We start from the raw sequence: 144,179 nt of genomic DNA, 5'->3' as shown, positions 1-144,179 counted from the left end.
GGACCCTGGACTGCCTCAGGGCGGTCTTTGGAAGTGGCCTCTGAGTGCGTGTTTAGATGACTCCTTGACAAGCACTGGTTTGCTTGTCATCTTCCTCTTCCTCCCCAGAGTGAGAGCAGGAAACCAGGCCTTGTCAACTGCAGGCCTGCACTCCTGCCCCTGGGCGGCCCCAACCTGCACACGCCGCCTGCCCGCCCGCCAGTGCCAGGCCGCCCGCTGCCTGTCAGGAAGGCCAGGGAGCAGATGCTTGTGCCGTGTGCACGGTGGCCGAGCCTGTGGTTGGGCCACGGGTGCAGGGATCCTGTGTGGCCCCTGTCAGGACCGTGGGCTCTGCAGGAGGGCCAGGGCCATAGCATGGGGGAGGCAAGGGGAACCTTGTCATGGTCCCTGTCCTCAGAGACCCCTCCAGCCAGACCTTCCAAGGTGGGTGGTGGGCATCGGGGCCCTGCCTGGAAGAAGCCACTGCCAGCCCCCTCCGTGGGACCTCAGGGACCCGCTGGGCTGCGAGCTGGGAAGGGCTCAGCTCAGCCTAGGAGGGCAGTGTGTTTCCAACTTCGCAAGGTCGGCTGAGCACAGTGGTTGGGGAGTCAGTGTCCTGCAGGGAAGGTGGCCCTTCCTGCCTGGTCTTGGCCCATGTCAGCTCTAGAATGTAGGCTGGCTGCAGTGGGGGGGAGTCTGGACTAGAGGACACTTTCGGGGGGCCTCCTGCTATACTCTGCGTGTGAGAATACAGGAAAAGCCCAGGTCTCAGTAGGCCAGTACCAGCCAGGCTCGCCCTGGGCTCCCATTGGTGCTCTGTGGAGTGTGAGGGTCTCACCCCAGACTGGGAGGAAGGGGTGTGAGGCTGAGAAGGCCAATGACATCCTCGGATGACCTGGGATGCAGCAGAGCTGAGCTGGGGCCAGATCTCATTTCTCCGCCTCAGTGCAGCCTGCTAAGCGTGTTTTCTGTCTGTGGCTGTCTAGGTACATGGCCAGCAGGCGGGGTCCTGTCCTCAAGCCCAGTGGCTCTGCTGGGTGTATAGGGCTGGCCACAACTCACTCATTCATTCATTCATTCATTCAGTCAGTCAGCCAACAACCATTGTGAGCACCCCCCTCCTGCCCCCCACCTCTGCTGCCAGCCACAGCATCAACCCTTGAAAGTTGCCACAAATACTTTCCCCGGGGCCTGGCTTCAAGTCGCATTCAGAGCAAATCAGAGCTCCTCATTTTGGGATTCTGTCAGGAAAATGAAGGTGTTGAAAGCTGCTCCCCACAGCCCTGACCCAGGGCACTGGACATGGGAGCAGGCGGGGGCTGAGGTCCGGCAAGCTCTGGAACCCCATCCCGCCGTCCTTGGCCTCCCCATCCTCTCCTTTGCCCCTCAGCTTCCTCTCCTGGCCCATCTCCCCCGGCTTCCCTTCCTTGCAGGGCAAAAGGAGCAATTGCCTCTCTGTGCGTTTCTATTTCTGCACCTTCCGCTTCCTGGCTGGTGGCCGGCTGGCTGCTTCAGAAAGTTCTGGAATCCGCAAGGCCAGCTGGTCCTGGGTCAGGATGTGGGGGCCTCAGGTTTCCTTCTCCCCAACAGCTCCACAGGCGTCCCAGGGGCCGGGCGCCCAAGGGTGTCGAGGAAGGCTGTCACCAAGTGAAGGGATTGGGGAGCGAGTGTGTGAGGGGCAGGCAGATCAGCTTTGTCATGGTGACTGACCAGTGCCTGCACTGGCAGGCAGGTAGAGGGCCTGCTGCTGGTTCCACGGACATGCATTGTGCACCTACTGCACACCAGGCCCTGTTCTAGGCTCTGGAAATGCAGTGACGCACAAATACATGTACTGGACTTTATTTTGTCCTTTGCAATAGCCCGCAAGGTAAGCACCTTTACTATCAATTTTTCAGACAAGAAAATGAGTTTTAAGTGATTTGCCCAAATCTACGTAGTTAGCAAACCACTCAGAATTCAAACACAGGCAGTGGGCTTGAGGCTGTGCCCTTGCTCATCCTCTTCAATAAGTGGATGGTTGTGTGTGTACCTGTGAGAGAGAGGTGGAGAACAGGGGGCTCCAGGTATAGTCACTAGAAGTCTAAATTGTAGTATACTGTATTAGTCTGTTCTCACACTGCTAATAAAGACAATACCTGATACTGGGTAATTTATAAAGGAAGGAGGTTTAATGGACTCACAGTTGCACGTGGCTGCAGAGGCCTCACCATCATGGTGGAAGGCAAGGAGGAGCAAAAGCACATCTTATATGGCAGCAGGCAAGAGAGCGTGTGCAGGGAAACTCCCACTCCCCTTTATAAAACCATCGGATCTTGTGAGGTTTACTCACTGTCACAAAAACAGCACAGGAAAGACCCACCCCCATGATTCGATTGCCTCCCACCAGGTCCCTCCCATGACACATGGGAATTATGGGAGCTACAATTCAAGATGAGATTTGGGTAGGGACACAGCCAAACCAAACCATACCAAACACATTTTTTTTTTTTTGAGATGGAGTCTTTCTGTCACCCAGGCTGGAGTACAGTGGTGACATTTCTGCTCACTGCAGCCTCCACCTCCTAGGTTCAAGTGATTCTCCTGCCTCCGCCTCCTTAGTAGCTGGGATTACAGATGCCCACCACCATGGCCAGCTAATTTTTGTATTTTTTAGTAGAGACGGGGTTTTGCCAGGTTGGCCAGGCTGGTCTTGAACTCTTGACCTCAGGTGATCTACGTTCCTCAGCCTCCCAAAGTGCTGGAATTACAGGTGTGAGCTGCCACGCCCGGCCCAAACACATTTTTAAAAAATATCTCTGTGTTCCAGTGTCTGGTTGTGAATCCTCACATCACCTCTGGGCCTGCCTTAGGGCCGAGATAAGAGCATGCAGGTATTGGGAAATCTGACTTGGAGTCACACACTCCCTCTCTGGGCCTCACGCTGTCTCTCTGGAAGGAGCTGCTGGTCTCTACTGGGCAAGGGTGAGGCCAGTAGAGTGGTGCAATGGGTACGACCAAGCTGGCAACCCATGTCATGTGTGCAGGGGAGAACACTGCCATCACCACCCAACACTACTTGGAGGGCTAGAGGTGACCCCGTGGGCAGCTGCCCATGCCTAGAGACACATGGAGATATACACTGGCTGCTTAAAAAATGGGATTGTTCTAGACCTGCTTTCCTGAAACCTGTTTTGCTCACAGATTGGTATAGCGAGGGCATCTTTGCATGTCAATAAAAACAGAAAGCAGGGCATCATCTCCATTGCCTGGCAGCATCCCCTGCATGGTTGCATCATCATTTTAGGGACCATTCTCATGTTGATGGACGTGAGTGCTGTTCCCAGTTCTCCTCTTATCAGCGACTCTGTACGGAGCCACCTTGGACACGTGCCCTTTAACATGCATGCGAATAGCGCTGTGGGCTAAGTTCCTGGAGGGAGGATTTCTGGATTAAAGGGTTTGCAAATTTTACACATTGATTCCTATGGGAGGTTCCTCTGTGTTTCTGAGGAAAGCAAGAGGATGGGCCCTTAACGTTGCACACAGGGTTATTGATGAGTTCAGGGAGTGCCTTCTTCTTTATATTAAAAATCTTTTTTCTTTACTACGCTTCAGTGTAGGAAATCCAGGAAGTACAGCAAAGTACTCGTTCATTCATTCAGTCATTCATTCAGTCAGCCAACTACTATTTTTTTTTTTTTTTTTTTGAGATGGAGTCTTGCTCTGTCACCCAGGCTGGAGTGCAGTGGCACGATCTCAGCTCACTGCAAGCTCTGCCTCCCAGGTTCACGCCATTCTCCTGCCTCAGCCTCCCGGGTAGCTGGGACTACAGGCGCCCGCCACCACGCCCAGCTAATTTTTTGTATTTTAGTAGACACGGGGTTTCACTGTGTTAGCCAGGATGGTCCGGATCTCCTGACCTCGTGATCCGCCCACCTCGGCCTCCCAAAGTGCTGGGATTACAGGCGTGAGCCACCGCGCCTGGCCCCAACTGCTATTAATGAGCACCGCCTTGCGCTCCCCAGCTCTGCTGCCAGCCACAGCATCATTTAAAAGTTGAAATGGCCTGTTATTCCACACAGAGGTAACCTATTAATCTATCTGTCTATCTCGTATGATACTTGGTTCGTTAAATGTCTTATCATAAGCCCAGCCCTGTGTTGTTAAATAGCCTTCAAAAAGATAATAATAACAAGACCTTTGGCCGGGTGCAGTGTCTCACGCCTTTAATCCCAGCACTTTGGGAGGCCGAGGCAGGAGGACTACTTGAGTCCAGGAGTTCAAGACCAGTCTGGGCAACACAGCAAGTCCCCATCTCTATAAAAAATAAAAATGAATTAGCTGAGTGTGGTGGTGCACTCCTGTAGTCCCAGCTACATGGGAGGCTGAGGTTGGAGGATCGCTTGGCTCAGAAGGTGGAGGCTGCAGCGAGCTTTGAGTGCCACTGCACTCAGCCTGGGTGACAGATCAAGAATCTGTCTCAAAAAAAAGAAACAAACAAACAAAAAGAAAAAGTTCACCATAGCTCATGCTTATTGTAGAAAACTTGAAAAATTTGGAGCATTGGAAACTGCTCAGTGTCTGTGTTTATAGGCTGGTATGCTTCACTGTGGTATATTTGTTATGCGTATGCAGACGTTTCATTTTATGTAATCAGTATCATATTGCGGTACCAGTTTTGTCTCCTGCATTTCACTTAACAGACCGTGATTATTTCCCCATAGCATTAAGTCATTTTTGAAACATGATTTTTAATGGCTGAATAATGTTTTATAGAGCAGATGTTTCATCAATGACCTGTTTTTGCTGTTTCCAGCTTTTACGCATTACAGGCAGTGCTGTGATGTTCCTACTTGCACACAGGTCTTTGCACACATGCAGAAGAGTTTTTTAGAGTCATTCTTAGAAGTTAGATATGAAGTCTCGCTGCATAGTGCCAAATTGTCCTCCAGAAAGCTGGTATCAATTATATTCCCACCAACGTTGTAAGAGAATACGGCCATCAACACTGCTGAGTAAGGATATTTTGTCTATAATGGCTGCAAATCACATTTCTTTGCTTACTAGTGAGAACAAACACCTTTTTAAAAATAGGATTATCAACCATTTGTATTTTGCTCGTGAAATTCCTATGTGTCTTTTAGTCAGTCATCTAGTGGTCATTGGTCTTGTTGATTTTTAAGCGCTTTTTATATATAACAATATATTAATCTTTTGTTTTCTGTGTTGTGGTATTTTAGCAGTGTCTTTTGAGTAATCAGTTTGGTTTTTTTCTTAATATAAAGACTTTTATTTTATGATCAAATGTCTTGAACTTCTTTTTGGTCACTATTATTTTGTTCTTTTTTTTTTTTTTTTTTTTTTTTTTTTTTTTTGACAGTCTTGCTCTGTTGCCAGGCTGGAGTACAGTGACGTGATCTCGGCTCACTGCAACCTCTGCCTCCCGGGTTCAAGTGATTCTCCTGCCTCAGCCTCCTGAGTAGCTGGGACTACAGGTGCCCACCACCACACCTGGCTAATTTTTGTATTTTGAGTAGAGACAGGGCTTCACCATGTTGGCCAGGATGGTCTTGATCTTATTTTGTTCTTTTTTAAGTTCAGAAAGATCTTTCTTAACTGGAGCTTGGTTAACTGTGCGTTTCTGTTTCTGCAGCTGGGGCCCAGCAGCACCTCAGCTGGAATGTGGCGTTTTTCGTTGCAGGGAGAAGTGGTGAACCTGCGGCCCTCAGGCTTGTACCTGCTTCACTGAGGGAGGCTTCGGTGAGGGGGTATCTGGGGGACAGAAATGGCCTGTAGGGTGATCCCACCCTAGAATGTTCAGCAAAGCCTACAGAAAGGGGGTGCTCTGCTCTCTCTCTGCAGAAGGTGGCCCAACTCAGCAGACACTGTGAGGATGTCACAGCCCAGTAGTTCAGAGGACCCTGGACAACCACCTAGACAGAGAAGGCCACAGCCTTGGCAATGTCCAGACCCTTCCTCCTCTGATCCCACAGGTGTGGCGTCACCCAGACAGGAGGCTGCAGCTGTAGAGTCAGACAGCCCCCTTTCTGCACTGGCAGGAGACGCCCAGGACTGGAGCCTTTGGCGGGGGTGGGAGGGCTGATGGTGGGTGTCATGGGGTGGGAGGGTGACGGGACCGTATACCTTAGGTGTGCACGCTCCTGTGGTCTCATTCCTATCTGTAAATGGGTCCCGCCCCATTTGTCCTAGCTTTTACTTGGGGACACACATTTGTCCTAGCTTTTATATGGTTCTATATTTTCCAACTACTCATGTGTCCCTGGGTTTGCTCATTCATTCATTCATTCATTCATTCCCAGTGCCAAGACTGAGGATTCAGCAGTGGATGAGCTTGATAGTGAAAGAAGAATCAACCAACCGTGGGAGGATGAGATAAGCTCAGCAGTGGGGAGGGCATGAAGCCAGGCAGGGGACAGAGCTGGGTGGGGCAGGATGTGGGACATTTCAGACGTGGGAAGGAGAGTGGGGAGGGGAAGTATCGTTCAAGCAGAGACACTTGAGACACTTGAGGAGGGTCTGGTTGAAGCACACAGTGGTTGCGGATCAGTGTTCCAGGCGAGGGGCAGGAAGGTGCTCTGTGGGCAGAGGCCCCAGGAATTCATTCTGGAATCAGTGATGAGACTGGGACTTCGCTTTAACGGATCCCGGACCCCTAATTAGACCGTCCCATCTTCCCTAAGGATTAAAATGCCACCTTCGCAACACGCTAAATTAGTGTGTGCATAGCAGGTGCCGTTCCGGGCATTTTGTCGGGTCCCTGTGAGTCCCCACCTAAGGTGCTATGGTGGGAGGGAGTGATAGCCAAGGAGAGGCAGGGAGGGGCTCAGAGTTATGTGAGGAGGGGTCTTTGGACTCCAGAGTTCCCCATCTTACAAGTTAAATGTCCGGAAATACATGGCTTTTGGCCCCACCAAGAAAGCCAATGATACTGTAATGCCCAGTTCTTGCATTTGGGGTGGTTTGAACGATTATGTAGTAACTCCTGAGAAGAACAAGCATTTTACTTCCCCCACCATCCCAAAGATTCACAGGTCTAACCTCCTTGGGACAGTAGAGAGACAGTGGATTCCTGCCTGAATAAGCCCTTCTCACCCCACGTGACTATGACGCTTTGCAAAGGGGCATTGCAGAGAATCCTGTGGAGCTCTAAGCAGGGCTTCCTCAGGAAGAGAGTCCCTCTTCTGCCCCTCCACAAGGTGGGTATCCCCAGGAATGGGGCCCCACTCTCCATCTTGGAAATAGAACAGAGGTGTGAGGAAGGCCAGGGCCCCACAACCCCTTCATTGGGGCAGATAGGGGTCCAGATGAGGCAGGTTCAACCCAAGGTCATCAACAAGTACTAGCAGAGATGCCTGGAGCTGGCGGGAGGACAGAAATGGAAACTGCTCATGGCAGCCCTGGGCAGGCGTGGGATGGGAATAACTTTCACCTGGCTCAGTTCAGGGGAGAACTGTGTTTTCAGTATAGTTAGTGGGTAAAGACCAAGTTATTTATCTCCAGAATAAGGGTAGGACACAAATAGCTAAAATTAGAAAGTGGAGACAATACTACCAAGCTTACAGGGATGAAAGGATGATAAGATAATAAATACTATGGACAACTGAGCACCAACAAATTAGATAACCTAGAAGAAATGGACAAATTCCTAGAAACACACAAGTTACCTAACCTGACTCAAGAAGAAATAGCAATCTAATAGGCCTACAATTAGTAAGAAGCTTGAATCATTAATCAAAAGCCTCCCAACAAAGAAAGCCCTGGACCTGATGGTTTCATGAGTGAATTCTACCAAACATTTAAAGAAGAATTAATACCAATTCTTCTCAAACTCTTCCAGGAAAGTGCAGAAGACAGAACATTTCTTAACTCGTTCCATGAGGTCAGCGTTACTCTCACGCCAAAGCCAGACAAGGACATCATAAGAAAAGAAAACTACAGACCAATACCACTTATGAATACAAATGCAAAAATCCTCAACAAAATATTAACTAACCAAATTCTATAACATATTAAAAAGATTATTCACCATGGCCAAGTGGGAGTTATCTCAAGAAAGCAAGGTGATTCAGCACAAGAAAATCAACCAGTATAATTGATCATTAGGAGAATGAAGGGGCTGAGCACAGTGGCTCACACCTGTAATCCCAACACTTTGGAAGGCCAAGATGAGAGGGTTGCTTGAAGTCAGGATTTCAAGACGGTCTGGAAAAAATAGCGAGACCTCATCTCTACAGTTTTGTTTTCTTTTTAATTAGCCAGGCTTGGTGGTGTGTGCCTGTAACCCCAACAACTTGGGAAGCTGAGATGAGGGGATCACTTGGGCTTAAGAGTTTGAGACTGCAGTGAGCTCTGATTGTGCCACCGCACTCCAGCCTGGATGACAGAGTGAGATCCTAAGTCCAATAAATAAATAAATAAATAAATAATAGAATGAAGGGAAAATAAAAACCCCACATGATCATCACAGTTGATGTTGAAGAGGCATTTGAAAACACTCAGCACCTTTTATGATAAAAATCTAAGTGAACTAGGAATAAAGGGAAAACTTCTCAACATGATAAAGGGTATTTATGGAAAATCTATAGCTAACATCATATTCAATGGTGAAGGGGTGAAAGCTTTCCCACTGAGATCAGGAACAAGCTAAAGATATCCCCTTTGCCATTTCTATTTAACATTGTACTGGCAGTTCTAGCCAGAGCCATTCAGCAAGAAAAAGTAATAAAAGGCATCCAAATTGGGAAGGAAGAGGTAAAACTATCCATATTCACAGATGACATCCCCTCCCCTCCCCTCACCTCCCCTTTGCTTCCTTCATTAATTATAGAGACAGGGTCTTGCTCTGTTACCCAGGCTGGAGTGTTGTGGCACAATCATATCTCATTGGAGCCTCAAACTCCTGGGCTCAAGCGATCCTCTCACCTCAGCCTTCCAAGCAGCTGGGACTAAAGGTGTGTTCCACAATTCTTGGTTATTTAAAAAAAAATTATAGAGCGAAGGTCTCACTATGTTGACCAGGGTGGTCTCAAACTCCTAGGCTCAAGCAATCCTCCTGCCTTGGCCTCCCAAAGTATTGGGATTATAGCTGTGAGACACTGCACCTGGCCTCACAATCTTTTATAAAGAAAATTCCAAAGAATACACAAGAAAGTGACTAGGCTAATAAATGAATTCATCAAAGCTGCATGGCAAAACATCAGCACACAAAAGTCAGTTGCGTTTCTATACACCAGCAATGAATAATCTGAAAAGAAAATTAAGAAAGCAATTCTATATATAATAGCATTTAAAATAATTAAATACTTAGGAAAATACCTAGCCAAAGAAATGAAAGACTTTCATGCTAAAAACTATAAAACACTGCTGAACAGAATGAAAGGATATCTAAATAAATGAAAAGACATCCCATGTTCACGGATAGAAAGATTTAACATTGTTGAGATGTCAATACTATCCAAAATGTTCTATAGATACAACATAATTCCTATCAAAATTCCAAGAGCCTTTTTCACAGAAATGGAAAATCCAATCTTGAAATGTGTATAAATTGCAAGGTGCCCCAAATAGTCAAAATTACTTTGAAAAAGAATAAAGTTGGAGAACACACATTTCCCAACTTCAAAAAAATTACTAGAAAGTTACATTAATTAAGAGTATGGTACTAGCATAAGAACAGACATATAGACTGATGAAATAGAATAGATAGCTCAGAAATGAACCCTCACATATATGATCAATTGATTTTTGACAAGAGTACCAAGACCACTCAAAGGGGGAAAGAATAGGTTTTTCAATAAATGGTGTTGGGAAAACTGGCTATTCACATACAGAAGAATGAAATTGGACTTTTACCTTGCACTATGTACAAAAGTTAACTAGGATCAAAGACCTAAACTGAAGAGCTAAAACCATACAACTCTTAATTAGAAAACACTGGAAAAATCTTTTTAACACTGGATTTTATAACAACTTCACAGATATGACATCAAAAGCACAAGCAACAAAAGAAATGAGATAGATAAATTGGAATTCATCAAAATTAAGATTTTTTTTGCATGAATGGACATTATTTAAAACGTGAAAAAGGCTCGGTGTAGGGCTCACATCTGTAACTCCAATACTTTGAAAGGCTGAGGCAGGAGGATTGCTTGATGCCAGGAGTTTGAGAACAGCCTGGGCAATGTAGTGAGACCCTATCTCTACAAAAAAAATTTAGCAAATTAGCCAGGTGTGGTGGAGTGCACTGGTAGTCTCAGCTACTCAGGAGCCTGAGGTAGGAGGATTGCTTGAACCCAGAGGTTTGAGGCTGCAGTGAGCTATGATCACACCACTGCACTGCAGCCTGGGTGACAGAGCGAGATGCTATCTCTAAAAACAAAACGAATCAAAAAAATGACACACACTGTGAAAAGACAATCTACAGAATGGAAGAAAATGTTTGCAAATTGTACATCTGAGAAGAGATTAATATCCAGAATACATAAACAACCTCTGCAACTCAACAACAATAAAAACCAACAATGCAATTCAAAATGGGCAAAGGACACAAAGAGACATTTCTTCAAAGAAGATGGCCGGGCGCGGTGGCTCAAGCCTGTAATCCCAGCACTCTGAGAGGCTGAGACGGGCAGATCACAAGGCCAGGAGATCAAGACCATCCTGGCTAACACAGTGAAACCCCGTCTCTACTAAAAATACAAAAAATTAGCCTGGCATGGTGGTGGGCGCCTGTAGTCCCAGCTACTCAGGAAGCTGAGGCAGGAGAATGGCGTGAACCCGGGAGGCGGAGCTTGCAGTGAACCGAGATGGCGCCACTGCACTCCAGCCTGCGCGACAGAGCGAGACTCCATCTCAAACAAAAAAAAAAAAAAGACGAAGAAGATATACAAATAGCCAACAGGCATAGGAAAAGGTACACATCACCATTAGTCATTAGGGAAATTCAAATCAAAACCACAATGAGATACCACCTCATGCTTACTAGGGTGGCTATTACTTGAAGGAAAAAAAAAGGAAAATAGCAAATGTTGGTGAGGATGTGGAGAAACTGGAAGCTTTGTGCAGTTTGGTGGTTCCTCAGAAACTTAAACATAGAACTAAATATGACCCAGCAATTTCATGCCTAGATACATACTCAGAAGAACTGAAAGCACACCAGTGTTCACAGTAACATTATTCAGAGCCAAAAGGTGGGATCGACCTAAGTGTTCATCAACAGATGAATGGACAAACAAAGTATAATACATCCAGACAATGGAATATTATTCAACTATGAAAACTATGAAAATACATGAAATTTTGATACATGCTGCAACATGAATGGACCTGAAAAACATTATGGCAACAGTCTTTGGGAGGCCAAGGCGGGTGAATCACCTGAGGTCAGGGGTTTGAGACCAGCCCGGCCAACACGGTAAAACCCCGTTTCTACTAAAAATACAAAAATTAGCCAGGCTTGGTGGAGCACACCTGTAGTCCCAGCTACTCGGGAGGCTGAGGTGGGAGGATCACTTGAACCCAGGAAGCAGAAGTTGTCGTGAGCCGAGATCATGCCACTGCACTCCAGCCTGGGCAACAGAGTGAGACTCCTTCTTAAAAAAAATAAAAATTATATATGTATAGATCTCAAGTGAAATAAGCCAAATACAGAAGGAGAAATACCATATGACTCCACAAATATGAGGTGCCTGTGATAGGCAAATTCATAAACAGAAAGTAGAATAGAGGTTACTAGGGCTGGAGGAGGGGGAGAGGAAGATTATTGTTTTATGGGTACAGAGTTTCCTTTTGGGAAGATGAAAACTTTCTGAAGATTGATGATGGTAATGATCATACAACACTGTGAATGTATTTAATGACACTGAACTGTACACTCACAAATGATTAAAATAATAAATATGAATTTATGTGTATTTTACCACAATAAAAAGTAGAAGTAAATCTGTTACAGGAATGGATTGTTCCCCCAAAATAATAATAATAATGAAAGGAGGCTGTTGGTTCAAGCTCCTCCCTCCCGCCTTCTGCTTCAAGCATGTGCCTGCAACAGCCAAAGGTTATAAACTGGTGGGTTTGAAGCAATGTCTCAGCACAAGACATGAAATGTACCAGCTGTGCTGGTGCTCTCCTTGTGATAATAATGGTTATTAGCAGAGAAGCTGGGCAGGGTTGGACGCAGGGCCATCTGGACCCCTGGGCTCTGCTGCCCTGGCTGGGAAATTTAGGGTCCTCACTATGTGACAAGGACCTCTTAGTAGGAGGCACAGACTAAGTGGAGGTCATTGCACCTGGGCTTATGGGGGGGCCTTGGATGTTCACAGCCCCTACAGGGGAGCACACAGCTGAAGCTTGACAGGGAGCCACGGATGGCTTCTCTTTGGAAAGTTCTGCATGCCAGAAAGTTCTTCTACTACTTCCCCAAGTCGGTCTCCCTGCATCTCCCTGACCCCACCGGCTCCAACTGTGGGGCCTGTTCTCCTCCATGGAGTTGTGAAGACAAAAGTGAATGTCCTTTCATGGGACTCACCTCCAGATGCTCAAAGACAGTATGACATCCCCCAAGAGGCCTCGTCCCCAGACCATCCACCCCCAGTTCCTCCAAAGCTTCCTCATAGCTCCTGTTCTGCTATTTTTATAGCACATGCTTTATTGAAGGGTATGACTCACAGACAGAAAAGTGCACAAATCGAAGTTTACAGCTTGAGACAGAGGTTGACCAGAATCCTCCCCAGAAGCCCAGCATCCTTTCCAGTCATCACACCCTGCAAGGGAGCCACCAGCCTGGCTTCTGTGGCCACAGATGAGTTTTGCCTGTTTTGAACTCGACTTAATGTGATCATGAAGAATGTGCTCTTTTGTGCCTAGCTTCTTTCACTGAACATGGTATCAGTGAGATTCATCTATGATGTTATGTGTAACATAGTCCATTCATCATCATTGATCATATTCATCATCATATGAAGATACCACCATTTATCCATTCCACTACTGATGGGCTTTTTATGTTAAGAACATTCTCATATATGTCTTTTGGGACACATATATGTGTGTTTCTTGCGTGTTTACTGAGGGATGAAGTAGCTGAGACATAGGGTAGGTGAATTAGTCTGTTTTCACGCTGCTGATAAAGTTATACCTGAGACTGGGCAATTTACAAAAGAAAGAGGTTTAATGGACTCACAGTTCTACCTGGCTGGGGAAGCCTCACAATCATGGTGGAAGGTGAAAAGCACATCTCACATGGCAGCAGACAAGAGAAGAGCACTTGTGTAGGGAAACTCCCCTTTATAAAACCATCAAATCTGGTGAGACTTATTTACTATCATGAGCATAGCACGGGAAAGACCCAGCCCCATGATTCAATTACCTCCCACTGGGTCCTTCTCACAACATGTGGGAATTGTGGGAGCTACAATTGAAGATGAGATTTAGGTAGGGACACAGCCAAACCACATCATTAGGCATGTTGCAGCTTTGTAGATACCACCAAATCTTTCTCTACTGTGGGAGCGCCCCTCACTCTCACCAGCTGAATGTGAGCATTCCAGTTGCTCCATATTGTCTCCAACACTTGGTTTAGTTGGCCTTTTTCAGTATAGTCCTTCTGGTGGAAGTAGCATGGGGTTTCTGAATGTCCTTGCTATGCTAGCCCCACAACAAGACCCAGCTATCTTTGCTCCTCTCAGCACAGAGCTATGGGAGGGCTCTCAAGTCTTTAACCTGGTGTCTCATCTTCTGTTACTATAATCTCCCATTCCACACCACCTCTTTGGCAGACACATGACATTGTTGGTTCATTTTGAGCTTACTGTTGACTGAAACTCTAAGGTCAGAGCCATCCTCTGCCATGCCTGGCTTCCTCTTCCCCGCTGTTCTCATGTGGAGGCTTCTTGGAGTCATGGCAGTTCAAGTCCCAGAGCCTAGGGACCTCACAGCCAGGTAGCTCTGCAGTCCCCATGGCCTGGACGGCATCCACTCTGTGTGAGAAGATGGGGCTCAGCGTTCAGCTTCTGCTGCCACAGGGAGACCTCAGGCAAGGCCCTCTGCCTTCTAGGCTTGGGTCTCTGCCTTTCCAGTCAAGGTGATAAACTCACCTGCCCAGACTGTTGCTGGGAGACTTATCAGGGTCTCTGGATGCTGGTGAAACCCCAGCCCCAGCCAGTTTCCAGGTTCTTGACACCATCACAAGAAAGAATTTAGAGACAAGTCAGGTGAAGCGAAAGGCAAGGAGCTTTTATTGCAAATCCAAAGTACACACTCAAGAGGGAAGCACAGCGTACTCATGAGAAGTTTGAGTTTCTAATTTTGTGGACTTTTCTTTAATTAAAGGGTGGAATCATCAGGTGTTCTGGAAAAAGAGGGGATTTCAGGGACTCCCCCTGGTTACTGCCCTCTTTCTCTCTAATTTGGGTTTGCCTGGAAGAGTCCTGGATATATCACCCTGACCGCTGTGGCTCAGGCCGTTTTCTCTCCCTTATTTTGGGTTTTCTGTTATCTTGTGGTTTCTTCGCCTAGTTCCTGTTTCAGCTTTTTGGGTTTTTCTATCCTCCTGCCAACACCTCGTGCTATCTCACTTTCTGTCTCACAACAGGAGGCCACCCAGGGTCCTGGAAGTGGACCTACTTTGTCTACTGAAAAAGGCCTCAAGAGTGGATTTTTGCTGTCCCTCTCAGAGCCCTCACTGGCATTCTCTCGGCAGGTGGGAATTGGGTGGGATTCCCAGTGGACAGGCCATGCCCCTTTGGCTGTGGGCATGTGTGTCACCTGCTCCTCCCCCTCCCTTGTCCCTTCCCCTCCAGCCCTGCCTCTCCACATTCCGGGCTCTGACTTACTTGGTTTTTGTGTTTCCAGTGTCATCTCTCCTTCTCGCATCCTGTCTCTGTTTCTGTCTCACTCTCGGTCTCTCTTTGAATCTCTCTTTTCTCTGACTTGGCAGGTCTGAGGTGCCCGCTGCCTGCTGAGGCTCCCTCCTCTGGATGAAGGCTCCTAGGAAGTTCATGTTACCCTGACACGGAACTCATCCCTGATCCCAATCACAGGGCCTGGCACCTGCTCCGAGGGCCAACAGCCTCCCAGGCGCCTGTGCCAGCAGGGAACACCTGCAGCTTCTGCTTGGCAGCCTCCAGGAAAATGGGGTGCAAGCAAGGCCAGGACAGAGGCAGGACAGGTCGCTTCACTCAGTCCCTGCCACCTCTGAGGGGACTCTACCCCCAAAGGAGCCACGTACAGTTCCAGGCCTGGAGGACAGAGCACCTCACCTTGTGTGGAAATGCAGCATGGGAAGGACCGCAGTCATGACTGTGGGAATTGCCAGCATTTTCCACGACTTTGCTTTCTCCTAGGCCCTGTGCTGAACACATTTCACGTGTGACTTAGGGGGTCTTCCAGGCAACCCTGCGAGTGACTTGTCACAAACAACGAAACAGCGGCATGGGGTGCTGCTGGCTCAGGATGGGGCAGGCCTGGAACCTGAGCACACTGTCGGGCCCTGGACCCCTCACCATCCTGCAGTGCCAGGAGAGGGCAGGGGCGGCCCCCAGGGAGGGCACCCACCCAGCCTGAGAACCGGTGGGGGTGGGCAGGAGGAGAGGGAGGTGTTCCTGCTATAACCCAAAGGATCACGGGGAAGCAGCCACAGGAAGGGAAGGGTCAGGGTGGGGGAAAGAGGCAAAGATCTGGAGGCGAAGAGGGTTTTGGCTCCTGGGGAACTGAAGGAAGCACAGTGCAGCTTGAGGACCCGCTAGGCAGGGCTCTGGGGTGGGGTGGGGTGTGGGCAGCTGCATCATGCATGCTCCTGTCTCAGAGAAGGCAGTGGCATTTCTCGTCCTTTTCTTGCTACATGGGGTGAGCTACTGACCATGTTACACAGATCTAGAATTTTCTCCAGTTTGGGGTTTTCTCTCAGAATGATAATAGGGCAAATTCCTCTTGTACTCCCCAGATGGACCTGTTCTTCCTACCATCCCTTCTCTGCCTCAGGAAGCCCAGTGGGTACAGACTTCCCTGGAACTGCCTCCAACTCACCCACCCATCCACCCGTTTATCCACCCACTCACCCATCCATCCATCTTCCTACCTATGATGGTTAACTGTATATGTCAACTTGATTGGGCCACAGGGTGCCCAGATATTGGGTCAAATGATTCTGGGTGTGTCTGTGACGGTGTTTCTGGATGTGATTAGCACAATGATGTGTAGATGGAATAAGCAGTGTGCCCCACCCCACTCACAGGGATGGGCCTCACCCCATCCATCCATCTTCCTACCTATGATGGTTAACTGTATGTGTCAACTTGATTGGGCCACAGGGTGCCCAGATATTGGGTCAAATGATTCTGGGTGTGTCTGTGACGGTGTTTCTGGATGTGATTAGCACAATGATGTGTAGATGGAATAAGCAGTGTGCCCCACCCCACTCACAGGGATGGGCCTCACCCCATCCATCCAGGGCCTGTAGAGAACACAGGGGCCCACGCTCCCCCAGGCCAGTGGGGATTCTCCTGCCTCCCTGAGCTGGGCCATTGGTCTTTTCCTGCCTTCAGATTCAAACTAAACCATGGGCTCCTCCTGGGTTTAGAGCCCACCAGCCTCTGGACTGGAACCACACCACAGGCCCTCCTGGGCCTCCAGCTTCCTGATGGCAGAGCCTGGAACTCACCGGCCTCCATCACTGTGTGAGCCAGTTCTTCAATATAAATCTCCTCTATGTACACACACCCTATTGATTCTGTTTCTCTGGAAAACCCTGACTAATGTCCCTCCACATCCTAGTGCCTCCTGTGTCCCCTCCATATGCTGGGTCCTGTGCGCCACATGGGGACTCTGGTGAGAACAGGGCGTTTCCTCAAACACACGCACCACTCAGTGGAAGCACACACAGATATTCTCACATGCCCAGACACAAAAGCACACAGACTCGCCCAGGCACCCACACCCCCACACAGTGTGTCTGTGCAAGTACACACGTGCACACATGTATGTTCCCAGATATCCACAGAGAGACCTGTGCCCTGACAGGTGCCTGGGCATGTGAGCTCAGGTGCACACCAAACTGTAGCTGCAGGCCACACGAGGCACACGCCCTGCAAACATAGGCCCATGCCCCAATGCACACGGGCAAAGACGCATGTGCTCCCATGTGGGTGTGCATGCTCATCAACTCACACGGGTGCCCTTGACCAACTCACACAGCACACAGGCTGACTCACAGACACGCAATACCCCTACACACACATGCACACATGCACACGCATGCACACGCACGTCGGCCCACAGTCATCCACGATGGTGAGTATTTTCCACGTTCCTTGTTGCTAACCGAGGTCACCAGTTGGGACTTGCTAAATTGCTGCTGCAGAAAAAGAGCCGTCAGCAGTTTCTGGCTCAGGCTGCCTCACGGGGGTGCCCTCTGGCTCCTCGGCTGCCTGGTAACCAAAACCCAGGCCTGGCCTCAGGAATGCTGGCAGCGGGAGGGAGGGGGAGAGTGCGTTTACCCCATCATTTAAACATCTCAGTGTGGTACACAGCACAGCTTGGTGCTGCCCGTGCCCAGCCTGCTGTGGGCACGTGAGGGGTGGGGTGGCTGGCGTGGCTGCTGGTGCCCAGGGATCCCGGAGTCAGCATTTGCCCTGGGCCCCCCCACATCCTGCTGCCCAAAGCCCCCTTCCTGGTCCCCACTGTGGCCTCTGTCTTGCTCACCACACCCACCCCACACCCTACGCCCTACTGAGCCCCCCCGATGTGGACCCCCTCGTTCTTCATGTCCCTTCTCTGGCCACCCCCACACAACCATGCTTCTGGGGGCTCTGCAGGCCCCCGGTGGTCTTGCACCTACAGCTGGGCTGAGGACAGAGCCCCAGCTGCTCCGCTCTCTAGGCTTCCCAGACTCCACAGGGCCCTCAGCCTCAGCTGTCCTCAGGGCGCTGCCTCCTTCCTCCTGTCCTCGTCGCTTCCTCCTCTTCCTCCTCCCCCATCCCTTTCATAATGAGTTTGCTGTTTCTGTCACTTGCATGTCCTTCTAAGTCAGGCCTAGCAATGGGGTTGGTTTCCAGATGAAACCAACTGGACATGCTGGCTTCCTGAGAGGGAGCCCTGAGGAGGGATCCTAGGGGGGAATCCTGAGGGAGGGGGTCCTGAGGAGGAATCCTGAGGAGGGATCCTGAGGAGGGAATCATTAGGAGAGATTCTGAGGAGTTATCCTGAAGAGGGATCCCGAGGAGGGAATCCTGAGGAATCTTGAAGAGGGATCCTGAGGAGGAATCTTGAAGAAGGGATTCTGAGGAGGGATCCTGAGGAGGAATCTTGAGAGGGATCTTGAGGAGGGAATTCTGAGGAGGGATTCCAAGGCAACCACATCACAATGACTGGGGAGTGAGGGTTTTACGGCCATTCTTACCCCCAGATGACAGGTCAGACTGTGGTCAGAGGGATGTCTAAGCCACTAAATGTGACTGTATCAATTTAATACCCTGCAAGATCTCCCCATTGTCTGGACTCTAGGACACAGCTCATCACCAATGTCTACATTTTCCTGCTTGGTCACACTCATCTCTCCCCACTAATACTGGTCCTTCTGGCAGTTTATGGAATGAACCACATTCTTTCTGACTACAGGGCCTTTGCACAGGCAGTCTGTGAATTCCCTCCTCCTCCTGATTGGGGGCATGGGGCTGTGTCCATGCGGACGGGTGGGAGCTGTTTTAGCTCAGGCTGCTGTGACAAAGCACCACAGATGACTGCCTAAATAGCAGGCATTTATGTTCTCACAGTCCTGGAGGCTGGAAGGCCATGATCAAGGTTTCACAGGGCTGGTTCCTCCTGAGGCCTTTCTCTGTGGCTTGTAGACGCTGCCTTCTCCCTGTGTCCTCACATGGTCATCCCTCTGTGTGTGTCTGTGTCCTCATCTCCTTTTATTAAAAGGACACAGTCATATGGGATTAGGGCCCACCCTAATGACTTCACTTTAACTTGATTACCTCTTTAAAGACTCTAGCTCCAAATGCTGAGATACTGGGGGTTAAGAGCTCAATGTGTGAATTTCAGAGGGATACAATTCAGCCCATCACAGGCAGCTTTTAAAAATTCATCCAAATGTTCCATGTGGGTGAGCAAGGGCTCTAGATGCCACCTCGTTCTTGTTCCAACATCTTCTCTGACCCCAGCCTCCTTCGTTCAACCCCTCAAGCAGTCTGTCCAAGCTCACTGGTGGCCCAGGACACTCTAACTCAGCTGGTAGTGTTTGATCCCCCAACTGAGAGTGGGAGCTGCAGGAGCAGGCATTGTGTCTCACTCATCTGCTGACCACTGGGAGGAGGAAGGTTGTGCCCTGGCCAGTGCTGTGCTGCTCTGCTGCTCTGTGCTGGGCTGTGGAGGCAACCACGCTTCTGCCCTGCCTTCCTAAGGCCCATGGTCCAGCCAGGGGGATGAATGGATGTCACAGCATGAATTGTTGGACCCTTTAACAAAGGCCTACAGCAAGGGGTTTCCAGAGGGGTTGGGGGATGGCTTCTTGGGGGTGGGATTCTCTGGGTGGATCCAGTCCTGGTGGCTACAAGAAGGGGTGGGCCACATTTGTCTGGCATCCTGCCTACAGTAGGCACCAGTTTCCACCACCCAGTGTCCACTGTTGTCTTTGGATCACAGCACCTGAATGAATCCCTTTTTGGCCCTGAAGCCACAAGCACTAGGCATGGCCTGGGCAGAGGTCACCACTCGTGTGCCCAGCTTCTAAAAGCCAAGGGTGGCCATTGCCCTGGGCAGGGTTCTTTGGACATAAAAACAGAGGTGGATGGCAGCAAGGACAGAAAACAGAAATGGCTTCAGCCAGCCCATTCCGTCAGTGACTTCTGGTGGGACAGCTGTCGTTCACACACCTGGGAGGACTGGGTGTGGCCTTGGAGGCTGGTGAACACGGGGGGCCCACAAATGGATAAAGGGCCTGTGCTGCTTGCACTAGGGTGGGTCAGTTGGCCCGGAAAACAGAAGGGCAGCCGCCTCCTTCTCTAGACTGGCTCTGTGGTCATCTTTCACCTGAGGGCGTCTGTTTAAAAGAAAATCCTCAGAACAAGATGTCAAAATCAGCCGGTAGCTCCCTTGTCCTCCATTGGCCCAAGCTCCCTGGGGGCAGGCCAGAGTTTCTGGGCCCCTGCACTGCTGACATTTGGGGCTGGGCCATTCTTGGGGTGGGGCTGTCCTCGGCCCTGTAGGATGTGTAGCCGCAGCCCCGGCCTCTGCCTGCAGGACGCTCATAGCACTCCTCCCCTCTCCAGAGTTGTGACAGCCAAAAATGTCTCCAGGCACTGCCACGTGGCCCCTGGGGGCACCATCACCCCCTGCTGAGACCCTCTAATCTAGCCTCAGTACCTTGTACTGTAACTGGACACTCTGAGGGGCCACAGGGCCACGGGTCTGAGGTGGAGGCAGGCGTGTCCATGTGTGTCTGGGGTTTCTGCAAGGGGAATGCTGGTTCCAGCCGGTTTCTTCAGGGGAGTTACGGCTGTGCCTCTGGTCATCTCTTGGCTTTCATGAATGAGTTTTCTAGGCTTTCCCTTCTGGGCTTCCCTGGAGGACAGAGGTGCCCACTCATGAAGGCTGTGCCTCGAGACTTAGGGCTAAGGGGGCTCTGCTTGGTCGGGGAAGGGTGGTGGACTGCAGGGCCTCGAGCTTGGAGGAAGGACTGGGGGTCCCTGAGCAATATCACAGAAGCTTTAGGAGCCAGCAGGCCCAGCTAGGGGATGCTGGACAAGTGCAGGAAAGCTCCCCAGGAATCCTGGGTCCCGTCTGTGGGGTCTCTGGCTGCCTCCATCCTGGGCTTCATCCCAGGACCTGGCCCCAATCTGGATGGTTCTGTCACTGAGGGCAAGGTTCTCATCACCTGGAGCCCTGCTGTCTGCAGCAAGAGGGAGGGGCCTGGGATCCTCTTGCTGTCAGTGGTAGAGGCTAGAAGAGGTAGCTCAAGGACCCCCACCCTTCTCCCTTGCCCACGCACGAACTCTGGCCAACTGCCCTCTCCTGACTCAGCCAGCTGCTACCAGCCACTGCATTCTCTGGTTCCTTTACTCCAGCCCATCTCTGCCAGCAGCACCTCGCCTTTGTTCCTCTCTGTCAAGAAGACAAAGATCCAAGGCAAGGCGCAGTGGCTCACGCCTGTGATCCCAGCACTTTGGGAGACCGAGAGGAGAGGATCCATTGCCTGAGTCCAGGAGTTCAAGACCAGCCTGAGCAACACAGCGAGACCCCACCTCTGCAGAAAATAAAAAAATTAGCCAGGCATGGTGGTACATGCCTGGGGACTCAGCTACTTGGGAGGCTGAGGGGTGAGGATCGCTTGAGCCTGGGCTCAAGGCTGCAGTGAGCTGTGATTGTGCCACTGCACACCAGCCTGGGTGACAGAGCAAAGCCTCCACTCAAAATAGGAAGAAAGAAAAAAGACAAAGATTTCTTCCCCGTGGTGTTTCTAGTCTAAAGGGGGAGCCAGGCAGCCAGGAACCAGGGCACCGACAAAGCAGATGTGTGATGATGAATTAAACCACCGCCCACGCCCACCACTGGCTTTTCCAGGCTGCCCGCAGAAAACATCCCTCTTAGGGGTCCAGCGACCTGGACCTAAATCCAGCCCTGTCCCTGCGTGGCCCTGTGATCATGGCAGGTTTCTGTTCCTTGTGTCTCTTACTTGGCAGAGGCCCGAGACCCACACCGCTCTGCTCCTGTCCCCACAGCGGGGGGACCTGGGAGGGAATTAGCAGGATTCTGCTTCCACGCCAGCTCCCAGGGTCCGCTGCTCTGTGGAGGCACAAAGTCTTTATCTGGTGTAAGAAGCAACAGGACCCAGGCAGAGTCCTGGGGGACTGTGCTGTTTCCCACAGTGTTCCTCCCCATCCCCGCTGCCCTCCCCGGCCCTCTGGGGGATGGGAGCAGAAGCCTCTGTCTTTCCCAGGCCCAAGGAAGGGCAGAGGCCGTGGGCGGGCCCTGCAGTGTGGACGGCCTGCCAGCCTCTCCTTCCCGATGGCTGGGGTCAGTGCGGGAGGATGAGCCGGGAGCAGCAGCCCTGGAGAATCGGCCAGGTCACCCAGGTTGGCAAATCCCCGTAGCTCCCACTGCCACCCCCAAGTCCAGCTTCCTTCATGGTCCAGACACTCCGGCCCCACCAGCTCCTTCTCCTCTTTCAGATCTTCTAGTGGGCCATGCTCTGGGCTACCCCAGGGCCTTTGCATGAGTTTTTCTGGCACCAGGCAGGACTCTCATCTGCCTCCCGCTTTTGCCTCCCATCCTTCCCTTCAGGCCACTCCCTGCCTTGGATCAGACCACAGCCTCGCCTGCCGGCCCACCCCTCTTCAGAGCAGGTTGTAACGTTATCTCCTGCCATCATGAAGCCACCTCCAGCCCTCCCAGCAGCAGGCTTCCGAGGGAGATAAGGACGACAGCTGCCCCACCTAGCATTGGCCCCAGGGGTGCTCAGTGATGATGGGGGAGGCACCCTTGAGGCCCACTGGGGCTTGGTGCAGGAGATGGGAGTCCGATTCTGCCCTTCCACAGAGCTTTCCCACCCTGGGATACCTTGTCCTTGCCTGTACCCCTGCCCTCCTGGGAGTCACCTTACTGCAGGTTAGTACTTGGGGCCCCAACACCAGCCATGACTCCACTGTGGATTTGATCAGCAGCCTGGGGCCAGCTGCCCACCCTGCTGTGGACACAGGGTCCCTGTCACCTCCAGGGGTGTCTGGAGTCTGGGGACATATTAGCCTTAAAGGGATTAGTGTCTGGCGTGGACGACGACGTCTCCCACTGCACTGCTGCACCACAGGCCCTTGCCAGCGCATGGTAGAGCTGGGCTGTGTTGGGATCCCTACTGAGGGGCACGTGTCCATCTGTCTCCCATAGCTGGGTCCCAACAGCACAGAGCGGGCCTCTGGAACCCACTAGGCACAGAGCCAGGGTGAGGCGCTCACTGCCGGGACACACAGGAGGCCCGGTGACACCAGAACAGCCATCACAAACGGTGGAAACACCAGCCGGGCAGTGATGGGCTAACCAGGCCAGTGCTTCCCAGGCCTCATCTCACCTTACCATGCCCAGTGCAGGAAGAGAGGCACAGAGAGGGGGAGCAACCTGCCCAGGGCCGCACAGCACATGACGGGGACTGTGCTGTGTGACCCTGGTTTCTCCTGGTCCCACGAGCCAGTGTCACCCACACCACATGCTGGTGTTCCACTGGCCACCTTCCTTCCTCTCTATGTTCCCACCAGAATCAACTGATTTTTTAAAAAATTCAGTACAATGTTCATATAGTAAAACAGCCAGATCTTATGTGACCACTCAATGACCTCTTCCACTTGTCTACACCTACATCACCCACACTCCCAGCTCAGGAAACGGAACGACTTCATCCACCCTACAAGTTCTCTCAGTCGCCAGCATACTCAATACGTCTCATTGCTGTAGACGAGTTTTGCCCGTTTTGAACTTTGTATGAATAGACTCACATGGTGCGTTCTCTGTCTGGCTTCTTTTGCTCAACGCAGTGTTTTCGGGACTCACCAATGTCGCATCTGTGGTTTGTCCTTTTTCCCTGCTGAGTGATGTTCTGCTGTGTGGATCTACCGCTGTTGCCTGCTGGTGGGCGTGTGGGTGAGTCCAATTTGAGGAATACAGACACTGTGAACCCCCGTGTGCACGGAGCTTCCGTGTGGAAGGACGTCTGTACTCATTTCTCCTGTGCAGATACCCTGGAGTGGGCTTGCTGGGCCATAGGATTGACAAAGGCTTAGCTTTATAAGAAACTATGATTCGAATGCCCTTTAACAATTACTACGGAAAATTGCAAACATTTACGAAAGGAGGAGAGTGGAGTGAACTGTGGAAACCAACTCCAATCCCTGGAGGCGTTTTGTCTGCAAATTTCAATACGTATGACAGGACTGACTTCCACAGAACAAGCCTTTGGGGACAGGCTGCCTCCAGGGGTGGCTGGTGGAGCCCCTCAGCCCAGAGGAGCCCCCGATACTTCCTACACCCCACAGACACCAGCCTTGGCCACTGTCTTCCTTGAGTTGAGGGATCAGTGGAGGTACCCGTCCACCCTGGAACATCCCAAGAGGGGGCCAGTGTTCTGGGGGACTGGATATGGGGCCAGACGGGCTGGGATGCAGAGCTCCCCACCTCTGCCTCCTCCCCTGTGGTCCAGGAGGCCTGGACCTGCCTTGGGATCCCTGCCCGGATCCTGGGTCCTGCTCCTCCACCCTTGCCGGTTTTCTCACTTGCTGGTCTAGGAAGGCCAGTTTCCAGGCAATCCACTGGGGCCCTGCCATGCGGGGGAACGTGGGTGTGTGTGTCCAATGCACAGTTGAGGCTGGCCACTGTCCCAAGCTCCCCAAAAGACTCACCCCCCTCTGCCCCAGCTGGATTCCTCCCCAGCCTCCCCACCAGCCTGGGCATATCCCAAATCCCAGCTTCTACTCCAGCCCTGGGGCTTCTGGATACACCTGGCTGCCCATGGGTGTTTGCAGCCCTTTAAAAACAGTGTAGTGAGGAACCCAGGAGGCGCCTGCAAAGGCCACTCCCCTAAGGACATCGTTTTCACTCAATCTCCCCTCCAAAGGCATCGGTGTGAGTTTTGCAGATTAATAAGCAGGGCTCCTGCGCTGAGTGCGTGGAGCCGCCATCACCATGCTTTGTGGGCCCCCCGACCCCGGCGGCCGAGCAGGACCCTGGCTCCCCAAAACAATGCCCACCCGGCCTGGGTGGCACCGTGCGATCCCACTTGAAAAGGCCTTTCGCCGGGGCTGCCTTTTAAGAGGGGGACAATTGGCAAGAGGCCTGGCGCTTATTCATGCAGAACAGCAGTGAAAAGTGCTCGCAGCCAGTGTCAGGGGTGGGCAGTGCCCAGCACAAGGGGCCCGTGGGGTGGCGGGATGTCAGTCGCTAGGAGACGGGCCCACCAGGCATCTCCCCAGGGCCCCTCTGGCTCCCTCAGTAGGGCTATCCTAGCCGGGCTCAGTCCCTGTATCTGTCAGCCCCTGATCTTTTTCCTCAGCTCACCCGTGTGTGCTGGGAGACATGGGCAGCCATGCACCCTCTCTGAGCCTCCATCATCCAGGGGCAGTTTGGGATATTCCCAGCATCCTTTGCTGTTCTAACCTGCTCCATCCCTCATGTCACTCTCTGCCTCCCACATGTCTGGCCCTCGCCAGCCCCGTCAAACTTTGACCTTGTCCCCCAAACTCCTCGTTTTCTCTGCAAACCTCCCCTGCCTCCGAAACCCAGGGCAGCTGCCGTCCAACGATCGGTTCCCTGTTTGTTTCCATCATGCACTCCACCTTCCACTCCTGTCTGCCTTTGCAGCAGGATCCCCCTGCCCCCCTAACACAGAAGGAGGCGGACGGGCAGAAAGGGAAGGGGCAACCCTGGGGTCTGGTGGTGCCTAGGCAGCTCTCCAGACAGGATCTGGGTCTTTGAGGTAGGATCGTGCTGTTGAGTTACTAGAATAATCTCTGCCCACACATGGCCACAACCCAATGCCCAGGCCGCTGGCTCCTTCTTCCTTCCCCAAAGATCTTCACAAATCCACATTCCATCCCCTCTGGGGATTTAGCTCTGCGGTGAGAACCCGGGAGGCCCCTGAGTCCTGGGCCAGAACACGTCTCAGTGCACCTTGGATGGGGCCGCCCTCCCCTCTCTGTCCAAGGTCTTGGTTTTGTTTGCTTATCTGCTGCAAGCACCACTCCCCCGTCGCGCCCCATCCTACCCCTCCTCAGCACCCTCCCATCCCCGCGTTCCCCATCCCTTCTTACCTCTCCCTCCTCCTCCTCCTCTCCCTCCCCTCCTCTCACTGTCTGACCCTTCACCTTCATGCCAGTCTCCCCCTCCAGGCTGCTTTGCCCTCTGGTCCCTATGTGCTGAGGGGGATGTGGAGGTGAAGGGGCTCAACACGAGCCCTCTTCCCAGCTACCCCTAGACTCATCAGGGAAGTGTCCGTTGCCCACACTGAAGAGGAACAGAAAGAAGCAAAGTTTCCCAGGGCCCAGGGCTGCAGGACAGCCCAGAGCGGAAGCCAAGTCACCTGTGTGATTCCATTTATCCGTGATAGAGGGAGATGCTGGTGGCCAGGGCTCACAGGCCTTGAAACCCTGAGCCTGAGAGGCCAGCCCCAGCTCTGCCATGGCTCTCTGTGTGGCGCTGGCAAATGCTTTCCTTTTGGCCTCAGTTTCCTCATTAGGAAAGTGAGCTGGCACATCCCCCATGCCATGCACTCATTCGCTGGTGGAAGTCGGTGGGCATGGCATTGCCTATCCTCTGTCCCAGAAGACTGGATAGGAGAGGTAGCAGAGCATGGAATCGTTGCATTTAATTGAATAATAGAGACCTGGAGGTGGCAGGAGGCTTGCAATTGGCCACTGTGGGATTGTTTACACCATGGAAATTGGCAAACACTGATTGATTGTTTTGTTGACTGTCTAGACTTCAGAAAGTGCTGGAGAAAATGTTATTAATGTTAATAATGCAGATTAAACATGAAAGTACATCATTCTGTAGCTGTTACACCATGAATAGCATAGAAAAAGAGAGGAAATATTCTTCCGGTATTCAAGAATCATGGCCAGGCATGGTGGCTCACACCTGTAATCCCAGCACTTTGGGAAGCCGAGGCGGGTGGATCACCTGATGTCAGGAGTTTGAGACCACCCTGACCATGGTGAAACCCTGTCTCTACTGAAAATACAAAAAGTGGCCAGGCATGGTGGTGCATGCCTGTAACCCCAGCTACTCGGAAGGCTGAGGTAGGAGAATCATTTTAACCCAGGATGCGGAGGTTGCAGTGAGCCAAGGTCACACCATTCCACTCAAGCCTGGGCGACAGTGTGAGACCCTGTCTAAAAAAAAAAAAAAAAAAAAAAAAATCATTACCCAGTTCAGCAAAGAAGTATCTCCCATTCTTGACAAATGAGGTAAAGTTCTGATATTACGCCTTTGTTATTTTATGTAGGTGTTATTTGTGGAATGAAAATGTCAACCAACAGAACCACACTTGTTCGTAAGTTGATCCATACGTTGGCTACAGATACAGAATTCAGCAAAATCAACACGAACATTCACTGAGAATCAATTGGCAGTGTGGAATTTACAATAGAGAGCATTGTGTATTTTATTATTGTTTATAAATTGGGTCTGGGCTTTGGGGAGGGCTCCCTGGCAGAACTGGTTGAAAATCATAATGGATAGCCAGGGAGAATTCTTAACTCATGCTTCAAAAAACTAGCCAGTCTTAAGTGCACAGATCAATGAATTCTTACCAGCTAAATCACAGACCAAGCAGCAAAACATTGCTACTGCTCAGACACACCCATCTGCTTGCTTCTAGTCCCTCTCTCTCCCACAGTGGAAGTGCCTTCCTGACTGGACCCCATGGGAAATGTCACCTGTTTTTGACATATAGCATACATTCTTTTGTGTCAGGCTTCCTTTGCTCAATATTATGTAGGTAGGATCCATTACATTGCTGCAGGTAGCTGTTAATCATTCATTCTCATGGCTGCCTGGTATTCAACTATTCAAATATTTCACAGCTTATTCATTCATTCTATTGTTGGTGGACATTTGTGTTGTTTCCAGTTTGGGATTACTATACGTCAGTGTTGCTATGAACAATCTCATGTCTCTCTTTATGTAAACATTTATGTAGGGCATATACATAGGAGTGGAATTGTTGTGTCTTGGGTTATCATGTGTTCAGCTTTAGCAGACTCTGCAAAACAGTGTCCAAAGTGGTTCCACCTGCAGGCACTGCATGGCTGCCCTGGGTGCCCCATCTCACCTCCAACACTTGCTATTGTCTATCTTTTTTCTTCTTTTTAACTATTCTGGTGACCATACATGGTATTTCATTGTGGTTTTAATTTGAATTTCCCTGACAACTGACACAAGTGAGCACTTTTTTGCATGCTTATTGGCAATTAGAATATCCTCTTTTGTCAAGTGTCTGTTCAAGCTTGTTGCCCATTTTGATGTCAGTGCAGCTGTTTTTCAAAAATTATTGTTGTAAATGAGTTCTTTTTAAATGCTACATACTCAGACACTGTACTGCAGATAACTTCTTCTACTCTGTGGGTTTCATTTTCACTTTCTGTTGTCACTTAATGAACAGATTTTCTTAATAACCTTAGTACTGTTTAACTTATAAGCATTTCTCTTTATGGTGGGTGCCTCTTGTATCCTGTTTAAGAAATCATCATCTGCTCATGTGTCATGATGTTCCCTTACGTTTCTCCCAAAACCCTCACATTTCAATCTGTAATCCATCAGCTATTGAATTTTGTGCATGCTATAGGGCAAGGGTTAAGACACAATTTTTCCTTAGGGATACCTTGTTGATTCAAACCCACCCCCTGCAGGGACACCTCTGCCACAACATGTGGACCCTATGTCTGTGGGTCTCTGTTCCATTGATGGTTTGGCTGCCTGTCAATGCTTCACCATCTGATTTACTGTTGCCCTGTCATCACTTTTGAGACCTGCTGTCAGCCCTCTGCTTTTGTTCTTCTTCATGATTGCTTGACTATTCTTGGCCCTTTGCAATTTCCCGTGAATTTTTGAAATCTGCTTGTTAATGTCCAACAAGAGGGACTTTGCCAGGAAAATATGGGGGTGAAGCAAAGCGGATTCCAGGAAGAGGAAATTGCTTCATTCAGTCATTTTTCCATGCATTTAACACCTCCTTTGTTCTAGGCCCTGGGAACCCTGAGCTGAGTGGATTAGCACCAGGCAACCACCTGAGAGGGAGGCCCTGCACCCATCCATGTTCTACTGATGAGTAATTTGAGGCCTGGAGGAAAAAAAATCACTGATCCAAGATCACAGAGTAAGTGCTGAGTGAATGTGCACCCAGGCCCATCTGAGGTTAAAGCTCATTCACTCATTCATTCATCATTCCACAAACATTAACCTAGCACCTACCATGTGCCAGGCACTGTGCTAGGTGCTGGGGATGTAGCTGTCATCATCCTCATCCCTAACCTCCTGCATCTGTCCAGGCTGCCCACAGGATAGATAGAAGTTTGAAGGAAGGAGAAAAGGGGGACATGCCAGGCTGAAAGAATGGCATGTGCAAAGGCCCAGGGGCATGAAAACACCTGGTGCATCTGGGGACCACAAGTGAGTCCTTCTGACCGAGCAGAGGGAGGAAGGGACAGTGGGTGGTGGAAGGTCTGATCCAGGGTGAGGAGCTGGGCTCTGTCCCAAGGATGTCAGGGGCTAATACATGCCAAGGGTTCATGGAGGCCCTAGGGAGGAACATGAGGCTGGAAACAAGCAGGCGAGCTTTCCTTGTTCAGGAGGGGACCAGTCCTGTCCTACTGGCATTGACGGTGGCCTGCAACTTATGGCGGAGGAGGGGTTGAAGGGAGGCCTGGAGGCATGGTCAGCAGGACATAGACAGAAGAGGAGGGCCAGATCCAGGAGCAGGGACAGGGATGCAGGGATCAGAGAAGAGCTAGGAGTGGGGGCAAGGAGGCAGAAGAAGATGGCCCAGACACCTGAAGGCCAGCCTTAGAGGACATGAGGGTGGCTGGGTCACAGAGTGAGCCAGCTGCTGTGGTCACCTAGGCCATGAAGCCCAGGCAGCATGGAGTGGCGGTGGGGAAAGCCTCTTCGCTGGCTACAGGTTTGGGGTCAGTGATGCCCCAGACACCTCGGCCTGAGGCTCTGGGCCTCAGCATAGGCTTTTGCACACAGTGTGCTCAATGAATGAATGAATGGATGAGACCCTCTGTTTGCAAGCATTGAGCCATGCTCACTTCCTAAATATTGGCTGTTATTTCACCTGTTCCCCTCAATAGCCCCAGGGAAATGGAGGCTCAGAGAGAGAATGGAGCATCCATGGCCACATGGCCAGGACCCCCTGTGCCACCCACATGGGGGAGTTTTGAGATCAGATCAGCCATCCTTTGTCCTCCCTGTGCCACATGACTGTAGCCAATGGATGCCTTTCTCATTCTCGCTAACAAGGAGGTGCCAAGCCAGGCCTGGGTGTTCCTGGGAGCCAGGTCCCCCAATTTAGCTGCCATGTCCAGACAAGCCTGGAGTGAGCTAACGCTGGGGTCGGCAAACCCGGGGGGCAGCCCCTGCCCCACCCTCAGCCACCATGCTCCTATTCACAGCCATGGAACAGAGGCCAGAGAGAAAAGGGCTTGCCTGGGGTCCCAGTTCACACACTTCCCAGGTCTCTGGGCAGGCGACTTGCCAGCAGGAAGCATCGTGTACAGGTGCACAGGATCCCGAGGCTCAGAAGGCCCCTGGACCGCTCCACACTCTTGAAATTCCTCCTCATCCTGGAACAGGCGCTGCCTTTCACTGTGCCCGGGCCCCACATGTTACCTGGCTGGTCCTGACCCGGCCACCTCCCTCTGCCAGAGCAACACAGCGTCTCCTTTCCCCTGAAGGCTCTTGTCCATTCCAGGGCACAATTGCTCGGATTACACGTCAGGAAGTGCATGAAGAAAGGACAGGAAAAAAGGAAACATTCAAACTTTTCCTGGTGAAAACGGGCTCATTTTAGCTTCAACATCAGGGCATCTACACACCATTGCAAAAGCAGAGGAAGATTAAGGCTGGGCAGGTCACAGTGGGGGGCTACCCCTGGAACCCACTTCCCAGGGACAGTGCACAGGGGTGCTTGGAGCCAGGCTGCTGCCCTCCGGCATGGGGAAGGGGCAGCTGGAGTCCCCGGTTCAGAACCTTGAGCCCTGGCAATGCTGCTTCTGTCTGGGAAGCACTGGGAGAACCTGAGCCGGCTTGGGCCTCAGTTTCCCCTCTGAAAGCTGGACTCTCCAGAGAGCCCACCTGTCTGGGTTGGTGTTGTGTTCATGGGATTGTTGGGAGGAAGTATGGGAAGCCCCTTCCACGGTGCCCAGTTTAGGTGAGTGTGCCATAAATGATGGCTTGTTATCTGAGTGTTAGCACCACAGCTCTTCAGGAAAGCCCCCACTGGGGTGCTCTGCAGAAAATAAACCTGAAGCTTCAACTGGGCTCAGCATAAACCGTCCCCACAGGGACTTTCAGAGACCAAAGTGACTCCCTGGCCCAACAGGGGCCACTGTTGAGTGGCCCAGATGAGCAGGAATCTCCCTCACGAATCCATGCAGGAGGACCAAAGGCCCCAGGACCTGTGGGCAAAGAACCCAGGCTCCTCCAGGGTTTCTTATAGCAGGAGGAGGAGGAGGAGGATGCCTGGTGGCCCCATTGATGACAGTTGGAGACCCCGTCTCTCCATCCCCTTCTTGCCATCTCTCAGTCACTCTTTCCCCACAGCCTGGCCCTTAGGTGGGCTGTGAGGGGGCCCTGGGCACGGGATTGAGAGCAGCCCAGGAGCAGCGGCCCCCAAGTTGTTTTTCCCAATGCAACCTTTTTCCAATTAGAATCCACAGGCCTCTAGTCACTTAGACCTCCCAGAGGGCAGGCCACCTAGGGCTGCGGAAGGCGATAGCTTTTCCTGGGTGTGCTGAAAACTGGGGCCACCACACCAGGCTCCATCCCCTGAACAGCAACCACTGTCCTCTTTGAGAAGGCCTGCGTTTTGGCAGAGGTGCTGACAGCTCCCAGCTGGGTCAAGGGCTCTCATCTGGCCTCTCCATCTCCTCCTCCTCAACCTCAAGGTGGGACGACCGCGGATGCGCAAGGTGGGACGACCGCGGATGCGCAAGGTGAGACGACCGCGGATGCACAAGTTGGGACAACAGCGGATGTGCAAGGTGAGACGACTGCAGATGTGCAAGGTGGGACAAGGGACGACCACGGATGCACAAGGTGAGACGACCGCAGATGCCCAAGGTGGGGTGACCATGGATGCCGAAGGTGCCCTAGGTGGCAGAGGACAGCATACTTTGTGTTTTCTTTTTTTAACTTTTGCTTTTACTGTCATTGGATATAGGCTTCCCAGGAAAGCATGGGGCCTCAGGCAAGGAGACCCTCTGCAGCTGACAGCTGTGCGTTTGGCAGGCCAGTCTCTAGCCCCTCCAAGCCAGCAGTGAGAGGCACACAGTTTGTGATATGCACAGCAGATCCCCGTGGTCACGGCCCACTCCCACACCTCCTTGCTGCGAAGTGGGTCCCTTAGCCTGACTTGAGGCTCTGCGGGCTCCCAAGCTGGTGGATCACACACTCAGTAAGCCAAAAGGATGGTGCCACTGGGGGCCTGGGACAGAAAAGACAAACTCGGACCTGAAGTTTGTGTCCACTTTAGTCCAGATGAATCTCCGATCTTTCAAGAGTTGAATATAGCCAACTGGCCAAGCAGCCAGCTGGCCTCAAGGGAGGGGCTTTACAGGGGACATTCAGCAGAGACAGTAGCTAGGTCAGCCTTAGTAAGTGAGGGCCCATCCTTGCCATCTCGGCTACCCTCTCCAGTGATCCATGGTGCCGGCCCTGGCATGGCCAGTGAGACTGGCTGACGACAGCTGGCTGGACCACCTTGCCTACCCGATTGTTCAGTGCCTGTTTGGTGGCAGATGCTTCCTGGAAGGAGTGCAAAGACCTTCCTCTTTAATTCCCACTCCTGTACACCCATCCATCAACCTCTGCTCCAGGCCTCTTGTCCCTCATCTTTCTCCTTCCGGGCCCCTGATGAGCTGGCCAAGCCATTCACTGCTGCCTCTCAGCCCCAGTGTTTTGACCTCAGGCTGCTCCTCTTCCCACACACAGCGGAGGGCCAGGTGCATTGCCTGAAGCTCTGCCCATCAGAAGTATTTGTCTTTCTTTCAAGGTCATCACTGAGCAAAGCTGTGGTTCAGCAGCTATCCACCTCAGGTTGTGCTCACCATCCATAAGCCATGCTCCAGCTTTTTCTTCTCTGGCATCTGGCCCTACCGAGCTTACATGTGTCCCTAGATGTGAGCTGAGGTACACTGGAGCTGCAATGGTGAATGAGACAGGGTTCAAGGACACCTGCTCATGCCTGCTAGTCCTCCTGGTGTTCCATCTCAGGTGGCCATCCTCTCTTATGATGCAGTCTTGCCAGGCACATCCAACTTATGATGTGGTGGAGCTGATAGAACCCAGCTAACGATGGGTGGCTGTGGCCACATGCTCCCCAGTCCTAGGAGAGGGAGGGACTGTGGCAAGGATTTGGGTGGTGAATGAAGCACTGGCCCCCAGGAAGGGGAGCCCAAGACAACCTCTGGCTCTCAGAACAATGGTATCGTGTCCAGGAATGCTCATGCTGAGTCCTCAAAACATTCATTCATTCATTCATTCATCTAACAGCTCCCAAAACCCACTTTGTGACAGGGTCTGAGCAGAGTCCTAGGATGCAGAGAGGAATTCAGCCTAGTCCCTGCCCATGATGAGAGACAGGCAGTGAGAGTCACAGGGGGACAGACACCTTGTGGAAAGGAAAATCCAATTCAACTCACCCACAGTTTGAGTTCCCACCCAAGACTTAAAGCCTGGAAGACTTCCTGGAGGAGGGGGTGGTCTCTGAGTCTCCTGAAACTGACAAGCAATACCTTCTAGATGGATTATCAATGACAACCGCATCACTGAGCACTCACTGTGCTGAACCATTTCCGCCCATTTCCTGCTCAGTCCTCACAGCAACTCACGGGCGGCCTTTGGGGCGAGTGGACCTGGGCTTGAATCCCAACCCTGGCTCTGATAGCTGGATGATCTTGACAAGCTGTGTCTTCATACCCCAGCGAAGGAACGCAAAGTTCAGGGGAGATACAGCTTGTCAGGGTCATCCAGCTATCAGTGCCAGGGTTGCGATTCAAGCCCAGGTCCACTTGCCCCAAAGGCCAGGCCCTTAAACCGTGGTGCTTTCTTGTGCTGTTCACCGTGGACGCCTGGCTCTCATCTCCGAGCCTGGGGCAGGCGCACTTCCGGTCCCTCTGCTGGCGGGAGAGTCATGTGACTGGAGCTGGCCAATGAGTTGCAAGGGGAGGAGTCGCATTCTTTCCCAAGCAGAGTATCTCATTGCAAGATTTCCCCACGCTCCCCTGCCCTCTGCGTATCTGGGAGGCCCCTGCAGGTGTGTTGGGTACACGTTGTGTGCGTGAGGAATCAGCCTTTGCTGTCTGGAGCTACCGAAATTTGGCATCCTCTGTTCCTGCCGCACGACTTCCTCCATCCTGACTGATGAACACGGCTGGAGTCAGGCCTGCTGAGCCAGGGATCCGGGCGTGGCCTGAGTATCTGCTTGCTTGAAAACAGAGCCTAGGGGCTTTGACACAGGCCACATACAATGCCTGTGCTGGGTGGTCCTTCATCCTCTTACAATGTGACCACAAACCCTGACCCTGTGTGATTCCCAGCCACGCATCTTTGGCGTCTCCTGCCTGTCCTCCTCCGTGTCTGCTCTCCATCCTCCTGTTGTGGTCTCCTTTGCAGCGTGCTCAGGCCCCAGCACGGCAGCTCTCCTCTGAGATTCCTGGGCCGTCAGGCAGGTGGGCCTGCTTGAGGTGCCCGGCAACTAAGGCCCCGTCCTGCGGACAGTGACCTTGGCCCTCGGCAGGCAGCAAGGAGCTGCCCTGAGAACGTCTCCTGTGTGCCCTGGCACGTGGGTCTCTGCCTCCCAGACAGGATTCTCTGGCTGCTGTGGTCACCACAAGCCCAGCGGCCTGCCCCACCCCTCCCCATGGACTCTCCTTTTGCGCCACTCACGGTTGTGTCTGCTCTGTGCTCCCCACGACCCAAGCCCAGTTCTGGACTCTTTGGGGCTATAGGAACTCGTAATGAAAGTTCCATGCCTGGTCCTCCATGCTGTCTGTGTAACCACCCACAGGGGCCTGCAGCATTTGTGTACACTTCCTGGTACAAGTGAGTCTGGTGGTGGTTTTGGATGGGGATCATTTAAAGCAGTCCCGAGCCAGGAATCCAAAGCCCCTTTTGCCCCCTAGGGCAGTGGCTCTCATTTGTGGCTGCTGGGGCCACTAAGTCCTGAAGTTGTTTGCGAGCTCCAGATTCCAAGATGGCAGCCAGGTGTCTGCGGCCCTGGCACCAGTTAATCCTCGCTGGGTGGCTCTCCTTGGGGTCTGAAGCTTGATGCCATCAGGCCAGGGCACACTAGTGGCCAGAACCATTGGGCATCCTGACTGGCCCTTCTGCTTCTGGCCCGACCAGCCACTGGGGTGAGCTTGGCTGTGCAAAGCCTCCCTGCTCGTCCCAGGGGGCCCCGATCCTGCTGGAGGGAGCGTTCTGGTTGCCCTGGCTCTGAGAAGGTTGCTTTGAGAGCCAAGGAGGTCACGAGGCTGGGAAGGTGCCCCAGGAATGTGCCCACTGGCTGTCCAGCCTTCCTACGCCTCACTGCCAGTGAGTGGCCACTCTAGGCCGGCCCCAGGGCAGGGCAGAGACCAAACCCCATGGCCCTGTCTGCAGACCTGAGTGTGGTCTGGCTTCCCAGCTGACCGAGGTTGGTCCCCACATAGTCCCAAGTTCCAAGCAGAGCCACCCAGGGCCCCTTTGTGGGCTCTGAAAAGACAAACAAACAGCTCCAACCGGTGGAAACATCTCTGACTCTCCCAGTTCAGACAGCCTGGGCCAGGACATAGAGAGACCCCAAAGGGAGCCGCTTCAGCAGCAAACAAGCCACAGCCTGTGTGCAGGGAGCTGACCAGACGCCCTGCAGCCGCCGGGAAGCTGGCAGAGACAGATGGCGTCTGTGCTCAATGGGGCACACAGGGAGCAGAGGCCTCCGCTGGAGCCCACCCGGCCACCCGCCCGGCAGAGGCCCCTGGGCCGGCCATGCAGGCAGGGAGAGGAGCGCCAGGAGGAGGGGGATTGGCCTGCCATGAGGCCCACTGCGTGCCCGGGCCCTCCTGGAGTCGGGGTCCTCATGGTACCAGCAGCCGTGGATCATTGTGACAGCAGAGGAAAGACCAGGGCACCCCACACAGGCCTCCCTGGCACAGGGAAGGCGACGGGGGCCGGTTCTAGTTAGAATCTGTCCTCTCGGTCTGGACCCTTATTAGTTAAGTGCTAATATTTTATCAGTACCTGATATGAACACCTGCATGTCAGCCACTGTTCTCAGGGCTGTCCCTGCTCTATCATCTCTCAGACTCCTCAACAACCCACAATGCAACATCCGGTGATGATTCTCACTTTGGGGATGGGGAAACTGAGACCCAGGGGAGCTCCATGACAGTGCCAGAGAAATTCAATCTCTGGCCCCAGCACTCCGCCTCTGCAGTGCTCTTGCTGAGCCCCTCCAGGGATAGTGCCAGCCAAGGAGTTTCATTTTTTCTGAGTCATGTTTTAAGAGGAAGGAAAGGCCAGGCGCAGTGGCTCACGCCTCTAATCCCAGCACTTTGGGAGGCCAAGGTAGCCAGATCGCCTGAGCTCAGGAGTTCGAGACCACCCTGGGCAACATTATGAAACCCCGTCTCTACTAAAATACAAAAAATTAGCCGAGCATGGTGGCATGTGCCTGTAGTCCCAGCTACTCGGGAGGCTGAGGCAGGAGAATCGCTTGAGCCCCAGAGGCAGAGGTGGTGGTGAGCCAAGATCATGCCACTGCACTTCAGCCTGGGCAACAGAGTGAGACTCCGTCTCAAAAAATAAAAATAAAAAATTAAGTAAAAATAAGATGAAGGAAAGAGAGCTTATAAAGTTAGAAGGGAACCCATTGTTCAAGCACCTACTGGCTCTTGGGCAAAGATTCTCCTCCTCCTGACTCTTCTGCCACCTCAGCAGCTGTGGCCTCACAGTCCACACAGTCTGTACTTCCTGGGGCCCTACTGTGTGCGGGATGGGAGCCATGTGCTTTCTGAGCCTGGTCCTACTTCATCTTCTCAGCAATGCTGTCAGGCAGGACTTTGTTTTTTTTCTTTGTCTTTTTCTTTTTTTTTTTTTTTTTAAGACAAAGTCTGTCTTTGTCGCCCAGGCTGGAGTGCAGTGGTGTGATCTCGGCTCACTGCACCCTCTGTCTCCCAGGCTCAGGTGATCCCCCCATCTCATCCTCCTGAGTAGCTGGAACTACTGGTTAATTTTTGTATTTTTAGTAGAGATGGGGTTTTGCCATGTTGGCCAGGCTGGTCTCGAACTCCTGGACTTAAGGGAATCTGCCCATCTCGGCCTCCCAAAGTGCTGGGATTACAGGCGTGAGCCACTGTGCCCAGTGGGGAGGGATTTTTGTTCAGCTTTTACAGATGAGAAAAAAGAGGCTAGAAATGGTTCACCTTGTGTGTCTGACTTTAAAATGTTGAGGGAAGATGAAAAGGGAAGGGCAGGGAGGATGCTGAGTAAGGGGGTGGCTATCCGCTGTCTCCACCTCTGCGGGGAAGGAGGGTCCTTAGCCGTGCCCTGTCCCACAGTGACCAGCCTCGGCAGGTGTGGCGATGCTGAGCTTTGAAATGGACAGGCGTGAAAGCCAAACCCCAGGGGCACTGTGGTCCTTGTCACACCAGGTGCTGATGCTCCTAACCTGGTTCTGAGCTCCACAGGGGTATGCACCCCGCACCCTGTGTCCAGGGCTCACCCGGTGCCTGTGTGCAGAGGGCAGGGGCCCTGTTGGGATGGAAGGACACAGAAGCCCTGTGCCACCAGCTCTTGCAGGGAGAGCATAGCCCTCGCCAGGCCAGTGGTCCTGATAGCTCGGGTGCCAGCAGACCCAGTGTGAGCTCTGGAGGGCTCAGGGGATCTTCAAGGCTTCACAAGGCCCCAAATCTCAGGCCTCAGGGACGGGAGGGCTCAGAGTAGGGCAATCCCAATTCACACTGCGTGGGGTCCCGGCTCAGGGAGAGCAAACAGGGAGAGACAGCAGCAGCTCCAATGTTCAAGAGAGCAGGGGCGTGACCATCCCAGCCGCCAGAGCCGCCTGGCCCAGGGCTCTGCACTCAGTAGGTACCAACTAATGCGTGCCAGGGAAGGAGCTGATGAATGGGGGCTGCCTCCCTGTCCAGTCCAGGCTGTGCCTCCCCATGGGTTTCCCCGGGGCACCTCCGCGAAGCCCAGTCCGGCTTGTGGTAGAAATGGCTCTTTCGTGGACCCGTGGCTGCTCATATCCTTCGCGTGTGTCCAGCACGGGACACCCGGCCAGCCGTGTGGGTGACAGAAGGAGGTGCCCCACCCTGAAAGGACCCCTGAGCCCAGACCGCTATGGGACCTTTTCTAGAGATCTGCCGAGCGCAGGTCTTCTCCCTGGGAGCCTGGAAGGGGAGCAGGAGCCTGTGATCGAGGGAAGCAAACCCCCTGGCATCTCCAGGGAGAAGCCCATGGGCAGGGCATTTGGGAGGGAGGCAGCCACCGTGACATGGGACATCAGGCACCTGAGTCAGTAGCCCCAGGCAGGTCCCAGCCCTGGGAAGTCGGGGTCCACAGTGGCCCCTGCTGGGTTAGGTGTGAGGCATGGGGGCGGCTGCGCCCGTTGGGTGCTCTGTGTTACAAAGGGGCTGGACGGTAGAAGCCTTGGCCATTCTGGAGTCACAGCCCCCGACGCTCCTGCCTGCCTGGAGTCTCCTTAGGCTGCTCGTTATATGGGAGGTCCCCAGCCCCCCAGCCCCTGCTCTGACACTTGAAGGCCATGGGAGACTGATCCCAATGTGTCTCCTTCGCCCAACTGTCTCTAGTAGGGTGAGCAACTTGTCCCGGCTCGCCCAGGACTTTCCCAGTTTCAGCACTGAAAGTCTCACATCCTGGGAACCCCCTCAGTTCCCAGACATCGGAGCAGCCTCGGAACAGCCTCTGCCACCTAATCCCACAGTCTGTGCGACGCCGCCCTTGGTACCTGCTGCAGGGTGCAGGGCTCTTCACCCCTGCTCCAAGTCCCCTGCCCCCCACAGCATTGGCGTTTGAGTTCTCTCTGTTTTTAAATCAAGTAGATTTTTTCCCAGAGAGGTCCATTTTCAGCTCGGACTGACTCTAGATGAGAAGCTGCATGCCATGCCAAACAGAGCTGGGCACATCGCCCCCTGGGGTGGCCATGTGCGTTCACGGGTGGGCGTGTGCATTCCTGGGTGGGCGTCTGCGTTCACGGGTGGGCGTGTGCATTCACGGGTGTGCGGTTGCGTTCCTAACTGGGCGTGTGCGTTCCTGGATGGGCGTGTACGTTCACAGATGGGTGTGTGCGTTCCTGGGTGGGCATGTATGTTCCTGGGTGGGCGTATGCGTTCACGGGTGGGCATGGGCATTCCTGGGTGGGCGACTGCATTCACGGGTGGGCGTGTGCGTTCACAGGTGGGCATGGGCATTCCTGGGTGGGCGTCGGCATTCCTGGGTGGGTGTGTGCGTTCCCAGGTGGGCGTGTGCGTTCCCCAGTGGGTGTGGGCGTTCCCAGGTGGGTGTGTGCAGGAGCACTCGGGGTGTGTTCTTGCGTGTGCTGGGTGTGTTGGTGTGTGCGGGTGTGTGCCTCCAAGCCCTGCCTTCTCCTACGTAGGGACCTGCCCTGCCACAGAGCCAGTTTCTGACCCTGCTGTCACCCCTCCGGGCCACCAGCCCCCATCTCACCCTCTCCCGCCTGCCAGTTCCCCAGGGTGAAGGCCAGAGGGTGAAGGCAAGGGTCTGATGGGTTCGTTACTGTCTTATCCCTCCCAGACAATGGGAAGAAGGGCCTCCTGGAGGCCTGGCAACCCCATCTGGCAGGGACATTTTGGGCCGAAGGCATGGGCCTTGGCTGGACCCCCAGACCCCTGGCACCCCCTTCCCAGGAAGGGAAGAGGAGATGTTCAAATGCTCCCCGCGGCCCCGCAGGCACCAGCCTGAGGCCCATTTGAGACCACCCCCAGCACCACCCCAAGATCCTCGAGGCCACCCCAGATAGGGCCTGCAGAGGCTTCTGGGCTCAAAGCTGCTCAGAGAAGGGGCTGGACTCAGCACAGAGCCAGCAATCCTGGAGGAAGGGCCAGAGAGCTTTCAGCCGAGGGTCGTTGTGAAGCCAAGATTAGACCCAGGTGTCCCCGACTCACCGCTCTGCAGCTGTGTGTTGTGGGCTGACCCCAGTCGCCTCATGTGTACGCTGGGGTGATGATAGGAATTACCTTCCTCATAGGCAGCTCCAAGACCCATTCGTTCATTCACACATTCATTCATTCTGCAGATAATGATGGAGAAGCGCCCGCCATAAGTCAGATGCCCTGGGCATGGTGTGAGGACCTTGAGCTGGAAAGGACATGCTTCCAGGCCCCAAACTGACATCTAGTGGGTGGGGTGGGGAGTTGGCCGTGAAGGGCAGACAAACAAGCAGGTTGTTGGGGAGCCGCGGATGACGCAGGAACTGCAGGCTGGCATGGGCCACAGGCCAGGAGCCTGCTTCCTGGGTCCTCGGAGCCCGGGCCCTCGGTGCCCATGCGTCCCTGGCCTGAGAACCCCTTGCTCTTCGCCTGGGGAGGGCCAGATGGGGGCCCTTTAAAGCCGGGGCCTGGAGAGGGAGCTGCGTGCTCTGGGCCCAGCTAACTCTCCGGTGCTCCCCAGCATGTCTCATCTTCCCAAATCACCCAGACGTGCTGACACCCCACCCTGTGCTGTCCCTGGGACCACCACACCCACTCCTCCCTGGGGGATCCTCTCCTGATGTCTTTACCCCTACGTCTCCTTCCTGTGTGCCGTTGGCTGAATCATGGCCCCCAGACGTCCACATTCTAATCACAATTCACATGGTGAATGTGCGACCTTACCTGGCCAAAAGACTCTGCAGACGTGACTGGACTATCCCTGGGTGACCGAGGAGCTGGTCTGTGTGGCCCCAGGCCCAGGGAAGTAGCTGCTGTTGTGAAGACAAACAGGACAAGGAGGAGGAGGCCGCCCCTGAGAACAGCTCTGCACAGCGGGGCCGACCTGCTGGCCACACTGCACAGCCCGGGACACACACAGAAACCTGGGGCCCACGCCGGCCGCCACTCTCACCTATGGGCTGAGGGACTCACAACTTTGCTGGCACCTGTCCCTGCTGAGACAGTGGGAGGACAGGGAGCTTTCCTTCTCACTGCACCAAGGCCTCTCCCCAGCCCTGCTCAGGGCTAAACCTCTCCAGTGTGGCCTCTCCAGTGCCACCTAGGGACCCCAGAGAGTCCCAGGCCCATTCTCCCTCTCAGCACAGTTGGAGGAAATGGGTCAAGTGGGGTCCTGTCTGCCCAAGGTCACACTTCGAGCCCTGACAGTGACGAACAGGGCACCAGACCCCACATCTGGGCTCAGACTCCATATCTAGAGTCACCCTGAGCCATCTCCTCTACCAAGGGTCTCTGGGAAAAGGCCAGCCTGGTGACCCCTCAGGCCCAGGGCGAGCCCTGTCCTTTCCATGTGGCCTCTGTAGAACATGACCTCGTCCCTCGTGGGCCACTCAGCCCCAGGCAGTAGACTGTGCTGGGAATGGGCTTCCTGCTCTTGCAGCCCCATGCACGGGGGAGCAAGGTGAAGAGGCAGCTACCCCTGGGGTCCCCCAACCCCAGTGCCATCCGGGAAAACCTGGGGAATGAGCAGGGCCCTCTCTGGCCGCAGGTCTGGTTCATCTTGGCCCCAGACTCCAGCCCACCCCCACATGGAGCAGTGGACGGCAGTGGAGAGGGTCCTGGCTGAGCTGCAGGATCTGCAGGAAGCAGACCCATGCAAAGGAAGCGTCTGGTGGGATGAGCTGCCGCCTGGCTGTGAGCAAGATCTGCCCCACCCACCCCGGGCACAACAGGCTCCCAAGGGGTGGGCTGGGGAGGAGCCTCCGAGGCCTGAGGTGCCCTGTCCTGGGCACAGGAGGCCACTGGAGAGGAGGCCACACCCATCAGGCCTGTTTTCCTCTGCAGCTGTAACATGCCAGGTGTGGGTCGCAGCTGAGCAAGTGCTGACAGCTGGTGTTCCCATGCTCCTGGGGGCAGTATCTCGCAGCCACTCCAGGGGCCATGTGCACGCTGCCTGCCACCCGGCCCAGCCTCCCCCAGATGGAGGTGAGTCCAGGAGGTCAAGTCCTGCCCCAGCTCAGCCACCAACTCCCAGGTGCCTGGCTGGGTGCCGCACTCTACGAAGAATCTGTTTCTTCGTCCATGGCGGTGTGCCCTGCTCCACGCCCACCATCTGCCTCACCCTGTGCTACAGTTCCTGCAGGCACCATAGTGCAGCACCGCAGGCTGGGGCTTCCATGGCAGACATGTGTTCTCCCACATTCTACAGGCTGGAAGTCCAAGGTTAAGGTGTCGCAGGCCTGGGTCCTCCTGAGGCCTCTCTCCCTGGCTTGCGGGTGCCACCTTCCCCCTGTGTCCTCACACGGTGTCCCTCTGTGCACGTCTGTGTCTCAGTCTCTTCTTATAAGGACACCAGTAGGGCCCATTCTAATGGCCTCATTTTAACTTAATTACTGTTTTGTTTTTTTTTTTTTTTTTGAGTTGACGTCTCACTCTGTTGCCCAAGCTGGCGTGCAATGGTGCAATCTCGGCTCACTGCAACCTCTGCCTCCCAGGTTCAAGAGATTCTCCTGCCTCAACCTCTCAAATAGCTGGGACTACAGGCACCCACCACCATGCCCAGCTACTTTTTTGTATATTTAGTAGAGACGGGGTTTCACCACATTGGCCAGGCTGGTCTTGAACTCCTGACCTCAGGTGATCCACCTGCCACAGCTTCCCAAAGTGCTGGGATTACAGGCAGGAGCCACCACGCCTGGCCTTAACTTAATTACCTTTTTAAAGATTCTGTTGCCAAATACAGTCACATTCTGGGGCACAGAGGGTTAGGGCTTCAACTTAGGAATTTTGAGGAGAATGTAACTCAGCCCATAACACTCCCCAAGGAAGTAGAAGACCACCATTGGTTCACTCATGCATTCACTTACCCCACAGATACTGGGTGGGTGCCCTGCAGAGCTGTGGACAGTGGTGGCCATGAGGGATAAGATGGCCAGGGGTGACCCCAACCTCAAGGGGCTCACAGACTGGGAGGCAGAAAGGAAAGATGGATGAGACAGGCAAACACAACCTTGAGGTTTAGAGTCATGCTGGGCCCCTTCTTCTCTTGCCTCCTCCATCTGATGCAGGAGTCTAGTAAGCCCTGCTTCCAGAACCTTCTGGAACCTGCCCGCCTCTACACACAGCCACCACCCTGGTCCACTTGCATCTCTATCCTGCCCCAGCTGCTGTCCTTATGCTCACAGCGCCCAGGGATCCTGCCTAGCCTACGTCAGACTACAGCCCTCCTCTACTCAGAACTTACCGTGGTTGCTTGTTCCCATCAGAGTAAATGCCCAGGTCCCCACAACAGCCTAGAAGGCCATACCGGGGGTGGCTGTGACCTGCTGTCCACGTCTCCCGCTGCCCACCCTCTCCCCTGCTCCAGCCGCCCGGACTCCTCACTCCTGCCTCAGGGCCTTTGCATAGCCATAGTTCCCACTACCTGGGACACCCACGGAGCTCTTCCCCTCTCTTTCTCCAGGTCATAAGTGAGGCCACCTGACACCCTTCTTTCAGTCGCCCTCCCCACCCTCTGATTTGCTTCCTGCTCTGACTCTCTCTCTAACATGTATCCCCTGCAGCCCAGACAATTTCCTTCTTTATTTTGCTTGTTCTTTCTCCCTCCACCAGAATGTTGTCTCCACGAGGGTAGAAAATTCCGGTTTCATCATGGCTGTGTGCCCAGCACCTAAAACAGGGCCTGGTGCTCGGTGCTTGAGTGCATCTGACAAGTTATTATTTTTTGCTCAAGCGTCGGCAAACATTTCTGTAAGTGGCAGATGGTCAATGTTTTTGGTTTCGTGGTCCTGAAGTCTCTGCCAAAGCTCCCCGACTCTGGCACTGGAAAGCAAAGCAGCATAGACAATATGTACAAGAATGGGCATGGCCATGTTCCAATAAAACTTTATTTTAAAAAGCAGGTGGGGGCAAGATTTGGCAGGTGGGCTGTAGCATGCAGGCTCCTGGTTCATCTAATGAGTCAGCGACTGATCCCCACACTCCACAAACCCACAGACCCTCTCCCTGACAGCCTTCCCTGTCCTGGCCATGCCCTCCACCCCAGATCTGTACCATCCATAAACTTCCAAGGCCACCAGGACATTTGCAGTTCTTGGTTCTTTGGGCCCCTGGAGTCCCCAAGGAGGAGGCTGGGCAGGCACAATTCTCCCCATTCTGCAAACAGCAAAGATGAGGCTCAGCCAAGCCAATATTCAGGGCCATGGCTGAAAGGCATGTGGCCCTCTCTCCTCCCACTCTCTTCTCTACCTCACTTCCGGGGCAAACTGTACCACCTGACGCTGCCGTAGCCGTCTGCCCTTTCCTCCCGGATGGCCTTCCCAGCCGCCCTCTCCTCAGTTCCACCCAAGCCCTCAGATATGGTGTCTCGGGGCAGCCATTTTGGTGCACCCCGAGCCAGCCCTTCCTGCGTTCTGTGTCCTCCTGGAGGATTTGTCAGGTTCCCCAGAGCTTCTAGGAGAGACGCCAAGTCCTGAACCTCAAAAGAGATGAGAGAATCACAGACCAGCGGCCCTCAAGTCCTCTTGGCCCCCCACAGTGCTGAGCACACTCTGCCTGGTGCTGAGGCTGCTGCTGGGGCTGGGCATTGTAACTTGGATGCGAGTTACCTGCTGGTCCCAGCAGCAATTGCGCCTGCACTCTGCTAGTGCCTGCACTCTTCTAGTGCTGGGCCTTCACTCATCTCCCTATGTGCATTCCAAGCAGTACCCCTAGACACTGTTACCATCCCCATTACAGCTGAGGAAACTGAGGCACGGAGGGGTGAAGTAACATTCCCACAACCACACAACACAGCAGGCATTCAGGCAGCATCTGTCTGTCTCCAGCGATTACCTTTTTGGTTCCCTCTGAAAGAAGACTTTCTAAAGGATGATTACTGCTGGGCTTTGAAGGATGAATAGAAGTTCACCAAGGAAAATGGTGCAAGGCGCAAAGGCAGGAACTGCTCTGGTCTGGGTGTGCAGACAGCCACAGGAAACTGTGGAGGCATAGACACGGAAAATAATGTGAGAAACCTTCAAACACCAGTCCAGTCTCTACCCACAAAATGGAATAAGAACGGGACCAGTCATGGAGGTTGTTTAGGGTTCAGGCTGAACCCCACCACTGCTTCTTTTCCTGGAGGTTTAGGGGGCCAGAGGCTGATCTAACATTCCGAGGCCAACCTGGCAAACACTTGCATCCAGTTCTCTACTTTCTGCCCACAGCTTTGGCCGTCACCTGTTGTGCGGTGCGGACAGACACAGCCCGTGGGAGCACACCCCAGGGCCCCCCGGTTCCTCACTCACATGGAAGTGAGCACCCACAAACCACTGCGGTGGAGACCCCCCGGTTACAAGCAAAGAAACCCACTCTCACTCCTCAAATAAAAGGGGAATACTATTACAAGGACGCAAAAGACGAGTTCTCAGGTATTGGGAATGAATTGATTCTTCCCAAAAAGATACATTCATGCCTGACCCCTAGTACCGTAGATGTGGCCTCATTTAGAGACAGGGTATTTATAGAGAGAATGGAGTTGAAATGAAGTCATGAGTCTGGGTCCTAACCCAAGAAGCCTGGTGTCACACAAAGGGGAAATTCAGACACAGGGACAGACAAGCACGGAGGGAAGGTGGTCACATGAAAACTGGGGCAGGAGTGAGACCTCGACCAGCCAGGGAACCCCAAAGACCCACAGGTATCTGTCAGGAGCCAGGGAGAAGTGAGGAAGCATGCTTCCCCAGAGTGTCTGGGGATAGCATTGCCCTGCAAACTCCTCGTCCCAGACTTTCAGCCTCTAGAACTGGGAGAATAAGTCTGTCTTCTCGAAGCCACCCAGTTTGGGGTACTTTGCTCCAGCAGCCCCAGGAAACTCTTGCAACAGCTCACTGTGGACGGGAGCTGAAAGCAGCTGGTGCTCAGTTCGAGGCTGCAGTGAACTATGATCACACCACTGTCCTCCGGCCTGGGTCACAGAGCTAGACCCTTTCTCATAAATAAATAAATAAATAAATAAATAAATAAATAAATAAATAAATAAATGGGATTTTTAAAAACTTACCAATTCAATTTCAGGGCATCTGGAAATGCCAGGGCTTCCTGGGTCTCCTTCATCCCTGCTTCTCTCTCCACATCACCACGGCCACCATTTCTCCAAGACTAGATTCTTCTGTTTCTCCTTGTCCCACACATGGCCCAGCATGGGCACCCCACCCCAATGTACTGCAGCCTTTCTGTGAAAGCACCTTTCCTCAATGGGCAATGCCTGCCAGGCCACTGGTCAGCCACAGGGGTTGGCTCAGCTCATGGGTCCTTCTCTTGCCCAGTCAGCTTTGGCCAGGGAGGAGACAGGCCATTAATGTCTACTTCCGCCTCACTTGACCTTCTCCTCTCTGTCTATTCTCTTCTGTCCACCTCTCTACTCTGTGTGTCTGTCTCAAACCTCCCTCTGCCCCTCTGTTAATAAGGACACCATCATTGGATTTGGGGCCTACCCAGATAATCCAGGATGATCCCTTCCTCTCAAGCTCCTTAACTCAATTAGCAAGTCCTTTCCTTAAGGGAAATGTCAGAGGCACATCTTCATGTCTACAGTGATAATGAATTATTAGTATCACACACACACACAAACACTTAAATTGTGAAAAAAAATCATCCTGTAGAAAAATGGGGGGAAACCTTAACAGAAGAGGAAATTTAGAGAAAAAGCTTGGATGACTAACCATTGAGAAACTGTTCAACCTAACAGGGAAATGCAAATTCAAACAAGTCATGTCATTTCACATCCTGCTCCCCCAAGATTTACAGAAATTTGGAAGTCTGACATTAGCAAGTGCTGCAGGAACATAGAGAAATGGGAACTCAGACTTTGCCAGAGTAAATTGGCCAAGGGACTTTGGAAAGCAACTTTGCCTCCTAGTGAAGCCGACTCTGGCCCTTCCCTGTGAGCCTGCAATTCCGCTCCTAACCCCAGCCCTAAGTGCTCATAAGAAGATGTGCACAAGGAAGTCCACTGCAGCATTTTTAATGGCAAATTTGAAAACAGCCTAAATGTCCATCAATAGGACAGTGGATGGATAAATTGTGCTGTTTTCACACAATAAAATACTGTGGAACAGTGAAGATGAGCACACACATCAGATATCACTAACATGACATTGAGACTAAGGAGGCATACAGCTACATACAACGTGGTGTCCTGAAGTCCCGGGATCCTGGAACACAAAAAGGACATGAGTGGAAACACTGGTGGAATTTGAGCCAAAGTGTGACTTAGTTGATGGGGATGCACCAATGTAAATGTCTTAGTTTTGATCAATGGACTGTGGTTATATAAGATGTTAAGACTAGGGGAAGCTGGTGAAGAGTGTCAGGGAACTTGGCATCTGTGCAACTCTTCTGTGAATTCAACATTATTTCAAGATGAAAAGTAAAAACAAAAGCAAGTTACAGGCAAGTATATACAATATTAGACTGCTTGTATTCAAGTGACGCTTATGGAAAATTGTTTCATATATTGTTTAGGGAGATATAAGAAGTGAGCGCATAAAGAGAGCTGAGGGCCATGCTTCTCCCCACTGCGAGTGGGGTGGGGAAGGGTTGTGGGAGACTGGGGAGGGGGAAGAGGGATGCAGGAGGGATTTCCACTACCTTGATACTGTTTTACTTCTTCAGCTGAGTAGGGGTGTGCCTAGGTGTTTATTGTATGACTCATTACACTTTTGGTATGCCTGACATATGTCATGATAATTTTTTAGAATCCTGTAAACCTTATGTAGCCCCAACTGCTCAATGCACAGGCAAAATCAACTCAAGAAATCAGCGTCAGAGAGGGGCTGGGAACCAGCCTTCAAGTTCCAGTTTGGAATCTCTCTTCACCACATGAAATGCTTCCTGGGCGGGTTTTCTGGGTGCAGGCAGGAGGTTATAAGTACTCTAACAAGTTCGAGGGGGCCCACTCCAGAAGGGCAGGTTCCAGCCACCCTGACTGGCCCAGGGCAGGGACACAGCCTCACTCCAGGCACATGGCTCCTTGCCCCTCTCTCCCTGACTCGAGACCTTGCCCAGACCTAGCCCCATGCCCAGGGTCTCCTGGCCCCTGAGTTGACTTTTGCTTCTAAACAAGGTGAAAAGGCAGTTGATGTAGCAAGTGGGGGTGGCAGTGTTCCCTGAGGGGTTGAGTGGGTGGTCCGTGTATGTGGGTGTGTGGTCACCAGGGCCCTGGCACTCAGAGAAGATGCCTGCTGTGCCCAAAGAGGGAGTGTGAGGCACACTGAGGGGGCTTTGCAAACACTGATGGTTTCTTCTCTTATTAAAGTCAGGCATCTCATTAGGGCAAACCTGAGAAATGCAGAAAAAGCAAAAAATTTAAAAATAAAAGAGAAAAACAACCACATGCCCGCTTCCCCTGCCCCCCATAACCACCACTTATGCCCTGAGTTTTTCCTTTATTTTTCTGAAGTGCAATTACTAGGTCAAAGTGAATGAATAATTAAAGACTCAATGCAAAATACCAAAGATTTGACCTTTGGTATATATAGAGAGAGGGAAAGACAGAGAGAGGAATAGAATCTCCCTCCTCTAGTGAGGGGAAGGGGATCATTTTTATAGCCCAGTTTTACTTCTTGTAAAAGTCCCATGACACCAACATTCAACAGCATTCGACCTGAGTCACCTCACCCTGAAGTTCATCATTAATTTCAACACGAGATCATTTCTTCAGCCCTGCCAGTCTTCACCTACAAAGAGGCAAGTTCTGGTTTGCAAGTGACAGTTGGTAGACGTCCTTGGAAGTCAGCTTTCTCCCCGTGCCGGTTTGCCACACAGATTTGTTCACACAGCATTTTCTTGGTAGGAACTATCTGATGAGCGGCAGACACCTCTGTGGTGGATGGACTGTGGGCTCGAGGGTCCAGAGGGGGCACTCCCTGTATTTCGAGGGCTACGAAGCTTAGCTGGCCCATATGTCTGGGCCTGGGGTTGTTTTCACAGATGGTTCTGCAGGGGTGGTGTCCGCACGGTGGTGGGTTGCACTCAGTGGATCATCTCTGCACAGAAATCCCCAGCTTAGAGCTGCACTTCGTGGCACTGAGTGTGGAAAGTGCAGTTGTTGGCCTGGTGAGGATCATCAACAGGAAGCAGGTGTTGGCCGGACTGGGGAGAGCGTGTCCCAGGCCCCCCACCACCCTCCGCCCCGCTCTCCAAGCCCGGACTGCCTCATCCGTAAGCCCGGACTGCCTCATCCGTAAGCCCGGACTGCCTCATCCGTAAGAAAGGACAAATAATACCAAACTCATAGACCTGTTGTGAGGTAAATACCTGGGCAAATTTTCATAGAGGCTTTAAATGCTTTAAACCAGGAATCTCCAAACTTCTTTTGCTGTCTTCCATTACTTAAAAAAAAAAATTTTGAGCTTGCATCCCCAGTAAAATATATATAAATTTTATTTTAATTTGTATACATGTACTTCTACCATACCAATAAGTTATAAAACATTAGGAAACACATAACAATATTGAAATTAAAAAGAATGAAATTTAGAGCTGGACATGGTGGTGCACACCTGTAGCCACGCCTACTAAGGAGGCTGAGGTGGGAGGATTGCTGGAACCCAGGAGTTCAAGGCTGCAGTGAGCTGTGATCACACCACTGTCCTCCAGCCTGTGTCACAGAGCTAGACCTTGTCTCTTAAAAAAGAAATAAATAAATAAAAATAAAAGGGATTTAAAAAAATTTACCAATTCAATTAGTTTAAAGGTTAAAGGGCTAATACAGTTTTTAATTTCTTGAGTCTGTTTCGTAAGAAATGTACCAATTCATTTACATTTTCAGATTTATTAAGCATATAGTTTACTTTAGTAGACACTATCTTTTAACTATTCTGATTTGTTCCCTTTTTCTTTTTGCTCTTTTTTTGATTGTCATTTATTCATTTTGTAAATGTACTGTATATTCATCAGGGTTATACTGAGAAACAGATTGATTTTAAGGAATCAGCTCAAAAAACTATTACAGAGTCTCACAGTATTGCCCAGGGTGGTTTTGAACTCCTGGACTCAACAATCCTCCTGCCTTGGCCTCCCAAAGTGCTGGGATTACAGGCATCAGCCGCTGCACCTGGCCTATTCCCTTGGGCATTTTTCTCTTTTCTGTTTTTGTTTCTCCATCTCTAACTTAATCAATCTTTGCAAAGCTTTGTTGCCGAAGCACTGGTTATTAGCTTTGTTGATGCTGTTTTTTTCCTTTTTTCTATCTTATTAATGTCCTCTCTGATTGTTATTATTTCCTTCTTTTTACTTTTTTTTAGTTTCCCCTATTTTTTATGTTTTTTTTTTTTTCGGGGGGGAGTTGGTCACTTAGCTTTGTAAAAGTTTAGCTTTTCTTCTTTTCTAATATAAGCATTTTAGGCTTTAATTTTTCTTTAAATGTCACTTTCGCTGCATCCCACAAATATCAATACATAGCATTTTACCATCTTTTAGTTAAAAACATCATATCATTTCCACAATTTCTTCTTTTCTCTTTGAATTACAGTTGACCCTTGAACAACATGGGTTTGAACTGCATGGATCCACTTATAGGCAGGTTTTCTCCCACCTCTGCCACCCCTGAGACAGCAAGCTAACTCCTCCTCGTCCTCCTCCTCCTCCCCACTCCTCCCCCTCTACTCCCTCCTCCTCCTCCACCTACTCCTCCTCCTCCCCGCTCCTCCTCCTCCACCCCTCCTCCTCAGCCCACTCAACATGAAGATGGTGAGGATGAAGACCTTAATGACGATCCACTTCCACTTAATGAATAGTGAATATATTTTCTCTTCCTTATGCATTTAAGAACATTTTCTTTTCTCTAGCATATTTTATTATAATATTATATGACTATAGTATACAATACATATAACATACAAAATATGTGTGAATTGATTGTTATCCGCAAGGTTTCCAGTCGACAGGAAGTTATTAGTAGTTACATTTTTAAGGAATCAAAAGTATATGTGGATTTTAGACTACACAAGGGATTGGCACCCCAAACCCCACATTGTTCAAGCGTCAAATTACAAGTGTGTTCTAAAATTTTTGAATATGTAGGGGTTTTTGAGTTATTTTATTATGGATTTCTAACTTAATTTCATTGTAGTCAGAAAATGTGTTCTATATTATATCACTTATTAGAATTTGTTGAACTTCTGTGGCCTGACACGTTGCCAATTTTTATAAATATCCCATATGTTCTTGAATACACAGAATGTTATTCTTTAATTGTCAGGGGCCGGATATGCTTATGTCCATTAGCTCAGGATAGTTTATTTTATTTAACAAACACTTAGAGATTGCTAACAATGGACCAGACTTTGTTCCAAGTGGTTTATAAATACTGAGTCATTTAATCTTCGTAGCACTCATTTGAGGTCCATACAGTTATTACCACCATTTTAGAGATAAGCACACTAAGGCTTTACAAAATTTACCAACTCTATTTCTTTAGAGGCTAAAGCGCTAATATAGTTTTCAATTTCTCGAGTCCATTTTTTAAGAAAGGTACCTCATTTCATTTACATTTTCAGATTTATTAAGCATACAGTTTACTTAAGTAGGCACTATCTTTTAAATATTCTGATTTCTTCCCTTTTTCTTTTTGTCTCTTTTTTTCTTGATTGTTGTTTATTCATTTTGCAAATGTACTATATATTTGTCAGGGTTATCCAGGGAAACAGATTGATTTTGAGGAATTGGCACAGAGAGGTTAAATCATTTTCCTGAGCTCAAACACACAGCCAGTAAGTGAGAGAGAACTGGGATTTGAACCACGTAGTTTAGCCAGAGTTTGTCTTCTTGAATGCCGTTCTATGCTGTGATATTCTAAACTGCTCTATTCTTTTTTTTGGCCGGGTGGTACTACCAAATATCGAAATAGACCATTAAAATATCACTCTATAATTATGAATTAATCTATTTCTCTTTGTAATCATGCCATTAAAAAAAGATACTTCTAAGGCGATACTGACAAATGCAATAAATTCTAGCGAATTGTTATATCTCCTTGGGAAATTGTACCTATCATCCTCTACACTTTTTTATAATCTTAAAAGCCATTTGGTTTGACATTAATATCGCTGTATCAGATTCTTCTTGGTTAGTTTCTGCTTAATACATACTTTTCATCCATTAACGTTTCTATGTCTTTACATCATAGGTGTGTCTCTTGTAAACAGCATATAGCTACATTTTGTTTGTTTCTAGTCAGTTCATACAAACTCTTTTGAATTGTGTTTTTAGTTAATTTACATTTACTGTCATTAATAATATTATAGGAATAATATCTACTGGTGTCATTTTGGACTTGCCATTTTTGATGTATTTCTTATGATTATTATTCTCTTGTTTTGTATTAGATTAACTGAGTTTCATTCATTCCTTTTTTGCCCCCTACTCACCTGGAAGTTATATAATAGACTTCTAATCTTTTGGGGCTTTAATTTACAATGTTTAACACACATGTTTGACTTAAGTAAGTATAAATTAACTACCTCCACCCAATTGGGTGAAGAATATAAGAACTTGCTGAAGAATATAAGAACTTATAGTCTTAAGATTGTCTTCCTTTTATCTTGTTATTTTTATTCAGTATTATTTTCACATTTTTCAAAGTATGATTTTATTATAATAATAGTATTTTATACTGTCAATGTTTGTTAGGATTTACTCACATGTTCATCAAATTCTTTCCAATTTCTTTACATATGCATTTCTTTCAGTGAAGATCTCGTAAATGGTAAATCCTATTTTATCTTATTTTATTGTGGTAAAAACATTTACCATGAGTTCTATCCCCTTGACAGATTTTTAAATGCCCAGCGCAGTCTTATCTTTAGACATAATGCTGTATAGAGATCTCTAGAACTTCTTCATCTTGCGTAACTAAAATTGATACTGGGTGATTAGCACCCGTCTTACCAGCCACCCCAGCACCCACCACTCTAGTCTTTGCTTCTGCGAGTTTGACTACTTTAGCTACCTCATGTAAGTGGAATCATGCAGCATTTGTCCTTCTGTGATTGGCTTATTTCACTTAGTATTATGTCTCCTGGGTTCTTCCATCTTGTCACATATTGCAGAGTTTCCAGAGTGTTAAGGCTGAATAATATTCCTTTGTGTGTGTGTGTGTATAATAGTATTATATACTATATTTTATATAATATACTATATATTATGTTTTATATAGTATATTTACATAAAATACTATATATTATGGTATATATAGTATATTTACATAAAATACTATATATCATGGTATATATAGTATATTTACATAAAATACTATATATTATGGTATATATAGTATATTTACATAATATATTACACGTAAAATATATAGTGTATTTTATATAAATATGTTATATAATAATATATTGTCTATACTATATATTATAATATATAGTATATACACACTATATATTATAATATATAATATATAGTATATATAATATATATAGTATATATATAATGTATATAGTATATACACACTATATATTATAATATATAGTATAGATAATATATAATTATATAATTATATAATTTATTATATATTATATTGTACATTGTATATTGTATTTATATTAATACATATATAATAGATTATATATTATATATTTATATTGTATATTGCATTTAGAATATATTATGTATTTATTATATATTATATATAACATAGTACATATCATATATAATATAGTATATATTATATCATATATTGTACATATATAATACATTATATATAATAAATGTCATATATATACACCACATTTTTAAAAACCCACTCATCTGTCAAAGTAAGTGGTAAATTCTATTAATATTTTGGGTCCAAACATGTCTTTATGTCACCCTTGCTCTTGAAGGATAGTGTATCAGCTATATAAGCGCCATTTGATCATCATTTTTTCTCAACCTTTGTATCATTTCTGTTGTTTTCTGGTTTCTATTTTTACTGTCAGCCTAATTGGGCCCCTTGGCATGTCATCTGCTTTACTTTTCTATCAGATGAATTTATGAATCCTCAACGCTGGGGCCACCATGCTTTGCTCCTGTGCCCCTCCTTCTTTCTTTCTCCAGAAATTTGCCACTAGGTGGAAGCCAGAGTGGTTGTCATACCCACTCTGTGTGTTTCCCTCTCCCGGGGGCCCCAGTCCTGCTCTACCTGTTGGCATTGTGTTTAAAAAAATCGTTATTTCATCCATTTTATCTCATTTTCTAATTGTTTCAATGGGTGAATTAACCCAACCCTTTTCACGACCATGGCCCAAACAAAGAAGTCTCAAGACATGGAGCTTTAATTTAACTTTTAATGTTTAGAAATTCTATTTGGTTCATTTTGAAACATGTCTATTTCATCTTCATGATGACTTGCCATTTCCGTGTTTTCAACTCCTCCTTGTAGTTCCTTGAACATTAAAAATGTATTATTCTATCATCTTCACCTGCAAACATCAGTGCCTTTGAGGTTTTAAACCCATGCATGCTGATTCTACTCCTGGTGATCAGTTCCGTTGTGTTTGTAATTTATTATTGTGAGCTCATCTTCCGATGGACTTTATTTATAGAAATCCCAGATGGTCCTGAAGTCTCTCTGGTGAGGTTTTGGGTTCGATTCTTCTAGATGCCCCATGGGTCACTGGTTCAGGCTCACTCTCTATGGTAATTTCTTGACTTGAGAGTTACCAGGCCATAAGGTAAATAGAGGCATTTCAATCTGAATGCAGTCTGAAGACAGACCAATGATGATGGGTTCCTAGTAGAGAGGTTTTTCTTCCCCTGTCAACTTCATTTCATTTCCCTGAGCCAGTGGGCAGACTTACCTCCTTTACCCCTTTCCTGAGAGGGAGGCACTTTGTGAACACTGGTTCCCCATGGGGTGCTCAGCTCTGACTCTGCCCCACATGGGACAGGAGCCTCATCCCTGGCCCCTTCCTGGCTGTTGAGCACGGCTGCAGCCTCCGGGGAACCACAACCAGCAATCCCTCCCAGGTCTTCTGCGGCCTCACCCCACAAACTTCCCGCCCTTCGCTTTAATTCTGTCTTTATCTCCACACCGCAGAGATTTCCCTTGTCTTCTCGTGCCCCTTAGCTATGCACTGAAAAGGATGTTCGTTAAAATGTATACAACATTTCTGAACATTGCATAGAGGAAAGGCATAGAGCTAATCTGTACTTCCATGTCGCTGAAGGCAGACGTCTTTCCTGTAATATTTACTATGCCCTCATTAAGTAGGTGCTATTCTTGCCCCCATATGTATAGACGAGGAAACTGAGGGACAGAGGGGTTAAGTGACTAGGCCAGAAGTCCACAGCTACCAGAGGCAAAGGCCGAGATTTGAAACCAGGCTGTCTGGTGTCAAAGTCCAGGTTTTTTCCACTGGGCTTGCTGCTTCCAGGGGCCCCAGTGCTGCCAGTGAGGGCTGCCAAATAAAGTAAAGGATGCGGCTGGGTGGGGCTGTGTCACCCATGGGAGATAAAGGAGAAAGGACATGTTACATCTTCTAGGAAGCTTCCTTAAACAGGCGAGTAGCATGCACTTTCTTTGATCCTTTGTCCATACAGTATTTAGGTTATACTAAAACTTTTGTTGTTTATCAGAAATTCAGATTTAACTGGGCATCTTGCATTTTTATTTGGAGTGAAATCTGGCACCCTGCTGCCAGCTGCGGTTAGGAGCCGTCAGGCCTGCCCCAGCCAGGCTGATGCACATTTCTGGGCATCTGCAGCACAGCATCTCAAGGCTTGGTGGCTGTACTCCTTGTCCATCTGATTGAGGGGCCAGGGTGATCACCCACAGGATGCCTGCCCCAGCCCCTCCTTCAGGGTGGCAGCCACTGCCCCTGCTTAGCTCAAACAACAGCCCCAGGCACCTGCCCCTGCTTAGCTCAAACAACAGCCCCAGGCATCTGCCCCTGCTTAGCTCAAACAACAGCCCCAGGCACTGTGGGAGGCTCCTGCTCCTTGCTGTCATCTAGAGGGGGTGGGACCTCATGATTGGTGTTGTCCAAGGCAGGGGCTTCCCCAAGGATCCCACTGGGAGGACTGGGGGCACCCTCCCCCGACCTCTACCATGGGGAAGGGAGGAAAAAGTCCTAAATTTGGAGTAAATATGGGAGCAAACCCACAATGCCAAGAGGGACCCAGCAGGGGCAGCTGAGCCTCAGGTCTGGGGACATTCTCAGCTCCATCCTGAGCCCCCACAGGATGGTGAGGAGGAGTGCAAACTGGGCCAACCTTTCTGAAGGGCAATTTCTCAATTCATGTCCAAATGTCAAAAGTGTATCCTCTTTGACTCAGCATTTCTACTTCTGGGAACTTACGGGAAGGAAATGTTCCAACCCGGTGCAAAGATGATACATCCGGGGTGTCAGGGGCTGCAATACCAGAAAACTGGCAATGGTCTGCATGTCTGTCGATACTGGTGAAATCATCAAACCTCTGCATGACGGAATTGCAAGCAGCCTTTAAAAATCTGTGAATCTTTATTTGTGGGCATGGGAAGCTACCTGTGATCCATTTTACAGTGAAAAAGACACATGGCCCACCTGTAGTAAAGACCATCTATCTGGACTCTCTTGCAGCTAGGTGTGGCCATGTTACACATGGGAAAAGAAGATAAAGAAAAGGACATATTGTAGCTTCCAAAAGTCTTCCTTAAAAGGCAAGTGACATGCACTTTGTTCATCCCTTCTTTTTTCTTGCTGCCTGGGACTTGGACGTGATGGCTGGAGCTCTGGCTGCTGTTTTGGACCCAAAGGCAAGAACCACACCTCCAGGTTAACGGCTCAGGGAACAGTCAGGAGGTGACTGTCTCCAAAGGCAAGAACCATACCTCCAGGTTAACGGCTCAGGGAACAGTCAGGAGGTGACTGTCTCCAAAGGCTTTGCAGAGCAGGACCGACCACCTCCTATCCCATTTCTAGACTCTCACTTGAGAGAGAAAGCAATTTCTGTGTTGTTTAGTCCACTGCTATTTGGGGAGGTGTCTATTATTCACACTAGAATCTAACCCTGACTAATATAAGTAGTTTCTTTGGCAGGTGAGATTTGTAGGGATTTAAATGTTCTTTTAGATTTTTTTGTTTCTTTTGCATGTATGTCTTGAACATTTATCTGTCATTTATATTTTTTAAAAAAACTTGATTTCAAAGCAAATAAGGAAAAAATAAAGAAATCTGACAAACACCCAGCTCTTACAGTGAGCCAGCCACTGTTCTGAGGACTTTACATGAACTCTCTTGAGTCTTCACAGCAGTCCTGTAGGGTGTGTTAGTATCCCCATTTTACAGAGGGAGAAACTGAGGCACAGGGCAGTTGAGTCCCTTGTCTGTGGTGCCTCAGCCAGATGATGAGAGCATGCAGGCAGCTCCATGGGAGCATGCAGGCAATCCATGACCTCGATCATGATGCCACCCTGCCACCCTGGAGCCCTCCAGCCTCAGAGGCTACCCAGGCCTAGGCTCCTACCTTCTTCTCTCCCACCATTTGAGGCTCTTCCCCGGAGCTGCTTTGGAAAGTACCTTAAGTTCTGGGCTGCCTTAGCCAGGGGCATAGGCCATGGAGTTGACCAAATTCATTCCTCTCTTCATTCATTCTACAAATATTTCTGAGTGCCCACCATGCATCTGCCACTGTGCTGGGCACAGGGATGAAGTGGTGGGCAGGAAGGCATGGGCCTCACCCTCAGTCAGATGTTAGAAGACAGCCCTGTGTGGCATTGCTGCTTCTATAGAGGAGGCCCCTGGGGGACATGGGGGTGGCCTTAGCCAGGGAAGTCAGAGGCAGCTTCCCCAGAAGGGACACATGATCTGGGATCCGAGGCAGGGGTGGGAGTTACCTGCGTGATGGGGGAGGGGGAAGATGCTACCTGGAGGGGATGGCATGTGCTAAGGCCCTGTGGCAGGAGGGGCTAGCCCACACACCCATACACACCCCCTCATTCCATGCCCACCACAGCCCACCCTCTGCAACCCCCTCCAAGAAGGCAGACAAGTCACCCGTCCTTCCCCAAGGCTGGAGCACAAAGACCTGTTCAGGTGCATCTTGCCAGGGAGCCCGGAGCTGTGATCTAGCCTGGACCTGCCTGCAAAGGGGGAGGGGGCCCCAGAAGAGCAACCCACCCATTCCCCCCACCACGGAGCCCTTTCTACCACCCCCAGGGCCTCTCAGGCTGGCACTGGGTGGTCAGCCTCACAACTCACTGCTCAGTCCCTGAACACTGTGAGAAGTAGGCATAAGAACCCCATTTTCTTCAAGGAAAGAACTGGGTCCTTGAGGGAACAGGGGCTGGCTCAGGCATGGGGCTACAGGAAAGGAAGCCCCATGTGTGGCCTGTCCTCGACCCCACAGTGAGGACTGGTGATGGAAGAGCGAGGGCACCAGCCAGATCCTGCCTCTCAACTGTGGCTTCATTAAAATACATAGACACATGCACACTCACACACACGCACACACCTGCACCTGCACATGCACACACAGGCACACACATGCACACACTCGCACATGCACACATGCACACACATGCAAACACACACCTGCACCTGCACACACTCACACAAGCACACACATGCACACACATGCACACACACACCTGCGCATGCACACACACGCACACGCATGCACCCCTTATATTCATGCCCTTATGGGCTCACAGTTGGTGCGAACTGTGAGCAGAAGGTTTGCAGGGGGCTAGATCCGGCTCTGGCCCTCCCTGGCTGTCACCTCCAGCAAGTGTCCTCCTTCTCTGTGGGACCCATTTCCCCACCTGCAGCATGGGCACCCCGACAGCCTCTACCTCCTGGGCTTGCTTCTGGAGGATGAAAGCAGTCCCATGCCGAGTCCCTGGTGCAAGGGACAGCTCAGAAGGAGGTCACCATTGTTACTCTGCCCCTCTGAGGCTACTGTGGTCACCCTGTCCCACTGCCCTGGACTGGCTTGGGGGCCAGGCTGGCGTGATCATGCTGCTCTAGGCTGGCAGGTGGAGCATTCCCAGCCCCGGTTCCCAGGTCCCCCGAGGCGCTGACCACACTTGGAGGGAGACCATGTAGGCTGGGCTTCCTGAGCACCCAGACCCTTCAGGACCACCCCCCATCCCACCCCACCATGGATGTGGCAAAGGCCCTGCCTTGGCAAGCCTTCCCCAGACCCTCTGCTCTGCTGGAGCTCCAGAGCCTCCCAAACGGGGCCCCCAATTCCTGCCATGAAGACCTGAGGTTGAGGCGGCCGTGGGAGGCCTTGGCATGATCTGGGGCCCCTTTGGGCCTGAGTGGCCACTAACTCCGTGGATTCTTGAGTTAAATGTCATTCACATTTGTCACCCCATCGTGCCCCTAGTTCAACTCACACCAACTGCAACATGTTTCCAATGGGGTTCGCACTGCCCCAACTTCCTGAGACACTTATCTGACCCAGTCACTCTCCCTCTCAATCCTTCAATAGCTCCCTATTGCCTTCAGTCTCAATGCTGTCTCTGCATCCCAGGCAGCCACACAGCAGGGGCTCTGTCCCCGTCTGCTGCCTTGGAGGGTGGGGAAGGGGCATCTGCCCCACATGTGGCCCCACCTGTGGCCCCACCTGTCAGGTTTCCCCGATGCTCAGATGTGCACCAGCTCCCATGGGAGGGGAAAGGAGTGTGGGGGCGAGACTTTCAGCCTGTGCTCCCAGCAGCAGTGTTTCAAAAGAGTTTGTTTTCTTTCAAAACAGAATATATCGAGCGTCCGGCCGGCCAGTGGGTCCGGGGCCAGAGCCCAGAGAAGTGCTGCAGGCACTGGGCATGCTGAGTGACATCACCACGGGCCGGTGCTGGCAGGGGCTGGGCCAGACCGCAGGCAGCGGGTAGTGCAGAGCCCTCCCCGAGCTGGGCCAGGTCTGGCACAGGGGTCCCAACCCTAGTGGGTTCCCAGATAGGGGCTGAAGAGTCCCTGAGTCCCCTGAGCTCCCAGTGGACTCCACTGTCTCAGTGTGCCAGCCCAGTCTTCACTCCACCCACTGGGGTGCTCCTGGGCAGTGGGCAGACCTCCCGCTCTGTCCTGGCCCAGCATGGAGGTCCTTGGGGGCGGGAGAACAGTGAGGTTGTCCCCCTTTACCTGCAGGTGCACTGTGCCTCGTCAATCAGTCTTCCAAGCAGCCTTTGAAACTGCTTCCCTCTCTACAGATGAGGAAACTGAGGCTCACAATGCTTACTGTACATGCTTAGAGTCCAGTGTTTCCTCTTCCCTCCCTCCCTTCCTTCCTCCCTCCTTCTTTCCTCCCTCCTTCCCTCCTTCCTTCCTCCCTCCTTCCCTCTCTCCTTCTTTCCTTCTATTCTTCCTTCCCTCCATCCTTCTTCCCTCCCTTCCTTCCTCCCTCCTTTCCTTCCCTCTCTTCCCTCCCTCCTTCCCTCCTTTCTCGCTCCTTCCTTCCTTCTCTCCTCCCTCCCTCTTTCCTTCCTTTCTTCCTTCCATCCATCCTTTCCTCCTTCTTCTCCTCTCCCTCCCTCCCTTCTTTCCTCCCTCCTTCTTTCCCTCCCTACTCCTCTCCCTCCCTCCTTCCTTCTCTTCATCCTCCCCCTCCCTCTTTCCTTCCTTCCTCTCCCATCCCATCCTATTGTACAACAATGTAATAATGCTTCGCTGGGCACGTGGCCTCCCAGATAAACACTGCATTTCCCAGACTCCCTTGCAACACATCCCAGCCATGAATAAGTTCTGACTGAGGCCACTCCAGCTGAAGCTCCATAAGCCCTTTTAAGCCTTGCCCTTAATGGCAAGAGGTGTCCCCTCCTCCCTCCCCATCTTGGACCCAAGATGGAAGTGACTTGCTGAGGATGGCGAGGGAGAGAGATAGAAGGAGCCAGGCCCCTGGCACTGTCAGGCCACCAATCAGCCCTGGGCTGCCTATCTCCCTTTTATGTGAGATCTTGACGCAGGGATTGAGCCCCTGTGTTTTTAGGTGTCTTTGTTGCAGCAGTGTAACTAACTCATGCAGAATTGCCCCAAGCTTCGATCTGGGGACTCACATCTTTTACCACCATGCGCTTCGGCCTCTTTATGTTTCATTTGGGCAGTTGGATCTCAAGGGGTCTCGCTGCCAGCAAAATGAACAAGCTGCAGGCTATCAGGGCACCACGGTTTGGTTGGCTCTGGGCTCTCCATACCCAACCCAGGACCTGGCCCAGGGCAGGGGACCGGCAGAGTCTGAGAGTCCCAGAGCCTGGACCTGGATGGGTGCTTTGGGAGGCACAGAATAAGGAAGGCGGCTAATGCTTATCCAGTGCATTTGGGAAGGGTGCTGGGCTGGGCATGCCTCTGTGTGGTCTCCATCCATCTCTTGGGCACCTGCAAGGGGTTTGACCCCAGGCTAGGCACTTCCCACGCGGTCCAGCATTCTTTACTTTTCTTTTTTTCTTTTTTGAGACAGAGTCTCGCTTTGTCACCCAGTCTCGAGTGCAGTGGCAGGATCTCGGCTCACTGCAACCTCCACCTCCTGGGTTCAAGTGATTCTCCTGCCTCACCCTCCCAAGTAGCTGGGATTACAGGTGCCCCCCACCATGCCTGGCTATTTTTTATTTTTTATTTTTTTAGTAGAGACAGGGTTTCACTATGTTGTCCAGGCTGGTTTCGAACTCCTAATCTCAAGTGATTCACCCACAGCTTCATCCAGGTGGAATTCACGAACCAGCAGTCCACCCATGTGAAATGTGCAATTCAGTGGTCTTCGGTATATTCGGAGTAGGGCATCCAACACCAGAATCAATGTTAGGATATTTTCATTCTCCTGGAAAGAAACTCCACACCTTCCAGCCATGCCCCACAACTTCCCCACCCCCCATTCATTCCCCAGCCCCAGTAACCACCCTTCTACTCTATCCCTCTACAGACTTGCCAACTCTGGGCATTTCATTAAATGGAATTCTACGACATTTAGTTTTGTTGTGACTGGCTTCTTTTACTTGGCCTAATGTTTTTGAGGTTCATGCATGTTTGCAGCACGGACCAGGAGTGCATTCCTTTTCAGGGCTGAATAATATTCCCTTGTGTGGCTAGACCACAGTTGGTTTCTCTGTGCGTCAGTTGCTGTGGACATTGGGTTGTTGCACTGTGGCTGCTGTGGATGGTGCTGCTGTGAGCTTGGCTGTGCAGGTTTTTGTGCAGATGTGTTTTCTGTTCTCTTGAGCAGGTACCTGGGAGTGGCTTGCTGGGCCCTGTGCTAATGCTGGTTAACCCTTTAGGTTCCTTGTTGCACTGGAACTATGCAGACTGTGAAGGCGGCCTGGGCTTCTGTCTGGCTCCAGCATCTGCAGCTGGTGGCCTTGGGCAAGTCCCAGCAGCTCAGATTCTGCCTTTAATGTCAGTAGCACAGCAGGGGGCAAACATATGTGTGAATTTGCAGAGGGTCCTGTAATTCATAGCAGGCCCACTGGGGCTGCTCACCGAGCTCCATTCTCTCCCCCCTGGCTGAGGCGGTCAGAGGGGATGAGACAGAGAGATGCATAAGGATCCACACTCCCAGCCGACCTCCTGCTGCCCTGAAACCTGCTGCTGAATTTCTCTGGGCCCAGCCTGGGGCTTTGCACACCTGCCCACTAGCCCCTGACGACACCATCTCAACCCAAAGCCCCCTCCCTGGGCCTTGAGTTATCTGGGGAGGGGGGCGTCATGGAGCCCTCAACTCTCCCTCACACCCATGGCAGAGGCTGGGCCTGCCCTGGAGCCGATGAGGACCTTGCAAGGGGGTCTGCCACAGTCCTGGGGGGTTCCCTCCAAGGGAGGGACTGAGCCCCACCCATCCGTGACTCTGTCTTGACGTAGGCTCCTGCCCCAACCCCAGGTCACTGTCTCTTCTCCACGATTGCAAGTGACCTTAGCCCCGCTGCACCGTTGGAAGGGACGTCGGCCTGTGTGGGTGGCAGTTGGTATGTGGACTCAAGACCTGCGGCACCTCTCAAAGGCCCGCGTGGCCCCCGGACACCCCTGGTGGCCCTGCCCTGACCCCAGGCGTAACCTCACCTGGGCCCTCTGATTCAGCCCCCACAGGGCCCCTGTGAAGCAGATGCTATCACCATTGCCCCTTCACAGATGAGGAAACTGAGGCACAGAGCAGGAAAGAAACTTTACCATGGTGACACTTGTGGCAATTCAGAGCCTGCTGTCACTCAGGGACCTCGTCCGGCCTTCACTGCCCACAGCACTGCCCAGGGTCAGCACTGGTGCACCTTTGGGTGGGATGGGAAGCCGTGAAACCCAGAGAGGGATATAAATGGGCCCAGGAAGCAGCCCAGGCCAGTCCGGGAGGTGGTTCTCCACCATCACCTTCTCTGATACTCAAGGTGAGGCTGTAGGGGTGGGTGGGAGTGGGGTCCCTGCATCTGGAGGGCAGGGTAGGATAAGCAGGGTCCCTACACCACCTTGTTCTTGCTCTGGGACCAGAAATGCTGCACATCCCTGAGAAACAGTTCTGTTCTCTACCAAATGGCAAAACCTATCATGGGAATGCTTGTTGTAAAGGCTACTAGTATTCACATATCAGGTATCAATAAGGATAATAAATTGTGAGCTTATTATTTGCTAGCCCTATGCTGAGTGTTTACTAATGATTGCTTCATTTAGCCTGAAATGTGAATTCAGATCACATTTCAGAGCTGACATTCATAATTGCTACCTCCTCCCACAATAATCATTTAACAGCTGCCATTTACTGGGCTCTGGCTCTGGTAGGCTGCAGGCTGTGATTTCATGTGACTTCTTACTTGATCCTCATGACAACCCTCTGAGTAAGTACTGCTACAATAATCTCCACTTCACAGAAGAGGAAACTGCAGCTCAGCAAGGGTGAGTCACTTGCCCAAGGTCACACAGCTGGTCTGCAGCAGAGCTAGGATTTGAGTCGGGACTGTGTGGCTGTAAGAGACATGCCTATAGCCATTCTGCTCTGTGCTGCCTCCTAAAATGCCCAGCCTGTTGTCCTAAACTGGAAACAGCCCAGCTGTCCATCAGCAAGGGACTAGATCAATAGACTGCAGTATGTTCATGCAATGTGGTATCACCCAGTAATGAAAAGTCATGAACTATCTCTACATTTAACAGCATGGAGGCATCCCACAGATACTATGTTTTAAGAAAAGAAGCCAGATGTTTTAAAACACATATTGTGTGGTTCTGTTTATGTGATATTCAGGAATGGACAAAACTAACCAATGGTTAAATAAGTCAGAATGATGATTACTTGTGAAGCGAGTACACCCTTGGAGTGGGAATTCTGGAGGGACTAGAAATGATCCACATATTGATCTAAGTGGTTGTGATTGTTAATTTTGTGGGTCAGCTAGGCTGGGCCACAGGATGCCAGATAGCCAGTGAGTGATTTCTCGGCGTGTCTATGAAGGTCTGGAGGAGACTGGCATTTGAATTCATGGGCTGAGTCAAGCAGATGGCCCTTCTCAGGGCTGGTGAACGCCATCCAACCTACTGTGGGTCTGAATAGAACTAATAGATGGATGAAGGGTGAATTAACTCTGCCTGATGGCCTGAGCTGAGACATCAGTCTCTTTCTGTCAGCACTCATGGTTCTCAGGCCTTCAGATCTAGATTGGAATCAACACCATTGGTTCTCTGACTCTCAGGCCTTCAAACTACACCACTGGCTTTCCTGGGTCTCCAGCTTGCAGAGGGCAGCTTGTGGGACTTCTCAGCCTCCATAATCCTATGAACCAATAACTTATGGTAAATAAAGAAATACACACACATGCGCATACACACACACACATGCACACACACACATGCACACACGCACATCCACACACACACAAGCACACACACACATCCATGCACACACACCACACACACACATCTCCTGTTGGTTCTATTTCTCTGGAAAACCCTGACTATTATAGCAGTGGTTATGTGGATGCACACATATGTATGAATCAATAGCCTGCTAAAACAAAGACATCTACATAATTCAGATGATCTTAACAGAATGTAGAGTCTATATAATATGAGATTAAGATTGTCTATGATACAATCCAAAATTATTTGACATACAAAGAAACAGGAACATGCAGCCCATTCTCAAAGGATAAAAAAATTAACAGATGAAAGTACCAAGATGACTCAGACATTGAAATTATCAGACAAAGAATTTAAAGCATCTACTACAACTCTACTCAGTGAGATCAAGGAAATACATTTGAAATGAATAAGCAAATAAGAAATCCTGGCAGAGAAAGTATTAAAAGAGGATATTGGAATTTTAGAAATAACAAAGAAAATATTTGAAATGTTTAAAAATCACTGGATGGATCAATAGCAGAATGGAAATGAGAAAGGCAAAAGTCAGCAAACCCACAGATCAATAAAATGAGTTAATCAGAAGGACACAGAGGAAAAAAAGATTGAAGAAGGAAATGAACAGAGAGCATCAGGAACCTGTGAAGCCATATCCAAAGCTCTTAAACATTATAACTAGTCCAGAAGGAGAGGAGAGTGAGATGGGAGCAGAAAAATCTTTGAAGACATGACTGAAAATCTTATATATTTAGTGTAAGACATAAGTTTACAGAGTCAAGAAACTCAGAGAACCCCAAACAGGATAGAATCAAAGAAACCATGCATAGAGCAACTACATACACACAGGGAAATGCAGCCAAACAGCCAACAGATAAATTAGTACGGAATACTATAAAATATTCAAATAATCCAAAAGCATGCAGAGAAAGGGGAATAAAGGAACCAAAAAAGAGAAAAGATCAGCATTAAATGTTAATGTTCTAAACACTCCAATGAAAAGGAAGAAATTGACAATATGGATTTTTAAAAGCAACAACCAATTATGTGCTGCCTACAAGAGATTTACTTTGAATACAAAAACACAAGCCAAAAGTAAATAAACTGAAAAGAATAAACACAACATGCAAAGAATAAACACAAGATGTCAGGGTGGCTATAATGATATTAATTAATCAATATGAGACATTATTAATAATAATTACTCAATAAGATGTTAACTAATATTAATAATTACTCATATTGATTAGTTAATTAATAATAATTACTTAATATGATATTATGCGCAATTATTTTTAGTTACTCATATTGATTAATATTAATTAATACTTATGTTGATATTAATATTAGTAACTTTCAAGAGCAATATCAGAGATAAGGAGAGACATTTTACATAATAAAAGGAATGATTAGAAAGGCATAAAAGTGTAAATTTTGATTTGTCTAAATATATAATATAGCTTCAAAATATATAAACAAAATTAATAAAGGGAAGAAATGCACACAAATCCCACTATCACAAAGGGAGATTTTAATACCCTTTCTCAGCAATTAAAAGAACAAATATATAAGAAATTAGTAAAGTAATTAATACTAATTACTCAATATGATGTTAACTAATGTTAATAATTACTCTTATTGATTAATTAATAATTACTCAATATATTAATATGAGTAATTATTTTTAATTACTTATTTAATTGAAATTAATGGCAAAACCAGCAATTACTTTTGCACCAACCTAATATAAACATAACTATTCATCACTTTGATCTGACTGATAACTATAGCACACTGTACCTAGCAACTGTATATGGTACATTTCACCAAGAAAGACCATATGCTGGGCCAGAAAACAAGTCTCGTTAATTTTAAAAGAATAGAAATCATGTAGGGTGTGTACTCTGACAACAACTGAACCTAATTGGAAATCAGTAACAGTAGGATGTCTAGCAAAACCCCAAATATCTATAAATGTTTCATGAGTCTACAAATGACTCATGAATTCAAGATGAAATCACAAGGGAAATCAGAAAATAATTTGAATTGAAAGACAATGAAAATACATCCTATCAAAATCTGTGGGATTCAGCCACAATAGTTGTTAGAGGGAAGCTCAGAACTTTAAATACTTACATTAGAAAGCAAGAGCAATCTAAAATCAATTACCTGAAGATCCACCTTGAGGAGTTAGAAAAGAGAAGAGCAAAGTAAAGCCAAATTAAGTGGAAGAAAGGAAAAAATAACAATAAGAGCAGAAATAAATGAAATAGAAAACAGACAGACAAAAAAAGAAGGAAAAAAAGCCAAAAGTTGATTATTTGAGATCAACAAAATTAATAAACTCTTAGCTAGACTGTTGAAGTAAAAAAGAGAGAATACAAACTACCAGTGCAGAAACTGAAAGGGTATTTATTATTAACACAGATCCTACAGACTTTAAAGGGCTGTCATAAACATCTTTATACCAAAACTTCAACAACTTAAATTAATTGGACAAATTTCTTGAGAAGTAAAACTTAAATTGATACAAGAGGAAACAGAATATCTGAATAGCACTACACCTGTTAAAGAAATCTCATTATTATGCTAAAGTTTTTTTTACCAAAAACTTTTTAAAAAGGAAAATCCAGAGCTAGACTGTTTCATTGGTTAATTTGATCAAATATTCAAGGAAGAAATAAACTAATCTTAAGGAATTTTTTCAGAAAATGAAGGAAGAGGTAGCATCACCCAACTCATTTTATAAGGCCAGCATAACCCCAAAGAAGGCAGCAGCTGCTCAGGAAGGCAGCAGGGGCTGCACCTTCCATGGAGCCAGCGGGAGCTGGGGGAACAAGCAGGAGCCCCGCCCCTTCTGAGTTGGCTGAGGAGCTCCCTGAGTGCCCCTGCCACCACCCAAACTGTGGCTGCAGACCCAGGCCTCCAGCTCCATGGAGAAGGCAGGAGACCCACCCTCCTGGGTGAAGCTGCAGCCACTCAAGTCTGGCTTCCTGACTTCCCAGGCACCTGCTACCTGGCTTATCCCTTTTGTCAGTGCCTACTCTGATCTTGGAGCAAAGTCAGGGCCGAGCCCAGGCACCATGAACAGCAGTGGGAGGCAGACAGATTCCTGGGCAGAAGGGGACAGGTCCGCTGGTGAGGCCCCCACATTCAGGCCACGAAGGGCCTGAAGGCTAGGGGCCAGGCTGCCTGTCCCATGCACCAGAGTGGGAGCTGGTGCCTTTTCGCAGCTGCCCATGGCTGCCCATGGACCAATCGGTGTGCACTTCCTCCCCTGTGAGGCCCATAAAAGCCCCAGGCTCAGTCAGAGCTGAGCAGACAACAGGATGACCAGCTGCAGCTGGGAGCTACCCTGTTCAGGGACTCTCTCTGCTGAGAGCTGAACACTCAAGGGGATGACCTGCCTACAGAGAGGAGCTACCCACTGTGGGTCTCCTCTGAGCTGTCCTAACACTAAATAAAGCTCCTCTTCATCTTGCTCACCCTCTGCTTATCTGTGTCTCTCAGTCCTCCTTAATGCAGGATAAAAACTCAGATAAAGGTGCCACCAGACATACAGAGGTTTCTGGCCAGAAAAGCGACATCCTGCAGATTCCATAACACTAATATAAAAACCTGGCAAAGACATTCAAAAACAGAAAATTGTAGACCAACATTCCTCATGAATATAGACACAAATATTCTTTAAAAATATTAGCAAAACAAATCTCATCATATATAAAAATAATAATATATCAGAACTAAGTAAGGTTAAAGCCAGGAATACAAGGTCTGCCAAATGTTCAAAAATCAATCAATATGATTAATAATATTAACGAAATATAGGAGATAAACCTTAGGAATTTAAAAATACATATTAGAAAAGCATTCAATCAAATTTTATGCCCACTCATAGTAAAAAAAATTCCAGCAAACTAGTAATAGTAGGGAACATCCTCAAATGAATGAAGGTCATCTACAACAAAGCTACAGGCAATATTATGATGCTGAGTCTGACATTTTTTCCCCTTAAGGTCAAGGAAAAGGTAAAGGTGCCCACCTTCTGTAGCTATATCTGGTCAACATTGTACTGGCAATCCTAGTCATTGCAATAAGGAAAAAAATAGAAAAGGAAAGGAAAGCTATAAAGGTACTAAAAATTGAAAAGGAAGAAATAAAACTGTTTCTATTGGCAGCTGCTATGAAAATTTACATAGAAAGTCTCAGGAAACCCATAAAATAACCATCACAACTATTAAGTGAGCTTAGCAAGGTCACAAGATCCAAAGTTAATGTGCCAAAATTAACCCCATTCTTATACAAATAGCAGCAGTTAAAAAATAAAGAAAATTGGCCGGGCGCAGTGGCTCACGCCTGTAATCCCAGCACCTGGGAGGCTGAGGAGGGCAGATAGTGAGGTCAGGAGATCAAGACCATCCTGGCTAACATGATGAAACCCTGTCTCTAGTAAAAATGCAAAAAATTAGCTGGGCGTGGTGGCACATGCCTGTAGTCTCAGCTACTCAGGAGGCTGAGGCAGGAGAATCACTTGAACCTGGAAGGTGGAGGTTGCGGTGAGCCAGGATTGCGCTGCTGCACTCCAGCCTGGGCAACAGAGCAAGACTCCATCTCAAATAAATGAATGAATTAATTAAAGAAAATTTAAAATTCTATTTAGGGTAGCACCAAAATAAATAAATAAATAAATAAACTCCCATTAAAAAAAAACTTAGGAATAATCTGACAGAAGACAACCAATACTCAACACTACAAATTATGAAACATTGCTGAGAGAAATTTAAGACCTAAATAAATTAAGACATATATCATTGTTCATAAACTGGAAGATTCAATATTAAGGTGGCAATTGTTCACACATTTACAGAGTCAACACAATCCTGATAAAAATTGTCAAGCTAATTCTAAAATTTATAGAGAAATGCAAAGACTTAAAATGATGAAAAAAATTATAGACAAGAAAACAAAGTTGGAGGATTTATCTAATTTTAAGTCATACTTGAGAAGCTACAGGAATTGAGACAGCCTCGCATTGGTGGAAGGACAGACACACAGATCAATGGAACAACAGAATAGAGAATCCAGAAACTGCCTCACACACATACAGTCGATTTATTTTTGGCAGAAGTGCCGTGGCAATTCAGTGGAGGGAACATACAGTCTTTTCAAAAACTGGTTTCAATCAATTGGATTCCCAAATGAACAGCAATCCTCACTGAAAACTGTAAGTCTTTTAGGTGAAAATAGAGAAGAAAATATGTGTGACCTCAGGGTTGGCCCAGATTTCCTAGATAGACTACAAAAAGCACAAATCGTGAATGCAAAAAGTTAATACATTGGTCTTTACCAAATTAATAACTCTTGCTCTTTGAAAGATGCCAGTAGGAAAATGAAAAGGTAAGTGTCAGACTGGGGAAAAGGCAAGTGTCGTGTTGGACTGGGAGATAACATTCATTACACAGATCAGATAAAGGACTCATATCCAGAACATATCAATAACCCTTACAGCTGAAGAAGGACAAGGCAGGCCAATAAAAATGGGTAAAAGATTTGCATTAATTCTCCACTAAAGAAGATAAACAAATGGTCACATGAAAAAATCTTCCATATCATCAGCCATTGTAGAAATGTGGATTGAAACGACAATGAAAGATCACAATGCCTTTATTAGGATGATGAAAATTAAAAATATGACACATATCATGTGCAGATGTGCATAGTAAACAACTAGAGCTCATATATACACTGCTGGGAGTTTGAAATGGCTCAGCCACTTTGGAAAAGTTTGACTGTTTCTTAGAAAGCTAAATAATATATACCTATCATCTGACCTAACCATTCCATTCGCAGGTATTTACTCAGGAGGCATGGAAACTATGTCCCTACCAAGAATTGTACATGAATGTTCATAGCAGCTTTATTCCTAATGGCCCCAAGCTGGCAACAACTCAAATGTCAATCAATGGGTGATTGATTGAATACTCAAACTGTAGTGTCTCCATGGAATGGAAGACTACTCCACAATGAAAAGCAATGATTGGCTGGGCGCGGTGGCTCAGGCCTGTAATCCCAGCACTTTGGGAGGCTGAGGCAGGTGGATCATGAGGTCAAGAGATCGAGACCAACCTGGCCAACATGGTGAAACCCTGTCTCTACTAAAAATACAAAAATTAACTGGGCATGGTGGCATGCACCTGTAGTCCCAGCTACTCAGGAAGCTGAGGCAGGAGAATCACTTGAACCCGGGAGGCGAAGGTTATGGTGAGCCGAGATTGTGCCACTGCACTCCATCCTGGGTGACAGAGCGAGACTCTATCTCAAAAAAAAAAAAAAAAGGTAAAGAAAAGAGAAGCAATGATTTGTTGATGCACACCACACCACGGATGAATTTCAAAGCACTTATGCTCAGAGAAAGAAACCAGACCAAAAATTAGAATACATCCTTTGTGTTTCTATTTGTACCGAATTCTGGAAAATGCAAACCAATCTATCATGAAAGAAAGCAGGCCCATGGTTGCCTGGGGACAAGCCTGGAGATGGGGGTGGACTACATGGGCACAGGGAAAAGAAATGTGTGACAGGGGATCAGGGATGGTCTCACAACCTTGACAGTGTCAATGGCCCCATGTGGTTTACATACATCAAACTCGTGAAATTGCACACTTTAAGTATGCACAGTTTATTGTACTTTCATCATACCTCAGAAAAATTGAATTAAAAATTCATGAAGCTGTACACTTAAATTTCCTGTAGCTTATACTTTAATAAAAAAGTAAATAAAAATGTAAAATATATCTTTGACCCTGTCATCCTTGTCCCCCTGAGCCCTCTCTGAGCTCAGCACTTGTGCATGTGAGCATCCAAAGCCCCATTGTACCAGTTTCTCCAGACTTCCTTAACCAAGTTCCATAGGCTGGTGATAGGGTTTGGCTCTGTGCCCCCGCCCAAATCTCATCTCAAATCATAACCCCCACTTGTCAAAGGAGGGACGTGGTGGGAGGCGATTGGATCATGGGGTGCTTTCCCCCAGGTTGCTCTCATGATAGTGAGTGAGTTCTCAGAAGATCTGATGGGTTAAAAGTGTGCCACGTCCCCACTCCTTGCTCTCCCTCCTGCCACCTTATGAAGAAGGTGCTTGCTTCCCCTTCACCTTCTGCCATGACTGTAAGTTTCCTGAGGCCTCTTCAGCCATGTGGAACTGTGAGTCAATTAAACCTCTTTTTCATAAATTACCCAGTCTCGGGTAGTTCTATATAGCAGTGCGAAAACGGACATTTATCATCCCACCGTTCTGCAGGCTAGAAATCTGACAAGGAGTGAGCAGGGCTGGTTCCCCCCAAATCCTGTCTTCATAGCCTGTGGATGGCATCTCCTCCCTGAGTCCTCCCATGGTTGTCTTTCCATATGCATCTCTGCATCCAAATCTCCCCTTTTTATCAGGTCAACAGCCATGTTGGATTGAGGCCCACCCTGATAACGTCACTTTGACTTGATTACGCTATAAAGACCCTATCTCCATATAAGGTGACACTCTGAGGTACTGGGGGTCAGGACTCCAACATACACCTTTGGGAGGGGGTATAATTCAACTGTAAACACAGTCCCTTCCAGAACACTCTCATCTCTTCCCTGGCCATTCTCTCCCACCCCTTCTCAGCTCACTGACCCTCTCATCACAAAGCATTTCTGGGCCCCCAGGCCAGGCCTGCGCCTGTCAGAGGACTCATAGAAACTCCAGCTTGTCACACGAGGTGCAGCGGTCACTTCTGGTCTCACTTTGTCCTCTCCTGCTAGTCCTTGATGAAGACCAAGATCCAGCTGCTGCCTCAGGGGTTTGCTGGCAGAGTCCACAGTGAATGAATGAAGGAAGGAATGGGTCAGGGAATGAATGAATTGCTCTGGCCCTGCTGCACCTCCGTCTCCTCCGCATCTCAGAGGTCTCGGGGATCGGACACAGAAATCACGCTGCTTCACCGCGTGCCAGCTGCACGTTCCGGCCCAAAGGGGTCTCGGGAAGCCCAAAGCTGCTGTCTGCACCTTCTTGGCTTTACATTTAGCAGCAATGCTGAGGGAGGCCACAGCCAGAGGGGCCTGGATTCCTGGGATGCTGGTACCTTGGTCCTTTCACATGGGAAGAACACGGGGCACACCAGGAAGAGTCCCCAGGGATTGATGGCAGCACAGGCAGCGGAGTGGGCCGACGGTGGGAGCTGCTTAACCTGGCAGGGTACTTGGCCTCTTAGAGCCTCAGTTTCCCTACTTGTAACACAGGGATGATAGTGGCCCCAAGGCACAGGGCTGCTGGGAAGCCTAGACTGTGTGTGACAGCTGGCATCAAGCTTGGCACCAGGATCTTCCTCACTCAGGGATGGAGGCTGGTCAGCAGGAGAGGCTTGGGAGTCCCCATCCCATGACCAGGTAACAAATGGGTCCCTCAGAGCTGACCAGCTAGCAGTCGATTCCATACAGCAGAATTGCATGCCACCTCCAAGTTTGCAAATCAACCCAACAATGATAAGTGGCAAAATGGAAGATCGAAGAGTGCGCCGTGGGTACGGCGATGGATGATTACAATTCTTTGGCTGGTTAGGATTCATTCCACCTTTAGGAAGGAAGTATTCCCTCTGGTTCAGTGCAAATGCGCCGTGTCAGATGGGGCTGGCTGGTATGTGGTTCCCTCCTTGTGCACTGGCAGCTTAGCCCAGAATGCGCAACTGCTTCCTCAGAGGGGCTGTCAGCAGACTTTCTGGTCCCCAGGGAGCTGAGGGGCCTCCGGCTCAGGCCACCTCAAGGCTCAGCCCTTCAGACAGAAGCACACGGCCCTGGCTGTTTTGCAGACAATGGCGTGAGGCTGGGGGCCTGGGACCCAGCCCCTGTCTTGTGAAAGCAGCAGGTCTTTCACGCCCACTCTGGCTCTTTTCTGTCTCTTTCCTGGCTCACTTTGCCTGGACTTAGCCTCTGACCCCATCATATGAACAGCAATGCCTGGGAATATTGGAGCAGGCTGTCCTCTCTGTTCCCTTCTGTGTCCCTGCCACCATCCCCAGGAAAGAACCTACTGCCTGGGCGGGGACCCCCAGGCCTGCAGGACTGGCCTTTGCCTGTGTCTGGCCTTGCCCCATCGTGCACGGCCTGCCCCTTGTTTCTCCAGGACACAGGACTCTCTTGCTGCCTTTGCACCTGCTGATCCCCCAAACACCTCCCCTCCCTTCTTGTGAATTTCTGCCCATCTTCCAGGTGGGTATTCCTTTGCTCAGGCTACTGTAACAAAGCACTGCAGGCTGGATGGCCTCAACAACAGATGTTTATCATTTCACGGTCTCAGAGGCTGGAAGTTCAAGATCAAGGTATGGGCAGGGTCAGTTCCCCCAAGGCCTCTCTCTTTGGCTTATCCCCGTGCCTCTCTCTGTGACCACATTTCCCCTCATTACAAGGCCACCCATCAGATTGGATTAGAGCCCACCCAAACAACTTCACTTTGACTTAACTACCTCTGTAAAGACCCTATCTGCATATAAGGTCACATTCCGAGGTGTTCGGGTTAGAACTCCAACAAATGAATTTAGGGAGACATAATTCAATCTATAACAATGCCTAAGCCCCAGTGTCATTTCCCCAGAGCCTCCAGAACAGATCAGATGCAGGCACCACTCCCTTCCACTCCCCTGTCGTGGCCTCACATCCCTCAAGGGCATACATTCCCTGTCTGCTCCACCCCCCACTTCTGGAGGCAAGTGTCCATCTGCCTTATAACCTCCGCCGACCCCATGCCTGTCACCAGCAGGTGCTCAACACATATTTGTCAAAAGACACATAACCAAGATTTTGGCCAGGCGTAGTGGCTCACGCCTGTAATCCCAGCACTTTGGGAGGCTGAGACGGGTGGATCATGAGGTTAGGAGATCGAGACCATCCTGGCTAACACGGTGAAACCCCGTCTCTAATAAAAACCAAAAAATTAGCCGGGCGTGGTGGCGGGTGCCTGTAGTCCCAGCTACTTGGGAGGCTGAGGCAGGAGAATGCCGTGAACCCGGGAGGCAGAGCTTTCAGTGAGCCAAGATCGTGCCACTGCACTCCAGCCTGGGCAACAGAGCAAGACTCTGTCTCAAAAAAAAAAAAAAAAAAAGACACATAACCCTGTTGGAGCCATGCCCCTTGCGGTCCAGTCTCAGTGCTATGGTTAAACACACACACAAACACAGAGTCTATGCATCAGCTAGGAATGCTTTCAATAACAAACAACAGATACCCCAACTAACCTTGCCATAAACAAATAGGAGTTTATTTTTTTCTCACACTCTGAGTCTGGAAGCAGGTGCCGCTGCTGTGGGTCCAGGGGCTGGCATCTCCGTGGTTCTCTTGACTGTCATTCCTGCTGGCGCTTCACGGCTGCAAGGTGGCTGCCACAGCTCTGGGCATTGCCTCCACCTTCAAGGTAGGAAGGAAGAGGAAGGACAGTTTCAGGTATGTGTATCTTCTTTTTTAATCAGGAAAGAAAAAACAAAAACAAAACAAAACAAACAAACAAAAAACCTTTCCCAGAAGTTCCCAAAAGACTTGTGGGAAATGGACAGAATGGGTTACATGGCCACCCCCAGTGGTTGAAGAAGCTGCAAACAGCAGCGCTTGGCTCTTCTGTCCTCTGTAATGGGAGGTACTGGGCCTAAAAGAGTTGGGAATGTGATCGAGTTTACCAGCCAGCGGTGTGTCCCCTCCAGAACCTCAAAACTAATTTCAGAATGTCTCCAGCTATTACCTTGCACCTCTCAAACCCCATAATGGGCACACAGGGCCTATACCAATGTACTCCAGCAACAGGCATGGCCCTCACTAGCCTGCTTCCTGCCCTCCTTCTCCAACGCGCTTCTCCATCCCAAATCTGCATCCCAAAAGGCCCAAAACGCCAAGGGGCAAGGATAGAAACTTCCTCCAGGATGTGGGAGGAAGAAGAAGAGACCGAGGGTAAAGCTGGACCCCTGCAGGGGGAGGCAGAGGGAAGTCTGGGAGCCCTCTGCCATCTCAGTCCTAAGACAAATGAATGAGCAAATGCATAGATGAAATTTCACTGCATTTGTGCCTCAAAAAAAAATCTGTGCACGCAACGAAAAGACCAGCTGGGGTGTGCTAGAAACAGAGTACTTGCTGCCGGGGTCTCATCCTGGCTCGTGGCGTGGCTTCAGGTGGCTCCTTCTCTGGGCCTCCATTTCCTTATCCGAGGATGGGGTAAAGGTTGGGTCATGGTTTCCTCATGGAGCATTGTCTCTGTGCCCACAGCATGTTAAACAGGAAAGAGTTATGTATGCACAGGTGTGTCCTACATATGGAGGGGAGGCTGTCATTGGAGTCCCCTCACAGCCAATGCTGGGAAGAGCCCAAAGATGGCTGCCCTGAACTGAGAGCTTTCAGGGTGACTTTCTGACCTGCAGGGGAAGCCCTTCTAGGATGCTGGGCCATCTCTGCTTCCAGAAGTTTCCTTTGAAGCCATGAGAGATGTAGGCTCTGGGCAGGAGGCAGAGGCTCTAGGGAGCTTAGCTAAACAGCAGGACCCATCTTTCCACAGAGGGGACACTGTCATCATCTCCTCCCATGTACCAGGCACTGTGTTCAACATGCCCCCAGTTTGGAGGAGCCCATCTGATATGGTTTGGCTCTGTGTCCCCACCCAGATCTCACCTTGAATTGTAATAATCCCCACATGTCGTGGGAGGGACCCAGTGGGAGGTCACTGATTCATGGGTTTTTTCCCATGCTGTTCTCGTGATAGTGAGTAAGTCACATGAGATCTGATGGTTTTTTAAAGGGGAGTTCCCCTGCAGACGCTCTCTTTTCGGCCACCATGTAAAATGTGCCTTTGCTCTTCCTTCACCTTCTGCCATGATTGTGAGACCTCCCCAGCCATGTGGAACTGTGAGTCCAGTAAACCTCTTTCCTTTATAAATTACCCGGTCTCAGGTCTGCCTTTATTAGCAGCATGAGAGCAGACTAATACGTCATCCTCTTCCCTAATGCCCTGTGGAGTCACACGCTGGCCCATGGCCCTACACTTCATCCTTGCACCCCATGGGGAATGGCTTATTTTATAGGGGTGTCCACCTTTGGCTTGTATTTCTAGGTAGAGTTCAGTAAATTGATTAAAACACTCTGAGTCTCTTCCACTTTCAGCCATGTTGGGGTAACCAGTGCTGGACGGGCCATCCCACTGCAAACACACATGATTGGACTGGACAGCGTGTTTGAGGCAACTCTGGGCAGGCAGTGAACAGCAAGCAGTGCATGACTTGATGCTGAGAGGCAGGGCGCTCAGGAGCCAGCCACGCCACCCCTGGAGACCATCTTCCCCCATGGCTCAGCAGGCAGGAGGCCTCACAGAGCAGAGTGGTCCCACTGAGCTCAAGAGGCAGAGACCAGAGTTCACAGTCCAGAAGCTTCTGGGAGCTATGGGGCAGGGCATCAGAGAGGCTATGCTGTGGGAGGCAGGGGCAGAGGTACCATCAGGGGTCCCCCAGCCAGGAGTCCTCGGCTGAGTCCTGGGGAGGATGAGGCTGCAGGAGGGGTGCCCAGCATGGCTGCTGCAGAGTTAGGGAGGGAAGAAGATGCTGGGGTTCCAGTAAAGCGTGGGGTCAAGGGGGCTGCAGCCACCCAGTGTGCAGAGGTCTCCAGCACCTGGGCATCCAGCTGGGATGAAAGACACTCAGGAGCAAGACCCGCTTCAGACTCACCCCATCACAACCTACGTCAAGCCCTGATGAGATGTGTGGGGGAAGAGGGTGGGTGGTGGAGTCCAACCACGTCAGAGAAGCTTGGGGAGCACCCTGGGCTCCCACAAACCCACGCGGCAAAGTATAAAGCCAAGTACATGCAAGTTCAGGGTGAGCAGAAAAATCCCAATGCTCCTCAGAGGGGGAAAAAGAATAGAGGTTCCACCACACATCACCCACAAGGTGGGTGCACAACAAAAACATTCCTAGGTATTAAAAGAAAAAACACAGATGGGAAAATGTGACCCACAGTAGAGAAGAAAGCAGTCAAGAAAAACACCCCAAGATAATTCATGGGCCAATAAGGAAATCACAAGGACACAGAGAGTATTCACCACAAAATTTAAAAAATTGATCCATTGACTTCATCAAAATTAAAACCCTCTGCACTTCAAAAAACATGGCAAAATCACAGACTGTGAGAGAATATTTACAACGCACAGCTCCAACAAAAGTTTGCATTCAGAATATTTAAAGGACTCTCCGCTGGGCGTGGTGGCTCACACCTGTAATCCCAGCACTTTGGGAGATCGAGGAGGGTGGCTCACCTGAGATCAGGAGTTTGAGACCAGCCTGGCCAACATGGCAAAACCCTGTCTCTACTAAAAATACAAAACAAATTAGCCCAGCAGGGTGGCGGGTGCCTGTAGTTCCAGCTACTCATCAGGAGGCTGAGGCAGGAGAATCACTTGAACCCGGGAGGTAGAGGTTGCAGTGAGCCGAGATCGCGCCATTGCACTCCAGCCTGGGCGACAGAGTAAGACTCTGTCTCAAAAAAAAAAAAAAGGCTGGGCGCGGTGGCTCACACCTGTAATCCCAGCACTTTGGGAGGCCAAGGCGGGCAGATCGCAGGGTCAGAAGTTCGAGACCAGCCTGGTCAATATGGTAAAACGCTGTCTCTACTAAAAATACAAAAATTAGATGGGCATGGTGGTGGGCGCCTGTAGTCCCAGCTACTCAGGAGGCTGAGGCAGGAGAATCGCTTGAACCCGGGAGGCAGAGGTTGCAGTGAGCTGAGATCGTGCCACTGAGCACACTACGCACAGCCTCATGCAGTCACTGGGGTCGTGCTGAGCCAGGAGGACAAAGAAGAGCCCAGGCTGCATAGAACTCTGTTTGTACAGCATTCTGTGACACATAAATTCACACAGTAGCTACAGGAAGCAGCTCTGGTGTTACCTGTAGTGGGGAGTGGCTGACTGATTGCAAAAGAGGCATGCAGAAACTTTCTGAAAGTGTTTTATCTCTTGGTAAAAGTGACAGTCTCAAAAAAAAAAAAAAAGGATGTCTAAAGGACTCTCATAACACAATCACAAATAACTCAGTAAATATATGGACAATGGGTGTGAATGTATGCTCCACAGAAGGAAATACCTAACTGGCTAATAAACTCATGAAAAGGTGCTCATCAGCATTGGTAATCATGGAAATACAGATTAAACCACAGTGAGATGCCACTCCATGCCCACTAAAGCACATCAGATGAGATGGGCCACCCCCAGCACTGGCAAGGATGGAGAACATCTGAGTTGTCATGCACTGACGGTGGCCATGGAAAGGTGTACAGCCATTCTGCAGTAATTTGGCAGTTTCTTACAAAGTTAAATATACTTTTACCATACAACCCACTCCTAGGTGATTTCCCAAGAGAAATAGCATCTGCCCACGAAAAGAGTCATACACAAATATTTATAGCAGCAGGAAGTGGAAATAAGCCCACTGCTTACCACTGCTCATCACTGTGTGAGTGGATAAACACCATGAAAAGGGGCAGGCTGCAGATACGTACAGCCTCATGCAGTCACTGGGGTCGTGCTGAGGCAGGTGGACAAAGAGCCCGGGCTGCATAGAACTCTGTTTGTACAGCATTCTGTGACACGTAAATTCACACAGTAGCTACAGGAAGCAGCTCTGTTGTTACCTGAAGTGGGGAGTGGCTGACTGATTGCAAAGAGGCGTGCAGAAACTTTCTGAAAGTGTTTTATCTCTTGGTAAAAGTGGCAGTGACCCAACTGTGTACATTTGTCAACTCACTGAATTGCAGGCTTAAATTAGTGAATTTTATTGTATATAAATTATACATCTGCAAAGTAGATTTTAAAAAATCAGTGTGTTGGGAGGCCGAGGCAGGTGGATCACCTGAGGTTAGGAGTTCAAGACCAGCCTGACCAACATAGAGAAACCCCGTCTTTACTAAAAATACAAAAAATTAGCTGGGTGTGGTGGCAGGTGCCTATAATCCCAGCTACTCAGGAGGCTGAGGCAGGAGAATTGCTTGAACCTGGGAGGCGGAGGTTGCAGTGAGCCAAGATCACACCATTGCACTCTAGCCTGGGCAACAAAGCAAGACTCCATCTCAAAATAAAAATAAAATAATAAATAAATAAATAAAAATAAGTCATTGTGGCCGGGCACAGTGGCTCACACATGTAATCCCAGCACTTTGGGAGGCCAAGGCAGGAGGATTGTTTGAGCCCAGAGGTTGAGACCAGCCTGGGCAACACTGTCAAACTCCATCTCTACAAAAATTACAAAAATTAGCTGGGTGTGGTGGCACATGCCTGTGGTCCCAGCTACTTGGAAGGCTGAGGTGGGAGGATCACTTGAGCCTGGGAGGTCAAGGCTGCAGTGAGCTGAGATCGCACGCCTGGACTCCAGCCTGGGTGACAGAGTGAGACCCTGTCTCACAAAGAAAGATCATTGAGCTTCACTCTTAAAAGATGTACAATGTATTGAACGTAAATTTTTCCTCTGTAAAAACTGATTTTTTTTTTTAAAGTCCTAGGCATGGGGTTTGATATCTTGCCTTCCCTCTCTGCCCCAGGCTAGATAACGTAACATATAGCTAAGTTCATGTGCCCACATCTAGACACCCCTCAGTGGGCTTGGCCAGGGCTGGATTCCAGGTACGAGTAGACAGGGCCATCATTAGCCCAGCACGACTCAGCATTCGGAAGCTACATTGCCTGGCAGTTTTGCTGTGGTATAAACCACCGCACCTCTCAGAGGTGTATAGCAGTGAAGGTTTATGTACCCTGCACTTTGCATGGGAGCCACAAGTCTAACCACAGCTTGCGTTCCAGGGCTCGTGCTGAAGGCACAGTTCCTGGCAGCACATGCTCTTCTCATGTCAACCTCAATGGCACTTAGCGCTTGCACTCAGACCAAGGGTCAATGTTGTCCTCTCATCTTCCATTGGCCAAAGCAAGCAGGTGGTACTGCCCAGCAGCACAGGGGCAGGAATGGAGGCGCTTTCTGCAGGCGGCACTGCCAAGCCACATGGCGTCGCATTCTCTTAAGGGAGGAGACAGTCATTGTTGGGAAAAGAAACACAATCTGCCACATCTTCCAATCAGCTTTGGCAAGTCATGACACTGACACACTTTGCTCTCTTCTCTGCGTAGCTCCCGTGTCACTCCCTCCATGGGGTGGGACAGAGCAAGGTGGAAGAGTGAGGAGCTGTCCCCGTCCCCTGCTTGTGAACCCCAAGCCTGCATTCTATCACACAGGTTCTCCGACTGCATTCCTAGCCCTGGGTCCTTGCAGGCAGGAAGGGGGTGGCACTGTGTGGGGAAGGTGGGGAGTCCACCAGTCCCAGCAGCTGTGCTTCCATCACCTCTGTGTGTTAGGAGATTCCTCACCAGATTCTGATGAAAAGGAAGTCTCTGCCACTGAAAGACACATTTACAAACAGCTGTATGGTCTCATTCAGTTTCCGCAGCCCTGAGGAGCAGGAACTATCATGTCCATCTCCTGGATGAAGAGCTCTAGAGAGATCAAATGACTCATCCAGGGGTGCCCCACTGGCATTGAATGGGGGGTCAAAATGTCAACCCAGGTGTGTCCACCGAGGCTCTTTGCCCCACATCAAGCCGTCCCTGGGCACAGGCCACGCTGTGGGGCACTGACTGCCAGCCTCCCAAAAGTGTCCACACACTGATGCCCGGAACTGTGCACATGCAATCAGGGTCGTGCATATGCAAACAGATTCACGCATATGCAAACAGGGTCATGCATACGCAAACAGGGCTGTGCATATGCAGACAGGGCTGTGCGGATGTGAGTAAGGAAATGATCCCGAGCTGGATTATCCAAGTGGGCTCTAAATTGAATCTCAGGGTCCTTAGAGAGGAGGCAGGAGGACAGACAGAAGCAAAGTGCTGTTACAACAGAAGCCGATGGGTGAAATGATTGTGGTGTGTGGTGAAGCTATGCTGTTGTTTTGAACATGAAGGAAGGGGCCACAATCCAAGGAACACAAGTGGCCTCTAGAAGCTGGAAAGGGCCCCCAGTGGATTTCCCTCCTGAGCCTCCAGAAAAACCAGCCCTGCTGACTCCTTGATTTTAGCCCAGGCTGACTGATTTCAGACATTTGACCTCCAGAATGTATGGGAATAAATTTGCATTGTTAGAAGCTACTTCATTTGTGCTAATTTGTGACCGTAGCCACAGGAAGTTAATACACACACCAAGCAGTGACAGCCTCTCTCTAGGGCATAGAACTTTCCACTGTACCAAGCATATCCTCTATGGCATTAGACTCTCACAACCCAAGCTGAGGACACTGAGCTTGGAGAGGGGAACGGACCTGCCTAAAGTCACACAGCCACTGAAGGTGGCACCAGGACTGGGCCCAGGTCTTAGGTTCAATGGCTGCAGTACAAAGACCTTGAGCATTAGACCAGGGTTGGCGAGGAATTTAGCAGGGGCTGGTGAGCACCGGTTGCCTTTTCTCCTGTCCAGCTTCTCTTCCCAATACGCCTGGAGCTGTCTCTCATCCTCTCCAGCTTGGGGGTGTAGTTTTCCTTAGATTCACTAATCTACCCCATATTCATCCAACAAATGCCCCCTTTGCCTAGGTCAGCTGGAGTTGGTTTCTGTTCCCTGGACACAAAGAACCACAATTGAATCCCATGGTCACCCCAGAGTATGGGGGAACTTGGGGCCTCTCCCACCGTAGCCAATCACCTTCCCCACCCCATCTCAGCTTCCTGAATCATAGGGTGAATAGTTAAGCAACCACCAATTGGGGTTCCCACCTACACTAATCCCAGAGGCCTGGTGGGTTTATCCAGCCCATATCAGGTGTCCCGGGAAGGCTTGCTCTGTGGCCTCATAGCTGTCCCATGACAAATTTATTAAATGCTCTGGCAGGACAGACTCTCATGGGGATAGACATCTGGCTGCAGATTGGACTGGCAAATGGACAAAGGGACCAGAAAGACTTCACGATGTGAGACTTTATGCTTTGGCCCAGGGCAAGAGAGGGGGCCAAACAGAAAGGAGGTGTGGGGCAGAGAATCAGAGAAGCTGGTGTTTCCTCAGTGCCCACACAGGCCTGCCAAAGTTCTAGTGCTTTAGTACATTGTAGCTGTCTTTATAGCCAGCCTGACAGGATCCTCATTATACAAATGGACAGACAAAGGCTCAGGTGATGCTTTCTCACCCAAGTCACACACAGCCAATTAGTGGTGGGCTCAGAATTTTAAGTCATGTCTTTCCAATCTCAAAGCTCATGCTTTTTTCATAGCATCACACCTTGAGAAGCCACAAGGTTGCTGCCAGGGCTGAATCTGGCTCGTGGCATTCAGGCCAATTCAGTAAGTGCATATGGAGCACCAGCTGTGGACAAGGGGCTGTGAAAGACTCAAGGGAGAGTCCTGTGGTTTTGAGCTCTGCCCTCAAGTAGGTGACCATCTGACGGGGCAGACAGAAAAGACATGCCCTGCTTCTGCAAGAAGAGTGTGGCCCAGGCAAAGGATGCCTGTACATGGGGAAATATTTCAAGTCATTGGCAGAGGCTGGGGAAGGCTGCCTGGAGGAGGGGACATTTGAGCTGCAAAGGATTTTTACAAGTGGGAAAGCCAAACTTTTCTCAACAACTAAATGGGAACTATAATAGCTGCCTCTCACTGCTGTGCACACACATACAGAGACACAAACACAATTGGACACCTAAATGGTATGAAAACAATAGTACAAAGGTGAGACATGGAATGAAAGTATACTGCAATAAATTTCTTTTACTAGATGTTAGGTAGTATAATATCACTGAAGGATAATATTATTCAAAGATAGACTGTGATAAGTTAAAGATGTATACTATAAACCCTTTAGCAACCACTAATATAATACAGCAAAGAATTACAGCTAATAAACCAACAAATAAGATAAAATGAAGGAATGAATAATACTCAATCACAAAGAAGGTAGAAAGGAGGGAAAATGAAACACAGAACAAGTAATACAAATACAAAACAAAAATCATGATGGCAGAATTAAATGCAGTTATATCAACAATCACATTAAATGTAAAGGTCTAAACACCTCAATTAAGAAACAAAGATTGGTAGTTTGGATAAAACAAGCAAGACCCAATTACATGCTGCCTACAAGAAGCCCACTTTAAATATAAAAAAAGTAATAATTTTAAAGCAAAAGGATAAAAAAAGATGTACCACACTAATTACCATGCTAATGTACTTTGCTATGTTCATATTTGCTACTTTGCTACACTAATAGCAAAGTAGATTTTAGAGGAAAGAATATTGCCAGGAATAGTCATTTCATAATGACAAAAGGTTTCAATTCTCAAGTGAACATAACAATTTTAGATGTTTATATGCCAAATAAGACCTTCAAAATACATGAGGCAAAATGAATAGAACTACAAAAGAAATAGACAAATCCCGTTATAGTAATAGGTTTCAACAGCTCTATAATTGACAGGGCAAATATACAGAAGTCAATAAGAACATACGGCTGGGCATGGTGGCTCACACCTGTAATGCTAGCACTTTGGGAGGCCGAAGCAGGCAGATCACCTGAGGTCAGGAGTTCTAGACTAGCCTGGCCAACATAGCGAAACGTCATTTCCACTAAAAATACAAAAATTAGCCAGGTATGGTGGTGCATGCCTGTAGTCCCAGCTCCTCCGGAGGCTGAGGCAGGAGAATTGCATGAACCCAGAAGGTAGAGGTTACAGTGAGCCAAGATCACACACCACTGCACACTAGTCTGGGTGACAAAGTGAGACTCTGTCTCCAAAAAAAAAGAAGAAGAAGAATGTGGAAGACTTCAATAACACTAGCAATCTAGCAATCAATGTGACTCAACTGGCATGTTTAGAACACTTCACTCATGACAGCAAAATATAAATTATCTTCAAACACACAGAACATTTTTCAAAAATATATCATAATCTCATCTCAATAAATTTAAAAGGGCGTGAAAAATCTCAATAAATTTAAAAGGATTCAAATCATTCAATGTATGTTTTCTGGCCAAAACAGAATAAAATTAGACACCAAATAATAGAATGATATCTGTAAAATCCCCAAATATTTGGAAACTAAATAACACTTCTCTGTAAAGCACAGTTTAAAGAAATCAAAAAGATAATTAGAAAATGGAAATTGGAAAACATTTTGAAATATTTGAAAATGAAAACACAACCTACAAAGTCTGTGGGATGTGGTTAAACCAGTACTCTAAGTAATTTATAGCACTAAAATATCCCAGCTTTTACCTGAAGAAACTAGAGAAAAAAGGACAAATCTAACCAAAGAGAAACAGAAAAAAAAGGAAATAATAAAGATTACAGCGGAAATCAATAAAATGAAAAAAAATAGAATCAATGAAACCCAAAACTGGTAATTTGAAAAGATCAATCTGACTTACAAACATCAAACCCTACTCATCAGAAAAAAAAGAAAGAAGACAAATTACCAATATGAGAAATGAAAGAGGTAGCATTACTACCGATTGCACACATATTAAAAGGAATATGATGAATAATTGTATGCCAAGAAATTTGACAATTTAGATGTAATGGACAAATTCCCCGAAAGACAAAAACTAATAAAGCTCACTCACGAAGAAATAGATAACCTGAATAGTCCATATTTTTTAAGAAGTTAAAAACTTTACCACAAAGAAAACTCCAGGCCTCACTGGTGCATTTTACAAAACACTTAAGAAAGAAATCATTTCAATCTACACAAAATTTGCCAGAAAATTTTAAGAGAAAAGAGTATTTCCAACTTATTCTATGAAGCCAGCACTTGTGTAATATCAAAATCATACAAATATATTAGAAGAAAAGAAAGCTACAAACTAATATCCTTCGTGAAATAGATGCAAACATTCTAAACAAAGTTTTAAAAATCAAGTCCAGCAACACATAAAAGAATAATACATGTGATCCAGTATAGTTTATTGTAGGAATACAAGTTTGGTTTAACATTAGAAAACAATATAATTCATAATATTATTGTGAAAATATTATATTTACAATATAAAAGCACATTGTCTCAATGGATGCAGGAAAAGCATTAGTCCAAATCCAACATATATTGCTGATAAAAACTCTCAAAAAACTAGGAATAAAAGGAAACTTCCTCAACCTGGTAAAGGGCATCTGTGAAAAACCCGCAACTAACATCATACTTAATAGTGAAAGACCAAAATCTTTCCCTCTAAAATCAGGAATAAGGCAGGGATGTGCTCTCTAACCACTTCTAACCAATATTGCATGGAAGGTTCTTGCCAGTGTAGTAAGATTTTAAGAAGAAAGAAAAAAGAAGGAGGAGGGAAAGAGAAGGGAAGTAAGGGAGGGAGAGAGAGAGGAAGTGTCTTTGAATCAGAAAGGAGCAAATGAATCTGCTTTATTTACAAACAATTCGACCATCTACAGAGAAAATCTTATGGAGTCTATGAAAAAAGCTACTAGAAGTCACCAACGAGTTTAACAAGTTTGCAGTATAGAAGATCCATATACAAAAAGCCATTGTGTGTCTGTATAATAGCAACATGACACAACCGGAATAAAAACATGACAAAAATAGGAAATACACACATAGACAAGTCTGATAAAAACCTGTGTGAAACTGAAATTTGCTGAGAGAAATTAAAGAATACCTAAATAAATTGAGAAACAGACCATATTCATGGGTCAAAAGATGCCAATTCCCCCAAAATGGATCTACAGATTCAAAACAATCTCAATCTCAATACCGGTAGGTATAACCCAGCCATTTCACTTCTCAATATGTACCCAAGAGAAATGAAAGCCTATATCCATACAAAGGCTTATACACAGATGTTCATAGCAGCCTTATTGTAATAGCCCCAAACTAGAAACAACTCTGATGTCCGTTAACTGGGGAGTAGATAAAAACAAACCAGTGCATCTACTTAGTGAAACAGTACTCCGCAATAAAAAGGAACAAACTAGTCATACAAGTGACAATGTAGATGAACCTCAGAATACTTATACTGAGCAAAAGAATCCAGGCAAAGCAAGAGTACGTACTTTATGACCCTATTTATATAAAATTCTGGAAAATGCAAACAACCTATCATGAGAATTAGCAGAGAAGCGTTTCCCTGGGGATGGGGGTGGGGAGGAACATGGGAAACTTTGGGGGTTGTGGACATATTTATTGTCTTGATCATAGTGATATTTTCATGGGTGTATAAAGATGTCAAAACTTAGCAAATTGTACACTTTAAACACATGCAGTTTATTGTATGTCAATTCTGCCTCAACAAACAATTGAAAGGGAACAAAAATATCTTTCTTTTAGGCATGAAGATAAGAGGAAAGAAGACTGTATGGTCTTAATGTTAGGATTTTGTTTTTAAACCAAGAATTTAGTTGGTTGTCGGGGTATTCTCTTAGCTTTTTAGCCCTCTCTTTAAGTTTTTCAGCAGCATCTCTTTCTAGGCCCGATTGGTTGAGATAGAAGCAACATCTTCACCCAATGAGAGGCAGGGGCCCCCTTTTTCACCCATTGTAAGATCTAATCACCATCTATTTTGGAGGACTACTCCAGCCAAAGAGTCTAGTTGGTCTTGGACTGTCTTTTTTTGTTGTTTGTTTGTTTGCTTGTTTGTTTGAGACCGAGTCTTGCTGTGTCACCCAGGCTGGAGTGCAGTGGCATGATCTCAGCTCACTGCAACCTCCACTTCCTGGGTTCGAGCAACTCTCCTGCCTCAGCCTCCAGAGTAGCTGGGATTACGGGCATGTGCCCAGCTAATTTTTGTATTTTTAGTAGAGACAGGATTTCACCATGTTGGCCAGGCTGGTCTCGAACTCCTGACCTCAAATGATCTGCCAGCCTCGGCCTCCCAAAGTTCTGAGATTACAGGCGTGAGCCACCATGTCCACCCTGGTCTTGGACTTTTATCAGGCTTTGGGCTCTATCTTTTAATGAACCTTGCAGTTCTGTTGACAGAGCTTTAAAGTATGTTAAGGAGGTGGCCAATCCGCCTGCTCCCAACCCAAGCCCAGAGCTTATACCTAAGGCGGCCATTAAAGGAATAACTTAGATGGCTCTTCTTTTTCTAACATATTGGACGGATGCAATGGGTAAAGATAGATTAGGAGGAGCTAGTCCAGTGGAAGGAGAAAGATAAACTAGGGTACAGGATTCTATTCGGACCAGGAGAGGCTTGCATTTGCTAATATGGAGTCCAGACAGGAAACCATTGCTTCTCTAGAAATTAGATGCAAGCCTCTTTCTCCAGGCTCACTGGGTGTGCTGATTCTACTTTTCCATCTTCAAGCAGCAGAGATGGGGGTAGGAGAGCGAGCGACCATGGAAGGAAAGTTCCCGACCTCTTGTGAAGCCTGGGCCTGCCACGCCTGTTCTGTGCCAGGCCAGCCCCTTTTGTTCAAGCCTGTTGAGTTGGACTTCCATCAGGCAACAGCTCAGAGAGAAGCTGCCGGCCCTGTAGCCACGGGACAGGGGGGTGCAAAGCCATAAGAGCCTCGTCCCAGGTGGCTTTCACAAAGCAATACACATTGTCCCTGCATGCAGGGTAGAGCGACTCACTGGGAGGAGGGGGACCTGGATTCCGGTCCAAGCTCAGAGACTCAGCTATGTGACTTTGAGCAAGTCACTCCCCTTCCCATGCCTCAGTTTCCTCCACTGGGCAGGATGGGGACAGGGGAGAGGCGAGCCCCTTGGGTCCAGTATCATACAGCAGTTTTATCAACCTGTGAGCAGCCTCTCTGGGTGGATGAAGCAGAGCCACCTCCATGGGAATGGGCACAGCTTTGCCCGCGTTCCTGGATTCAGGAGACCTGGGACCAGTCTGTGCTGCCAACCCTGGTAGCCAATGGCCAAGCCTGCTGGGCACTGGGCCTGCCGCTTCTCAGCACATGCCTTCCCAGAAGTCAGCATGGGAGGCACACACGGGAGCCGCTGTCCCCAAGGAAGGCACAGAGCATACCAGCAGGGCCTCTGGCCTTGGGAAACAGGCCCCGGAAGCTGAAGTAGGTGACCAACAGTTCTGATTCGCCCATGCAGAGGAGAAGCTTCCCAGGATGGGGAACTTGCAGTGACAAAACCAAGCAGGAAAGTCCCAGGTGAGCTGGAACAGCTGTTCACCCTAACAGAGCTGCCACATTCCACGACACTTCCTCCTCCTCCTCCTCCCTCACCACCATCACCTGTTTTTCCACGATCAAGACGAGCAGGGCCTGTACTGAGCAGTGAGGAAGCTATGGTTCCTAAAAGTGGGGCCCTCTTACCGACTTCTCTCTCCTACCTCAAAAATAATTTCTTGGGGGCCGGGAGTGGTGGCTCACGCCTGTAATCCCAGCACTTTGGGAGGCCAAGGTGGGTGGATCACAAGGTCAAGAGATGGAGACCATCCTGGCCAACATGGTGAAACCCTGTCTCTACTAAAAATACAAAAACTAGACGGGCGTGGTGGCACACGCCTATAATCATAGCTCTTCGGGAGGCTGAGGCAGGAGAATTGCTTGAAACCGGGAGGCAGGGGTTGTAGTGAGCCGAGATTGCACCACTGCACTCCAGCCTGGGCGACAGGAAAAAAAAAATAAATCATTTTTCTTTACGATAAACAAAACCCAGTGTGGTCGAAGATTTGGGGTTCACCGGCATCTTCTCTCACCAGCTTTCCAATCCTCAGCAAACTTGAGTAGAATGTGTCAAATCCCTCTAAAATCTAAATGTGCTCTGACACAGCAATTCCCCGTCTAGGAATGTACCCCACAGAAACAATGGGATAGGTGTAAAATCTGAACACACAAGTGTGCCCACTGCAGGGATGTCCAAGGTCACAAAAAATTGGCAACAACCTACATATGCATCATTGGGGATTGAACAAATAAGTTCTTGTAATAGGTGACCAAGAAGTTTCATTTTAACAAGTCAGGGAGCTGTGCTCGTTGCCCAGAAAGATTACAGAATATGCCAATGCGTGAATAAAGCAAGTTCCAGAACAGCCCGTAGCCATTCCGCTGACAAGAAGTGGCATGTGTCTACCTGGGGAGAAGTGGAGAGTGTCTGCGAGGATTCCCGGGGTCATCTCTGGGGGCAGGGGGTGACTATCAGCTGATTTTTAAAGAATTTTTTCCTTGCATTTTCCTGTGTCATTTCAATTGTTTCAAATGAGACTTTATGTAATCCATGAGTGCAGTCACTGTGTTCCACTGTTTGTTTATTTATTTATTTATTGAGACAGAGTCACACTGTGTCATTCAGGCTGGAGTGCAGTGGCATGATCTCGGCTCACTGCAACCTCCACCTCTCGGGTTCAAGCAATTCTCCTGCCTCAGCCTCCTGAGTAGCCGGGATTACAGGCGTGAGTCACCATAACAGGTACTTTTGTATTTTCAGTAGAGACAGGGTTTCACCATGTTGGCCAGGCTGGTCTCAAACTCCTGGCCTCAGGTGATCTGCCCGCCTCGGCCTCCCAAAGTGCTGGGATTATAGGCGTGAACCACCATACCCAGTCTGTTCTGCTGTGTATAAAAAGTTTCCTATAAAGAGGCTGCCTGGGGACGTCAGGGTTGGCAGCACATCTCGACCTCTGTCCTCGGACATCGGGGCCTGGAGCTGGGTCAGTCCCAGGGTCTCTGGAAAGAGACAGCCGGAATAAGCCAGATTTGGTCTGCCAAGACCAGAGTCTTTTGTCCCCACATTTGGAAGTCAGCCCTGTCATAAATTTTGCTTTCTTGGGAAGGTTCTGGGAATTCTGGGAGACTGAAGGGGTGAGAGGTGTAGAGAAGGACTCTTTGGTTTGCAAAACACAGAAGCCCAACTCCAACTCCTGAGGTCATTCTATAACGTGTGTAACTCAGAGGCTAGGAGTGGATGGTGCTATCTTCAGGCGAAGCTGGATTCAGCAACTTCAACGAAGCCCCTGGGGTTCTCTTTGGCACCATCTGTCTTTCTCCTCCTCTTTCTCCCCATCCTCCTCTTTCAGTGCTTCTTGCCTCTGCTGCTCTTAGTGAGTTATCCTTAGACTTCCCATGGCAAACGGGGACTATTCAAGGGGGAAGAAAACTGTTGGCAGGCTCAGGCAGCTTTGTAGCTCTTGAGCCAAAGCAGAAGAGGCCCTGGGAGAGATACACTGGGCCCAGCCTGCATCAAAGGTCCACCCCTGTGACCGGGAAGCATGGATCCTAGGACTGCCAGCCCCCTCCGAACCACACCGAGGGAAACATACATTGTGTGAGATTCCCCAAAAAGGAAGAGGAGCTGCCCACTGAACAAGGAGGGGCTCCTGCTGCCCAGAAAAAAGTCACGGATGCCGCGGTCCTCTGCAGCAGCATTCTCTAGACCCTGGCCTTGTCTGCACAGCAGCCAGAGCTGGCCCATCCTCGAGGCCCACAGTGCCCCAGAACTACAGTTAATCACAGGTGACAACAGGCCTCGGCCACTATAATCCCCACACTGCCCAGAAAGGGAAGCAATATCACTCCCTTTACTGATGAGAAAATTGAGCTTCAGAGAGTCCAGGCAAGTTGCCCCAGGTCTCCAGGTAGTAAGTAGCAGAATCGGACCCAGAAGTAAGGTCCTCCGACTTCAAATCTTCTCTTGCTATGCTTCTCTTGGGTTGAGGTTGTGAGGTATCACCACCACCTTCATCTCCACCATCACCACATTGACATCCCATCACAACTACCACCACCTCACCATCTCCACCTCCAGCATCACTACCATCATCAAAACCATCACCCGCACATCCACCACCACCATCATGAACACCATCCCTTCCACCTCTACCACCATCACCATCACCACCACCACCACCATCACCAAAACCATCACTCTCAGCTCCACCACCACCACCACAAAAACCATCACTTCCACCTCCACCACCATCACCATCATTAACACTAGCATCACTAAAACCATCACCTCCACCACCACATCACTAAAACTATCACCTCCACCACTAATGTCACCATCACCACCACCACCATAACCATCACCCCCACCATCATCATCACTAAAACTATCACCCCCATCTCCACCACCATCACCATCAACATCACTAAAATCACTACATCCACCTCCACCACCACCATCACCATCACCACCACCACCACCACCAAAACCATCACCCCTACCTCCACCACCACCACCAAAACCATCACTTTCACCTCCACCACCACCATCACCATCACCACCACCACTATCACCAAAACCATCACCCACACCTCCACCACCACCACCACCAAAATCATCACTTCCACCTCCACCACCACCATTACCATCATTAACACCAGCATCACTAAAACCATCACCTCCACCACCACATCACTAAAACTATCACCTCCACCACTAACGTCACCATCACCACCACCATAACCATCACCCCCACCATCATCAGCACTAAAACCATCACCCCCATCTCCACCACCATCACCATCACTAAAATCATTACCTCCACCTCCACCACCAACATCACTATCACCACCACCATCACCAAAACCATCACCCCTACCTCCACCACCACCACCAAAACCATCACTTTCACCTCCACCACCACCACCATCACCATCACCACCACCACCACTATCACCAAAACCATCACCCTCACCTCCAACATCACCAAAATCATTACTTCCACCTCCACCACCAACATCACCATCATTAACACTAGCATCACTAAAACCATCAACTCCACCACATCACTAAAGCTGTTACCTCCACCACCAACATCACCATCACCACCACCACCACTATCACCAAAACCATCACCCACACCTCCACCACCACCACCACCAAAATCATCACTTCCACCTCCACCACCATCACCATCATTAACACTAGCATCATTAAAACCATCACTTTCACCACCACATCACTAAAACTATCACCTCCACCACTAACATCACCATCACCACCACCATAACCAAAACCATCACCCCACCATCATCATCACTAAAACTGTCACCCCCATCTGCACCACCATCACCATCACCATCACTAAAATCACTACCTCCACCTCCACCACCAACATCACCATCACCACCACCACCACGACCACCAAAACCATCACCCCTACCTCCACTACCACTACCACCATAACCAAAACCATCACCCCGACCATCATCATCACTAAAACCATCACCCCCATCTCCACCACCATCACTATCACTAAAATCATTACCTCCACCTCCACCACCAACATCATCACCACCACCATCACCAAAACCATCACCCCTACCTCCACCACCACCACCAAAACCATCACTTTCACCACCACCACCAACATCACCATCACCACCACCACCACTATCACCAAAACCATCACCCTCACCTCCACCACCACCAAAATCATTACTTCCACCTCCACCACCAACATCACCATCATTAACACTAGCATCACTAAAACCATCAACTCCACCACCACATCACTAAAACTGTTACCTCCACCTCCACCACTAACATCCCATCACCACCACCACCATAACCAAAACCATCACCCCCACCTCCACTACAACCACCACCATAACCAAAACCATCATCCCCACCATCATCATCACTAAAACCATCACCCCCATCTCCACTACCATCACCATCACTATCACTAAAATCATTACCTCCACTACCAACATCACCATCACCACCACCACCACCATGACCACCAAAACCATCATCCCCACCTCCACCACCACCACCACCCAAATCATCACTTCCACCTCCACCACCACCATCACCATCATTAACACCAGCATCACTAAAACCATCACCTTCATCACATCACTAAAACTATCACCTCCACCTCCACCACTAACATCACCATCACCACCACCACCGTAACCAAAACCATCACCCCACCATCATCATCACTAAAACTATCACCCCCATTTCCACCACCAGCACCATCATTAAAATCACTACCTCCACCTCCACCACCACCATCACCATCATCATCACCACCACCACCATCACCATCATCATCACCACCACCACGACCACCAAAACCATCACCCCTACCTCCACTACCACCACCGCCATAACCAAAACCATCACCTCCACCATCATCATCACTAAAACCAGCACCCCCATCTCCACCACCATAACCATCGCTAAAATCATTACCTCCATCTCCACCACCAACATCACCATCACCACCACCATCACCAAAACCATCACCCCTACCTCCACCACCACCACCAAAACCATCACTTTCACCTCCACCACCATCACCATCACCACCACCACCATAACCAAAACTATCACCCCCACCTCCAACATCACCATCACCATCACTATAACCATTACTCCCATCTCCACCACCACCATCATCATCACCATCATCACTAAAATCATTACCTCCACCTCCACCTCCACCACCAACATCACCATCACCACCACCACCACCATCACCAAAACCATCACCCCCACCTCCACTATCATCACCAAAATCATTATTCCCACCTCCACCACCACCATCACTAAAACTATCACCTCTACTCCACTGCCAACATCATCATCACCACCATCACCAAAACCATCACCCCCACCTCCACCACCACCATCACTAAGCCCATCACCTCCACTTTCACCACTACCACCACCACCACCATCACCATCCACAAAACTATCACTGCCACCTCCATCACCACCGTCACTCCCACTTCCACTGCCAACATCACCACCACCACCATCACCAAAATCATCACCTCCACCTCTACCACCACCATCACTACCACCACAATTCACAAAAATATCACCCCCACCTCCACCACTAACATCATCAAAACCATCACCCCCACCTCCAGCATCACCACCACTGAAACCATCACCTCCACCTCCACCATCCTGACCACCTCCACTATCACCATGAAGAGCACCAATCTCACCACCGCCACCAACAATCCACTACCACCACCATCATTGCTAGTACTACTGCTATTACCACCATCACCTCATCACAACCAGCAACGAAAACAACACCACCATTACCATCACCATCATCAACTCCACCCCCAGCACTATCAAAATCCTATCACCATAACTACCTCCTCACCACCGTGTCCATCAGCACCACCATCACCACCCAATGCTACCACACTGTCACCATCGCCACCACATCACCACCCCACTATCACCCTTAGAAATAACCCACCACCACTGCCAGGATCACCACCATCAGAAACAGCAACTCCATCACCATAGCAACAACACAAACATCACAACCACCATCTGCCAGGCAATTCATCATGGAGCCATAGTTCTTAGCTGTAGACATAGCCAGGGAGCTGTGAAGCTAAACTGAAAGGGAGAAGTCAATTGAATCAGATTTTCCAAGTGGGAACTCCTTTCATGGAGGCCAGGCTTGCACCCAGCTCTTTTGTGGCCGGAACCCAGCATCCTGCTCACAGCATTGAAATGTCTCTCAGAGATGGCTGAGCTGATCCCAAAGGCCTGCGATTGTGTTTTTGGGAGAAACACACGTGAGTCACTGGGGCTGACATTCTTTGGGATCTGACAAAGTTTCTACTTTGGGGACCTGCTAACTGACTCAGCAGCGATTCACTCAGTAAAACCAACAGGGCAGCTGGGAATACGTGCCCCCATCAGTGTGTGCTGGGGCCACTATGCGCTGGAGCTGGGGCTAGGGGCTGCACACTCGGCTTCTTGCTGAATTCTGTATAGAACTCTAGGTGGAACTGAGCCTCAGAGAGATGATGTGGGGCACCCCAAGGGCGCACAATGAGTAACAGGTAGAGGCAGAACTTGAACCAAAATCCCTGTAACCCTACAGCCTCCAGTCATCATTGCCCTGTGCTGTCACCACATGGTCACCGGGCTGGCCTTCCATCTGCTGCACCCTCATGGACCTGGGAGCCCTGCTCTGGCTTGCACCCAGCTTTCCAGGAGGATGCCTGGGTCGTCCTGGGGGTGTTTAGAGTGTACCCCATCAAAGCCTCCTGCATAGGGAGGCAGTGGCACATCACAGCTAGAGGCCTCTCTGGGGTACAGACCACCCTCCTAGGCTGCCACAGAATGGGGAAGTGTCAGGTTTCCACTAGGAAAGAATGACTCAAGTTGGGAAAACTACTGGGTACAGGGAAACCAAGGGGCAGGCAGTGCACCACAGCCCACGCCCCAGGGCTGCGGCCACCCTGAGGCTGAAGGTTTAAGGGAAGGCATAAGCCATGCCAGAACCTGGAAAGGAGGGAATGTTGGAGAGGGGCCTGCCTTGGGAGAAGCTTAAGACCTTCAGTCTAGGGACACAGCCTGCCCAAAGTGACCCCAAAGCTTTCGATGCTGTGACATGAATATTCTGACTTCACCCTCCCCTCTCCCTTTCACCTACAGCTGGGGCACTCCCAAAAGGAAGCCAGAGGGCATGGGAGCTGAGGAATGGGTCCATCGGGCTTAGCCCCTGAAGCAGAGAGCAGAGCAGAGGGCAGGCCTGGAGAGGCAAAAGAAGGCATTTCCAGCACAGGGGTTCTTGCCCTGGACACCCATAGAACTCCTGGGGTGCAGGGACTCTTGGGGCCTCCTCAGCTTGGGCTGAAACGCTCCCCGGGTTCCTCTCTTCTTGTCTCTTGGCTCCTGCCCTGCCCTGGGGGTGGTCAGCGTTACCTCTGGGATTGACAGAGGGTCCGTCCACACCTCTCACTCTCTCCCTGCCTCACTCATGGCCTGTGTCTCCCTACCACTCTCCTGAGTCCCACTTCTCTTTCTTTTCCTCAGCTACTGTCTCCATCCCCTGAAGGATCCCGCATTGTGGTTTATCCAGACCCAACTTATGTGGGTGTTAGAGTGAGAGACCCAACAGTTACCTAAGACTTTTGGGGAGGCAGGCTGGGGGCACCCTGTGCAGTCTGCAGGGGGAGGATGCAGCCCTGGGGAGGAAGGACACCCGCTGCCCTGGCATCTGCACACAGGGCACCGGGTAATGATTCCCCCGGGCGAATGTCTGGCTCAGGAATGTGGACTTTCCCGGGGATGGGAAGTCGGTGGCGAGAAGGAGAAATGCCCTTGGTTTGGGGACTCCTGCAACGTGCCCTGAGGCCGGAGGTTGAAAAGCATAGAAAGTTGTGGTCTCTGCTGGAGTTACCCACCAAAGGAGGGTATCACTGGATGGGGTGATAGGTGGCCAAAGTGGAGGAGACAGGAGGCAGCGGCCAGGGGGAGCATGAAATCCTTCCAATCTCAGGTCTTCCAGCAGGTCTGGGGGTCCTCAGGGGGTTGCAGGTGGCCCTGGAAGTATCTCTGGGGACCAACGTGCACATGGCCCCATCTACACGCACCCCTTCATCCTGAGCTGTGCTCACTGCTTCTGCAAGGAGCAGAACTCACCACTACTGTCCCTGTGGGTGCCAGCAGAATGCCCAGAATCATTGCCAGTGGTCAGCCTGTGGAGCACCCCTTCCCTCTGCAGAGCTTGCATCCGTGTTGGGAAGTCCCCAGGCTCCACGTCCAGCATCGTGGTGCACAAACACTTCCGCCTTCCTGCCCCTCTGTAGCCTTTGACATTGACTCCCTCGTCAGACAGTAAGGGGGCATGTCCTCCAGGCTCTGGGAAGTGCGGTGAACCCACCTCCCTTTCTGCTTTAGCGGAGCTCAGAGCCTGCTGAGGGAGGAAACACAGGCACTGTGCCTGCACGTAGAGAAAGGCCTCACTCGGCCTTGAAGGCCACCCAGAGTGGGTGACAATGGACTACACTGGAAAGCTTGCTAGACAGAATATCCAGGCACAGCAGTCACACTTGGAGTAAGGGCTCCCAGACAACAGGTGGTCTGATGGCATCTAGGAGTTGCAAATAGATCCATGTGGCAGGAATGTGGGGAAGTGACAATAAAAGGGGGACAGAGCTAGGTGGGGGTTGCAAATTTCAAGAATTTTGCCAGCCAAGACTACAACTTCAGGGCTTTATGTAAGGCACAGCCAACATCAGATCTGTAGGTTTAAAGGGGGCCTCTGGCTGCTGGGTGGGGAATGGACGAGAACAGAGCAAGACTGGAGGCTGGCGGCCAGCGAGGAGGCAGTTGGTTGGTCCTAGTGAAGACAGGCAGTGACCTGGACCTGGGCAAGGGGAGGAGAGAAGGAAAGTTTGACAGACTCAAGGGCTCCAGTGAAATGTCAAAGGAGCCAATTTTGCTGATGAATCCCCCATAGGGAGTGATAGACAGGGCGGTGGCAAAGATTCTATTTTGGAGAAATGAGTGAATGAAGAATATGAGAGAGGAAGGTTTTGGGTAAAGATGTGCATTGCTCATGTCTGGTCATGGCATAGTAACTTGAGCTATAAGCAATCAGAAGACTGGACAGAATACAGAAGGCCAACATTGTATCCCTGACAGAACAAGCTTGAAATCCCCAAAAGAAGAAGAAAAGAATATGAGATGAGCCCCATGATCTCTCTGGATCTGTGCTTGGGGAAAAATTCACAATCAGGGTGCAGTGAGCTGGGATCCACATTGAATACAATGGCCCTCACACTGTATTCAGAGCGGACAGAGACTAGAGTCTGGAATAGCTGAATGTGTTGGTCCATTGCTTTACTGTAAAGGAATACCCGAGAGTGGGTAATTTATAAAGAAAAGAGGTTTAATTGGCTCACAGTTCTGCTGGGTGTACAGGAAGTGTAGTGCTGGCATGTGCTTCTGGTGAGGGCCTCAGGATGCTTCCAGTCATGGTGGAAGGTGAAGTGGGAACAGGTATGTCACATGCAAGAGCAGGAGCAAGAGAGAGAGGGGACAGGTGTCACACACTTTTAAACAAGATCTCATGTGAACTCACTTATCACTAAGGGGATGGCACTAAGTCATTCATGAAGGATCCGCCCCCATGATCCAAACACCTCCCACCAGGCCCCACCTCAAACACTGGGGATTACTTTTCAGCACGAGATTAGTAGGGTAAAACATTCAACCTATATCACTGAAGCACCTAGAATCTTCAAGGCAGGGCCTTGGAGAAGAGGGAGCTGCATAGGGGAAGGAGGAAGAAGTCCAGCTGAGGGGCCCTGCCTGCTGGTGAGACCACCTCAGGCTTAATGAAGAATGATTCCTATAACATTGAGAGTGAAACAGAGATTCCAGATGTCAAACAGTGCTCGGGGACTTTGGAGTTCTTTTCTAACCAGAGTACAGAGAACTCATTAACACAGCAGGCATCTATCTTCAAGGCCAGAAAAGCCTCATCTTAGTAATAAGGTCCACATCCTTGAGTAAAGCCTGCTGTAGATCTTCTCTAACAAAGCCTTTAGAACTAAGCCTCAAAAATATTTGCATATTGGAGCTGGATTCTCACCAAGTTGAGAGAAATTTGGGAAACACATTAGGCTTCCCACAGATCAGCCATAACAAATAATAAGACCAAGACAACACACACTCAAGTAATCCACCAGTAACTGAAATGCCTCCTGGAATAAAAATCAACCCTTTTCAGAGCAGGATATCAGAATCCAGAGTTTCTGCAACTTATCACCCACAAGGTCCAAAATATAATCCAACAATTATCAAACACACAAAGAAACAGGAAAACGTGACTCATAGGCAAAAGGAAAACCAAAAACCGTCCGTAGAAACCAATTCTGACATAGCCCAAATAACAGATTTGGCAGAAAAATCATTCAAAGCAGCAATAATAAATATGTCCAAAAAGTTAGAGAAAAATATGCCTGACAAATTAATGGAAAATATGATTGTCATAAGGGAGCAGATAAGGAATCTAAGCAGAGAAACAAAAACTACAATCAAAAGAACCAAATGGAAATTCTAGAACTGAAAATAACAACTGAAATGAAAAAGTCACTGAATGAGATAATGAATTCCTTAGTTTGAAACACACCATGATGTCTGTAGGGTATCCAAACAGAGACATTAACACATACACTGGGAGACATGACTCTGAAATCCAGGAGGGAGGCCAGGCTGGGAGAGAGGTCTGCAAGTCATCAGCACAGAGGTAAGAATGGAGGAACACATGCAGGAAGCCTGTGGACACTGGTGTGATCCTTACTTCAGCCTATGCTCCACTGGGGAGGTAAAACCAACCAACCAACCAAACAAACACTGATCCCTAGACAGGCTGTGTGACTGCAAACAACACCCTTTCAATCCCATCCCTCAGAGGGCTCCTTCCCCCAAGCAGAGCCTTGTCAACCTTGCCCCTCAGGATCCCCACCTACTAATTACAAGCTCCTTGTGGAGCACAGACGTGCCTTAGGGGATGTTCTCCGCCAATTAGAGCCACGAGTTGGGAAAGCTACTATGAATTGGGCTACTTCCACCTCCTCCCACTCTTGCAAAATGTGCTCTATAATCTTGCTCGATTCTAAAACCAGTGAGGCCTTCGCAATGCCCCATGCCCCTAGGCTCCGGAACCTCAGCAGAGGAGTGTGGGGGGTGGGTGGCAGCTGTCAGGAGCTGCTCTTGGCAACCCAGTTCCCAGGGCCTGTTGGAACTAGGAACAGGAGCAGGGCTGCTGAGATGGGGTGATAAACTCCCCATCAGAGGAGAGGTAATTGTTAACAGCAGAGTCTTTATCTGAGCTCTCACCTGTACAGGCACTGTGCTGAGCTTGTTATATCTATCATCATAACATCCCGAGGAGGTGGAAAGTTCCATTTTCCATGTGACAACACGGAGACCTAAAGAAGTCAAGTGACTAACATAAGGATGAGAGAGAAAGTGGTAGGACCGGGATTCAAACATAGGTCTCTCTGACCCCAGAGTCCATGTGCTTCATCTCTAGGCTCTGAGACTGGATGTGTGTCCAGCTGTTCTTCAAGCCAGTTTCTTCCAGAGTCCCTGAAAATGGCTGGAAATGGCTCATTGTCATGGTGGAAGAGCCTGCTGATGGAGGAAATAACCCACTACCACAGCCACCATCATCAGAAACAACAACTCTATCACCATAGCAATTGGTGGTAGGATCATTTGAACCTGGGAGGTCAAGGCTCCAGTGAGTCTCAGCAGAGGAGTAGGGGGGGGGTGGGTGGCAGCTAGGGTTAGGGTTAGGGTTAGGGTTACGGTTAGGGTTAGGCCAGTCCAGTTGCTGAGGCCAAACGGCTGGGAAGCATCCTTCTCCCCAACAGCCAAATCATAAATCAACTCTGTTGTCTGTATCTTCAAACATGTCCTGAACCTGCCCCATCCCCCCAGCTGCACTACCTCCCTCTCTAGCCTGGTCCATGGTGATGCCCTCTCACTGCGTTCCTGGTTTCCCCTCATGTGCCTTTCTGTATAGCCCCATGGAGTAGCCACAGTGATCCTTTACAGAACTCAGACCATTCCTCCTCCTGTTTAACACCCTCCTGTGCCTTCCAACCTACACAGAACAAAATCCATGCCTCTGGCCATGGCCTGCAAAGTCCAGTGTGATCTGCCCTGTCCTGTTTCTCTATTGCCATTTCAGGCCACAGCTCCCTCTCTTATTCCACTCCAAGTACTCAAACCTTTTTACATTATTGAACAAGTCCAACTTTGCTCCTGCCTCAGGACCAGTCACTTACTGTTCTCGTGTCTTCCCCAGATCTTCATACAGCTGACTTTTGCCATTCAGGCCTCAGTTCCAATGTTATCCTCTCATCAACTCTCCCTGATGCCCCTAACTAAAGTGCCCCCCAGTAAGCTTCAGGCAGTCATCACCCATAAAATATTTTGTTTGGGCTTTATTTGCATATTTCCTAGCTTCTCAACTAGATGCCAAGCTCCATGAGGTCATGGATTGTATCTTGTTCCCTGTGGTATCCCCAGCACCTCATACAATATCTGGCAAAAAGAGACACTCAGAAACACTGATCAGGTAAATTAATTTGGGTTGATCTATACAGTCTCAAAGTTCCTTCTTCTATTGTTTAATCAGAATCTAAAGATTCTGGTTGTATTGTTTAACTTTCCACTTATTCATCTAATCATCTGTCCATCATCCACACATCCAACTGTCCATCCATCACCCATCCGCCCACCTATTCAGTTATCCATCATCCATTTATCCAACCATTATCCATCCATCCATCCATCCATCCATATATCCATCCATGTACTTATCCTTCCATGCATCCTTCTAACCATACACATACACCTACATACCCATCCATCCAGTGATTCTTAGCCCCCCACTCTGTGCTTCGTGCTGAAGACCCAAGTTTAACCAGGACATGAAATCTATGCTAGAGAAACTCCCAGCCTTGTCCTCCTGTTCCCTCTGTTCCTTATACTGTGAGCTGCTCCAGGTAGGAACTGCATTAACCTTGTAGGCTGATGCAGGCAAAGTCCTAGGAGGCTGCTCCTGTTTGTAGATAGGTCTACACCTTCTTGGGACTTAGATTTAGACCTTCACCTCTTTCTTCTGTGCCCTGGTCACTGTTGGCTGTCCCCTGGGGCAGAGTCAACAAATTTATCCAGCTCTGAGGCTCCAGATATAAGGGATTTGAGGAGAAGACTCTGCCCCATCCTGAAGAGTCAGCTGAAGCATTTCAAAATTCAGAATGAAGTTCTGAGGGCCTGATGTGTGGTGTGATCTTTGTGCCACAAGACAAGAGGAAGGAGCAAGATAATGCCTGGGGTAGGCAAGAAGTCTTCCTGGAGGAGTTAGGGTTAGAGGTGGACCTAAAGGAAGGGGGCCTTGGGGAGGAGGAGTAAGGGTGAGAAGTATGATGCAGAGGCAGAGATGAGTGTAGTATGAATGTGGGCTGCTAGTGGGGAAGCACTATACTAGTACCCAATGAACTCCTACTCATCCTTCAACACCCAGTCCAAATGACCCCACTTGAGAAGGCTTTCCTAAACTGCCCACTCTCATCCTTCTATTCTCTTCAGACAGAGAGAATAATGATGGAAATGGTGATGCTAAAAATAATCATAACAGTCACTTAGCACCTTCCATGCCAGTTACAGTAACAAATACCTTGTGTCTATTATCTCATCTAACACTACAGCAGTTCACCGTTGCACTACCTTATCCCCACTTTTCAGATGAGAAATTGAGGCTTAGGGTGAGTGGGTGGGTATACTTCTTCTTAGTTATAGAAGTTTCCTGACCTATCAGGGGGATTTATTTGTCTTCTGTCTCCCCTGCCTCCATTGCCCATATATACACACTGGAAGTGTCTATATATGCCCAACAGGGCAGGGACAATTTGATTATTTTATGGGTCTTTGGAGGCCAGTAGAAGAGGTGTCCTAGTGCAAGTCTTGTATGAATGTTGGATGGATGGAAGGATGGATGGTTGAGTGGATGAATGGATGGATGGATGGATGGATGGATGAATTAGTGGATGGATGGGTGAATGGATGGATGGATGGATGGATGGATGGATGGATGGATGGATGGATGGATAGATGGATGGATAGATGTACTAGTAGATGGATGGGTACAAGGAGGGGTGGATGGATGAGTGGATGAGTGGAAGGGTGGGTGGATGGATGGATGGATGGATGGACCGATGGGTGGATGGGTGGGTGGATGGATGGGTGGATGGATGGATGGATGTGTGGGCAAATGAGTGGGTGGATGGATGGGTGGATGGATGGATGAATGGATGGATGGATGGATGGATGGATGGATGGATGGATGTGTCAGTGGATGAGTGGGTGGATGGGTGGATGGGTGGATGGATGGATGGATGGATGGATGTGTGGGTGGGTGGATGAGTGGGTAGATGGATGGGGGGATGGATGGATGAATGGATGGATGGATGGGTGGATGGATGAATGGATGGATGGATGGATGGATGGATGTGGGTGGATGAGTGGGTGGATGGGTGGATGGGTGGGTAGGTGGCATATAGAAGCCCTCCCATCTCTCTGAAGTTGTTGGTTTTGTGGTGCCTCAGTGTGGCCCATATGAAGACAGCTTCTTGACTGTACCAGAGCTGAGCAAGGGCAGTGGAGGCCAGGCTCAGCCCCTTCCATCTTCCCCCCACACACTTCTCTCTCTTTCATGGTCATTCCCCAATTTGTCCTCTCATCCCATCTTCCTGTTTAGGGGCTCAGCTTTCCAGGGGATGCCCCCTAAACCAAACCTTCATGGCCCCCAACCCACTTGCAGATGCTGCTGGCTTTGACCTCCCACTCCTCAGCTTCCCCAGTCTAGCCCCCGACCCAGCCCCCACACCTCCCCAGAGCCAGCTCCTCTCCCCGCAGCTGTCCACACTTACAAAGCCAGGACTGTTCGATAAGGCCGTGCCAGCTGGAACAAGACACTTCCCGTCTGACGGGAGGTTCTGCATGGAGCCTGTGGGCAGCTGTCAGCGCGAGGGGCACAGGACCGGATCTGGAGGCTGCTCAGGGCCAGCGCCTCCCTTGGCCCCCTCAAGAGGGGCTCTGCTGGGCCTGGTCCAAGGTCCCAGAAAGGGCTTCTCAGACTGGGGGACCTGGAGTGGGGGCTTTAGCCTCCTGAACCCTTTGGGGCCCTCATACTCCCGTCCCTTTGGGATGCACAGGGGCAGCCTCCACACTGGAGCCTGGGAGCTGGTGACATTTGTTTGTTCTGCCCCAGGGCTCAGCCCACAGTGACCAGGGCACAGAAGGAAGAGGTGAAGGTCTCAATCTAAGACAGGCTGCCCGGCGTGGTCACCTGCAAGCCATGGTGGGCCACCAGGGAGGTCAGAGCAGAGGTAATGGCCAAGAGCAGCCCCAGGAGGAGGCTGCTGCATCCCTTCTAGAAAAATCATCTGCTGAATGTCTTTAGGGCAGCTGAGAAAGTCACTCCACCAGCCCTTTCTGCTTGCTCAAAGTCCACTAGGCAATTATTCCACAACTATTTCTTGAGCACCTAGTACATGCCAGGCATGGGGACACAGGCCCGAGTTCCAGCCCTCATAGAGGCTGCATTCCCACAGCCAGCCTCTACCTTCCACTCCCCCAGGCCCAGCCTGCCCAGAGCTGTGCACCAGGCCTGGACCCAGCCTGGCAGAGCCCCTGCCTTCTCTGGCTCTGACTCCTTCTATAAGGCTCTAATTACATCCTGGGAGAAACAATTAGAATGAAACTATGGGTTGTTTTTTTTTTTTTTTCTCCCCGCTGCCCCGCCCCAGGCTGGGCCTGTTTAATAACTTAATTAAATAAACAGAATTATAATTATAATGTTAATATTTCCTTTCTGTAATGCCGGCACATTCTGCTGCAAGAAGCTTCTCTTGGGAATGGGAGCGTCCCACAGCCCCCAGCACCTCCCCAGTCCAAGGCTGGCTGCCCACCGGCCTCCCTGCTGGTGCCTCAGCCTGGAGCCCACCCGGTTCTGGGACTCAGCAGAGTTGGCAGGAAACCAGCCGGGGGGGAAACAGCCGCGTTCTCTCCTTCCTGAGTGTTTACAGTCGAGCTCAAACCACACGATGAAAATTACTCTGAAGCTCCTAATTGCACATTTCCTTCCTCTAACCATTTTCTTTTGACAGTTGACTTTGAAAACGTTTACCACTTAATTCTCCTGAGGCGGGAAGGAGGGAGAAGGAAGGAGGCTGCCCTGCTAGTGAGAGCTAGCCTCCCTGGAGGGGCCAGGCTTGGAGCAGGCGTCCTCACTAGCAGGGTCCCTGGGGTCCCAGGCTGGGGGGAGTCTTGCCTCTCCTCGCGTCCTCACTAGCTAGGTGACCTGGAACAAGTCAATATTGCTTCCTTGAGTCTCATTTCCTCATCTATAAAATAAGATGAAGAATATTCACTTTGCAAAGTAATGCTATGAGATCAGCCAGCACTTAGTAGGTGCTCAATAAATGTTAGATCCTTTCCTCCTGGCTTCTTGGAAAAACACAGTCCCTGAAGGCAGAAGTCTCCCAGCTCTTATTTCCTCTACACAGTGTGGTGTGGAGAAGTTCAGAGCAGCGGCCTGGGTTCACACACGAGCTTGGCCTCCACCTAGCAGAGCAGTGGGGTCTGGGAAAGCAGCTTGCTTTTTGTGACTCAGTTTCCAGGTCTGTAGGAAGGAATAGTGACAGTGCCTACATCACTGGGTTGCCTGGAGGATTCTGTGACTTATGGGAAAGTATGAACAGGAAACAAAGGATGGCTCAGCAAGGGCTGACAACTATCCGCGTGGGTCACTCTGCAGGCGGCTGGACCGAGACAAAGTTGGGTTCTAGTCTTGGACACTCTTGTGCTGGGAAAGACCCTGGTTTCAGGGGCTTTCTGTGTCCTGCTGTGAAATGGGTACGCTGACTCACAGGCTTGCCACAAGGCATGGGGAGGTAGTGGGCAGGAGGCCCCAGTGGGAGGCCTAGCCAATGGCAGGGAGCAGCCACAGTCCTGTCCCAAAGCTAGGAGCCTGAGGAGCCTTTGTCCCAGAGACAATGAAAGGTGGGGGCTGTAGCATCAATAGAGACACCTGTCGGTACTACAGCCACAGTCAGCGGAAGGGAGCACTCGGCGTGGCCAACAGCGAGACTGGGACCTCTGTGCTCACCCTGCCCAAAGGCAGCAAAGAACACCCCTGGCTCAGGACTCCCCTCCACCCCCATCCATGCCTAGGCTCTGGAGCAGGTAGCCTGGCTTTGCCCCCCTCACTGTGTGGCCTCAAGCAAGTGACTGAACTGTTCTGAGCTTCCACCTCCACGTCTGCAGACTGGGACTAATCTGGGTTACCGGGAGGACTGGCAAGTTAATACATCACCCAGAGTCCACTGGGTCACACAGTAGGCACTCACTGAATGTCGGCATAATGTCCAGGACTGTTATTCATTCCTTCCCAAGCTCTGTGCCAGCCCTGAATTGTCCTGGAGCTGACAGAAACAGAACAGCCCCTGGCACTTGCATCCAGGCCGAGTCAGGACCTGGTTTCTGCACCCCTACGGCCCAGACACCCATGTCTTGAGACCCAGTTCTAACGTACCGTCCTCTTGGAGCCTTTCCGCAGGCTTCCTTTCAACATTATACTCATGCTGGAGGCCCACGGGGCTCAGATCCCTGGAGTGCAGGGACAATGGACTTATCTTTGTGGCCCCAGTGCCGTCCTCCTGGTCTTTTCCCACATGCCGTGGGAAGACACAAGGAGATTGGGAGAGGCTGGACTGAGAGCTGGAACAAGACTTAGAAGCACTCACACCAATGTGCAAAGGGCCCACATTGGCTGGACAGAGGCCACCTGCTCGTACCGTGCAGAGCCAAAGGCAGAGGGGAACACAGGGACGGCAGTGGAGATATGGAGAAGGAGACGGATTTGAGAGTCGTGGAAGGAGGTTACAATGATGGAATGAAGCAGAAGAATCTAAGAGCCTGATTCAAGAGATACAAGGGACAGGAATCCCCAGAAGGACGTGTGACACCCATGTGTGAGGCTTGGCCCCATTCCACGAGATGGGGACAGCCCATGGAGGACCAGGATAGGGGCAGGGAGGCCATCCCGTTTGGTTTAGGCCATGTTTGGCTGGGCGCATTTCAGGTGAGAGTCACTGCTCCTCCTCTCTTCATGGGATCACAGAGAGAGCCACAAGCAGAGCTGGGAGAAGGATCTGGTCTCCATCTCCCCCTCATGTGAGTCTAAGACTGTTTCCAGCCCTCCCTGTGGTTTTCCAAGAGGACACCGAGTGGACAGAATCCAAAGAGGAATGTTCCCTTGAAAACACACATCCTCTCAGCTGTTTTCCTCTAGAATCATCAGCAAGAGCCCAAAATCCATACATTGTTTTCTGGTGAAAAATAATAACAATCCTGTCCTGGTTGCCAAGTCTGTGAAATCACGAGCAGCAGACAGAGGACCTCTGGAGCATTCCCAGCGAGCCAGGTGCCAGCAGCCCCCTGTGGCCCCGAGGGCAGGTGCTGCGGGCGGGAGGGTCCGTTAGGGGCTGGCTGGGCCTGGAGTGGAGGCCATAGCCCTCTCTCCTCCAGACACCTGCTTCTGGAGGGACCTTGCCCCCTCCATGCTGAAGTCACTATGTGAACACTAGGACCCCCAGAATTTTTCTCTGGCCAAGATCTCCCCTGAGCCCGGAGCTGCTAACCCAGCAGCTCAAGGCTTCTGCCTCACCCGTGGGAGTCTCTTAAGCAGCTCAACCTCAGTGTGCCCCAAAAGGAAGCCACCTCTTTGCCTTCCTTTCTCCAGGTCCCTCTCCTGCTTCCAGTTGCCCCAGCTGCAAACCTGGGAACACATTGAGACCCAGGTCACTGAGCGGCATGTAGTCTCCCTCCTTGAGCTCTCACATCTGCCTCGCGCCTCCCACCCCACACTAGCTTCTGCCCAGATAGCTGCCACCACCCCTGACTCACCCGGCAATCTTCCCTCCTCCTATCAGAAAAGGGGTCTTTCAAACAGGATCCGGACAATGCCACCTCCTGCTCCAGTGCACTTCAGGCCACTCCCAGTGGCCCATCAGAACACCCCACTCACCCCCTCCGCCTGCTTCAGGCCCTGCCTGGGGGCCCCACAGCCACCCACCCCCACGGGACCTCCAATCAGGCCCAAGGCACTCATCGCCAAATCTGCCCCAATCTACATGTCGGCCATGTTTGCAAGAGCTGTTCCCACTCTCAGAATGGTCTTCCCACTCCCCGACCCCAGGGGAAGCTGAGTTGCCCCCACGTCATAGCCCAGGAACCCCTTCCCTGGGATGCATCCCCATCCCCTCCTCCCAGGGCATCCCTGGAGCAGCCCATATCCCAGGTGCTGCCTAGCGGGCTCCACTTCCCGTGCTAGGCGGCACACTGTGCACGGAAGGCAGTGGGAGCCTTTGGAAAGCTGGGACTTACAGTCACATCTAGCTGGGTTCAGACCCGCAGGAGCAAGAGCCAGGCAACCTCAAGCAGGCCTCGTGGCTGCAGCTTCTGCACATATACAATGTAGGAGATGGCATGACCCAGCCCACAGGGCTACTCCCGCCTTCACCCTACATGGCTTGTTGGCATTCCTATGACGTGCCAGGCATGGTTGTAAGAGTGGGGTGAGAGCAGGGAACGCACAGCCCAAATCCCTGCCACCCAGAAGCTGGCCTGCTCACGGACAGAGGCCCAGCATGTCAGATGGTGCCAAGTGCTCCAAAATATTGGGAGAGGCAACTATAAATAGGGGGCCAGGGGAGGCTCATTGTGCAGGCCTTCATTTGAGCAAAGACTTGAAGAAGAGGAGGAAGCAAATCACATGGGTGTCTGGGAAAGAGCGTCACAGGCAGAGAGCCCAGCCAGGGCAAAGGCCTGGGGTATCAGCTGCCCCCAAAATATGAGCAGCTGCAGGGATGCCATAGTGGCTGGAGTGGAGGAACAGGGTCGGGAGAGGCAAGACGAGGCTGGAGGGGCAGGCCTGCAGAGAACTTTGCTGCCTCCTCTGAGATGAACCCTTGGAGGGTGAGGAGAGGAAGGGCAGGGTCGAGGCTCAGATGTTAACAGATCGAGGGCCATGGAGATGCCCCTGCAGGAAGCCAGGGCAGCTTGGACCAGAGAGGACTGGGGCTGTGGCAGGGAGTGGTCAGGTTCTGAATGCTGCGTGGAAGGGGTGGGGACATCACATGCTTTGCAGTGCTGTTGGCACGAGCTGTGCACTCGGGTGTAAGAGGGGTTTGTTTGGCCAATAACTGATTAAAATAATGAATCCACAAGACATGATAAAGAGGACCACGGCCAAGGCACAGAGGGTGTGGGAGACCCTCTTCCTGGCCAGGGTGATGTGTGTGGACCTCCTGGAAGACATGGCCTCTGAGCTGGGAGAAGGAAGATGGCTTGGACAATTTGGGGAGCGTGTGATCCCCATGAGAGGAACCAGAGGAAGCTTCCTATCCTGCCTCCTGCTTTGGCCAGCCCCAAACCCTCCTGGGCCTGGTTGGGCAGGACCCAGAACCGCCCCCAAGGGACCGGGATGAAAGGAACAGCAAAGGTGGGCTGGGAGTCTCTCAGTGGTTAGCACAAGACCTGCAGCATTTCCCCCCCACAACCCCGAGAGCTGGCCCCAGCTCTGGCCCCAGTGCTCATCTGGGCTGTTCTGCCACCCACATGGGCTGCGGGGCTAACTTGGGCCCCAGAATCACAGGCACAGGGTGTGCCCCAGCACACCCTGGGGTGTAGAGAAGACAAGTGAGCTCCCTGAGCCTCAGTTTCCCCATCCAGAAAACGAGGGTATTGTGTTACATCTAAGCACGGGGGACCCCTCCTGCTCAGCCTCGTTAGGGTTCTGTGGGAGCTGGCACTGTCTTCCAGCAAAGCCCCCGCCCTCACCTGCTGCGGTGCCCGGAATTGCTACAGAGCTACTCGGCTTGGCACGTGAAGACCCCTGTTGTCTCCATCAGATTGCAAATGTGTGACCTTCGATGAGCAGCCCGTTCGTGTCCCGGTCCCTTTCCTGACACTGCTCCTGCCTGGTCCTTTGGCACTGACCAAAGACAGTGGGAAGGGGAAACCAAGTCCTAAGTTTTGAGGTTGGGGCCAAGGAAGGGTGATGCGAGGGAGCGCTGCACTGCCCTAGGTAAGACTCACTGTGAGCAGCAAAGGCAGCGAGTGGCATTGATGGGCTGCCCTCTGCCCACTGTGTTGTGCTGGGCACCATGGCACACTTCAGCAAGCATCCCCTGCATGGCAACCACTGGTCACTGCACTTCACAAAGGATGGAACCAAGGCCCAGGGAGGTGGCTCCTGCACAGGAGGAGGGGAGGGGACACTGGACCCCAGCGGGAGGACGTGAGGGCATTGGGGGTCCTGGAAGGACCTCAGTCTTCACTCCCCCACTGCTACCTGCTCTGTTTTCAGTCTGATTCTTTCTTCTTCAGGGCAAACATAGTCTCTAATAGTTCGGGTGACTTGGGAAATCCTGCCAGGTTTCCCAAGACAAGAGCTAGGTTCTTATTGTCCTTGGGGACTCTAGCCCCATCATGGGGCAGGTGCACAGGGCCTCAGGAGTATTGGGGAATGGAGGGAGCAAGGATGGCCCTTATCTCGGGTGGCCAATGGTCACTGAGGCTTAGGCTGCTGAACAAGGTGGAGGGCAGGCACTTTGCAGATAGAAATGAATCTTTGGGGGCCAGACCCAAGGTTGGCTAGGAGACATGGCCTGTTGGCCTGGCCGAGGGGGCCCACTGTGAGGAGCTAGGGGCCCACTGCCTTCTGAACCAGTGCATTCTTACTCAACTGGCTGCTTTTATGAGCCCTGGACTCTGCAGCCAACTTCCCGGCAGCAAAGTGAAGGGGCATCCCCAAGCCACCTGCCAGTATCCGGCGCCCACTGGTGTGGTGGGAAGGAAGGAGACCCGAACTCCTGGCCATCCCACAGCACCCAACTCTGTGCCTGTGGGTCAGGCCCCTTACTACTCAGGGCCTCGATGTCTCCAACACCTGTTATTGGGGGCTTTCCAGAAAGGAGAGAGTGTCCACATTGACTAACATCTATGAGAACTGAGAAGGCCCTGGGGGCATGCTGCCAAGAGTCCAGCTTTCTGCCAAGCCAACATAATTCAAAAGGTCGTGTGTTCTTCTGGGCAAGGTCCACACTGGGAGGTCTCCGGAGGCAATGCTGGGAACAAGAACATTCGAGATCTCTCCTGCACCCCCGTGTGACTATGCACACACCTCAGAGCCTCCCCATGCCTCCACCTGCCCATCTGTTAGATGTGATCCTGCCTCTGTCTCTGCCCTGAGCGTCGTGGAGCTCTGTTTTATGTGGCAGAAGTCTTCTGCAGCTTCTGCTTGCGGCCTGGCTGTCCTCCACTTTCAAGAGGACCGCTTCCTTATAAAATAGCGGGTATCTTTCAAGCTCTCCCACTACACCCACTGTTCTGCAGCTATCCAGGATCTTAGCTTATTTATATTAGCTCACATATATTAGCTCATTTTATTCTTTTTTTTTTTTTTTTTGAGACAGAGTCTTGCTCTGTTGCCCAGGCTGGAGTGCAGTGGAGTGATCACGACTAACTACAACCTCCGCCTCCCAGGTTCAAGTGATTCTCCTGCCTCAGCCTCCCGAGTAGCTGGGACTACAGGTGCTCGCCACCACACCCGGCTAATTTTTGTATTTTTAGTAGAGACGGGGTTTCACCAAGTTGGCCAGGCTGGTCTCGAACTCCTGACCTCAAGTGATCTGCCACAACCATGTCGGGGGGAATTATTATTATCGTCATGTCCATGTTACAGAGGAAGAAACTGAAGATCAGCGAGGTTGCCAAGGACATGTAGCTAGAAAGCCTGAGCTCAGAACCTGTGCTCTTAATTAAGGTACCACACTGCCTCCCTTCTGATGAAGGCCCAGAGGGGCAAAGGAACCTTGGGAGGTCACACAGCAAGCTATTGGCTGTATACAAACCCAGGATTCCTGACTCCCAGGCCTCTGTTCTTGCACCCACATACTCCAGGTCCTCCATTTATTCCAGGGATAATACGAGCAGGTTCTTCATGGGAGAGAGACATAAAGGAAATTTCTCCTGCAATGAGGCACTTGTGAGATTCTTGAGAGAGATTAATAAAATCTTATCAAAGAGCACAGTGATTCATGCCAGCCCACCCTGTCAATCAGGAATCGGCAGAACTATAATTTCTATCAAACTATAATTAGCTGAATTTCCTTTTGTAATCTTGGGAATCCGAACTGACTGCAGCCTATCATTGGAGCCGTGGGATAATGATCAGCTGCTTCTCGTACAAAAAGGTTAGGAGTCAAAATGCCCTACGGGTCCCTTTGATGTTTAAAGAGGAATCATTAATGCAAAGACACGAAAAAATTAGTGGAATTTCAAATACAAAACAAATGTAGCCTTGTTGGGATCCAGGGTTTCATGGAGGGAGGGATGCCTGCCCGGCTGCTAAACCAGGATGGCTTCCTGGCCATGGCCACCCCCTCCTTGGACAAGTGCCACAGAGTGGGTGAGGAGTGGGGTCAGTATTTCTCTAGGGCCAGCATGGTGCCAGGTAAACAGTGCATACAAGAAGTAAGTGGAGAATGAATGAGTAGATGAATGAATGAATGAAGTGGGAGGGGTTGGTGTTTTGTTCCTACACATGAGCCTTTGCCATCTGTCATTCTACCTGGAATACCTCCCCCTCTTTCTGACTCTCTGCCTGGGGAATCTGCTGCTCAGCCTTCAAGACTCACCTCAAATGCCCTTCCTTACTTCAGGAAGGCTTCCTGGATTTCCTCCCCAACTTGGCTGCTCTCTCCTCAAGCTCCTGGGGCCTTAGTCTGCATTTCCTCTCCCACTAACCCCAGTCAAGCCTTCTGTGGCAGGCACCACTCTGCACTGAGGATTTATGTCAATGAAATTGACTTGGGTCCCTGTACAAGGGGGTCTGCATTCTACTGAGGGGAGACAGAAGGCAGGCAGTAACCTGTGCTCATCAAAAGGTGCTCATCAGCCTTTGTGTGTCCTTCCCCCATCAGGGAATCTCTGGGGAAGACCTCGTCTGCCCCATCTCTGTGTCCCCAGAGCTGAGGGGCATCATCGGAAAATGGATATTAGGATCACAGATCATAAATCTACCCTTAACCCCATCCCCCAGTCCCTTCTCAACCTCGCAGGCAGAGCATCCTTTCAGCAGCCTGAGTCGGACCCATCCTTCCCCTGCTCCCTAATCCATTCAAGTGAAAGCCAAAGGCCTTAAAAAGTCCAGCAAGGGTAGGACCAACAAACTTGCCCTTTGAGAGGAGAAGGGGGCCCCGTAAGAATACACTAGAGCAGAGAAAACAAAACTACTAGGGAAAGGGAGGGCCCACTGAAAATCACCCCAGTAACCCGACCACCGCTGGTCTTCACTGGACACCATGAACCACACTGTCCAAACCTTCTTCTCTCCTGTCAACAGCAGCCAGCCCCCCCAACTATGAGATGCTTAAGGAGGAACACGACGTGGCTGTGCCGGGGGCACCCCACAACCCTGCTACCCCAACGTCCACCGTGATCCACATCCGCAGCGAGACCTCCATGCCCGACCATGTTGTCTGGTCCCTGCTCAACACCCTCTTCATGAACCCCTGCCGCCTGGGCTTCATAGCATTCGCCTACTCCGTGTAGTCTAGGGGCAGGAAGATGGTTGGCGACGTGACCAGGGCCCAGGCCTATGCCTCCACCGCCAAGTGCCTGAACATCTGGGCCCCGATTTTGGGCATCCTCACGACCATTCTGCTCATCGTCATCCCAGTGTTGATCATCCAAGCCCATCGATAGATCAGGAGGCATCATTGAGGCCAGGAGCTCTGCCCATGACCTGTATCCCACGTACTCCACCTTCCATTCCTCGCCCTGCCCCCGGAGCCAAGTCCTGTTATCAGCCCTTTATCCTCACACACTTTTCTACAATAGCATTCAATAAAGTGTATATGTTTCTGGTGCTGCTGCGAAAAAAAAAAAAAAAAAAGAATACACTAGAGCACGTGGGGCCATCCCAGAAAACTGGTCCCATGTCAGCCTCCCTGGGAGATGGGAGATTGTGCAGGATCTAGCCACTTCCCAGATTTGGTCCCCTCTGTCGGCCTCCCTACTGCTCCACAGCGGGGTGTGCTGTCCAGACACCCCCCATCCCTGCTCACCGTGCCCCCCCGATCCCATCCAAAGCCCTTCTTAGAGAGCACCCTCTTCCCTCACTCTCCTTTCTCTTTCCCAAGGTTCTGATTGCCTCCATAGCAGGCCAGGCCACGTGACTATGGTTACTGCCTGTCTTCCGTCTCCCCTCAATAGAATGCAGACCCCCTTAGACAGGGACCCAAGTCAATTTCATTGACATAAATCCTCAGTGCAGAGCGGTGCCTGCCACATAAGGCTTGACTGGGGTTAGCGGGAGAGGAAATGAATGAAAAGGACAGGGTGCTCAGCGGTGCCAGCTTCCTGTGTCCCAGGTTCCTGCCATGGCAAATTCAGAGGCTGATGTATGGGCCTCATGGACCCTGAGACCACCAGCCCCAGCCTGGCCCCAGGCCCCGTGCCAGGCTCCCAGAGGCTGCCCTACCTGGCACCTACTGTGTGGGGGCCAGGCTACCACCCCAGCCTCTCTCTTCCCACCCCTGGGAGCCCAGCACTCAGGGTTCACCACCCTGGGTCCCTAAGCTCTTAGTGTAGCCCAGGCTTCCAGTTGGAGAGAGGCTCACCTCTCAGGCCCAGAACTGTGTTCCTGGTGGCATCTGACACCAGGACTCAGGACCTGCCAGAGGTGAGCCCTGCAGGTCAAAGGGCTGTGGGACACTCCTGGCCCCAGGAGGGACAGAGGAGCACCAGGTGCTCACACAAGTCACCAGAGGCGGTGCCTGCCGACAGCCCAGCTGCAGATGAGGAAACGGAGGCCTGGAGCCGTGCATGGCCTGCCCCACACCACACAGAGAGGAAGCGCTGGGACAGACACAGAGCAGGGATGCCCACTCCGGAGCTGGCCTGGTCCACTGCAAAGGGGCCACAGGCCCTCTGCGGGACAGCCTAGCCTGGGTGTGGCTGCTGAGGAGACAGGCAAGGAGGGCAGGTGAGTCACTTTCCTCTCCTCATCCCAGTGAATCTTAGTGAGCTGAGGAGCCCAGTGTTCCTCCAAATGACTGCTAAGGGGCCTCAAGGAGACAGGCACCTAGCCCTCCCATCTGCAGGGGACCCAGCCCAGTGAGGTCAGAGGGCTCCCGGGCTGGAAGGGACCCAGAGGGTGTCCACACCTTCCCCGAGGTCATCTTGCCCAGCCCTCTCTCCCTGCCAGGGGCCCATCAGGCAGGCCTGAGTGCCCTCCACACCCTTGGCAACTGCCCAGTGAGATTTCAGGGAGGTGGCCTCAGGGGTAGACACTATATGAATGAAGGAATGTGTGGTAGGAGGTGACAGTGGTGACTCAGGGTGACTCAGCTGGAGCCTGCCAAGGGCCTGCTGAGCAGCTGTCTGCAGCCACAGTGGTCCCCAGCCTGCCCACCCTGCAGCAGGGGCCAGCTTCCCTTTCCCCAGGGCCCATCTCTCCTGCTGGCTTCATGCCCAGACATTTAGAAAATGGTAGGGAAGAGGGTGCATGGCAGGTGCCTGGGCTGAGCCTGGGAATGGAGTGAGGGAAGGCCTGTGAGCGGAAGAGAGAGGCGGGGGTGCTGCCCCTCCTCCTAGGAAAACCTGGACACTCCACCACAGAGGCCCATCTCATCCAGTAAATCCCCATAATCCAGATGGGAAACCAAGGCCAGGAGGGGAGAAGACTGGCCATGGTCAAGGGGCTGATAAGGCTGAACCAAGAAAATGACCCGAGTCTCTTGGTCCTAGACAAATCATTGGTCTTCTAGTTGGTAGAGGACATGGGCATTGTGCCACGCATGCCAAGTTTCCATCTGTGAAGCCGAGCGAGCCCCAGCACAGTCTCTGCTAGAAGCGTCTCACATTACCCATATCCCGAGCGAGCCCCATCATGGTCTCTGCTAGAAGCGTCTCACATTGCCCATATCCCGAGCGAGCCCCATCATGGTCTCTGCTAGAAGCGTCTCACATTGCCCATATCCCGAGCGAGCCCCATCACGGTCTCTGCTAGAAGCGTCTCACATTGCCCATATCCCGAGCGAGCCCCATCATGGTCTCTGCTAGAAGCGTCTCACGTTGCCCATATCCCGAGCGAGCCTCATCATAGTCTCTGCTAGAAGCGTCTCACATTGCCCATATGCCTGAGATGACCTAGGTGCTTAGTTCACTTTCTACCACCCCGCTATACCATCTATCCACTATCTATCTGTCCATGCATTCATCCATCTATCCACATCCACACATTCATCCATCGTTGATCAATCCATCCTTCCATCTGTTCATCCCTCCATCCATCCTTCCATCTGTTCATCCCTCCATCTGTCGTTCCATCCATTTATTTATCATACATCTTTTGATCCATCCATCCTTCCACCCTTCCACCCATCCTTCCACCCTTCCATCCATCCATCCATCCATCCATTATCTGTGCATTCATTCATCACTTATCCATCCACCCATCCCTTCATCCATCCACCCACTCATCCATCTTCCCTTACACCATCCACACATTCATTTATCCATTTATCCTTCCACATATCTGTCTGGAATTCTTACCCTTCGGTTAGTGGATAATTCATCCATCAATTCCTTATTCATTAAACAAACCCTAGGAAGCCTTGACAGGGTAGCCAGTCCTGTGACTTCCCCCTGACCCTCAGCCTTCCACACCCTACTCCCTCCTCTCCAGCCATCAAGCCGTGCTCATCCCAGCAGGCCCCAGTGACTCAGACACGCATGGTCCATGACTTTCAGGAGCTCATAGTCTCAAGGGACAGACAGGATCTGAACCCAGAAAACTCTAAACCAGACAGGACTGCCAATGCCTCCACCCCTCTCTGTCTCCAGGATGGTGGAGTCCTTAGTCCTGTTCCTGCTGCTGCTGGTCTTTGTTCCTCACCTGCTGGGGATGGGGAGGACCCGAGCTCCCCATTCTCGCACCAGCTGGCTTGGGGAGAGGGGTCGATTCTGAGGGGAGGAGGACTGGGACGGCAGAGAATGAGCAGTGCCTGCCACTTCCTGCCTGGCCTGAGCTTGGCTCCCAGTGCTTCTAGGAGTGGTCTGTGGACCTTCCCAGTGCTTTGCGATCCCCAGATAAGAGGGAGTTCCAGAGGGGCAGCTCAGCCTCATAAAACCAAAATGGGTTGCGTTCTTCCTGTTGTGTTTTTATCATCATGACACCACAGAGCTTTCGCATTTCAAAGTGCCTTGCCCCTGTGATGGTTTCATCCCCGCAGCAGCCATGGCCAGAGGGTCAGGGAGGGTGGCGAGAGACCCCTGGACTGCGATTCGGATGACTCCGCGAGCACCTACTGCATGACCTTGGACAGAACTTGCCTCTTAGGCCTCAGTTTCCTCAACTGCAGAAGGAGAGACAACGCCTCCTCACAGGGGCAGCACCAGGGTGAAATGAGACCCTGGATCGGAGACCCCAACACAGTGCCACGTGGATTGTGCTGAACGAAGCTGTGGTCAGCCGGGCGGGGCCAGCCAAGCACACAAGCCTGCAGGGGTTCCTCACCGTGCTCAGTAAAATGTCCAAGCCACTCAGCCTGGCCGACCCCCTGGCCTGGCCTCCATCCCCGCTCCACACCACCCAGACCCCCCACACACTCCTCTCCAGCTCCGACACACCAGGGTCTCTCCTGCACTCAAGCCTTGCACACGCTGTCTCTCTGCCTGGAGACCCCTCCCTGCCTCTCCTCCCAGCCAGTCCCTTCCCCTAGCTGGTATCTCATCGTTCAGGCTCTGCTCGGATGCCCCCTCTTCCAGGGAGGCTTCTGTGATGCCCAGATTGGGTGGCCCCCCTCCTCTGCATCTCCCCTGCTAAGGGGGGTTGGCACTGGGCGTCCTTACCATCCGGGACTGCTGTTCTGTCTCCACCATCAGACTGGCAGCATGCGGGGGGGAGAACATCAGAGTCACTGATGTGCGCAGAGGGCCAGTGGGGCCTGGCACTGAGGGGCCGCAGGATCATCTGATGCGTGGAGAATGAATGATGCCAGCATGACCCCGGGCTCCCTGTAGACACCTGGAAGCTACTCGTAGGAGGCGATATGAGGTTGGGTTTAGGAGCCTGTGCCCCGACAGGCATCGTTTTCTTCCCATCCCCTTCTCTTCCCTCCCCCTTGGATCCACCCCACACTGAGAGGTGGGAACCACAGAGGGAGCTGGACCAGTCAGCAGAGGCCATCCTCCCTGGGCCTCCCAGCTCTGTGCTGAAACAAGGATGGGTCAGTGGGGCCAGGGGAAGCGCCAAGGTGCTCAGACTCAACCCTCAGCTCCTATGGAATCCTGGGTTTGAGGCTCTGCGCCAGGCCCCTGTGGGGGTGAGCTGGGAGGCACCGTGGGAGACAGAAGCATAGTGGTGGGAAGGGGGGGTCCTGACAGAGGCCGTGGGGTGGACAAACTCAAGCCTCTTAAACCCCAGGAGCATCCTCACTGGCCCCTGCAAACTTGCAAACACCCTGTGAACTGGCTGTAGGGCTGCGGGCCGTGCAGCCCAGGCAGGACACAGGAAGCGGGCGGGTCGTGTTTTTGTGAATGAAACTGCAGCCCAGCTTCCTCCCGGTCTCCACGCCCTGCTGGCCTCGCTTGACCACTCCGTAACCTCAGGCAAAGCGCTGGCAGAAAGGGGGAACTTCAAAACGAAAGTGTGAGTCAGACAGGAGAAGGAAACGGAGAGAGAAATTCTTGCTTCACGGAGGCCTCACATGAGACCTGACCTGGGCTGGAACTGCCGCCTGGCCCCCAGCAGCCCCAGTCCCAGGGATGTCCACCTGCAGCCTCGGCCTGCTCGCCATGCCTGGCCCCCAGCCCCTCCAACACCATCTGGATGGGGAGGGGCCACCCACACCCCATCTGGGGCCCTCGACAAGGACGGCTGCAGAGGGTTCCCCGACAGTCACTTCCCATTGATCCCAGGAATGTTGAGTGAGCACCTACTGTGTGCCCGGCCTTGTGCTGTGAACAAGATAAGTAGGGCCCTGCCTTCATGGAGCTGACAGTCCACGCTGGGGGCCGTTAACATGGGGAGCAAGTTGAATAGAGTTTGGGGTTGTTCCTTGTGTTACTATGGAGGTAAATAGGTTGCTATGACGGACTGGCAGTATGTACGTGGGAGGAGGTGGCATGCAGCTGGGCTCAGAAGGAGGAGATGGGACCACCACAAAGAGTGGAGTGACGTGCATGCCAGGTGGCAGAGAGGCAGCCGGGGGAAGCAGCTCAGGATGTTCTAGGAACTCCAGAGGTTGTTGCGACGGAAGTACAAGGAATGAGGGGGCCAAGGATGAGAAGGAAGTGGGGCACGTGGGGCATTGGGGGTGGCTTGCAAAGCCCCCATTACCTTCTGAGCCCAGAGCTTGGGCAGGGCTTGTGCCCAGACAGAAAGGAAGCTTGCTGAACGCCGGGGTTTCCCGCCTTGCAGACGGTCTGCTTTGGGGAAGTCACAGGTCCGTCTCCCTTGGAACAGGCAGGAAAGCCCCTCCATCCTTGGTGTCTGGGGTAGGGGAGTGAGTCAGGGCTGCTCACTCAGCCGCCTGCCTGGGACCCCCAAGCTTCCTCTTAAACCCTGACTCCTCTCCCAGGCAGGTTCTTCACCTCTCCTCCCTTCCTTGGAACGAATGGATTCTGCTGTCCCTTTAAAGGGACCTGAGTCAGAGAGTTAAGAATGAAACTGACTCATGGTAGAAGGGGTGGTCACCAGCTGGCCAGGCGCCAGGGCTGCGGCGGGAGAGGAAGCCGGGCGGCCGCAGCTGCCTGTGTGTGCTCGGCTGCAAAGGGCAGAAACCACAAAACCCCATTTGAAATTCCACCGTGCAGCGTGTCTTGTGTAATGAGGTTACCCCTCATAATGGGGGCATTCAGGGCCCACACGGGCCTGGGGGCTGGGGGCCTGTCCCCCGGGGCCAGCTGATGCTGATGTCATCTTCAGTTAGGAGTATCCCCTCCCTTGATTAAGAACTTTAAAAAAAAATGCACCAGGAAACTAGAGTGAGAGCCAGAACGGAAGTCTTGGTTTTATTTATAGTTGATAACTTACATCCGGCCTGCTCCTCGGGAAGCACAGCAGGGAGGAGACAGAGCCCAAAGGAGACGGCGACAAAAATGCCCAAACCCCTGAGCTAATGTGGTGGCTGAGAGCAAGCCTCAAGCTCCCTTCTGAGCTCCCCAGCAGCCAAAGCAAAGAGAGAAACAGGGTCCTGCAGCATGATGTCACAGAAAACCAGGGACCCTGGAGCCTGGGTTCCGATGAGAACCTTACATTCTGACACCTTAGATTTCTCCCTGGAAAATGGGGAGAAAAATGCTGAATTGGTTGGGAGGGCCATGCGACACACCCAGCACAGTGTCTGGATGCATTTCAGAGGCCCCACCAGTCTAGAGTCTACAGGAAGACAGTACAGGTGCCTCACTCTCCATGCCTGTACGCATGGCAGACATCACTCATGGATTGCAACACGCTTCCCTGGAGCTACATTCAGCCTCGTAGCCCCATTGCACAATGTCTCCAGGGGCTACCACCAAAGCCCTAGTCGACTGGAGCTGAACTTGCGTGTCCTCCCAGCCTCTAACCAGCTGAGAAAACGACCAGAAGGAGCTGGGTTATCGTGATCTTCCCAGCACCTGGCTCATGCCTGCACCTGGGAGACACTCAATAAAAAAATTGTCTAGTTAGGGAAGAGGCAGGGAAGAATGGGAGAAAGGAGAAGGAAGAGGAGAGGGTAGGAGAGTTGGGAGAGGAAACTTGGACCTTAGGCAACTTGTTGAGCTTCTCTAGGCCTCAGTTTCCTCATCTGTTAAGTGGGGGGTTTGAGTAGCTACCTCATGGAGTCATTCTGAGGATTAAATGAGGCTGGGCATATAAACCACTTGGCACACAGGACGTCCTCAACAAGTGAGGAGGAGGATGATGAGGATGAGGAGGAGGTGGAGGAGGAGAGGGGAAGCACCTGACACTGGGGGTGGGTGCATAGTGGGCCCCACCTGGCCAGTCCTCCTAACTCCCATGCGCCACCCCCCCAGGGCCTCAACAGTCGCAACAGTCAGCCAGGACCCAGCCACCCGCAGAGGCAGGCCCCAGGTGGAGCAGTGAGGGGTGGGGTGCCAGTTGGGGGTCAGGCATGCTCTTCTTCCCCTTTCATAGTCAGGGCAGCTCGATTCTGCCAGGGTCATGCAGAGTGCCCCGGCACCGGCCAGAAGTGCTCGCCCAGGTGAGCGCAGAGCCACATCCATTCGCGCCCACATAATTTCCGTGGAAAGCCCATGCCACCCATGCACCTCCTCAGGGCACGAGCTAATGGCCGGCTCAACGCCCACTCTAAAGGCTTCTCCCAGGTGAGCAACGCCCACCGCCCTTGCAGACTGACTCCCAGAATTCCTGTTCCCAGTGCCACACAGAGTGTCTTGTGGTGCATCTGTGACCCTCCTGGCCCGGGACACGTCCACGTCTTCTGCCTCCTGGCTGAGCCGCGCACCTGTCTGGACACCCTTGTCTCCCTTGTTTCTCTCCCGGTCACCAGCTCCAGCAGCAAACCACAGAGACACAAATGCTCCTCTCACCGCAACACGCAGGGCCTGGGAGAGACAGAGGTGGCCCCGGGATCTGCCAGCTTTGGAGCCCTCCACGAAGCGTCCAGCCTGCCAGGTGAACATGAGCAACAAGTCCCTGTCCCCAAGGGGGACAGACTACAGACAAGAAAACCGATGAATAAATCAGACATCAGCAGGTGGCATTCACTCACCCAAGAGAAGAGGTTACTGGGGTCGGGGAAGTGTCGGCTCCTGGTGGAGGTGGAAGGTCAGGAAGGACACACCACAGAGACAATGACACCAGGAGGGAGACTGTTCCAGGCAGAGGCAACAGCGAGTGCAGAGACCTATGGGGAGAGCTAGGGTGTGTGTGACGCAGATTCTGAGGGCCACGAGCTGAGGGAAGGAGCCAGACGCTGTCCTAAGTGCCAGGGGAAGTTGTTAGAGGTGTTAAGCGTGGTATGACGTGGCTGGATTTAGGGTCTGAGATGAACTTTCCTGCTCCTGAATGGACTCTGAGGAGAAGGAAGATACTACCATCCGTAACCCACCCCGGGAAGGCACTGACCTCCTTGACCATGGGGAGGGTGAGAGGCCGCCGCTCTGTGCCTGGGTCCCCATGGCCTCTAGGGTCCCTTCATGTCTTCACCTCATGATCCTGGAAGCTGGGACCTGCCCAAATCCACCGGGTGGCCCCAGCCTCCCCATCTCTGGGGCAGGGGGTGGGCAGCCTTCTCCTCCTGGTTTATAGCCACAGATGACTCCAGGCACAGTGGTCCTCAACCGCCTCTAGGGACCATGGGGACGGCTGCCCTCTGTGTGTGACAGTGGCTGGGCAGAAGCCAGCTGGGCTGTCGTGGGTAGGGCCTGGAGGCCTCTGGCTGTATGGTGGTCTAGCTTTGGCACCACCGTGGGGGGCTCCGGGTAGGAGGTGTCTACCAGAGGGGACCTGGGCAGCTCAGCAGAGGCTTGGTCACTCCTGAGCCGTCTGTGGGTCCCACTGGTCTGTACCTTCAACCCCACCGACCTGCACTGGTCATGCCCGGCTCTCACAGGATGATGGCCCCAGCCTTGTAATGAGTCACCTGCTGCCCTCCTGCCTCTCCAGCTGGTCCCCCACCCAGCAGCCACAGGGCTCTCCTTAAAACATAAGAAAGACCCTGCTTCTTACCTGCTCAGATCCCACCAAGACCCGGCCACCTCACTCCAGATAAACTCCAGACTCTTCACTGAGCCCAAAGGCAACGAGCAGAAGTGTCCAGAAATCACACAGAGCTCAGCAGGTGGTGAGGCACCTGGACCCAAGTCACCCAGCAGCTGAACAGGCCATCCCTGAGGCCATGCACGCCCCGGCCCTGCAGGTGTGACGGCCGAGGCTTCCACGACGAGGGGTGAGTGGGAGCTAATATGGCTGGTGAAAGCACTGGGTTCAGTGGGGATGGCATCTCCCGCCCTCTGTCCAAGGTGGGGAAAAAGTCAGCTTCAGGTGAGGGAGACCCTGGACGCCTGGCTTTGGGCTGATTCCCCACTCACTTGGCCTCTCCCAAGCATACTTTCCTGCTTTGTAGGGATGTGGGTTCGCGGGACAGTAACAGGAGAATCAAGGCAAGAACTCAGAGGGGGATAGCCAAGGTAGGCGGAGCTGCCTGGTGGGTGGGACTAACCCAGGTGGGTGGGGCTGCTTGTGAGTGGGGCTAGCCCTGGTGGGTGGGGCTCCTTGGGGGTGGGGCTAGCCCAGGTGGGTGGGGCTCCTTGGGATGGGGCTAGCCCAGGTGGGTGGGGCTGCCTGGTGGGCAGGGCTTTCTTCCCTGTCAACATTTCCCTCTCTCGGTTAAGGCCAGGGCAGAGCCCACACATGGGTGTGTCCAACCTTAAGGCTTGCCCTGGGTGAGTTAAGACTCCCCAGCTCACCTAGGTCCTACCTGAGGGAGACCTACACGGCCAACCTCCTCAAGGATCCTGAAGCCACCCAGGAGACAGTGGGGCTAGGGTGCCATTCATTCATTTATTCATTCACCTATTCATTTATTTACTCGCTTCACCACCCTTTCCTGGGTAATATTAAGAATAACAGTGGGCCTAGGAATATAGAACATTCTTAGGGGTTTCTTGCAGGCCAGGCACCCTAAGAAAAAGTTGTGTAACCCACGTGGCCTCGCTGTGAGGGGGACGACTGCTGTCCTCACTTAATAGATGAGGAGCTGAGCCATGGAGGCCTCACAGCTGGGCAGCTGGGGGTGGACCCCATAGGCTGGAGGGGGATGGGCAGGGGCAAGGAGTTCTGCTGGCCCCAGGCCTCTTGTACACATCTTGGGAAGTACTAAAAATGGGTGCTTGCTCAAGTCCCTCTCTTCATTGAGCACAGGGAGCTCTCGGCCCTTCCCTCCTCCTCCCTTTACCTTCACCGCCCAATTCCACATGGGTGTACTGAGCACTTGCTAAGGGCCAAGAGCAGCACTAGGTGGGGCACACAGTAGGAACCCAAGGCAGCCCTCCCTGCCCAGCTCTCCAGGACACTGTCGTCAATGCCAGCGGGAAGCATAGAGAGGCCAGGGAAAGACGGGCAGTCAGGAGGAAGGAGCCAGCGGAGGGGAGAGAGGGCCGGCAGCTCAGTGCACCTGGACCGTGGTGGATGCTGGACTGCGACCAGAGACAGGGCTGCAGCCCAGAGCTAGCCCCAGACCCACAGGGCCTCAGGGGGCTTCACAGGCTTTGTCAGGGGTTTGGACTTTCTCCCGAGGGCTGGGGACCCTGCACGTTGCAGAAACTGGGCTATATTTGGCATTTTAGAAGCCTCCCCCAGCTGTAGTGGAGGGGAATTGGAGGGAGTGGGAGAGGAGGTTCCCATTCTCACTCAGGTGGGAGATGGTGGTGGGATGGAGGGTGACCCTGATAGGACTCAGCGACAAATTAAAGGTGAGGGCCAAGGAGAGGGTTATCCAGACAGCTCCCAGGAAGATGGTGACACCAGTGAGGTGGGGAGATAGGATGGCATTTGGTTCCCACTGAGCTGGAGATGCCTGTACAAAGCTTCTAAGATACCCAAGGCAGAATCTGCAGCTCCTGCAAAGACAAGAGCTCTGCTCTGCCTCCAGGGAATCAGGGGAGGTCTCCCCAGTGCCCTACTGGGACCTTCAGAGACCCTAGGCGAGCCTCCCCCAACCCAACCACCAGCCCATCAGCGCCACCTACCGGCTGCTCAGGGCAGGCCCTCAGCAACTTGCTGAGGGCAGATCCTGATGTGTCCCCATTTTAGAGATGAGGAAACTGAGGCCAGGAGACAAGATGACGCCTGTTTGAGGTTACGTAGAGGTGGAGGTGGCATAAGACCTCAGTTCTGCCTGGCAGAGCCTCTCCAAAGAGCCCCGTCTGAGAGCAGATGGAAGGAGGTGGTGTCAGGAGATACCTTATCTTACTTTTGTCTGCTGTCAGCATTCCAACAACCCTAGATTATTTTGGCACCCCGCAGTGTCACTCAGTCTCACCATAGCCTCACTCTAATTATCAAAGCTCATCTTTTGGGCTGATATCTGCTTCTGGGACTCCCAGTAGCCCACCTGGGTCCTGCTGGGGAGGACTGTAGAAATCTGACTGCCCCAGGTTGATTTTCTCCCTCTGTCTTCAACATTCAGATTGCCAGCCCACCTGTTAAATCATGATGAGTTGGTGATGGTGATGGTGATAGTGATGATAGTGATGATGGTGATAATGATGGCGTTGATGATGGTAATCATAATAGTGATGGTGATGATGGAAAGGAAATGGTAATGATGATGATGATGATAGTAATAGTGATGAAGGTGAAAGTGATAATGAGATGATGATGGGTAATGGTGGTGATGGTAATGATGATGATGATTATATGATTATGATGGTGATGATGATGGTGATAATGATGAGGAGGAGGATGAGGATGATAGTGGTGATGAGAATGATGGTGGTGATGATGATGATGGTGATGATGGTAGTGATGATGGTGGTAATGATGATGATAGCAATGATGATGATGGTGTTGATGATGATGATGGTGATGATGGTGGGTGGTGATAATGATGATGGTGGTGATGATGATGGTGATGATGGTGGTGGGGTGATAATGATGATGGTAGTAATAATGATGATGGTGATGATGATAGTGATGGTGATGATGGTGGTGATGATAATGGTGATGATGATGGTGGTGGTGATGATGGTGATGATGGTGAGGATGATAATGGTGATATGATGGTGGTGATGATGGTGATGATGGTGGTGATGGTGATGGTGATGATGGTAAGGATGATAATGGTGATGATGATGGTGGTGATGATGATGGTGATGACGGTGATGATAGTGGTGATGATGATGGTAATGGTGATGATGGTAGTGATGATGATAGTGGTGATGATGGTGATGGTGATCATGATGGTGATGACGGTGATGGTGATGAAAGTGGTGATGATGATGGTAACGGTGATGATGGTAGTGATGATGATGATGGTGATGATGGTGATGGTGATGATGGTGGTGATAATGATGGTGATGATGGTGATGGTGATGAAAGTGATGATGATGGTGGTGATGGTGGTGAGGATGATAATGGTGATGATGGTGGTGGTGGTGGTGATGGTGGTGATGATGATGGTGATGATAGTGATGATGATGATGGTGATCATGGTGAGGATGATAATGGTGATGATGATGGTGGTGGTGATGATGGTGATGATGGTGGTTATGATGATGGTGATCATGATGGTGAAGATGATAATGATGATGATGGTGGTGGTAATGATGGTGATGATGGTGGTGTGATGATGATGGTGGTGATGATGGTGGTGATAATGATGGTGATGATGATGATGGTGATGGTGATGATGGTAATGATGATGATGCTGGTGATGATGATGATGGTGATGATGGTAATGATGATGATGCTGGTGATGATGATGATGATGGTGGTGATGATGATAATGGTGAGGATAACTTGTACTAAACATGCACCACATGTCAGTAGCGTTCCCACACTATTTCATTTAATCCTCATGACAACTTTATGAGCTAGGACTACTGTTATCCCCATTTTACAGAGGAGGAAACTAAAGTGTACAGTGGGTCAGTCACATAACAAGTTAGCAGTGGAACCTAGGGGCACCCAGGCAGTTGCACCAAGACCTGCTCCTAACATTATCCTATACTGCTTTTGGCTTAGCCTACAGAGCTGTCTTTGTGACCCCTTCTCTGACACTCCTCGTCTGAGCCAAAGGGCAGCTCCTCCCATCATCCATATCAGTCTGACTGCTCTTTCACAGTAAGACACAATGAGGAAGCCAAAGACTCTAAAGGGAGGGGCACAGGGATGTCAGTTTCCCTCAGAGCACTGCCAAGGAGGGACCACAGCTCCAATGGCGTGGGCATATGATGTTCCACCTGCCACAACTCCATGCCCAACTCTCCTGCTCTGAGGGATCAGGCTTGGCCCTGACCCTTCCCCCTGTGAGCAACTGGTGAGCAGCCAGCCCAGGTTGCAGCCACCAGCATGCAGGCACTGGTCAGCACAAGGCATGTCTCCTGTCCAGTACTCAGGGCCTCGCTGGCCACAGTTGGACTCTGAAAGATTCCTGATGTGGACTCAGATGTGTTTGAGCCTAAAAACATGCTTTTCATTGGTCCCACCCTACTTCAAACAAAACAGAAGGCTGGGTTGTTCTAAAAAACCATGCACAGCTGCATCATCTATTGCCCAGGCCCCAAGGGTCAGGCTCTGCCAAAATTTCTACCTGCATGATCCCATTTAACCTTCCAGCTGCCCTGCCAGTGGCCCTCACTCCATTTTACAGATGAGTAAACTGAGGCCCGGAACAGTCATGCTGCCTCTTCAAGGCCATAAGCCGTTGGAGATCAGAGCCAGGATTCTGAACCAAGGCTGTGTGAAGCCAGTGGCCCTCTCCATGCCCCACCCCAGCCCAATATGGTGCGATCTTCTTGGGAAAAGTAAGAACTGATGCTGAATTAATTTTTAAAATTGTGGGAGGCAGAATTCTATGATGGTCCCCAGACCCACACCTCTGGTGTACATGCCCTACATAGTCCCTGCCCCTGTGAATACGATGAACACTCTATGATAGGATTGTGTTTGATGGCACTGTTGACTTGTTCATTTTGAGAAAGGGGCACTAACCTAATGGGCCTGACCTCATCACATGAGCCTTTTACAAGTAGGGTGTTTTCTCCATCTGGTCCTCAAAGTGGAAGTCGGGAATTGGACGATGAGAACCACTGCTGATTTGGAAAATGAAGGGGACCACATGGCAAGGAATGTGGGCAGCCAAGGGAGCTGAGAGTGGCCCCAGCCAACAGTCAGAAGGAAACAGGGACGTCAGTCCTACAGCTGCAACTGCAAGCAACTGCATTCGGCCAACAACCTGGATAAGCGTGGACGCAGACTCCTCCCCAGATCCCCCAGAAGGAGCCCAGTCTGCCTGACACCCTGATTTTCACCATGTGAGACCACGAGCAGAAGACCCACAAAGCAGTGCCTGGATGTCTGACCTGCAGCACTTTGAACTTGCAACTGGGGTTGTGGTAAGCTATTGAGTTGGTGGCGATTTGTTATGCCGATAGATAACTAATACGGGTATGCCTGCAGGTGGTCTCTGGGGGATCTTTGAAGGTCATGGCCAGTGGGGCCTTTCCTCAGGAGGTTCCTGAGGCTTAGGTTCCTCCTGGGATGGGGGCAGGGGAGCCGGTTGCCTCTCCACCCAGACCTGCTTGGGTGCTGCAGAATTAGCAGGTGCCACAGTGAGAGCATGAGCTGTGGAGAGCAAGAGGGAGGCCTTGGTTCAAATCACTGCCTTGCACCACCTCTCTGGGCCTCCCGTTCCCCAACAGTAAAGCAAGATGGAGGCCAGCAAGTTGTGAGTGAGAGAGTGAACTAAGTGATTCATTAAAAAGTGCGTAGCTCAGTGCCTGGCATAGAGTACGCGTTTAAGAAGCCCTGGGTGGTGATCAGATGCTGATCTCGACATTGTGTTATGATTATCATACACATGACATAGGATGTCCAGGCCAAGCCCTATAGCACTGAAATAGGTACCTGCCTCTCTGCCTTGCTGGCTGGCACCCCAAGTAGGAATTTCTCCCACAAGGAGCAACACAGAAGGCTGGCTGGAGGCCCCTGCTTCTCCTGGGGCAGAGAGGGACCCCGTCCATCCACACTGGTACAGCCACCTACCAAGGTCCTCCAGAGCCTTTCAGAGGGGTTGAAGAAGGCATTCCTTCAACAATTGTAAAAGGTGCATTTTAGAAACCGAGAGTGTCTTGCTTCTGTGAGTCGGGACTGAGGGTGAACTGGACACCTGGCCCTGTGCCAGCACTGTCAGAAACAAAAAGGAACCAAATCCCTCTTTCCATGCATTCTGGGAGAGAGACTCAGAGAAAATGGCTGGCAGGGGATGGGCACAAAGGTAAAACTCAGTCGTTCTGTGATGGGCCCCAGGAATGGAGCAAAGGAGAGAGATTCTTTGCATACAGGTGGTTTACAACACAGTAAACATCTCAATGCAAAGCATGGGGCTTTCTCAGTGCAAAGCATGGGGCTGTCTGAGACGCTGCCCGAGCTCGGAGGAGCTGGGCCAGGGAGGGCGGGGGGCTTTGCTGTCAGTGCTGCAGAGCTAGGAGAAGCTTTCCAGGCTGCGCAGGCAAGAGGAACCAGCCCAGGCAGAGGCAACAGGTGGATGCAGAGGCCGGAGCAGACACGGCAAGTCAGGGAGCTTCGGCTGCTCAGCATGAGTCATGCCCACCTCCCTGGGTCAGAAGCCCCTGGACCTTGCTTCCAGACAAGATTCGTGTCCCAACTTTGGTCCCTTCCAAGACTTACTCAGACGATGGCTTAACTGAAATGCACTATAGACAGTGAGCCGGCAGCTACATGGGGCCCAAGGGAGAGTCTGGAGGCTGGGAGCGGCGCCATAAAGCTAGAGGGTGTGGTTCACAGGTCTGGGTTTAGCTTTCACAAGTGTCTGAGGCCATCGGGTGACCCGGGCAATGGGTGGGGATAGTGTGGATTCTTATCTCAGGACATGTCACAAGCTACTCCAGGCCCTTGAGATAAGAAAGTTCAATGGCTTTGTCCAGTTGCTTTCATAATTTTTCCTCAAACACCACTTCAGTTTCAATTTTAGAGCAGCACCTGCTCAGGCCCGGCACATAGGCTATGTATTGGTTGTGCCATGCTGTTCTCGTGGCAGACATAACTAATTGATTGCAGAATCCTCATTTTAATGCTCAGGCAACTGATGGATTCGGGGTGTTTGGGGTCTGAACCACTCTTCTGAATTAGATGAACGCCTCATCTTATCATGAAGCCTACGTGAAGCCCACCGGAGTCCAACCCTCCTTTCTGCTCTCTGGCTACTTTTGGCCAAGAGAGTTGGAAAATTGTAGTAACTAGCACAAAGGGAGGATGAGACACCTGTCATCCTCTCTCTGTCTTTGTCTATCACACACACATAGAAATGGAGGCAGAGCAAGGTTAGGTGCATGATTTATCATCTGAAGCACAGTGACATACATGGTGCACACCGTGGTAGTTACTACAGTTTTCCAGCTATCTCAGCCAAGAGGGCAGAGAGGAGGGTCAGACCCTGGTGGGCTGACCAGGTGGGTGCCAGTACCTGGCACACGAAAGTCACTCCACCAATGTCGGAGGAACATCTATGTGACCCAGCCACCTCTTGACCAATCTTCCCCGGTACCACCTCTCAGCCAGTTCACATCGCAGCAACGTTTTTGGCCCCTCTGGTTTTCATCTCTTTTCCCAGGAAGTCGGGGGAGGGTGGTGGCGTAAGGCAGTGTTCATTAAACGGTTGAAGAGCTAGGGCCTGGAGAAGTTTTCCTGGGGTCTTTAAATGACTGCTGAGATGGATTTCTAGATAAATGCAGAGTGAGCATTTGCAGGTGGGGGACTAGGCTCTCCCAGGGCTTTCAGCTCCCTCCCCCCACCCTCGCCTCCACTCCTTCCTCTGGGAATTAATTGGTATCAAGAGAGAACTTTCGGAAATGGCCATGTTTAAAAGGCCCCTGCTTAATGTTCCCTTTAATTAGAATGGGTTTCACTTGACACCGTTTTTGCTGACCCACAGGGGAGGGCGGCCCTGCCTGGTGACTGCGCAGCGACCCAGGCATTCCCGCGTCTCGGTTATGCCCTGTTTGTGAGCTCACTCAGCAGAGTTCAAAAGAATGGCTTTTTCTGCAGCAGAACAACTGCCAGGGTCCAGAGAGTCACTCCCCTCAGTTCAGGCACCTCTGTGGGAACCTGGGCCTGGGACATTCCTCTGGAAGGAAGAATGTGCACGCGGGCATCAGGGAGGGGGGCCTGCTGAGGGCAGTCTCTCAGCAGGCTCAGCAGGTGGGGCATGAGCCCCAGGAGGGCCAGGCTCGAGTAGGGCCCCGGAGCTGGAAGCGCAAGCAGGGTGGGCACGGGGCTTGCCCCCAGGGCTCCACCAGCCAGGCCAGGAGGTTGTCCCCTGAGAGGGTGATACTAGCAAAGTGGGCCATGGTGGCAAAGGCCAAGAGCTGGGGAAGCCCAGGGGGGCACCTGATGCCACCCAGGCAGGGCCAGCAAACTCCCCAGGGAAAGGTCTCTTTAGAGCAGGACGTTGAGTGAGCCTGGATGAGCTCGGCTGTGCTCAGGCAACAGACACGCCCGCAGATCTCAGAACCTTCACGCTGCAAAGGCCCATCCCCACTCTCGTCACGCTGTCACAGAGGCCATCCTTGATGGGTGTCCCCTCAGCATTGGCTCGAGGATCTGGGCCGCCTCCAGCCGTGGGAAGGAATGCAGAGCACTCACATTCGGTTCCAGCCGCCGCAGGCTGGACGCGATGTACAGGCATCGAGTTCCATGGTCTCGAGGAGACTGGGAAGTGAGGCTTTGAACTCTCTGAACCCCGGAAGAGGCGACGGTGTGGGAAGCACAGAGCTCTGTCACTGGCCCATTTCTGAAGGGCTGGAGAAGCAGAGGGAGCTGCATGTGCAGAGGCCTGGAAGCAGGAAAGGTTTGGGGAAGCACAGGTGTTCAGGATCCCTGGACTATGAGGGGCGAGGGATGAAGGGATGCAAAGAGGTGAGGTTGGAGAATGGGGAGGGGGGAGCCAAGAAGTTTCTGGAAGGCTATGGCGAGCAGCAATGACTTCATCAGGAGGGCTGTGGGAGCCATTGAGTGTTTTAGGCTGAGATTGACATGGTCAGATTTGACAGGAATGGGCCTATAGGAACAGCCCTGCAGACCCCCAGCAAGACCCCCTGTGAGCTGGGGAGGCCCCATCCACTGTCCCCTGAAGCTCTGGCTCAGGCTGAGGGGCAGCTGCAGGGTCGTCTCGCTCCCAGAATAAACATTGTTGCCCCAGGCGTCTGATGGAGCGGTCAGTCAGGGGCGCGGAGGACTCCTGCTAGGCCAGACTGAGGCAGGGCCTCAGGGCAGGGACAGGTGGGGGTGAACATGTGTCCATGATTGCAGAGGCCCACAAAGAGCTCCTCCAGGCTCACTGCAGAGCCTCGTGGGGAAACCAAAAGAGAAAAGATGTCAGCCCTGGCCCCAACCCCGACACAGGCCTTCCGTCATCCCGGTCCAGCGGTGAACACCGCGGCCACTGCCTCAGGTCCAGGGTGGACACGGGCATCTCTGGAGACTGCTGAGGCAGTGACTGGACTCCAGCTGGAGAAACTTTGTTCCCTGCAGCCCAGGGTCGTCATTCTTAGCCATTCACTCATTCACTCATTCACCCAACAAGTGTCCATTCAGCACCACCGTGGGAGCCACCGCTGACCCCAAAGGACACAGTCCCTGCCCTCGTGTTGCTTATTCTAGTGTGAGAGGCAGACTCTGAACAGGTGGGGAAGCAAATCAACAATGACAAAGTGTGCCAGTGAGGGGAATGGCCAGCGAGGGGCAGGAACAGAGCCCCTCTCCTGCTTGGGAAAAGCAGTGCAGAGGCTCTCAGGGGAAACCCTGAGATTGAGAAGGAGCCCGCAGTGTGGGATGGAGGCAAAGCCACTCCCAGCAGGACGAACAGCACGTACAAAGGCTCTGGGGCCAGCAGGACCTGAGTCATTGGAGGCACTGGGAGGGATGCAGTGAGGCTGGTGCATGAGAGCCAGGGCAGGTGTGTCCAGAGAGGCCCCGTGGCAGCTCAATTTCAGGACTTCAAAAGGCGTCGTGTACAGAATGGGCAACAACAGGTGAGGATGGAGGCAGGGAAACACCCAGGCCTCCAGGGCAATCTCACTAGGCTCAGCATGAGCCGTACCCACCTCCTTGAGGAAGGAGCCCCTGAGCCTTGCGCCAGACAGGATTCGTGTCCCAGCACTCGTCCCTCCCAAGACTCACTCAGGTGCTGGCCTAACTAAAATGCCATCATCTGAGTAAGTCAGGTGGAAGGATTTGAGAGACCCCACAGAGGGAAGATCCACCCCTGGTCTTGGGTGATGAACTGGGTCCATGTGTGTGGGTGCAGGAGAGGAGGGTGGGGAGGTCCTGGACTGAGCACCTGGGTAGACAATGGCCATTTGCTGAGGGGGGAAGCAAGGACAGGAATGAAGGGCAGTGAAGCTGAAACCAAGAGCCCAAGGGGGGAATGCCAGGTGCATGGTGCTCACGAGCCACCCACGTGAGAATGCAAGTAGAGGTCAGCTGTCCGGAGCTCAGGGGACTGGGCTTACTGGAGATTTGGAAGGAACCCTTTCAAGAAGCTCCCCACCACGGAAAGAAAAATTCTCCATCTCTGTATGTATTAGAGGAATAAAGCCACAAAAGCTCAAGGGGTACTTAGCTCCATGGAAAGGGTGGAAACCATCATTATCCCAATTTTCCAGATGGGGAAACTGAGGCACAGAGAAGCTCAGCAAGGTCCCCAAGGCCACCTAAGTAGCCAGTGGCAGACGCGAGATTTAATCCAGGCCCTCTGCCCCCGCAGCCCATGTTGTCACATCAGATGACTTGCCTGGGGTCACGCAGTCTTGGCTGAGCACAAAGCTGGCTCTCCTGACTCCAATTGCAGTGCTCTTTCCTCGCCCTTGCCTCAGCAGATAGTTGGAATTCCAGAGCCTGTAGCCACCAGAGAAGTTATCAGCGCATAGCTGAAATTACACCTTGCGAATTTGGATCTAATTCTTCCCCGGCTGTGGTTTTCACCCAGCATTCCTGGGCGTAAGACGTCTCAGCTTGGCCCCAGGGGCTTATCGATGGAATTACCAGGTACCAGGAATGTGGGACCCAGGATCCTTATCCCAGAGGATGAGTGGTAAAGTATCCTGTGCCGCCATGTTGAAACTAAGGCAACCACCACCACCCCAGTCTCCTGCGGAGTGGCAGACCAGGGTCAGCCTTGGGCCACACAAACAGGTGTCATTGCTTTGGGACAAGCCAGGGAGCCAGGGGACAAGCCAGGGAGCTTCTGCATCCCCCATGCATCCCACTGTTTCTGAGCACGGTCACCAGGCTTGAAGCCTATGGCAGCCCCATGAATGGGTCTCCATCCCAATATTATAGACTAGGAAGCGGAGACTGGAGGAGAACAAACCACCTGCCTGCGCCCCCCACCCAAGGAATGGCAGAACCAGAACACAAACCCCAGGGGCTGAACTTGCATCATTTCTTCCACAACTACATCTTGCATCAGGCTTACTCAGAGCTGGGTTCCAAGACAGGGGCTGGAAACAGACAAACACGAGTTCATACCTGCCCTCAAACATCTCACAGTGGGAGGGAAGGGAACACTGGGGGACACGCCATTCACTATGGACGTGGTTGTGCCTTCGAAAGGAAGGAGAGTGCAACACACGCTATGACGCTGAGCTGAGAGGAATAAGCCAGTCCCAGCAGGACAGGTACCGCAGGATCCCGCTTACAGGAGGTCCCTGGAGTGGTCAGATTCATGGAGACAGAAGGCAGAATGGTGGGTGCCAGGGGCTAAGGAAGGAGGAAGGAGTTAACGTTTAATGGGTAGAGTTCTAGTTTGGAAGATGAGAAAGTTCTAGAGATGAATGGTAATGATGATTGTACAAGCATCCTGATGGGTGAATGTACTTTAATGCCACAGAACCATACACTAATAAATGATTAAAATGGTGAATATTATATTATGCATATTTTACCATGATTAATTTCTTTTTTTTTTGAGATGGAGCCTCACTCTGTCACCCAGGTTGGAGTGCAGTGGCAGGATCTCAGCTTACTGCAGCCTCTGCCTCCCAGGTTCAAGTGATTCTCCTGCCTCAGCCTCCCAAGTAGCTGGGATTACAGGTGCATGTCACCACGCCCAGGCAATTTGCATATTTTTAGTAGAGACAGGATTTCACCATGTTGGCCAGGCTGGTCTCGAACTCCTGACCTCAAGTGATCAGCCCATCTTGGCCTCCCAAAGAGCTGGGATTACAGGTGTGAGCCACCACACCCAGCAAAATTTTTAATTGAAAAAAAAAAAGAAACTGTTCACTTCATTCACTGGTTCTACAGCAGTGACCTAAAGCCCACTGTGCTCCCTTAAGCACTGTGCTGAGCCCTGGACTGGGTGAGTGCATGAGGTTGTGTGTGTGATTGTGTGAGTGTGTGTGTGGGCATGCATGTGCGAGAGAGTGTGCACATCAGGGCATGAGAGGCATGTAAAAAAGTGTCCTGCTGGTGGGGTGTGGACGCCCAGGCAGGAAAGCCCGGGCCCACACAGGCAAATGTGGCTGCAACAGAAATAATTGCAGCATAATCATGTGGCCTTCAGGAAGCCAGGCTCAGTGCAGGGCACCTGATGCACACACCATTTAGTTCTCAGCACAGCTCTCTCAGGGAGCTATTATTAATACTATCCTGTCTGACAGAGGAGGAAACTGAGGCTCCCAGGGGGTCACCTGATCCAGGCTACTCAACTACTAAGACAAAGAGCAGGATTCCCACCTCATACATTGGTGATCTGTTGCTCATCCCAAATGACCCCAAACTCAGCAGCTGAAAGCCATACACATTAATTACCTCTTGCAGTTCCTGTGGGCCAGGGATCTGGGAGTGGCTTAGCCGGGTGATTCCGGCTCAGGGTCTCTCAGGAGGTCACAGTCTCAACTCTCAGTTGGCCAGGGCTGCAGTTTTATCTGATGGCTCAACTGGGGCTAAGGGATCCACTTCCAAGATGGCACACTCATACAGCTGTGGGCGGGAGACCTCAGTTCCTTGCTACGTGGACCTTTCTAGTGGGCTGCTTGAGGGTCCTCACAACATGATGGACATCATAATTGAAAAAAGAAAGACAGAAGCCACAGGCGTTTTATGATATGGCCTAGAGAGTCATACTCCATCCTTTCCACAATATCCTGTTGGTTACAAGCTCAGTCTTATTCAGGATGGGAGGAAGCTACACAAGGATGTGAACAGCAAGAGGTGAGGATCAGTAGATGCCATTTTGAGTCAGCTACCACACCTAGTGTCATCCAAATCTCCTGCCAGGAGTCTGTGTTCTGCTACAAGATCAGAGGTCACTCACACAGAGTTGTTGGCATCAAAAGCCTCCAGAGACTGGGATTTGGATGCTCTGGAAGAGAGGGACAGGCCAGGTGGGAGTTCTGTACTGAAATGAGACAGAAGTGGTACCCGGTCTGAGCCTGGGTCTCAACTGAGAAGCTCATATTAAGCCATAATCACATTTTGGAAACATTATGGGTGTGCGGGCATGGGAGGCATCCTTCTCAGACACATGCCAGCTCAGAAACACACCAGGGACCTGGGGGTGGGTGACCAGGTGAATGGCAGCACTTCTGATTGTGGCAGCAAGAGCTGGATGTTGGTGTCAGATAGACTTGAAATGTGTCCACTGGGTGTGACATTGAGTAAGTTTCCCACATCCACTCTGACCCTCAGTCTCCTCCTCTGAAATGGGATATTGTTTCTCCCACACAAGAGAGGGAATAACGCCACACGTATCAAGGAACCTGGAACACACCAGAGCCTTGGGTTCAGGCTCTGAACCTGAGCAAGAAGCAGAAACAGCCACGGCTCAGACCAGGCTATGCTCTGCCACATCGTGACTATGGCAAGCAGTTGGCGTGGTCAGACACACTGCACCAGTGAAACATGACTGTCCTTGTCCCACTTCAGCCAGAAGGACTCTTTCACTCCCACAGACACAGATTAGTCAGACTGACTAGTCGCTCCCTCCTGGGTGTGCCTGGGTGAAAGGGCCAACACCGCTTGTGGTTACTGGAATGCCCCATTAATGAGAAATGATCCGAACAAATATTTCACACCTCTTTTTTCACATTCCAATGGGAAAATAACATGGAGCACGGCGTGTTCCCCTCAAGGATAGCTGACAAAGGAAAAGGCCCTTCCTTTATCTCCACTGGGAGTTTTGTTTTCCTTTTATCTAAAAGAGGTTATCAGTGCTGCTCAAATAAAGAAGAAATGTGTGATTGAAAATGGGTGGAGGATATGCTATTTAGAAAAAAGAAAGCCTGAACAAATGAAAAATTGTATAAAGAGATTGTTTTTCATCAATTTGGCATTCCTTAATTACAGGCTAAATAAACCTCTCACCCTCAGTACAATCAGACATAATTAATGCAGTCTCTGTAACTGATCATTAATTATATCAGTAACACATATTATTTATTGCATGCATTTCATTGTTACAGTGACTCAGCGAAGAGGTGCTGGTAATACAGTTTACACTCTAGGAGACATAGAAAAGCCAGTTAACTCATCCAAGCTCATGCAGCTAATAAACCGCAGACCCATGATTCAAGTCTGGCAGAGGTCTGACTCCAAAGCTCACGCTTCCCCACCCAAACACCATTCTATCTCCAAGGAAAGGAAGAACAGGTGTCTCTGGCTGAACAGTTGCAAAGCCAAGACTGAAAGGATTTATTTTTAAACAGCTTGACTTTTGTCACTTCACCCAAAATCAATAGCAGCCTTGCTTTGTGTCCCTTCTGCAACTTGAGGTCTGACACTAGGAATTGGGGGTAGTGATGGATGTGCAGTACATCAGTGGGTGGGTAGAGGGGCAACAAAACGGGCTCCTGAAGATTAAGTGGATGGACAGACAAGAAATAGATGATGCTGGGCAGGTGAACAGATAGACTGGCGGTGAGATGAAGGATGGATGCTGCATGCATGGGTGCCTGGCGGGTAAGGTGATGGTAGATGAATGAGTGTGGATGGATTGATGATGGATGCTGCATGCATGGGTGTTGGGCAGGTAAAGAGATGAACGGACGGGTGGGTGTGGACGGATTGATGGTGGATACTGCATGCATGGGTGGCTGGTGGGTAAGGTGATGGTAGATGAGTAAGTGTGGATGGGTTGATGGTGGATGCTGCATGCATGGATGGCTGGTGGATAACATGGTGGCATGAATGAGTGACTCTGAAGGGACTGATGGTGGATGCTGCATGCATGGGTGGCTGGTGGGTAATGTGATGGTAGATGAATGAGTGTGGATGGATTGATGGTGGATGCTGTGTGCATGGATGGCTGGTGGATAACATGGTGGCATGAATGAGTGACTCTGAAGGGACTGATGGTGGATGCTGCATGCATGGGTGGCTGGTGGGTAAGGTGATACATGGATGAGTGAGTGTGGATGGATTGATGGTGGATGTTGCATGCATGGGTGGCTAGTGGATAACATGATGGCATGGATGGGTGAGTGTGGATGGATTGATGGTGGATGCTGCATGCATGGGTGGCTGGTGAGTAAGGTGATGGATGGGTGGGTGAATGTGGATAGATTAAAGGTGGATGCTGCATGCATGGGTGGCTGGTGTGTAAGTGATGGATGGATGGGTGTGTGTGGATGGATTAATGGTGGATATTGCATGCATGGGTGGCTGGTGGGTAACATGATGGCATGGATAGGTGAATGTGGATGGATTAATGGTAGATGCTGCATGCATGGGTGGCTGATGGGTAACACGATGGCATGGATGGGTGCATGTGGATGGATTGATGGTGGATGCTGTGTGCATGGGTGGCTGGTGGGTAAGGTGATGTATGGATAAGTGTAGATAGATTGATGGTGGATGTTGCATGCATGGGTAGCTGGTGGGTAAGGTGATGGATGGATGGGTGTGTGTGGATGGATTGATGGTGGATGCTGTGTGCATGTGTGGCTGGTGGGTAAGGTGATGGATGGATAAGTGAGTGTAGATAGATTGATGGTAGATGTTGGCTAGAAGGACAGATCAATGGATTGGTAGGGGTCAAGGTGGGCGGTAGAATAAATGAGTGGGTAGGGCCAGTCCATCCTCAGGACACAAGAATCAAGCCCCTGACTGTGGGCCTGACTCCCCATTCCTCTGCAATTATCCCATGGGGTCGGGGAGATTGGCAAGGGCAGGACTTGGTCAGATACATACCTGAGAGGACAGGCGTTTCCTGAGCACTTGCTGCCTGGAAGTCTAGAATCTGAGAGGTGGCAGGGCTATAGAGACCACACTAGTTTTTTGGCAGGACCCCAGAGTGGGAGAGCCTGGCCGGCAAGCACAGGTAACAACAGGGCCCTCCACTCTGACCCTCACTTGGGCTCTGGTGGCTGAAGCCTGCCCCACACTCCAGCCTGAGCTGAACTACCCCTAGACCTGGCTGACTTAACCTCTCCAAGCCTTAGATTTCTAAATGAAGATCACAATATTAATTTAGGAAGATCATTTTAAGGATTCAGTAACATGATGTTTGCAAAATGCATGGCACAGAGTAGGTGCCCCGCAGGTGTTTCCCCAGGGCCTGGGACTCCAGACTCACCTGTGGGTGCCTGAGGCCCCACCCTCCCCCACAGCCCCGGCCTCCGGGAGGTAACTGCAAAAGCTCCAGGCGAGAGGCCCTGGGACCGTGGGAACTTCCTACAGCGTGTTTGTCTTGGGCTGCCTGGGAGGGGCCGCCACCTCCGTCAGCTCCAGCAGGAGCTCCTGCCAGGTCACCCAGCGTGAAAAGAAGGAATTGTTCCCGGGACCTTTGTTTCCCTTGTCAAAGGTGACTTGAGCCTGAGATACAAGCACAGCCCCTCTTCCCTAAAGGCCAGGCCAGTCCCAGTTCCGTCCGCACTCCCAAAGGGGTTGAAGGAGTCGTCTGTGCTGGGGGAACCCACAATGTCTTCCCTGCCAGTAGCTGTGAGGCTTTGCAGCCGTGAGTCCCCACCCATGAGCCAGCAGCTGGCTAGGGCTCCTCCAGGGTCCCACTAATTCCCACCACTTACCCGGTTCTCTTTCCCCTTTGTGCCCCACAATACCCAGCATGGAACCCAACCCAGGGTCAGGGGCTCAGACACTTGGCTGAATCGAACTCCCCAGCCCAGGTGACACCCCCACCCACCCATCCAGAACAAGGCACCTTCCCCTCCTCCCACCTGTCCTCTACCCTGCCCCCGGAGGGTGTCCCCTGTGCTGGTCTCTGGAGGTGGGCCGCAAGTCTCTATGCAGTTGGACACTTTCCTCACCAAGTTCTTGTCACTCTGCCTCAGCCTCCTCCACCCCAGTCACATGACTGAGGGTCAAGGTCTGCCCTCTCCCAGCCCACTGCCTACTGCCCACCTGCCCTGCATCAACCGGCTGGCAGCCCCAGGGTGTAACCTTCTGGCAACTGTGGAGCCTTCTGGAGACCAGCCATGTGGTGCTCACTGCAGGCAGCACAGCTGGGGTTAAGGGCAGCCTCGGATCACAGAGGTTCCATTTCCGATTTTCCAGAAGTTGCCGATTATTAATGATCATTGTTCTTTCCTTCTGGGGCATAACAAAGCAGATTCAACTGACAACGGAACAGCAGCAGGTCAAGGTTCCCACAGTATGAAATGTCAGCCTCTGGCGGCAATGACATTCACCCAGGGGCACTAAAAATAGACGTAAAAACAGAAGCATGCAGCCTCCGGAGGCTGGAGAGGCCAGGTGAGCTCAGGACTGAAATGACACTCGCGGTGACATCTATGGCCCATGGCAAAGCTGGGCTTTTCCTACTTCCTTTTTTTAAAAATTTTTTTCTTGAGAGACAAAAAGAAAGTGAACTTGAGAAGGGTCAGCCCAGAAGGACTTTGCTTTTTTAAGTCTGATTTTACATGCAAAATTCAGGTAGAAAGAAAAACTGCCATGAGATATGAGCACGGGAGGCATCAAGTTGGGCTAAATTCACCACTGCTTAGCCCAGAGAGGCGCAGAGGCTTCTTATCATCCTTCCCAGCTCCTCACTGACCCAGAATTGGCTATGGGACCTGGCTGAGGTCAGCACAGACCAACAGAACTCTTCTGACAATAGAAATGCTCTGTACCTGCTCTGTCCCATCTGGTACCCAATAGCTATAGTGGCACTTGAAATGTGGCTGTAGGCTGGGCACGGTAGCTCACGTCTGTGGCCCCAGCTGCTCAGGGGGCTGAGGTGGGAGGATAGCTTCAGACCAGGGGTTCAAGACCAGCCTGAGCAACATAGTGAGACCCCAACTCTACAAAAAATAAACAATTATCCGTGCTTGGTGATGCCCACCTCTAGTCTGGGCTACTTGAGAGGCAGAAGCTGGAGGGTCGCCTGAGCCCAGAAGTTCAGTGTTACAATGAGCTATAATGATCGCACCACTGCAATCCAGCCTGGGTGACAGGGTGAGACCCTATCTCTAAATTTAAAAAAGAAAGACCAAAACGATGTGACTCTGGCAATTGAGCAATTGAATTGTTAATTTTATTTAATTTTAATTGATTTAGATTTAAATAGCCATATTTAAATGATGGCTAGTGGCTACTGTACTAGACCACACAGTTTTAGGCTCTGGGGAAAGAGAGCTGCAATTGATTAGCAATGTCTGCCAGGGACGCAGGCTGGGAAGATAAGGCACAAATGCCATATTACAGAAGGACCAGAGATCCAGTGTGATCTGGGTCACCTGAGACCTAAATCGGTGATTCTGGTGCCTGCACAGTTTCAGCATTCAGGAGGAAAAGTGTCTGTGAAGTTTAGTGTCACCCCCTACTCTTCAGTCTCATGGTCTAGTCAGGCAACTGCAAGTCTCTTTACTAGTTTGCTTCCACAGTAGACAGAGGGGTCCTTCCAAAATACCAATGCAGCCATTATCTACCTTGCTCGAAAGCCTGAATCTAATCCTCCAACCATGGCCACCAAGACCTATCCTGAGGCTGTGCCCCTCTGCGGCCTAGGCCCCTCAGTCTTCTCCACCTCCATCCAACACAGACCCCACCAGTCCTGGCTGGTTCTTCCTCTGCTCCACTGCACAGGAAACTCCAAAGCAAGGGCTTCCTCTTGCACCATCTTAGCACCTCCACCCAAAGCACAGGACCTGAAGAGTCCCCACGGGAGGCTCACATGATTCCAGGAACTCCCAAGTCTACATTATTTTTATGTCCTTCCAATAATAAGACAAGAATCCTTATCGCCCTGTTTTGCAGATGAGGATACTGAGGTTCAAAGAGGGAAAGAGTTTGGCCAAGAACAAAAGAGAAAATGGCATATCTGAGACTCAGACCTGGGTAGATGTCACTCCCAAACTTGGCCTCAGCACAAGGGTTGCACTGAGAATGGAAATCAGGTCATAGGACACCCAGTCCACTATTTCTTTTTCTATTAACTCAACAAATGTTATGTGATGGAAGGGAGGAAGGGGTGGGTGGGTATGTGTATGGATGGGTAGATGGGTGGGTGTGTGTATGGATGAGTAGATGAGTTGGTGCATAGGTGGATGGATAGATAGATGGATAAATGGATTGATACATGGATGGATGGATGGATGGATGGATGGATGGATGGATGGATGTGTACATGGATGGGTGGATGGATGAGTGTATAGGTGGGTGGATGGATGGATGGATGGATAGATGGATGGAGATGTGGGTGGATGGATAAATATGTAGGTGGATGGCTAGATGGATGGATAAATGTATGGATAGATGGATGAATAGATGAATGGATCAATGGGTGACTAGATGGATTGATGGATGTGTATATAGATGCATGCAAACACACATGAATGAATGCAAGGGCAACAAAACACGGTAACAAGTCATGAATAGGGAATGGGATGAGGTCATCGTCCACCTTTCTCTTAACCATATTCAGGTATATCAGAAAATGAGGTCATGTGAAAAAATTCTTTGAGACTTTTGTTTTTAAAGAGATAAAGTAGCTGGCAAGCTGTGCGTATGGAGCAAGCCCTGAGCTGTGTGAGGGCCTGCTCCCCCCCACTCCTCCCCTGCCTCCACTCCCCCAACTCCTGCTGGCTCACTGAACCCCTCCCTAATGCTGCTTTCCCATGGGAAGGCTGAGAAGCAATAGCAATTTCTTCTGAATGGAACTCTCCCCTGAGCCAAAGAGTAAACAGGAGCCAGCAAAGAGCTCAAGTTGGTGTGTAACTGCTCGGGCGGTGATTACATAACCAGGACATACCTGGGAGAGGCACTGATCCAGGGGATTTTAACAAGCAAGCAGGGAGGGCTAGCGTGGGAGGCGGGCAGGGGGAACGCCCAGTGCAGGAATGGCTGTGCAGCTACCTGGCCTCGCTGGGAACTGGAGCCGGCTTGCTTGGGGAGGAAGGACACTCAAGTGTCACTGAGAGCCTTGTACCATGACAGTCCTCTTGCATGATTCCTTTGTTTAATCCTCACAAGGGCACTACAGAGTGGGCTAGTTCAGCTATGTTCCCTTTGATAGATGAAAAATTAAAACTAGACACAGAGAGGGGTAGCCAGGCAGCAACTGTGTAGTGAGCTGGGATAGCCCCAGACTGGCTCCAGGGACTGCAGGGTAGACCGAGCTATAAGGCTGGTGCTTTCTCTTCTCCTCTCCCTTCCCTGCCTTGCTGTCCTCCTTCCCTCCCTCCTTCCTCAATTCCTGCCATCAGATCACGTGTCCATTTATTCTTCCAATTGTCCACCCATCCACCCACCTGGTGCCCAGTGGCTTTTCCCTTCTCTCCACAGTAGTGGACCTGCATCAAGAGAGGGACCAAAGGGAAGCAAGTCGCAGCTGCTGCCTGCAGAAGGGCTTTCTGACAAGGACGGCTGATGTAGAAGCATCCACCTGCCACAGGACATAGCTTGAACACTTCGGGTGCTGAGCCCTTCCTGCCTGTGGGATACTGAGCAGTTTTGCAATGATTTTCTCCTTTCACCCGCAAGACGGCTCCAAGTTCAAAGCCATTATTCTCCTGTGGCAGAGAGGAGACTGAAGTCCAGAGAGGTGGGCTCAGAGTCTCATGGGAGCCTTAACCTTGGGACTTGGAGGTCAGGGAGGGCTTTCCAGAGGGGGTAGCCTCAAGCTGGCAGAGCAGTTCAGGGTGGGGGATGTTTTTAGCCGCTAGAGCCTTGGGATGGCAAAAGCGGGGAGAGGGTCCTTTGCCGCCTGGCATTCGGCTGCCCCACTATCCTCCAGGAGGAGGGGACTTGGGAAAGCCATGGTGCACCCAGGCAGAGCCCTGGCCAGGCTGAGGACAATTGGCCCAGAGCAGTGGCTTCAGCCCTAGAGCATGGTTGCAGAGTGAGACCGTGCACACTGAGACCCTTCTCTGTGTCTCCCCGTCTATAAAGGGAGGGTAAAGTGAGACAAAGCGTGGAAGCTGTGTTGGCACCTGGTGAGTTCTTAGAAGTGGAGGTCCCTGTGGATGCTGCAACTGATAATACGTATCTCCCCAAAGTCCTGCAGGGAGGGCTGGAGCCCAGCC

The 144,179-nt window shown here is 50.7% G+C and overlaps 1 protein-coding gene, 1 long non-coding RNA gene and 1 pseudogene across 7 annotated transcripts; 1 reads left to right on the top strand and 2 right to left on the bottom strand.

The window, feature by feature from the left end:
* Positions 1 to 46,587: 46,587 nt before the first annotated feature.
* Positions 46,588 to 118,083, bottom strand: LOC129525345 (uncharacterized). Of its 3 annotated transcripts, none has more exons than XR_010129149.1 (3): positions 117,837 to 118,083; positions 74,881 to 75,049; positions 46,588 to 47,044 (listed from the first exon to the last, which is right to left on the bottom strand). It is a non-coding gene; the product is annotated as an uncharacterized lncRNA (long non-coding RNA). The 3 variants fall into 3 exon arrangements; XR_010129150.1 differs by lacking the exon at positions 117,837 to 118,083 and adding an exon at positions 79,107 to 79,195; XR_008669579.2 differs by lacking the exon at positions 46,588 to 47,044 and adding an exon at positions 48,263 to 48,944.
* Positions 113,252 to 113,776, top strand: LOC101128761 (interferon-induced transmembrane protein 3-like; annotated as a pseudogene).
* A 1,890-nt stretch (positions 118,084 to 119,973) lies between the features above and the next one.
* On the bottom strand, positions 119,974 to 123,113 carry MYEOV (myeloma overexpressed). Of its 4 annotated transcripts, none has more exons than XM_004051688.5 (2): positions 122,683 to 123,113; positions 119,974 to 121,858 (listed from the first exon to the last, which is right to left on the bottom strand). In XM_004051688.5, the coding sequence occupies exon 2, from the start codon at positions 121,632 to 121,634 to the stop codon at positions 120,870 to 120,872; it is 765 nt and encodes a 254-aa protein (XP_004051736.3). In that variant the 5' UTR covers positions 121,635 to 121,858; positions 122,683 to 123,113; the 3' UTR covers positions 119,974 to 120,869. The 4 variants fall into 4 exon arrangements, with proteins under 4 accessions (XP_004051736.3, XP_004051734.3, XP_004051737.3 ...); XM_004051686.5 differs by having other exon boundaries at positions 119,974 to 122,026; positions 122,683 to 123,104; XM_004051689.5 differs by having other exon boundaries at positions 119,974 to 121,667; positions 122,683 to 123,104.
* Between the last annotated feature and the right edge of the window lie 21,066 nt (positions 123,114 to 144,179).

This window comes from Gorilla gorilla, chromosome 9, assembly GCF_029281585.2.
Source record: "Gorilla gorilla gorilla isolate KB3781 chromosome 9, NHGRI_mGorGor1-v2.1_pri, whole genome shotgun sequence".
Lineage (NCBI taxonomy): Eukaryota > Metazoa > Chordata > Mammalia > Primates > Hominidae > Gorilla > Gorilla gorilla.
Note: the sequence above shows the minus strand (reverse complement) of the source record. Positions and strands in the feature narration are given on the sequence as shown.

Excerpts from the sequence above, each read along its gene's own strand:
- MYEOV (XM_004051688.5), bottom strand. The coding sequence starts at position 121,634 with ATGTTCACCTGGCAGGCTGGACGCTTCGTGGAGGGCTCCAAAGCTGGC.